The 122,406-nt window shown below is 35.4% G+C and overlaps 3 protein-coding genes across 7 annotated transcripts; 2 read left to right on the plus strand and 1 right to left on the minus strand.

The window, feature by feature from the left end:
• Window positions 1–14,787: 14,787 nt before the first annotated feature.
• On the minus strand, window positions 14,788–61,474 carry LOC121297897 (protein SHQ1 homolog). 3 transcript variants are annotated; one of them, XM_041224517.1, is made up of 13 exons: window positions 61,388–61,474; window positions 58,472–58,524; window positions 55,494–55,648; window positions 55,254–55,318; window positions 53,311–53,433; window positions 51,204–51,358; window positions 49,803–49,915; window positions 48,286–48,413; window positions 43,464–43,618; window positions 42,818–42,871; window positions 40,826–40,949; window positions 35,331–35,451; window positions 14,788–17,997 (listed from the first exon to the last, which is right to left on the minus strand). In XM_041224517.1, exons 3-13 carry the CDS (start codon window positions 55,634–55,636, stop codon window positions 17,295–17,297), a joined length of 1,884 nt encoding a protein of 627 aa, XP_041080451.1. In that variant the 5' UTR covers window positions 55,637–55,648; window positions 58,472–58,524; window positions 61,388–61,474; the 3' UTR covers window positions 14,788–17,294. The 3 variants fall into 3 exon arrangements, with proteins under 3 accessions (XP_041080451.1, XP_041080452.1, XP_041080450.1); XM_041224518.1 differs by having other exon boundaries at window positions 51,204–51,355; window positions 58,460–58,524; XM_041224516.1 differs by having other exon boundaries at window positions 58,460–58,524.
• Window positions 61,475–62,330: 856 nt separating this feature from the next.
• Window positions 62,331–73,292, plus strand: LOC121297717 (glucoside xylosyltransferase 2-like). Its single transcript, XM_041224166.1, has 7 exons — window positions 62,331–62,753; window positions 65,691–65,880; window positions 66,518–66,649; window positions 66,940–67,191; window positions 67,465–67,588; window positions 68,840–69,024; window positions 69,652–73,292. Exons 1-7 carry the CDS (start codon window positions 62,479–62,481, stop codon window positions 69,829–69,831), a joined length of 1,338 nt encoding a protein of 445 aa, XP_041080100.1. The 5' UTR covers window positions 62,331–62,478; the 3' UTR covers window positions 69,832–73,292.
• A 1,780-nt stretch (window positions 73,293–75,072) lies between these two features.
• On the plus strand, window positions 75,073–87,994 carry LOC121298125 (serine/threonine-protein phosphatase 4 regulatory subunit 2-like). 3 transcript variants are annotated; one of them, XM_041224961.1, is made up of 11 exons: window positions 75,073–75,210; window positions 75,693–75,774; window positions 77,978–78,025; window positions 80,106–80,150; window positions 83,339–83,509; window positions 84,288–84,381; window positions 84,674–84,711; window positions 85,148–85,222; window positions 85,370–85,513; window positions 85,716–85,978; window positions 86,233–87,994. In XM_041224961.1, the coding sequence occupies exons 1-11, from the start codon at window positions 75,177–75,179 to the stop codon at window positions 86,565–86,567; spliced, it is 1,329 nt and encodes a 442-aa protein (XP_041080895.1). In that variant the 5' UTR covers window positions 75,073–75,176; the 3' UTR covers window positions 86,568–87,994. The 3 variants fall into 3 exon arrangements, with proteins under 3 accessions (XP_041080895.1, XP_041080897.1, XP_041080896.1); XM_041224962.1 differs by lacking the exon at window positions 80,106–80,150 and having other exon boundaries at window positions 75,075–75,210; XM_041224963.1 differs by lacking the exons at window positions 77,978–78,025; window positions 80,106–80,150 and having other exon boundaries at window positions 75,074–75,210.
• Window positions 87,995–122,406: the final 34,412 nt, after the last annotated feature.

The following is a 122,406-nucleotide window of genomic DNA, read 5'->3' on the forward strand; positions in this document are numbered from 1 at the left end:
GTAGTGGGACGCGCACAGACGTCATCGTTCTGCCACTGACACACAGACACATAAAGTAAAGCATTCTGAAAAGATGGAGAAAGACACTTTATGGAAATTAGATAAAGGCATTACCTATTATACATGTTTCTAGAAGTTCAGTATACAAATAAAAATAATAATTTTTGCTTTGAAAATCTATATTTTAGTGCTGTTCTGGTACCTTCAGGTTTACCACTATACAGGGTCTATAATGAATGTTCGCAAAATCTTAACAATGCCTTCTGGGACCTTAGCCACACCCTCTGCGGTAGTTATGGCTTGAATGAGTGCTAAGATTATAAGGTATCTCCTTTAATTTGTACCTTCAACCTTACATTCATGACCACAGAGAGTTTGACCTGATTTGACTGGCTAAAGGTTAAGCAGATTATGTATAAAGGACACTGAAGGAAAAATAGATGGCAATCCTTCTCCTGAGAAAAGGAAGCATCATTGTATTTTGGACTGAACAAGTTCTGGAAGGTTTTTGTTGACTGAGAATCTTATTGATGGATTCCCTATTAAAAACGAACATAGATATGAAAGACATATTTTCAATTTACCTTTTCAAAATCATAAAGAAAAGCAATGCAATTGCAGAGTATCCATTAATGGAGGAATTAGAAATTGTAATGAAATGCATGATGTGATGTGCTTGTAATCACAGTATACAGGGCTATAATAATAATAATAATAATAATAATAATAATAATAATAATAATAATAATAATGAAACAAACATGATATTATTTACTTTCTTGTGGCATTTAAATATCACACTGCTCTGTAGCAGTTGCACTCCATATTTGTAATTGTTATGATTTATACAATGTATTTTTTTGCATACTTTTTAAAAATCTTCTTAGTTTATAATATTTGTATACCGTGCAACATGTAAAGTGGCTTGTTTGCATTTTGTAATTCTACATTGTTTAGGGTATGCTTTGCATGGAGCTGCATTGTTGTAATGTAAGACTGTCTGCATTGGTTCTCTATGAGAGAAATGCTATTTTTATCCTTTCAGTTCAGAGGAGTATAGGATTTCTCTATAGCAGATCAGCTGACCTGGTAGTCTTCCAAACTGCCGCAAAGTGACGCAGGTCTTACAGACTGCATTGAGACGTTCATTTTCATGAGAAAGACTCACAACTGAATTAAGTGGGTAAGATATTACATAACCCTGGCGTCATGTTTCTGCATTACACTTGTAATGAGCTGTCATTAATATCTCAAAAACCTTTAATGAGTTACCTTTAATGATAGATATTTATTGAATATATATATATATATATATATATATATAATATATATATATATATATATATATATATATATAAGTAATGCATTTTCATTGGAAATCCAAATGTGAAATGTGGGTTCTCATTAGAACTTGAATGGATGCCAGACATCATATTTATTTGTTAATCTACTGCCTGTCAAGGTTACCAATGCTGTGACTGCTTGTTATAGCAAGTGTTATTAATGATGTATATTTGCACATGCTCCCTGCTGAATTGATATCCCATCATGACATATCCCATGATGTTTATTTAAAGCTGACTCTTAATCAACATGAATTCATTTTGAACAGATGTTTCTGTTCATATAGTAAGAACATTCTGTGTTGTGTTGCATAGGACAGCAGTCCTTAATAAGTTAAAATGAACGACAAAAATGAGCATTATATACCAACTCCTGTTTTCGGTAATCCTCACTGTGCAGACTATAAAGTGGAGTGTTAGGTGCTACACTAGAAGGAAACAATGCAATGTTAGTAACACCTTCATCTCATTTTCACATGAAACGTGTATTCCTGAGAGGTAGGCCTTAGTTTCATTAGTCTCGAGTTTGCTGAATGCCTTGAAGCCATGACAAATATTGTTGTTGTACATAATCCTGGTAATGAGCTGGTTCTTGATTTAATTCTTTTGGATAGCTTCCTGCCTAATGACTATGTATTCCTAACCTGTTGTTGTTCTCGGATCCTATCCTCATTCGTATTTTGCTATTCGGAATGAAGGAATAATTCCCTCCTTCACTAACACTAACATGCTTGCATTAACAATTTTAAAAAAGTAAGTATTTTCTTTGGAGACATGTAAAACAGTTTCACCACAGCTTGATACCCGTATCCTTTCTCTCATATGCTGCAAAATTGAAATGTGTGCCTGGGGCTGTAACACCATGATGTGAAATGCATTGATCCATGTAACTACTACAAAATATCCCATATGACCAGCCCTTCATAGCTTGTTTCATGTACATGCCTGAAAGTGAAACTCCCAAGTAGGGAATCAGATTCCCAATCTACATTGTATTCTCCAAGCAGTATTTGGATAGCTATCTATGGCTAATATCAGCATGGCTCCTTATGTTAGTCAAATAATTAGTAGTCAGAGTAAAATTTATTGTACAGTGGCTGCCAATGGCATAAAGACACCTGCTGACATGCCAGATATACAGCATTATCCATCCAGTCTTTTGCTCCATTACAGTCTAAAGTGAAGGCTTAACACAATCCAAAGTTTATCTTTCCTTGGAGAAAAATATGTGTGTGTAACTAGACAATAGTGGTACATAACTAGACTGGACAACAGATCTGTCTAGCAGTTTAGGATGAAACACATGCAATTTACAATGGGGCTTGGCTGCTGGTTATAACAGTACACAGACATTAGCTAGCATACCCTTAAATTCAGGTTGTAGCCAGTTTACTGTCTAGTCTGGAGTGTCCACTTGATTGATTACAGGCTTGTATTTCACACACTGTCATCAGGTGGGACTGGTTTGATAGCTGTGTTTACCAGTGACCATGTATGGGATGGGCCGATCAGCAGATCATTTCTAATACAGTTTGCAGGCATAAGGGTTTTTAAAAAAAAATAATAATAATAATATAGAATAAGCCAGCATGCATATGTTTCATTTGATTTTCTGTTTGTGTCGCTTTGATTTATCCACCGCCTGCAATAGCCAAAACATGTCCCTCCCTCCACCACCTTCCCATGATTCTGCATGAGTTCACATAGCCAGTATGGAGGCAACTACGTTTCAACAGCACCCAGCTTGCACCTCTTCCTCTCATGCTCAGGTCAAGGTTTGTCAAGTGGCTTTGGAGCAGTGTGAGCATGAAGATCTATGCTCAGTGGTTGTTTAAATACACTCCTAATGCAATCCTAGGGTACTTAAAAGTGCAGCATAAAAGCAGCACAATAGGCTCTGCATTCCTAATTGCATACAGATGTGGTTGGAAGGGTAATTCCCCTTGTAGCAGTCTATAGCTTACACAGTTTCCCAAAATCTTCTGAGGAATGTGTGGTCTGTAAGTAGGGAAAGTACCTTGCTGGGACCATGTAACCAAAGACTGTCTGGGCAAGGTATACATTTAAGCAAGAAAAGTGAGCAATCAACATCTGATTGCTCAGAAACTCAAAAAATATAACTAGGACAAGTTTTTACACCGTTTTCTGTTGATGGTACAAAGTAGTAAGAAAAGACTCAATTCGGAATGAATTAATGTTAGAGTAAGTTTTTAAATGTGAGAAATATATCACAACTTGTTACTAACTTAAATATAACTCAAAATACTAACAATGCAATAGGAAATATTAGCTCATGTGTAATTACACTTTAATTATCAACACTTATTTGAAATATTACATATGATATGTAATAAAATATTATTTGTTTTTGTACAAATAAAGTAAAAAATGCAAAATAAAAGAGAGATATAGATATACTAGTATCCTACACCCAGTAAAATATCAACCATTTTTGATTATGTTAATATACATAGCAACTGCTTCAAAAGGACAAACCTCTTTTTTTGGTGTATTCAAGTCCGATACTTAAAAAAATTAGAATTGAAAACAGGCTCATGTCCAACTGACATTCGTGAATTTTATATTCAGCCAAGTCCTGTTGTGCAAACACTTACCAGGCATTGATCTGAGATATATTAGATCTGTTTTAAGTCCAGGAATGTTGGTGAAGAGCTATTATAGCCTATGGGGATCAGCTGACATGACAGGCTGACGGCAGAGATAAATGGAAAGTGAATTTATAGAATCCCTGTGAATGCCCCTGTAAATAATTAAATAAATATCAGAGTTAGGAGGGCGTTTTTAAATTACAAATTTGAAGAATAGTTTAGAAAAGCGTGAAAGAATGAATTCAGTACCAGAGCTCTGTAGCTTAAGGAGACAGTTGGTTCCAAACTCAGGATATCTGTATCCTTGAAGAATTCAATGCAGACATCCCAGAAGACAAAGAGTGATTATCTACCCAAGCATCTGAAAAGCATCAATCAATACATACAATAACCCGGACAACGAGGGCAGGGAGTGTGCAAGCTGTATTGACTGAACAGTGTGCGGGGAGTTACCTAGAGTGTGTGGCAGATTTATTAGGAACAGTAGCAAGCCAAAACACAGACATTCAAGATGTGTGCTGGACTAGGTACTTATCAAGCTAGTTTGATTGACAGGCTTGATGACAACGTTGATAGATAATGTTGTCAGCAGGGCTGCAAGTATTCAGGTTTTAACTGAAAAAACACCAACGAAGACCTATTAAGAAGATGTTTATTTGTTTATTTGATAAAACATGGGTTTTGGCAACATATGTTAAATAATGTCACTCATTCACTACTCTCTTTATACATAAAGAAAACGGCTTTCAGAAGGTGGGAAGTCTGCAAAGACATTGCAACTGGCCAATAATCAATTTTGTACACTGCATAACACTCATCATTTACTTAGTAAAGGGCTTAACGACCACAAACTCAAAACAAGTCAGCAACATGGCTTTGAGGTTTTATTCAGTGATGACCCAAAAATGTTATTGTAAACATAAAAAATAAAAAAAAAATTAAAAAACAACTGTAGCCTATAGTTATGCTTCTACCAATGCATGTTAAAGTTTTTCTTGTGTACAACGACTACTTAATTACACTGCTCCCCCTTTATAAGACAGCCCTTTATACTGCAGAAAAGGTTGAGACGGTACAGTCATGGCTCCCATTTGTCCCATAATGCCATTACACTAACACTAGTATTCTCGTTATAAGGCAGAACACAAACAGCATGGTCTCTTGACTATAGCTCCCGACTACAGTGTTATAAAGGCAGAGCACTGTATTATTATTATTAGTATTATTATTATCATTATTTTTATGGTTAACATTATTATCATTATAGCTACATAAATATAAAACCTTGATCAAGAGATCAGTACCTGAGATCAAGTACTACAGTATGCTATAGCCATACGATGGGGTGGGCAGAAAAAAACAAAAAAAAAACAAAACATGCTGTATGTGTGATTAAGGCTTGAACTTTACAGTTTTTATTTTCCAAATCTCTACCTCCTTTTAAATGGTAATTAGTCGTTGTTAAGCTGTCTCTGCATCCTATTAAAAGAGAAAACTACTAATTAAAAGACTGGGTTTAAGATTTTTTTTTTTCTTTGCTACAAATCAAGCAGATTTTGCTATCTGTGTACATTCCGCATTGGGTATTTTATGTTGAAAGGAAATTCTGTCAGGACAACTCTATTAAACAAGTGAAAATAACGAAAGCACAATGATAAACTAGACGACTTGAAGAATGAAATGCAATTAGGATCAGCGATGAGCAATTAACGTAATTTGCTATGTCTCTTTGAAATAGCCAAACAGAATCAAACTCAGAGAAGACATGAAGGTAAAAACAAATGGCATTGTTTTGCAATTAACAGCAGTTAGGACACAGAATCGTCTCAAAATAAGTTTAAAGGGACATCATGTGATCAAAAATAAAACCCCAAAACTTCAAGCCCTAATTGCAATAGACAGTGCCGGAATCCTAATGTGGACATCCTCACTGCAACACAGTAAGTTAAGAGTGGTGTTGCCTAATAATAATAAAAAAAACGACCCCCCCCTCCCCGAACTGAACAAAAAAATAAGTCCTAGCTGTGAGTAAGACAACTTCCACATAAATGTATAGCCTTTTCAATCACGCTACATATCAAAAATATATATGCTGTATATTAGCCACAGGAGTGATTTGACATCTCTAAAATGATACCACTACTGAACCCTGTAATGTGCAACATGTATGGAGATTTCATTATGAATGGAGATTTACTCAATTATATTTTATGGAATCAAATTACAATAGCATGATTAAAAATCTCAAATGCTACAAGTCAAAAGACTTGTCGAGCATTAATCTGATTCAAATGACATGTGATGGTTCTTAATTGGTTCCCATTTTCACTCGGCAGGGTATCATGACTACTTTTAAATACATGTAGGTTATTAAGTTGACTGTATATGAAAAAAAAAAAACACTATCATAAACAAGTCAAAGTATGCTTGAATTGTTCACATTGTCATTGCAATTCAATGCATGTATTTAAATGCACTTTAATAAAAGAATCACATTAAAAAAACTGTCCAAAAGGTGACTGTTGCAGATCTAAAAAAAATTGTGCATCCATAGATGCTGTACATAACCCTCACCTCGACCCAAAGCATAATCCGAGCTTATTAAAGTAGCCTATTCTGCAGGAAAAGACTTCAAGATCTATGCAAGCAATTTATCTTTTATACTCTGCACAAGACCCCGAATACATATTGATTTAGTTGAGTGTGATTAATGTAAGCACCTTCTGATGTGTAAACATAACATATATGAATAAACAAAGCAATTTAAAAATGTATCAGCGTTTTCAATCGTGCACGTATCGTTTGTATTTGAGGGTTTCTTTAGCCAGATTTACATTATATAACAAAAAATCAATAGACCTGAAAGGCTATTAATAATCCTTAGCTTCTAGTATGAAAAAAGAAAGCTCACTATGATTTCTCATGATCAGTCATCCATTAAACAAACAAGGATTAATGTGTAATGGGGGTTGAAAATCATGTGCCCATATCACCATGTCATTTGAAAGTTTCTCCCTAATACCTTATGTAAACGGACCAGGCCAGTTGCTTCAAACAAATGATCTCCATTCAATAGCATGTTTTTATAGGTCTGTGCTGAATCTACATAGACTATATGTAATTGCATCTTGTGATTGAATATTCTTCTACCTTTACGGTAACCAGCGGTGTACCACAGGGATCAGTATTAGGTCCTCTGCTATTCCTAATCTACATTAATGATTTAGATTCTGGTATAGTAAGCAAACTTGTTAAATTTGCAGACGACACAAAAGTAGGAGGAGTGGCAAACACTGTTGCAGCAGCAAAGGTCATTCAAAATGATCTAGACAAGATTCAGAACTGGGCAGATACATGGCAAATGACATTTAATAGAGAAAAGTGTAAGGTACTGCACGCAGGAAATAAAAATGTACATTATAAATATCATATGGGAGATATTGAAATTGGAGAAGGAATCTATGAAAAAGACCTAGGAGTTTTTGTTGACTCAGAAATGTCTTCATCTAGGCAATGTGGGGAAGCTATAAAAAAGGCTAACAAGATACTCGGATACATTGTGAAAAGTGTTGAATTTAAATCAAGGGAAGTAATGTTAAAACTGTACAATGCACTTGTAAGACCTCATCTTGAATATTGTGTGCAGTTCTGGTCACCTCGCTATAAAAAAGATATTGCTGCTCTAGAAAGAGTGCAAAGAAGAGCGACCAGAATTATTCCGGGCTTAAAAGGCATGTCATATGCAGACAGGCTAAAAGAATTGAATCTGTTCAGTCTTGAACAAAGAAGACTACGTGGCGACCTAATTCAAGCATTCAAAATTCTAAAAGGTATTGACAGTGTCGACGCAAGGGACTTTTTCAGCCTGAAAAAAGAAACAAGGACCAGGGGTCACAAATGGAGTTTAGAAAAAGGGGCATTCAGAACAGAAAATAGGAGTCACTTTTTTACACAGAGAATTGTGAGGGTCTGGAATCAACTCCCCAGTAATGTTGTTGAAGCTGACACCCTGGGATCCTTCAAGAAGCTGCTTGATGAGATTTTGGGATCAATAAGCTACTAACAACCAAACGAGCAAGATGGGCCGAATGGCCTCCTCTCGTTTGTAAACTTTCTTATGTTCTTATGTTCTTATGTTTGCCACTCTCTTGCTTGCTTCACATTACACCGTGTTTATATATGTTTTTTCAAAGTGGACGGAGCGATAAAGTCAAAAGCAGTTCTGCTTAAAAATGGTTTGAGTTTAGAAAAAGTATTTTATCAAACTACATGTTGGTTAGAAAGTTAAAAAATATGAGTAAATAATAGTACTGTAATTACAGAAGGCAAAATAAATTGTACATATAGAATTTCTACAATGGCACATGCTAAAGCAGGTAACTTGTAGTAGATATCTTTTATGCTTCAACATATACTGCAGATTTTGATCCAAGATATTGTAAATCTGTACGTGCCTAATTATATGTCAAAAACATTTCTAAATCACAATACCCTCCACATCTGGAATTAGTCAGGATTCCGGACTCAATGGGCAAATAAGCATAATAAAAACTAAGAGGGATCTATGATTATGTTGTTCATACAAATAAGAAATAAGAACACTAATTTAGTCATCACTTCTTAAGTGGAATTAATTACACTTGTGTTTTGTAATTGTGTTGTTGTAGCCTGTGCTAATGAAACCATGAAAGAATAAACTGTTAACTTCATGTTTAATTGTCAGTCAGGCTATTTTTGAAATAGCTCTGCTCCTGACAGCTTTAAGACGCTGATGATATGCAGTAAATAACAAGAAGATGATGGGATTCTTAGATTATGCAGAGCATCACAGCGTGAGATCGACCTCGTCAGTTATTCAGGGGACATGGTATGAATGATCTTAAATGTCAAAAACGGAATTGAATATGTTTCAGGGAAATGTAATTAATATCACATTTGAAAATCTACAACATTTTACACATACTAATAGCATTCTGAAGAATAAGATCCATTATTTAACATATTTTATGATATTTGTGAAAAAAAAAAAAACAGTTTCAACATTGCGAACTTACATACCGAACAACTTATATAAGCTATATAGTTCAGCTCCTTTGCATCATATGCCTTCTTAATATTTTCTAATGGATCTGTATTAATCAAGGTGATTGTAAAACTGCCCAGGTCTGCTAAATAGATGTACCTGTTGCAACCGAGCTAGTATGAAACTGTTTAACAGATAAAAGGTGATACATCATCTGGAAAGGCCCAGGGACAGATTAACCATCACCTGCATTCTTAGAACAAAGCATGTATTTAGTACCTTTCTAACATAACCCAAATCCATACCCACAGGAGACATTAGCATTACCCTTCTGTGTTTTACCATGACAATGAGAGAAGTGTTGCTTGTGATACACAGCAAAACCGATACGTATGCATATATTAAGTAAAATGTTGGTTAGCTTTCTGCCCCTGATTCAGTACTTCAAGAAAACACACCACATATATCTTCTTTAGTAATCAGTATGTTTAACATGTGTCTCCTAAATGTGAACTCAACAGGGTTTAGCTGTAGAGTAAGCATAGAATACAAAGAGCTGCTGTATTGTGCAAAGTAGGATATTAGGTTAGGCTGCTGTTTGAAAACAGATGGTCAAGCCTATGGTTATACCGGCTTCTCAAAAAGGAAATCAAATTGAGCTTTGCCTGGAAAGAGGCAGCTTTAATGAAACCGCACCTTTTTAGGACCTGAATTCAGTGGCTGGATTACCTCCCTACCTGAGCTTAGCTTTAACTAAATGGTTTAAAAGACTTTCATGAAATAAAACAAACAAACATCTGAATCTTAGTACAGATAATTTCACTCTTCACAGACGTGATTAAGTAAATGCAGCAGCGAACCAGATAGCTGACTTAAGTTCTTAAGTTCAACCTGTACAATGAACATCTGTCTTTAGTATTCAGAGCTGCAAATGAAACCAGAAAATGTAACATTGTTAGCAGCTGATCGACTCTGAATGACACAATATCATCCAGATAATTAGCTCACTTACAGCTACAAAATCAGAGACAGCACTCTTCTAAAACAAGTCGTGGAATACACATGCCATGTTACTTCAACCCCAGTTATCAGTACCCCGAGGCCAACTGAGAATAAACACAAAATGCTCTGCTGAAGCTTCAAAGAAGCAGATTACTCTTTATGCAGTAAATGGTGATAGATTAAAACAATGCTGTAGATAGCAGTGGGCAGTGTAAAGCTCTCTGGCAGTACTAATTAGCCATTTTCATTCAGCCACACACACAGCACGCAAAATATATATGTAGTGTCCAATAAGGAACACAATCAAATGGTAAGCTTCCCTATTAAGAGCTATGACAGATTGTAGACAGTGACTAAGGAGTGATTGAGGGCTTGTACTAATCACGCTAATTAATATGAATCTCTATGACAGCTGTGGCATGAAGCAATCTGAAGGATTTACACTTGATTAGCTCTAAATGAGTCAAGAGGGCATTTGCTGCAGCAGCATCGTTTAACACTTTTATACCAACTAGTTCCACTTGATAAAGAGTAGAATAAAGGTGCTATTTGAATCGTAATGCTAAGGACTTTAATATTGTGGTAGTTATACAGAATGAGCTTTTGTATAATTTGGCAACTATCATAACACCCTGATCTAAATTGTTGTAAAACTCGAAAATCTGTAAAATCTGATAGTTGGGCTTTGAGTATAGTTCTTCCAAATATACAATAAATTCCAGTGATATTTAATAATAGTAGTTATAGAAAAATCAGCCAAAAACTGAAAACAACATTAATTAAAAAATAAATAAAAACTGAAACAGATTTGTCTGAGATACTTGTGATTGTATTCTTAAAAAAAAAAAAAAAATCGTGAACAAGTGATTGTTGTTGATAATTATTTACACAAGGGAATAGTGAGAGAAGAGTTTAATGAAAACAAAACACCAACAAAAAACGACATTCCAAACTGGGTTTCAGAGCTCCAAAATCAGAAACATTTGAGCACGGCATTTGAAATTACTGCTAAATAAAATGGGAAACAGATTAACAGCATTTGCTGTAAACCTCTGTCATGTTTTTATAAATCTGCTGTCTCGCCAGTAAGTGTACAAGGTCAAGACTGATAAGATTGTCCAATAGGACTGCCCTAATCTGTAAGCTAATCTACTGCTATAAACTGGAAGGAAAATATATATTGATCAACCAGGAGCAGTTGCCATTACCAAAGGGAGAAATGAATTGAGGGATGCAAAAAACTATAAAAAATTCCAAATTGCATTTCATCTTCTCAGCAGCCACACAGGAAACAATATTAGCATGCAAAGCGCATGCATATATATATATAAAACACTCAAAGGTAACTGATGAAAGCTATATCCAAGGTTAAATTAAAATTTAGCTCAGCTAATACTTTTTTTTTTTACAGGAACCTTATCTATCATAAGTCAGGGTAGTATTGTATTATTTAATTGCATAAATCCCCTGTATTATCTGGGAGGAAAACAGTGTCACAGGCTGGCTGTTGTTTTTTTTCTACTATGGGGAATAAAACATTTGCAGGAGAAATAACTTTGTAAAAGAAAAGCACAATATTTTCTCTTTCCAACCCAATATAAAACTAGGGATATTTCAATATTTAAAGCTTTAGTTTTATTGTTTTTTCTATGATAGTTATCCAGCATTATGGATACTATATTGCAACAATTGCATCAGTTTGGTGTGTATTCCTAATACTGATTCATTCCTTCTCTGGGGCCATCAATCTTTTCTTGGATCACTTAACCTCCAAGGAATAAGACTTGCATGCATTGAAACTGCAAGATTTACCTAGGGCAAAAATAGTATGTCTTATTTCAATCACAGATTTTTGTCTTGCAAAATATATTGCCAAAATTTAAGCTCAGCATGTCCTAATTTAAGTCACCCGACTGTGTATAATCTTAATATTTAATGGCTATTGTTGTTCATTAAGTTTGTGAACCTTTTAGAATACTCAAAAAACTGAATCTATCATTTGTACGGTTGGAACAAAGAAGAGTGCTGGAAAGCTGAATGCATTCTGCTTTTATCATATTCTTTCTAGACTGGACAATAGATTGTTGGTCTTTGATGGATGTTCCTGGTGTGAAAGATTAAATAGACACTTGCTGCATGCTCAGAATGAGGAGTGCATACCAACCTCATCACAGCTCCAACACTGCTATTCAGATGTAATACTGAAAATGCAGCTGCAGGGACAGCAATCTTGCATAGGGCGGACCTTGTCACAGTGCAAGCAATTTATGTGCTGTTACAATGTGGCAAGAATAATCACTACAGACATAGCTTTCACTGTGCTGGTGCTCAGAGGAGATGGCCTCAAAACAGTTTTCAATGACTGAAACACCAGTTAAAATAATACACTGGAATATTAAACCCCGGATCTGGTTTTGGATCTGTAAGCCCTGTTTTGAAGGAGGTGAAAGCAAAATAAAATAGCATTAAACGGCATCAAAAAATAATAGAAGCACTCAAGCACAATACCTCAACTGTTCGTTCTTGCAATGTCATTTGCCAGTTTTAAAACTTTTAAAACTGTCAACATAACATTTGGGGGAATAGTTTATGCAAGTTAATGCTTTTGTAGATATCAAAAAAAGGCAGAAAGTTGATTTTATATTTAACATTTTCCCCACACCTTCTTTAAGAGGCCTGTGGTTTCATGGAGTGTTACTCTGTTGCATTGTGCCATTACTGGCTGTAGATTAATATTGAACTTTAGATAAAGCCTAATATGACTTGAAGTACCTCAATCCCCAAATGGGCAGTTCTATTGTATGTAGAAAAAGACCTATGCAGCAATTCAAACTCAATAGCAAAATAATACAGAAACAACAGGAGCATTACAACTAACTATTGCTTGCAGTTTAATAACTACGCTTAAAGTGCTCCATTGCAACTTTAAATCGGTTTATCAGAGTTTATATTTATATGCTATTGCATTGACCATTGTGTACAGGCATGTCTCAATAATCAAACCTATATTAGAGCCATTTTCCCTATATACATAAAAATAAACATGCTAAAGATTGGAGCCTTTACTAATATTCTGAATTACCATGCAATTGTGATGGTAATAGATATTACATCACACGTTTTTCACATCTGATAAAAGCAGGAGGCTGTTTTAAATTTAAAAACAGTTCCTATTTGGAAATAGATTTTATTAAAGGTTGGCTCAGGGGTAAAACCCCTCCCTTTTAGGATCATGCTGATGCCTGGAGGTGGATTACTGCCTGCTAACTCATAGCATTTTCACACTGCTGTCCCCACTCTGCATTAAGTTTTGTTTTGATAAGACTGCTTTCCACATGCCATGAATAATTTACCTTGTTTCTGCAGATCCCACATTCCGTCAGCACACATCCAAACTGAAATGATTGCTTCTGCTTCTGCCTGTGGGATGGCTGCTGAGCTCTGTACAGGTAGGTAGCATGATGGGAAATATGGAAATGCAGGGACCACTTTGGAATGAAAAACTGTGTGTGAAGCACATCTCACTTTATCACTATGCTATTACTGATGATTGCAATTCCCATACACTCCAGGCAGATGTAACCTCTATCAAGACAGCCATTCTCCATGACAAGAATTTCAAACTGTATCACGCTACAGGGCGGAATGGGGATCATTAGTCTCCTGACAACAAAGATTAGGTTCGCCATTGAGGGAGTAGAAACTGCTCCTTGGGTGGTTTCTATGCATTGCTCCTCCCTTGAGCAGACCATACCACAAATCAGCCAAAGCTGAGACTCCTTTAAATAAAGTACTATATAAATCCAAGGAATAGAAAAGTTTAGTACATTACCTGTATAAAAACAAAACCTATTGCTGAGGTATATGAAACACATTTTTGATATATGCATCTCATCATTTGTGTCTCCTAGGTACAGAATACAAAACACGTTTTACTTTCACTGATATCTAACAGCAGAAATGAACACATTCTAGAATGTAATAAGTACCAGCCCCCCCGCCCCCCCAATTTCATCTAAAAAAACCTCTCATCATGGAGCATGGCATATTCCTCTTGAGAAGGTCAGCCATACAGTGACTAAATGTATGAGTAATCATATTTATCACAACTGGGTGGAAGGAATGCTGTGCAGCATGCTTCAGCCTAAACTGTGTTATGTATGAATAATGAGGGTGCAGACACAATGAACAGACACGCTTGGAATCCAGAACTTGAAACTGAGGCTGCAGCTTGCATTAAATCAGCTTATTAGATGATCATACACATGTATGCTGGAGCTTCTCAAATTCAAATAGAAACTTGTATTGATGAACTTGAAGCTGAATACCGAACCATTTTGATGGCTACTTTATTTGAAATTATTTTGCAAAACCTGACATGATTGTGCTAATAAAAGAAAAAAAAAAAGATATAAAAAATGATTTTTGACTCCACATTATAGATATAAACGATAATTCGGGATCAGTTTAATACATTTATTTATATCTATTTATTTTCATATATGTTACAAGAAAGTGAAAAATATTTGCTTCAGGAAATTAAAACTTACTCGTGACTTATCTTTAATTTCAACATAAGTGGCAACATTTTTTAGATTATTGTTTTTATTGTTGAGATTATATAAAATACACTTTTTTAAATATAACATGGAACTATTAAAAAAAAGTTTATATATATATACACACACACACACACACACACACGTGCACACACACATTACATTTAGCTTTCAAATATATATATATATATTTTTTTTTTTCTGAATACTATCTGTTAATGTACTTTAATATACTTTATTTTTCAGTGCCTGGTTCATTCTGTTCTACTTCCCTGATCCTCTCTTGTTACTGGTTTAGAGAACTCTTATCTTGGAAACAAATGCAATGGCTCCTACAGAGCTCGAAACAGCGAAGTCATTTATCTGTCTGACATGTGCTTCCTTGTTTGTTTTCTCCAGCCTTGAGACACAAATGAAAGCTCTGACGATATTGAGCTGTGTCAACTGTGCTTCTCCTTTCACAGCCCATGAATAAATCACTCCCACATGCCACTTGCACCGTTTAACACAACATATCCAACAATGTAATCAATGGTTGTCTTTGTGAGATTGTAACAGCTCCTTTGACTGCATTAGGTGGAAATCACAGAGGTTCAGGGTACAAGAGGTTACTGGATAAGAAAGCACGAGGCCAAAAGGCAGCCTTAAGGGTGCCTACAAGGGCAGTCAGTTGACTAGACATAATGGGGGTTATGAATAAAAATAGGCAGCATGTCCAGATTGTCTCATCAATACACTGATGATTTATTTATTTATTTTTAAAATCTGATTCATAAAACCACCAATTTATATAGTGACCATCCTGTTTTACCATCCTGCTTTTGCTGATGGAAGTCAACCTATCCGATTCCTGTAACTGTTCCTGTAATCAGAGCTGACTAGAAAGTACACGTTGTGGCAGTGGGAATCAAACCAGTCTGAGAGGGCAGCAAAGAAAGCCAAAATTCTCCAAATCAGAGAACTTAATAGTCTGAGAAAAAAGGTTGTGGCAAAACGCAGATAAATTATTTAGAGAAAAAAAGTGCATCAATAAAACAAAGAAAACAAATTTGAGGTAACAGAACACGCAACGCTGACTGGGTTGTAAAATGAAGCATGCTGGCAGGACAAAAAAAAGCAACACATCTCCACAGAGAAGCTGTTGGGACGAGTAGTGGCCATTCCGCTGGTATGTATATAGCTATATATAGTACACTTCCACTTAAAATAATTACTGGATTAGGAGGTCATGACACCTCTGAAAAATCCATGCAACATTGTGGCACATGCAAGGACATTGGTCATTCTTACAAGAACGTGTGCTGCAGAATTACAGAAGGTTTCTTTAATTCCCTTTCCAGCTTCTGACAAAGATTTAAAATGTTTTGTCTAATATGCCGATATCATCATCAGACACTAAAATTGTCATCCAAGTTCAAAAGATATGAGGCAGCTGAACTCGCCTGAATTTTGTATTTTATGTAGTAACTGAAATCTGGTTCCCTAAGGACAGCCAAAAGGTGTTAGCCCAACACCTTTGATGTCGCTATTAATTTTGAGCACTGAACGACTTGCCCCCAAGGAACAATCGCTGCAGAAATAAACGTGGTAATTTAACCCTAACAGCACCAGAGAGCAGCACAGACCGGAAAGGGATTTGTTTGTATTTACATTAAACACATGATCTGTGCTCATAAACTCCTGACGGCAAATAAAGATGAAAAGACAAAAGGGGCACATTTCTAACAGTAAATCCTTCTGGTTGTCAAATCATTGCCTGGATTAGGTTACAGACGACTGGGTCTCTTTGTATTTACATTTGAATGACTGCGTCTCAAGTGTCAATCTGCTAACAAAATCAGTTCTTTTTTTCTGGATTAGTGCATTGTAATACTTACTGCTGCTTATAGAAATGAGCATGTCCTTTTAAAGTGGCTGCATTCAAATCTCATTACAAAAATGTTATTCCGTTGAAACAAGTAAGTTGGTACAGGTCCTGCAAACATTATCTTTTATAGATGTGCACATGTGAAAGTAAAGAAGACTTTTCATAGACTAATAGTATGTTAAAAGCGCTCAAAAAAACTTCAAAGTATTGTACTTCATTCTTACTGTTTATTTCTGTCAAAATATATTGATGGATTTATGCAAGGACAAAAATAAATACATTTCATTTAAAGTACCAAAAAAGAAACTTGAAATATTAGTTTATGGTTTTACATTAAAAACATTAGTTTGATTTTAGTACTCCTATATCTTATGATTTTAACAGGTGTTTACAGTAATTAATCATCCACCTGGCACTGTGATTTACTTTTAGCCTGTATAGCCGAGAAAAAGAGAAAAAAAGCAAAACACTTGCTTTGATCAATGCAACCTAAGGCATACAAATAAAATATCAGGAAATATTTGGGAGAATGAAACATGTTAGGTCAGGTGAAATTTAAACTACAGCATAAAAAAAAAGAAATATTTAACCTAGACACTCTTTCTATGAGCTTTATGTTAGGCATGATCTTGTCGATACAAAACATTCAGTATATATTTTTAAAAAAATGACAATTGAATGCTTAATTGTCATGCTTCAAAGAATTCTAAAATGCTGGTTTCCAAAGTACTGACACTGCCAATAAGTATGGGTGGAAGTTAATTTAATTATGCATCAAGTTAATCCTGTTAATTAGTTGGTCATGCTTTGCAAGCAAGCACTAGGAAGGGGTTAAGACTTCCTGGCACCAGTCTTGAAGTCTCTTATCTCTCTCTACATGCATGTCACGCTCTAAGAATCTTCTACATCCTCATGGCAGTTTGCTATGATAAGCAAGGGGTTTCTCTTAGGACCCACCTCTAAGAAATGCCCCTGTTGAGCTCCTGCTGGTCTCGGCACTGTGTGTTCTGTGGTTTCTACAGAAGGCTTTGCTTGTTCATCCTGCAGCACGTTACAGCTTTTAGAAGCAGTCCCTTCAGACCACTCGGAGATCTTCACTACTGAGTGCACTTGCTCGCCGAGTTCCTCTATCAGTTTTCTGGTTATCGACGAAGAGGCACTTTGAACCTTTTTCACAGTGGAATCTGAAATAGCTGCATTTTCATTGGCTGGCAGTTCTGCTGCACAGTCTAATTGCTCAGCTCTAGGATTTGCCACAGGGATGATCGTTGCTCCTGGGGGACCAGCCTTTTGCTCCAGAATACTTGGTTGTTTGATTTGTATGTCTTCAGCTCTGCCTGGAGAATCTCCTTCCTCTGAATCAGAGTTGTCTGTCCTGCTTGAAGAACAGCTACTTGAGTCCTCCGTCTCCTCATTTTCCGAGGCTGAAGTGCTCTGCCTTTGCCTGGAGATTTGACAAACTGCTGTTAGTCTGTTTTCTTCTTCTTGCACTAACAGAGCGGCTGCTTCCAGCTCCTCCAATTCAAAACCCAGGTCTGCCTTTCGGAGCTTGGTTTTCAGGAGGACCTCAGCGAGAGCAACCACTTTTTTGGATCTGTGTATAAAAAAAAAAACAAAGAAAAATTAAGACAACTACTCTGTAACAAAAATCCTGCGCAGCTTCAACAGAATGTTTAAGTTTGTGAGCTTAACTAAACAGCCCCACAATTAAAAAAAAAAAAAAAAAAAAAAAAAATGAACAAATGAAACCACCTGGTTTTCAACAGACAAACAAACCTACTGAATGTAAAAAATGTAACATTTTTTGCTTTCTTTTGACAACAAATGTTAAATCAGCTCATCTTAAAAGAAATGCAAATACAGGATTTTGCCTGACATTTTTAAAACGGTACACACATATCTAGGGATACCTAAAGGCTACTGACATGCTAGTTACTACCACAATCTTATTTTACTAAATAGATTATTATCTACATAAACCTCATTGGTGTTTTATACTTGCAATAAAGATTTGGCAAAGACTACCAAGCCTTAGGTTTCTAGACATAGTAAGAAATACTGTAAACCCATAAATATTTGCGACCAAAATATTTGGTGAATCAAACCCATAAAACCTATTTTTCTCCAGAAATGTTGGCGACCTGTTGCAAAAAACACATAAGAGGCTTTCAAATATTTATGGCTTTACAGTAATAATGTAGTACTAATTTTAAGTTTTGTAATTGTATACAAAACATCTCTACTATGAAGAAACACACACATTTTAATACCCAAAAGAATGCTTTGCCCAAATATTGAAAGTGCTTTACAACATTTTACAATTATCAAAACAAGCCACCCATGAACTTAAAAGCTGTTCACAAATTCAAAGCCTATTATTTTATACTTGTAAAAACAATCATAAAACAAGCAAGGGGGAATATAAACTATATTTAATTATCACATACTTGATACTTCCAATGCATTGAAAGGAAGAAGATACTCTTGTTTCTTTGGCTGTTTAAACTCATCCTTAAGATAGTGATTGTACAGTGAGCTGATAATGAACTCAGTCAGGTTAGGGAGTACTACAAACACACACACACAGACACACAGACACACAGCAAGCATCACTGGATCACACAGACTTAACCCCTGAAGTATGACATGAATGAGAGTCTGGCTTTCAAATTTTAAGACACACCATAAAACCAGATGGTAGGCAACTTATTTTGTTAACGGTATTTAAACTTAGAGGCATCTGATATTAGGTTTTAGTGGTTACCATTGCAAATATGTCTTTTTTGGAAAGCAAGAACAATTTGGAAATGGTAAAGAGCGCATTTCCAGTTGAGTTATATATAACTAAATATTGTTCAAGTCTTGGCAGTCACTATTGAAGAACGAATGTCCCACCCTGTGGTCTATTCATACCAGATGGATAAAATGTCGGCTACCCCTGCACTTCTGGGACATATTACTCTTGAAGATGTGACAATTATCTACCGTAAAACTTCAATTAAATGCCTCTGGCATTTATTTACAATATTTGCCAGCAGACCAGGTGCTTATTGGAGACAGGCAATTATTTGAAGTTTTACGGTATTCAAGGAAACCATTATCTTCAGGAAACATTCTTTCTCAATACTTGTTGGAGGATAGTGGCACAAAGTCCTCTCCCCACCCCGTTACGCACTGAAAGGACAAAATGTAAACGACCTTCCTTGAACGGTCCACATTCTATGTCTTTAAATGGCCAATTTAGAAGCATTGTTCTGAAGTGGCCCCCCGAGCGTCTTTTTTTCTATTCACTTGTCTGCTGCTCCACAGATCCCTGACAGTCATCAAGGTCAAAGCTGAAGCCACTCTTTCTGTTGCCTGCTGCATGATTGCTTCAATCTTCAATCTGCTGGGAGTGAAGACTGGACTTGTTCACAATAGCAGGCTATACTATTATATTATAATGAGACAAGCATACCCAGCCATGCTGCGCCTGCTGCCATCTCGAATTCAGCTATTCAAAAGAGATTTTAATTCTGCAGGAGTTTTTTTTTTTCTTTCTTTTTTTTTTTACTGATTTTCACCTAATATGTTTGAAAATCCCAAATTTTATTTAAAGTTGTCTCTTACATTTGCAGCGTGCAGAGCGTTTGAGAGATGGGGGCAACAAAGCACAAAACAACATTTTTTTTTTTTTTTCTGTTTATAATTTGAAAAATACACATGATTTTGCAGCATGTATTTTGCAATGAGCTGCTCTCCAGAGCTCCAGCATACATCTCCAACTGTTCTCTTCTTGTGGGCCCTAATTATTCTCTGCGTCTTGGACAAAGACCAACCAACAGCCGTGCCCCCTGAACTCAAGCCCTGCAGTCAGTGCCCCAGATGCACCAAGCTTTATATTGTGTGCATGAAAGCAGATACCCTTACTGGGAATCACTCCCAGAAGAGGTTGTGAAGTAAAAATGAAAAACACCAAGACTATTATTATTTATACAATTAAACTGCATGGATAGTCCAAGCCAACCCGTTTCCCTGTACAGCCATCATCTCAGTAATACAGGCTTTACTTTCAAGTAGCCTGATGTGATTCCGTAGAAAACTCATTAAAAAAACGTGCTTGTATTGACACCCCTACAGCGGCAACGACCTGCCTGAATGTGGAGCAATAGTTATCTGACTCTCCTGGTGTGTCAGGCAAACTTTATTAAATAAGATAATAACCCATTCCAACAATCCTTCCCTGACTGCTTTCCTTGTCTTTAATGATTCCTCCTTACACTACAATCACTTCCTGTGTGTGAAGTAGGGATTGTGCAGCTAAAGGTGAAAATCAAGTCCACTTGCAGATAAATCATTAATTGTGGCTTAAGTCTCATCTCTATAAAGCAAAATTGCACACTTACTATGCACCTAAACAGTGTTCCAGAATTCCTCGCAGTGTTGAATAGAAACACTTTTCTGTATCCTGCATTGTCCATATCAGATACAGATTTTTAAATTAATGATTAAATAAAAATGTGTTTTGTAAAACTTTAACAGAGACTGTTTAATGATGGATTTAATTAATTTGGTTTCAAATAGTAGGTCGTTTTTGGTTTTGGTTCCAACCACTTCTGCACAGCTCTTTTGTGAAAATATAACATTTAATTTTTTCTGGCATTACCATTTCTTGTTTACTTGACATCTGGAATCAGTTGACAAAAACAGAGATAAGAAACATACCTAAACAATCTGCACTTTTGCAGTGCAGTACATCCTCCTACTTAACTGATGGAAATTGTCTTGTGTGGCACAACATGATGATCTATGCCATTGGGGAAAAAAAAAAATAAAAAATTAAAAAAGCAGATTTGAAAAATATAATCTTTAAATTTTTGTTTTTAAAAAGCGTATATTTTTACACAAATGCATGGTGTGATTTTTTTCAGAGATGGTGAACATTTCATAAAAAAAAAAAAAAAAAATTTGATAAACTGAATTTTGAGCCATTTTGGCTGCAAAATATAATTGACATATTTTACATCACCTTGGTAGACTTTCTTGGGGACTGTGTGCAACTGACAGGAGGTTTGTTATTGATTTATGTGTGTAGGCTCGAAGTAGAATATCAGATAAACTGACTTTTAACTAACCCTCACAGGTGGCAGCCCAATGCAAATATTCCCAGCAGAGGATACATCTACTATACATCTTTACTGAATGTCATGTTAATGTAGTCCTCCAATTGTTTATCACCAGCAGCGCCCAATAATAATTCTTCAAATCTCCAATCTGCTTTGCATTTCAATGTCTTGTTATATTACCCGATATAGCAATATAATATAATCAGATTGACAAAGAATTCTATGTCAAGTGGATTTACACTATCTTTCTTAACATAGTAAATGCATACATGGTATACAATGTACGACTAGCATGTGCAATTCTGATTTAGTTAAGGAGATACTATTGTAGAATTACTAACATCCAAAATGCAAAGGGCCAACATAACAGTTTCCATATTTTCCATATAAAACACATCCATCACAGTATACACATGCAGTAATAAATCAATGCATTTTTGACCCATGTAAACTCTCCAAGCTGAATATAATTGGATTCTACAGAATGTATTGGGATAGCTGATAAAAAGAACTTTAGCCTTGAAAGAAACTGTTTTAAAAAAAAACAGGCAATAATTGAAATCTCTCGAATTCACCTCTAGTACAATGGCTAGGCAGCATGCAGATTTCCCTTCATTAACAGCTGGCCTGTGTGCTGCTACACAGCAGTATCCAGCCCAGCCTAATTTATTATGAATAAAGAGGAGAGACTGCATATGGTCAGACAACAATACAGCATTTAAATGGTCAACTACTTAAGTAGCTACTTTTTCCAACCTAGGTGCATTATAATCAAATATCACCTCTTAATAGACTTCGATTAAAAGGTATTTCCAGCACAATTCACAATGCCTACAAAAAAAAAGACTAAAGTTTTCCCTCCATTAAAAAAAAAAAAAAAAAAAAAAAAAAAAAAAAGGCACATCACTAACCTATTAATTAACCTAATTGGGCTATTGTCCATCACATAATAGTGAAGAAGCTGGATGTAACATATTTGAAATTGATTACATATTTTATTTAATGAAACCTGTCCTTTAAGAGTTTGAGGCTGGTGATGAATAAAAATCAGGTACCGGACAACAAATATTCTGCTACTAAATTCCATAAATCAAGAGGGTAAGAGTCCTATTGTATCACAGTTTCAGACACTCTAGATTAAAGGAATATTTTATACTAGTGCTGGGGCAAACACAGGATTTTCATGTTCAGATATTCGCTCATAATTTAAATTTTTGTTAGTTTTCAAAAAGTAATACAAGCCATTATACTGCTCAGAATGCAGGCAGAGACAGCATAACTGCAGGGACGGGGTGTGGCCCCTGTGTGAGTGTGCTTTTATTTTACAGCCTTTACAATATGTAACATAAATTAGAAAAAGCTAAAAAAGCTAATACCCCAGCGTATTAACTACAAAACAAAGGATACCAAATGGCAGTTCAAGTTAAACGTTGTTTTGATTATTCCCGAAATAAATAGTACATAAAGTTGACACCACATTTAAATTTATTTTCTTTCATTTCTTGACATTGCCATTTCTCCATAGTAAACAGTGGCCATCGACACGTTTTCATAAAGTAACAACATGACGTTTACTTGTGCCTTTGTGTAGCTGAACAAATAAATGAAAACTGAAATTTAACTTTAAACACTTCAAAATAAAACAAAAACGTGGAAATGGCGTTTATTACATTCCACATAATAGAAAGTTGGAAACAAAAAATGAATATATAAAATCTATCTAAAAATCAGTAAACAACACTCCCAGCAAGTTGGGCAGAGTTTAAGCCTGGCATTACAGAAGGACATGCTTGCATTTTTTTCTGTCCCATGAGACTCTGACTCGTTCAAAAGGAGCACAATTAGTTTTTGACCCAGATGGCCTTCCATAGATAGAGAAGAACTTTAAAATATAATAATAATAATAATAATAATAATAATAATAATAATAATAATAATGCAAACTGGAATAAGATGGATGCAGTAATTGTATCAAATAAATATGCGATTTTTTTAACTGCTTGACAGCCCTAATTATATATATATATATATATATATATATATATATATATATATACACACACACACACACACACACATACACACACACACACACACATTCCCATCTCCATCTCCTAACACAGCAGAACATATGAAAAACAAGTAAAAATAGCAACCTTATATCCTGTTTCCTACTGTAGTTTTACTTCAGACAATCAATCATTTTTTCACCACTTCCTATCATGGGAGGCTTGCTATGAATCCTGCAGTAACTGCAGTGTTTCATTTCCTTTGCCATATTCCACTGACCTGCGAGGCATGACCTGGTGACACCAGGGCAGGAAGCTGATAATGTAGTACATGACTCCCGGAGACGGCCAGGATCAACACAGAGTTCCATCTATCAGTGGAGTGACTTGAAAGACCTATGTCCCAGAGGGATGTCATTATTTAGCTAACATTTCAAAAGCATGCTGTTTTGCGGGCCCTGATGAACCTCCCCTTGTATAATGAGACAAAAATATCTGAACATAATGGCATTTCAATTATACCACACTTTCTCGTCAACATCCTAAAAACAGAAGGATTTGCTTCAACACTGGAAAGAAAGCCATTTAGCTCGTATCTATATTCCGTACAGGGCTTCTGGCTATGTAGAACATCTTCATCATGGCAAGCCAACAACGGAAGAATCAGATTTGTTTTTTGAAGACAGATACAACAAAGACTACAAAATAACTGCAGATAAATCCCAACTTCAGTTTTCAATCTTCTTTTACTTAACACACCAAATAGGATGTGTTGCATGATGAGAAATACATTGCCTCAGTCCCTTTTGCTGTGCTCATTATTTCACCCAAACAAAAACAGCTGAACAACCTATGAATAGCCAAATTATTTTACTCACAATACATATAACATGCCATACACATTTTAACCACCTGGTTTAGATACTGTGTACACCAAGACAATCTCATTTAAATCCACCACATCACAAAAAACTAAGTGAGTGCTTTTTCCATTGACAGATCTTATCTGGATTGTTTTTTTTTTTGTGTTCTTCAGTTTCAAGTCTCAGTGTCTTACTTTGAAGTGCAAAGACAAAGGCACATTTTGTGACAGTTACAAAAGAATTGTTAGAGCTATGAAAAAAAAACCTAAGAAGTAAACAAACTCAAACTGTCGGAGACAGCAGTGTCATTCTCGCTAGTTTTCTTACAATTACTTTGACCCTTTCATGAAAATGTGCTTTTGCACTTGAAAATGTGCTTTTTCCTGTAAAAAAAAATAAAAAAAAATAAAACAGATCCTCGGTTGGTGTTTCAGTTTAAAAGAAATTATCTTTCAACGTTCTTTCTCTACTGAATAAACCATGTGCAATATATATATATATATATATATATATATATATATATATATATATATATATATATATATATATATAAATCCGTGCCTGCCTGTGATTTGTTAAAACCTCATCATAGCAGGAAAAATAGATTTAACTATTGCCCTAACATCCTTACACCACCAGTCAATAGTCTCTGCCTGGCATGTGATTGGTTCACATCACTGTCAGTCCTGCCCCTTTCCAACGGAGCGCCTTTCTCCCCCGCACTCTTCACAGGAGAAAATGGCTGAACACCGATTCTGTGAGTTAACAGAAAATTACTTACAAAACATATTGCAAAAGAAAGATGCTCCAAACGCTAAAATGGTGATTATAACTTCACCTGTCCCTATTTTCTGACTTTCTAAAATTCAACTCGACAAAAACAAATATGACGGGTGGGATATAAACTGGATTATGCAGCAGTCAGCAAACCAGACAGAGATGGAGAAAAACTTTGCTAACTATGTGCTATGAACTTCAAAAACACTTTGTTATTTACTTATGCAGTATGAGCTACATTTAAAAAAATATATATAAAGTCGCACTTACTATCCAACCTTGCCTCACTTATTTTCTTGACTAATTCATATATTAAATATGTACTGCAGACTCAGCCATAGTGGAAAGTTAAGTACCCCTCAGGAAGACTATTGCTATCTGTAGGTTTCGGGCATCACAGCCCCGTCGGTAACAACAGTCTTCTCTCGGGTCAATAATTTTCGGATCAATAATATAGCCCTCCGCTCCAGTCTCTCTGTCTCTCTGTCTCTCTCTATAAAATGCAAATTTCACACTCTATCATCAATATATATTGTAGTTTTTATATTAACGCCCCATGTCTCAGAATTCACCAGCCGCTACTGCATAACACTCAGAGATCGTTATGTTTTGTGAGCTTCTTAAAAAGTAAATGTGTGAAATAGAGATACAGGGACTTGCTTCTTTAAACACAATTATGTAGATGTAAAAAAATACATACTGCAGTTTTATTCACCACAAAGAAAAAAAAAAGAAGAAAGATTATTTTTAAAAGATACATGATTAATGGTCCATCACCTGTTCAAAGTCAAACTGGGCACTGGTATCCACTACTGCATGGTATAAAATCCCTTTCAGCAGTATTAACTTAATGGTAAGCAAGTGGAAGGGAGAGGGAGGTGGCGGGGCGGGGTTAGTGGTTTAATGTATAAAATAAATCATGCAGTGACCAAATCAGTAAAGGTGACCTGTGTTAACACCCACAGTGATTTTACTCTTCTCTGATCAGCAGGGCACCTGGATACATGAATATGTGAAATTGACCTTGCAGCCACAGCGCAAAGCTGACACCCTTCTCAATGCAGATTGCAGTGCTTCAGGCTATTCTGAGTTTTTCTCTTGATGAGAAGCACAATTATTCTGCCGACATGGATTATTCAAGAAGCGCATCCCTGCCCGATTGCTCTTTTCAATCACACAGAACAGTCAGCCGTGAATCAGTCTCCTTATTTTGACTTGGCATTTTAATGTTTATGATTATTTGGGGCTTGCCGTGATAGATATTCAGCAGTTGACATATATAGTTTCAGTTCAATCTTTCTATATCTTCTTAATACATTAAAACTATACAAAACTAACAAGAAACTATTCAGAAAAAGATCTTCCAGCAAGTAACTTGTGTCTTGGTAGTTTGAGAATGTTACTCCACTCAGAAAATCTCCCTTTGCACTTGCTTCAAAGCCCTCCATCTTTACTGAAATAACTATTTCATTTACTGTATTTGAGAGGATACATCTACCATATCTCTTCTAGCATAACAACTTTCAGTTGGGTATCTTGTTCTGTGTAATTAACTGTAGAGAGAATACTGCACGGGTGGTGGTAGATTACAGAGCTCTATCTAACTCTTAACCCTAATGCTCAGTGAAGCACTTGGAAGGAAGCCATTAAGCTTATGGGGGATGGGTGTCCTCCCAGAAGATTTGGAGTTACACCATCTAAGCAGTGCTGACTAGCCATGCTGTCTGCACAATGAATAATATTAAGACAGTGCAAATCCATCCATTGGCAATATATCTTAATTAAAGAATGGCTGAAGGTCTAACCAGCCTAACGTCTTATGAGCTGTGTATGTACAGTACAAGGTGAACTGATATTCAGTCAGGGGAAGAAAAAAAAAAAAAAAAAAAGTTATTTATATCCAAATTAATAGATGTCAGGACTGAAATACAGCACAAACAATACGTGAAGGAGGATAAATCATATCCAGCAAGCACCTATGCTATCAAACAGACCAGTAAGGTGGGATTGGGAGGTAGTTTGGAACAATCGCACTCTTCTGGATAATCGTTGTGGTATGTGTATGACAGGATAGCAAGCAGCTGAGAAAGACTCAGGTGAGAAAGCTGAGAAAAAAAGAGAGTTGGCTATTTTGCGAGTGACAGTAGATTCTGTCAGTTCTGCTTTTGAGGATTTAGAACTTTCAATTGCTGTAGAACTCCTAATTTTGTACTTGCTTGAGGATCATGCAGTGATGTGTGCTTTGGTATCATTATCATGGTATCGTGTAAAAACACTACTTGAATAACTCATTGCTGTGATAAAATAATTTCTTTTTGGTACAGTACCTAACAAACCAAGCATGACCAAGTTTATGACTGCTGAAACTTTGTTGGTGTACAGTAAATGATATGAGTGCAAAAGTACCTGGTAAAGACCCACATGTTCTTGTACACGCTTGTGGTGCCACTGTACTGTACATATCTTGACAAGGTCAAAATACACAACCAATTAGATATCCTGATAGTGCAAGACAGGGGCCATCTACTTCACAATGTATTGATCCCTTTTTGCTCTGCTGGTCAGTCACTTAAAGGTTTGATTTTCTTTAAACACTTTCTCTTTAAAAATTAATTTGTATGAAGGTATAGGAGTGACACACAGCTAAAGAAACATTCATCACAATCCCTTATATCGACACACTATGAATGCAATTAATATTCTGCTTATTTAGAGGAGCTCCACACTTCCCACAGTGAAGCACTCCTGTCAGACTTTCCAATCATTACATTGTAACACTGCAAACTGGTTTGATTCTTATGAGAACCAGGGGTGTACTAATTTAACATCGCTGAAACTGACTTTAAAAAAAGGTCGCATCCACACCTATAACCACCAGCGATCAGAGAATGCATGAGAGATAAACATAACAGCAGCCACATAACAGGACTATAAGAATTGATTTAAGCATATTGTATTTCACTGAACAGCACATCTTCATTTTAGGAACAAGCGTTGATATTTTCTGTTACCAATGCTTCCTGACATTAAAGGTAGATATTTACTATGTCTGCTTCCTGTAGAATGTACGGTGGCAACTGTTTATGAAACTACTTTACTGATTAGTATCATTCTCATCTCAAGACTACTGCTAAGGTATTTTGTTTTTCAAAAGTGTTGATAGGTGTTATTCTTAAAACAAAAACAAAACAAAAAAAAAAAAAAAAAAAAAAAAAAACAGTCACTGTATGATGATACATCAACTTTGGTAATGTATTTTAGTTGGCCTAACTTAGAACTAAAGTCACTGATAGGTAGTCTGGAAAAGTAGAATCTATACCCATATAAAAAATTGTTATTAATCAAGTCACACTGTTTCGCAGTTCTATTTTATTCATTTAGAATCAGACAAATAAACCTGTGGCAATTACTGTTGTATTACCCTGAGGCACAACAAGGTCATGAATAATTTGAATAACTTTGACTTGGCACCACTGATTACTTTAACATTTTCACACATAGGGCCTCAAAGAATGAATCTGCTTTAATTAATTAGAGATACACATCAGTTGCATTTTAACACCTTTGTATTAAGATCAATCAATAAAATCAATCCTCATTATATATATATAAAACAAATTAAAGCACTTACCCGTCACATGCGATTTCCAACTCCATCACCAGTTTTCTGATACAATTTATCTGAATACGTCACAGATAACGTTTTTCTTTTCTTTTTTTTTAATCTCTAATGCCAAATCAGTCTGTCTTATATTCTGCAGTTACACATCACTTCCTCCAGTTTCACCTGATGAAAATGCAGCTAGGGTAATGTAACAGTTAATCATTAAACAGTTTTAGATATTATGATTTTTTTTTTTTTTTTTTTTTTTTTTTTTTTTTATCTGTGATCTTTAGTAGTTTTTGTGCATTTTTCATTTGCAAGTGAACTGTGATGTTAGGGCCTTATCGAGCACTATATTCTACACTTTTGAATACTGACTTTGGTAACTGTTTTAATTCTGGAAAATGTGTTGTTGTTGTTGTTGTTTATCTTTTGGTTTTGCTAAATTGCATTGCCTTTTACGTTTTACCCAGTTCTGTGCATGGATAACATTTAGATTTACTGTTAGGTCTTTAATGGGAAATTTTACATACCGCCACTTACTGGATTTAAAAGTATGTACTGTATTACAGTTAATGTGTCATCTCTAGTTTTGACAAGTGATATTCTTAGAATCATACTGTTTTGAATTAAAATACTAATTCTGTTCAAAATATAGTACTGTACCAACAAAACCAATACAGTGCATCTAAATGGAAGCCTACTTATTTTAAAACACGGTCCTTTCACATATGTATTTTTGATATTGTCCGTTTTTCAGGGAACACAAAAAAAGATACAAGGGTTGGAACAAGCCAAAATAAAATAATCAGATATATCACACGCGGTTAACCGTTAAAGTGAAAATTTTATAGGGTCGTATATGTGAATGCTCACTGTATTTTAAGATGCATGCTTTGATGCATGAACATACATATTTATAACAGATATAGTACTGAAACATGAATGGGCTAACGGGCACATACATCTAGAGAGGTATGAAATGCATAGCTATGCTGGGTATTGACACAATAAAATGGACACTGCTGGTTGCTTATCATACTTACTAGTTTGATTTTTGCAGACAGTTCAATGCATCAAATCTGGTCAAGGTTTAACTACATTATCTTAGCAAGGTTTTCCTGTTACATTTCCCTGCCTCCAGTGAAACCAATCTTCTCAAAAACTACAATGAAATACCTCATGGTGACAGATATCATTTGGTTTAAAAAAAAAAAAAAAAAAGGCAACAGGTATGGTCCACACACAGCACAGCACAATGCTTCAGCTCAATGAATGCATTGGTTCGATTCGCAACAGCTCTTATTCACCACCTTAGGTTGTTACTGGCAATTAGTCTGGAGGGTTCAGCTGATTTGTTAACATGGCAAGTGAAGCTCAATCATGCAATTCACTTGCTGTACACATTGAAGCGTTACTGCAGTACAGAAAAGATAGCACAATAGAAACAGAATGATGCAAAGCTTTTGCAAATGTCTATCTCTTCTCCCTACTTTTATGAGTGGAACTATGGCTGTTTTTCAATTACTCTGAAATATTTATTGTGTTGTAAATTAGTGAAGGGATTCTTGGCAGACAAGAACTCTGAACCAGCATAAATGCCTCTAGGACACGGCTGAAAGACAAGTGGTAGATCATTAGATAAGGTACGGTAAATCTTTTCTGACATGGATGCCTATTATGTCAAATGATAAGAAAGAGATCAGAGAATGTATATTAAAGACTACAACTAACGTTATTGTTGCATCCAACAAAAATAGCTTATTTGTCAAATAATCTATATGTTATGATGGCAGAAGATAAAAAATGAAACAAATCAGATAAAGTACTAGTTTGAATTTGTTAAAATATACAAAATTTGCATTAAATTGCTTTTTTTGTTTTTTAAATTCAAATTATTTACAAAACTTAAATAGTTAAATTTGGTCTATTCACTGGACTGCAGGCAAAACTTCCTTTAGACAAAACAGTACTATGGGGCTGTAAAAAACAATGACTGTAATTAGAGTCTGAATCAGGTGTATGAAGCAGAAAGTACGAGTCTGTTCAATTAAGGAGAGAAACACATTTCTTATCTCATTCAGTGCAGGGTGAAGATCTCATAACACGATTATCCTTCATTTAACAGGATAATGCCGTGACTATTAGCCTATATTTGAGATTCAATGCTACATAAACATAGGCTAATAGTTACAGCATTTAAATTTTTTTCTATAAACAATGGGGGGGGGGGGGGACACAACACACGACCTCACACTGAATCACCTTGTTAACAGCAGCAATTAATTCAACCAGCAGGAAACTTGCACAGGAGATGAAGTCGAGTAATAATCAAATCTGTCACTTACTAGTAGTCTCACATTGATAATTCATAAAGCCCTTGTGCGGACCCAACAAGACAGCCTAGTTCTAGTTTAGTACAGGACATATGGTACTGAACCTTGCAGAGCTCAAATGTTTCAATAAGTTTCAAGGACGTTATGAAAAACAGATGCTAAGCCAAATGTAATGAGTGATGGGCATGAATTCATTTTGCACATTTTGGATTGTGTAAATGTACTCTGCCTTTAAAAATATCAGAATCTGGGGGTATATGGAGGCACCCTTTGTGTCTGTCAAACTTTTGCAATTGGGAGAACTGAACCACTGTAGTCATCGCCTTCTCTGGAGTTTCTGAAGGTTATCTAACAACAATGACTTGTATGCAACATCAGTTTTACAGGGTCAATGGTTACAGGCCCCCAAAGTGGATGTCAAGCCAGAAACAGCATCCCTTCAGCACCACAGAACCTAAAAGGGATTTCACATACACGTCTGCTTTTATAATGTCATGAATCTGTTTTTTCTAAGTTTGAAAAAAACAAACTGTAAAATGTATCTTTCTACTTAAAAATGGCACACTTTGCACACTCTCTAATGGGGTTTTGTTAGGATTAATCAACTTAGCAAGGTTTACATTATTATCAGCTAAACTCTCCACACTACTTCATACACTGGTCTCTGTGGCAATACCAAAAAGGCTTTTCTACTGAAGTTTTAGTTAGTCGTTTTAGTATTTTGAAATAATTTAATAAAATAATCATGTGGCAGCAAATATGCAGTGAACTGGTTAAGATTAACTGCTTTCCCTATATAGTTGCCTGAATCTCTTTCAACAGGTAAATCTACTAAAGACCTAGAAACACAGAAGAGATTGATTTCTGGTTGGATAACCTATAATAAAGTCTGATAGAGCAGATTTAGAAGGAGTCTGATTTCTCACATTGCTGGCCATAACTTTAAAGAAGAGTTGAGAGCTAACATCCTCCATCTATTCCTCTGCTGGCTTGCAGCAAGTTGAACCATGGACATTGACTACAGCCTTCAACACTGCAGGTAATCTCAGCTGCATGAGAAGCTGCTCACACATTTTTAAATGCTACACATACACTCTGATGCTGTTGTGTGGTGCTGCTACTGTCCTGCAGGACACCTTGTAAATATGAGCTGTTCATTTCAATGGGCTCCCTCTCAAAGTAGAACAAAATTAACTGAATACAGTACCCAAACTGAACCTCTGTTTTCATTTGTGACAAGCCAACATCACATGTTGTAAAATGCTATTTTGCCTGCTCTTTAAGGTTTGCACTACTGAATAAAAAAAATAAAACATACGCCTGTTACTGGAATATAAAAAAAAGTCAATAAAATGGACAATCCTTTAGTAACAGTGAACAACTCATGTAAGATTCTGTTTTTTTTTTTTTTTTAATCTATGTCTGTATCTATCGTCACTACAATACTGTAAATATGCTTACCAAAGACATACCCAGAAGGTAAATAAAATCTTTGCACTGAGATTTACATTGCTTCACATACAGTAATGCTAGCTGTATGGTCTCATGCAGATCTATTTCGCAACAGGGTTTTAGTTTTTATAAATGTTTTATGAAGATTTATTATCGCTATACTGTCTCAGATGCAGTACTAAATTATAAGTCAGGGCAGTCAAGTAGTAGACTGCAGGACTCAAGTGAAAGCTGTAAATTATACACAATGATCAACTAACTGTTTTAGACTGCATTAGCTTGCACTGCTGAGTGAGAAATGCAGAGATCTGCATAAGTGGTTTTAAGATTGTTGACTGCTACGAACAGGTCGTATCGCTCTTTCACATAAAATAAAGATAATGTTTAATTAATAAATGCATTATTAATGCCACATTTCATAATGAGTTGCCTTCAAGGCAAAAGTGCAGTATTTTCCTGTGACTTTGTCATAGACATAGAGCTGTTTATTTCAAATTAAAATCCTCAAATGTGGGATCCTATTTTATTATGAAATAAATCTTGTAATATACTACTGTAATCATACTTATAAGCAATCAAGTGCAACATAGTGCATTACCCTTATTCACAAAAAAAACAAAAATATCTCTAGTGCATTAGGCTTTTACATGGGCGATTCCAACAACACAGACAGAAAATGCATAATACAAGTGAATTGTGGGACTCTAATAATAAGGCATGTCTTATGTATGTTGATTTTTACACAAAATGTTTGTTTTATTTGAAACATATAAGACTCCTGAATTGACAATGTATATCATAGCATAGCCATACATTTAAATATATGTACAGTAACAAAATTGTCATTTTGTTAATGTACAAATATTTAAATGTATGGCTAATCTATGATATAGATTGTTTTATAAATTAGGGCTTTCATATAACAGAAGTTGCTGTATAAAAATATATAAAAAATAATCCATACACATTGTAACATACTGTATTCACAACTGCATATACAGCTGGTAGCACATGTTTCAACAATCTCACTTAGTAGAAGGCCCCACTGAAGAGATGAAATATTAGGAAGACCTTTGAGGTTAAAAGATGCAGTTTTCCATCTGGCTTGCCTGCACATTAAAAGCCAAGTGTAAACAAGGTCTCCTGTGCTCACTCCAGGTTCCTCTTCAGTGTAGCACTTATGTTTATTAAAATATCTTAAGGGTATTTTGAACTGTGTTGGTAAGCTCAGAATGCCTAATTAAGTATAGAAATCCAGAACACAACATTATTACTAGGTTAAGGAATGTAGCTCATTCATAGACGTCATGTTTACTCGCTTTGTTTCAAACACATGAGCCCACACCATAACGAAAGGTGGAAACACGCTAAACAGCCATAATTAAAAGGGATATGTTAAGTAGAATGAGAGTGAACTGATCTTGACTTTATACAATAAGGCTTTTAATGCAGGAAATGATGCTGGTATGGTACTACTATTTTAGACATACAAAACTCCTTTAAAATTACCCGATCATACCCGGATCTCTTTTTACTACCCGGGTATCGATTTATTAATTTGAGAATTTAAAGAAAACGTAGAAAATATGACGATACAGCTGTAAGCGTGGGTCTCTGGCAAGCGTAATAAAGACAACATTAAAACAAGCTTTGCATTAAGCCTTTTCTTAACTGACAGGATAGCAATGTTTTACAAAAAACAATAACACAGAGCGAGCGGCAAGTACACCTCAATAATAATTACCGAGGTGACTGTGCTTCTCGGAACTAAATCAGCAATAAAACAACATAACAACATCCTGTTGGTTTAATGTCAGCGATAACTCTGTGCTCCATTAATAATAACCGTGTGGCATCCAATACGGAAGGCTTTATCTACAGTTATTACGCAGATATAGTTTCCTACCAAAAAGATAAAATAAGCAGCCTTTATTTAAAAATAAATATGCAAATAAAATTAAATAATGTGGAGCACATTAAGTAGATGTGCTTCCTCTTTTGAATGAAACATTTCCTTGGCAGAGTTTGCAAATTCTGTTTTCACCTGCTTGGTAAAGAAATTCCACCCAATGCTTTGCTTGGATACCATTGTTATGTATTCACAAGACAGAATTTAGTGATCAGGAACGGCACTTTATTGGCACATCCAAACAGACGCACATGTCACACCAACTAATTTGAGACTGCCGTCAAAACCCAGCTGGCTCTACTTACAGTAGCTATTGCGACAGTCCATAATGTAATAGCAGTGCTGTATTACTGCATTAGTTATTAAACTGAACATAACAGCCATGCTAACAACAGCGGTATATGGCCAATATATGTTGCAAAGAATCCCACCGCATAACTATTTAAATGATGATGATTATTATTATTATTATTATTATTGAAAAAGCTTACATAAGTCTACAGATCAGAAGGGACTAAATGTATGTCTACTGTATAATATTTAAATATGTATCATGCACTTAAAACATTAATATATGTGATTTTTTATTTTTGTATTTTAATCATTACCTGAAGAAGATCTGGGTACCCACATATTTTTCACAGTGGGTCCCTGTTTCCGGATTTTCTACCCGTGCCGACCTCTAATACTAATACACATTGGAGCTATCTGTGCAGTGGCACAATATGTTCTAGTGATTAGTAATCAAATTGTCAAGATGTATCCATCTAAGACGATGTGGCACTCTCCATGTTGTTTCACTGCATCCTCCTCAGCTCCTGTTTATTCTACACAGATTAGTCAGACAGTGTTATAAGTAGTTCATGACTTACTTGGCCTTTTGAATCCAGACACAATAGTCTGAAATGTAAAGATCATTAAGGATGTAGGCAGGGTCATTCTCTCGGAAAATCTTGTGAATATCCAACAAGCACTTCAGGACGCAGGCTTTTCCTGGACAAAAAGAAAATATATCACTTAATAAAAATTATTGTAGTGTCAACTTAACAGGAAATTAGTATATTCACAGCGTTAACTGTCAAATTAAATAGGCACTGTGCTTCATATTTTAGTGTATCATGAAAACAATGAGGTTTTTCTAATGAAACAATTTTAATAATACATTTATGTGGTACATTTAATCATGTGCCCCCTTCTACCCCTTCACAAATCACTGCTCAAACTATTAAAAATATATTAAATAAGTTATCCTTAGAACTGTAACAAGTTTATTCTACGGACATTTTTACCAGACCATAACTAGCGATTTCATTCAACGAATCACACATTTTTAAATCTGGTTCAGGAAACAAGGGTAAATAAAAGTGGTGCAGCAGCACATTCAAATGTTTAGTGTATCAGTAACTTGTCAAATGCAGGTACATGTTCTAACACACGCTCAGGTATCAGTGTAGCAAGGTCCATTGATCCAGCAGCCACAGATAACAGGATCAGATCACACTAGATCCTTATCACAAGGTTGACTAAGGTGTCCTAAGGCAGCAGGACTGTTTCAGGGATTCTCTTTTGCATTTTAGACTGCAGCAAGCGCTAAGCAGGATGTTGGTTACATGGTAGATCTACTGCTGATACTTTCATCACCAGTGCAATTGGGTTCTGCCAGTCTGCAGTGCTAACTGGGGGGCTGACAGAGTCCCAATTATAAATCGGTTTGATCTTGAATTGCTACCAATAGAAACAAACAGGATCAATTTAATATCAAGTCGATCCCAGTGGTAGATGAAAACATGGCTTCAGCATCTCCATCAAGTTGAGGTTTAATCAGCAGTATGCGTAGGTAAGTTGTTAACACATGTGAACAATCAAAGATAATCCGTGAATAACAGTACCTACTTTGTGTGTTGTCTTGCAACAATATTAAATTATCTTCAGCTGTAGTCAATTTCTGCATGGCATATCAACACCCACCAGCATGAATAGAAACTCTCTTTCATCAAACAATGTTCCGCCCTCAACCTGACATTGATACTGCACACAGCTTGATACATTAGCCTTGGCAGAGAAACATTCTTTACCACACCACCTTTAGAGTAAACACTGAAATACATTGCCAACCTCCAGAACACCGCACTGCAAAGTGCATTACCCAATGTACTGTATATGTACATATGAAAATTAAATATTGTAATAGTCTAAAGCTTGAACTTTCCCCATGAGTATTACCAAGCTATACTACTAAAATGTACACGTCAAAAACATTTAAGAGTACCTCTTATTTTTTTTTTTAAAACAGATCCTTTTTTGAAATAAAGCCAGGATTCCAACTAAAAATAAAGGTGTCCAATAAATGTCCATAGCAGCACCTCAAAGGACACAATATAACTGGACAATTTGGTTCCTAGTCATCCCAATAATTACAGGACTCCCATTGCATAGGAGTTTGAGCCATTCCATTTACCTATATACTGTGGCTAATAATAGATACAGTAAAACCTGTAATGGAAAATGGAAGAACAGCTATGCAACAGGACTCAAAAAAAAAATAAAAAAATAACTGCAGTACTAATACAGATAATAGATACAGGCAAATACTCTCTTGGTTATTGAAAAGTTGACTACTATGTTTTTTATTTTTAGTTAGGCGTTTACCAACCATGTCCTTTTTTATTAAATAACTTTTGATGACACTGTAAAAATAAAAGAAAATTGATCAAATGGTCTTTTCTTACTTACAAAAGCCACACCAACACCAAACAAAGAAACACACTAAACTTTTAATTCCGCTCTTCCTTCACTCGCCTGCTGTTATCAACCTCCTGCTCTCCTTCTCCCCCTAATCAGACCCCTGTTGGCACTGCCCAGTGAAATTCCAGTTTATACAAAAACACAGTGTGTAAACTCCAGGAAAACCTTACACAAACATTTGGTTTTCATTTAAACAAGGACCTTCGAGTGAGCACCAATAAGTTGGCCAAAATCCTGAAAGCTTGCATCAGAGTTTCAAAGTAATCCGACCCCGTTTTCCTCTCCCTTAAGGATTTCTGAATGCAATAAATGCCTGGTTTTGTTTCATCAATGGCCCAGAGTGCCAAGCTGTTAGCAAGGCTATGATTTCTACAGTCATCTGTTTTTTTACTTTGATGACAAGCTGAGTTAGTTGATCTCGTGTGTGTGTATGTGTAAGCCCTAGGGAAGAACCACAGAAAAGTAAGGCAGACAGAACAAAAGATTTTTGGCTGGAGCCAGTGACAGGGTAAGCAGATTGGGACACATTTACAGTATTAGATCAGGATATAAACTGCAAGCTTTAAGGTTTTCATTTTTTTTTTTTTTTTTTTTTTTTTACCCAACATCAAGAATACGTTCTACAGCATAGCTGTACTCTTAGTTTCGCTATCTAAAAGAACCTGCAAGGTTATTACAAATAAACAGATCAAGCCTCATAAAAATGGTATGAACCACTTCATTGTTGAATATGATCTCATATTCTCACAGACTCTGGCTATGTGAAATTCAGTTTAGGGAATCCTGGCTCAACTGGTTCTCACAGGTTAGAGTCAGTGTGAAAATAGCTTTGAAAGGCTAATGGGCTTCCCATGGTAGTTCAGTTTATATCCTGAGGAGACAAGGCTTAACAGTAGATAAAGAGGATTAGTACCCCAGCAACTCTGCCCAGCTGTTGGAAAATTCACTGGTCACTTTTACTCACTGCACAGATGAGACTGATGATGTGACTTATATATATATATATATATATATATATATATTATATATAATTATATATATATATATATATATTGAGTAAAATAGTCAGGTGTATTCTCGAGCTTTAATCAAAGAGTTCGAAAAAGTTTCCTACGAAGTTTTTTCAAAGGTCTGTTGTAATTTAGTTTGATTGTTCTTATTGAAAACCGACAGAGTGTATGAGGAGTACCTGATGACATTCTCTTCCCAAATTGCTCTGATATCAGGTCAATCACAGAGTTAAGAAATTATGATTTCTAAAGCAGGAACAAAGTAGGCAGCAGAATTCCAGTGGTAAAGAGAGTACAAGTGACATCTGTACACAACAGCTGATTGAGACTGGTTTTAGATTTTCTTGCTCAGTTACTTGGCAATACATTCACCATGTCATCAGCACAAGCCCCAATTCCTCCTGCTGCAGGCCTGACCAATCATAGGCATTCAACAGCCACTCACAAATACTTGACACCCTGCCAACCGACTTCAAATGCTTACACATATAAAACATTTCCTAGAAGGTTTTAACCTCTGCGTTGATATTAATGGGTTTGCTTTTCTATCGTTTACTGATGTTTGCTTTCACCTTCACTTACAACCTGTGTTTAAAAAAAGAAAGCTAGTACTTGTACGTTGGCAAATAAATGTATAAATTAGCAATACCCCAAAGGGATGTTTAACTATACAGTATATTTAAAAAAAAACAACAACAACATTTTACTTCTTGCTTGGTATTTAGTTAGACTGCCACTGAATTTGATGATCAATTATCTGTGTGTTATGAGTATTGAGATCCAAGAGGTATCACAGCCCACTCTGAAGCAGCATAGTCTACAGCTGATTGACTGCTGCTCTAGGGTTGCTGATTCATCTTGCCCGTCCGAGAACTCAAGCAGTGTCTTACATTGTTCCATGGAGTGCTTTTCTAACAGCTTCTTTGACCATTAGAGTACAGTGTTTTCATACTCCTACTAGAGTTCTGGGATGTTTATGCACATTTACACTACAATAGTAGGACGCACACAGGCACACTCACGTAGCCTACAGCAAAATAAAACTAGAGTGCCTTTCAGAAAACTGTTGGCTCAAAGTGCTCAGTAAAAACTGGAGAATGAAATTACATTTGTACAATTGGTGCAAAAAAAAAAGTGATAGCCTATACATATTTACTGTTTGGGTATTACTTTCTCATCTGCAGCTCAGCTTTTTCCAAGCCTAATTTATCCATACCTTCAAAATCATGCTATCAAAATGTATAAAGTAATCCTCAGTGAAGCAGAAATGTTTCAGATAGTGCCATCATCAGTGCACAGATTCAAACTGGATTAGGACAGTTAGGATAGGCTAGCTGTAAGCAAGACCCATCGATGGGCTTAGTCTTTAATGGTTGGATGATTAGGAAGAGGCTTAAAACAAAGCACAGTGTGTAGCCACCAAGTTACAAATGCTAGTTCAAGGTTAATCCTTGGCTTTGTGTTCAAGAGACATACCACAGTCTTAAAGGTATCAACAGAGCCCTACGGTCAGGAAGCAAATTAGCAAGGTTACATCAGTTTCCTGACTGCTCTGAAATTTGAGACACAAAGACAAAGAGGGAAGTTACACAACTGTTAAACTTTACCGTACACAAGATGTCTGTATGTAACAAGTGAGGTAGACAACTAGCGACCCGCACATAAACCAGCACAGTGTTTAATTTGCTAAGGCTTTCACACTTGTTAAACTGACAGGAACTAAATAAACCCTAAATGTATTTACACAGTAAAACGTACTACTTGGTTCTTAGTGTCCTGCTGAATCAAAGACAATATCAATATATTTCAGGTCTAAATGGTTCAAGGCTTAGAAAACAAAATTATAAACTTTACAAACTATTCAGGTTTTGATATTCATGGTGGACCGTGGAAAAAGTACAGTTAAATTATTGCACAGCATTCTTAAGATAATAGCAACAGTGATTAATGTGGATTAAAGCATTAGTGAGACTTTTTTGATTATTAAAAAAAAAAATATATATATATATATATATATATATATATATATATATATATATATATATATATATATATATATATATATATATATATATATATATATTATATTGTTGTTGCAATACTTATGTAGATTTTTTAAATAAAAATGCAACAAAGGTGCTCCTGAGTGGCGCATCCAGTAAAGGCGCTCCGTGTGGTGTGCAGGATGCGCCCTATAGCCTGGAGACCGCTAATTTGAGTCCAGGTTATGCCATCGCCGATTGTGGCCGGGAGATCCCAGGAGGCGGTGCACAACTGGCCGAGCACCACCTGGGTGGGGAGGGTTCAGGTCTGCAGGGTAATCCTCGGTTCACCGCGCACCAGCAACTCATGTGGCCGACAGGGCACCTGCAGGTCTGCTGTAGAAGCCACTCAGATCTGTGTTGTCCTCTGGCACTATAGGTCTGGTGGCTTCGCTGTAGACCTGCTGGGCGATAAAAGACGGCTTGGCAGGACTTGTTTCAGAGGACAATAGTAGGCGTGGGAGTTGTAGCGATGAACCGGGGCAAAAATAATAATTGGCCATTCCAAACTGGGGAGAAAAAAAGGTAAAAAGCATTGATGACAACTAAAATTTATAAAACAAATCTTACCTAGCTGTAATATCACACTGGTGTCATGTATTGCTGCCACTATAAGTTTGAAGTGTCTGTACAGAGGATAACACAGCACTCTTCTTCCACACGACTCCAAGACATTTTGAATTGAGTTGTATGACTGGAAGATAAAACCAAGGATTAACATTGCAGTGAAATGCTGCTAATACAATCCGATCCAGTCACAATATGGAGACTGACAATCAGCACCAGTTTGTAACTTTTGGGGTTCAGAGTGCAGTGTATCGTAGAGAATGCCATGAGCTTGTCTTCTGACTCGCAGATGAAAATTGACTGAATATAAAACTGTAGAAAAAGAACGGTCCATTTGAAAACTATTTGTGTGATTCTAGATGCATCTCATATATGGTACTTGGTTTCTATTATCTGATGTCCGGTATTGCTCAAGAATGGAATCCTGTGAATTAGAATGTGTTTATTTTTATAAATAAAATATAATTAACAGTCAAAATTTTGTAGCACCATGTCCCTGAGATTTTCAATAAAATACTAATATTTCAATTAAGGCAGTAATTAGTCTGATTCAGCATTTATAATTTTTACTTCTGCTACAACACCACCTCTGATTTGCTGGGAGTTAGAGTAATGAAAGGATTACCAAAAAACAGGGTAACTCAGAACTAATTGCAGCAGTTTATACACTAATTACTCCTAATGACCTCCTTTTAGAGTAAATACTTTTTAAGTAAATACTTGTGGAGACCTTAAAGACTCCAGTAAAGCCTGTGTTTTAATTATCAGAAGAATTTAATCTGTTCAATTTTTTCAGGAGATGGATTATCTGCTTTAACGCAGTGAAAAAAAAAAAAAAAAGGTTCTATAAAAGACTTAATTGCAAAATAGATTTGTTAATCATTGCAACCATCTCTGACTGCGTTTTGAGAGTGGTGCAGTCATTATCATTATGTTTGGAGGCAGAGTCTTCTAAAGTATAGTATACATGGTTATGATATCATTCAACTTGTATAATGTCATACAGTACTGTATTTTCATATGAATAAGAACTACCTTAGTATTATCTGCATGATCAATATGACATGCAAACATAATTCTTTAAAGACCGGAATCTCTGTCTGCTTGCATTGCAACATAACTCTGCTAAATAAATGAAATGCAAGGATCGCAGAGCTTTGTCTGTTTCACTTGTCAAGGTTACAAAGCTGGCAAAAGCAGAAATGAAATGACACACAGCAGAAGCACTATAACGTAACTCCACCCATCCACTATAAAAATGAATTGTCAATATATCAATTGTTAATTTATTGCATCAGGAAGTTCTGATATGAAACTGAGGAGGTGCGATAAATTGAACTCCTTTCAAAAATGAATTCACAATAAAAGGCGGCCTCCTCCTGACATGCCTCCTAATTTATCTTGGTTCTGCTGAAGGCTGCTGGTGTAGGAGGTAGCAGGCCTCAGGATGCTTGATGTCTCATTTATCAGATGAAATGTGAATAATGCATCACGCCTGGCTCCAGCCCAAACAGCTGGGATACTTCTTCCCATCCTCTCCTCAAATCAACAGACCCAGTCATTTCAGTTTCAATTATCTAGTGTGCTCAGGAAACGCTTCTTTCTTTCATGAAACATGAGGGGAGACACAGACGTAAAAAGGACAGAGAAACTTGAACAGACTTTTTTTTATACAAAAGGTCTACCTTTCTGTTTACAATAAACTGTCTTGATGTTTAAGTTGCTGGGTTTTTGTCACTCCACTTTCTCTACAGCAGCCCAAATACTACCCTTTTAAAATCACACCCTCTTTTTTTTTGTGTGGGTAGTTCTATGATGAAGAGTAAAAAATTAGTAAAAAAAAAAAAAAGGAGTTCATTTATATTGGTTTCAAACCCACACAGATTGGGAAAAAACACACCCATCAAGATACTAGCGCTCATTTTTCTTCTTATAGTTGAAGTACTACAATAATAATACTACTACTAATAATAATCATGTTTTATTGTGTCTTACCTCCAGCCAGCTGAGCGTTCCACTCAACTTCCTTATATTCCACGCTGATTCAACCTGAAATTTCACAGCACCATTAGTATTGTATACACATAACCTACAAAAAAAATTATCAATTATTTATGAACAAAGAAACTTTTGTTTCAAAGATGCTCAATAATGCACAAGTTAGCAATGAGACAAATGTTACAAGACCTTGAATGCAGCCAATTAACTTTTCACTTTAGGCAGCATCTAGATGAAAACTGAGCCAAATGAAGATATGTTTTAAAAAAAAAAAAAAAACTTCTAAAATTAAGCGAAGCATTGTACGCAAAAACACATTAGTAAAATCTACTGCAAAACAGCAATAGCTCAGCGTTCAACCACAAAAATAATAAAAGGAAGCTAAAATACTGGCTGTAGCAATAATTTCGATCAATTTAACAACACAAATTGTGTCGTTAGTGTATATATTGATCTAATACAGTAGGCGAGTCTGAACTCTCAATCCAGGAAATAAAAAGTATAAAACTGTTGTGTACAACATGTGCATAGAAACACTAAAAGCAATATTTACATAAAGGATGAAGAAAGGACCCATTGTCTTACCCGTGCCATTGCAAAGTTTGTCATGCAAGTGAAATTGAGCTGAAAATAAATCACTTACGTTTGTTTCTCCTTCAGTGGTGCGGACTTCATAGGCATACGCCAGAATTATATCAACTAGGCTGGTCCATACTTGATGAGAGGCCTTTTTATCTAACAGGTAGGATTTGTTGGTGAATTTTCTCAGCTGCTCCTTTTCCTCTTCTGAAAAAGTCACTAAAGCAAAGACAGAATGCAGTCATAGATGTTACAAAACCCAATGCTTTCTGAATAGCATATACTCTTTCTTTATTACATTACAGGCATACAAGTATCTTCTGATGCTTAAAGACTTTCTGTTATATTTTCAGTACATCCAGCATGTGCCCCAGATTCAAGAATACTGCTTAAAATTGCATTTTGTTCAATGTATACGGTAAATGCCTTTTATGGGCAGGTCTCTGTGCTCGTACTGATGACTATTGCATCACTTCACAAGCAACACAGAGACCTCTTCCAGCAGCTACATCTCTCATAGCCTGAAGCAGGCAGCTTCACCTTGTGTGGCAAAGACGGATTAGCACAGAAATACAGTCTGACTGCAGGCCCTTGGCAGTGAGAATAGAAGGTGAGATAATTATCTGCTTTCCAATGCAATCAATCCGAGAACAGTATTTTTTTTTCTCTTGCAACTAGCAAAAATAAAACTGTGCACAAATCATTCACGTTTACATTTAACTGTCAAGATTACACTATACAATCATTATTATACAAAGAATCCAAGAGTGGATGAGCCCCACAGACTGCACTCCCTGCCATTTACATATCACACGCTCAGCGCTTAATATACGATTCTGATACACATGTTTGAGTGCCACAGTCTGCGGAGAGATATCTGGACTCCAACTTATTTCTCTTCAATGCTATTATTTACACACACTTCCAATTTTATTTTTATTACCACAAAGTGCAACCAGTAGCAACACATTCAACTATAGTTTCTTCATTTGGGATTTTAAGTTGCTACACAATACCACCAAATGGTAAATTATTGTAACTGTGGCACAGCAGCAGTACTGGCCCCAAATTATTAAAATATATTGATACAGTATAGCTAATAGATGGCACAGCTGGTATTTTAAGCATGCATATATTTCACAATCTCTTTTTTTTTCCCCCTTTGACTAGTGCATGCACACTTCATGAATGCACATGTGCAATGCAGACTGCAGTCTGTAAAACATGGGTAATAAAAAGGATTCCTACATAATCATGAATGAATTTGAATGACTCCATCTCTATATAAAGTTATATATTATACTCCTGAAAGCAAATTCCACTTCTGGAGGTAAGAAAATGTCCAACCTGACTAACAGGAAAACATACTCAACAACCCTCCAGCCTCTTTGGTGATCTTTGCACGCTTTGTAAACCACAAACCATCACAACTGTTTACAATTATATTCTTGGCACAAGCCCCTGCCTTCTGAGAGAACAACATTCTCCCTGCATGATGAAATAGTCATTATCACAAAAGGCAATCTCCAGAGAGATGTTTCAGGCTTCTGAGAATACCTGAATTCCTCCTGAACAGAGCTGCTGCAATTTATTATGAACCTCTTCTGCACTATAAATACAAAGAAAAGGCATCTCACAGAGCCCAGGAGAGAAAGCTGTCTCTAGAAAACAAGACAAGAAAACCCTGTATGGAGTTCTAGTCAGTACTATTCTACATGTGCCTATATATTTTTTTTTTTTTTTTTTTTTTTTAACTCTTTCTCTTGTGGATCATAATTCCCTCAGGTTATTTTTTTTTTCCCCTCAGCTCTCCTGCCAGCACGTCTTTCTTTCAAACAGCCAGCAGAACACAGCTCCCCCATGGCCTACTTCTCTCAGATAGTGCAGCTGAGGTTACAATCACCTGACAACAGCAGTGTGGCCAGGTTTAGATAGCACCTACTAAGGCATTTCTATCTGTATTACGCCCTTAAATAACCTGAAAGTGGTTGGGCACAATTATGCACATGCCTGTCAGTGCATTTAAGCAAGTAAATGAAAACTTGTATCCGATGTACCTACAGGATAAATACAACTGTTGAAACGTTATAGAGGCTTAATAGTGTAAAATGTTAAAAAGACATTATAGAATAAGTGTTTACAAATTCTTGTTAAATACTGTGGGATTCTTTATTTAAATATTTAATAGCTCTGTACTCTTATGATTTTAAATGTTAATAGCCTATATACATTGTTTAAAAGTAGGGTTAACCATACATGTTTCTAATGGTGTATCATTTAAAGCTCTTCTAGTTCATCAGTGATGACTGCTCTTCAGAGGGAAATGTGTGCATAAGACAGTTATATTGCTATGGGAATTCAGGTAACAGGTTCCTGGAGATTTCAATTTGAAGCTCACTTTTTAACCAAAGCCCCCTACAGAGATAATGCTATCTTTTTAAATCTAAATCCTGCTTTACCCATATGAAATCCAATGATAACATAAGCTCTGATTGCAATCCATTCATTCAAGATTTAAGCTCAGCAATATTAACATGCTGTTATCAACAGACTGCACAATTGAACAGCCTCTTCTTGAACCAGTTTCTAAACCCCTTATCACTTTCATCTCGGAAAAAAGCAAACTAATGTGACAGGTTAAAGTAAATATGCCATGTGAAACACTACTTAACCAGCGATTTCATTAGGTGTATGCTTCTACGTGTTGTCTTACAATACACTGGTAAACCTTTTTATAATTGACGCTCAAAGTTTAAATTAGTCTCTCACATTCTTAACAGCTACTATGGATCACATTTTCTAGAAAATGATATGGATCTTGTTATGCTATTAAGTTCCTGTCCGTTTTAAATATAAAAAATATATTAAGTTAAAAAAAAAAAAAAAAAAAAAAAAAACATTCACCTCAGTCCTAGTACACTTTATTTATAAGGCATTCTTAGCAATGTTTCAAACCTTAAACCTGCCATTAAGATGTGCTTACAGTACATAACAGTAATAGTAGTTCAGTTTTTCGTGAAGTATATGGAAAACTACAAAGCGATATGTAACTCCATATGTCAATGTAACATTATTCAACAGATTTCATTCAACTTTATGAAGCAAAATAAGTTAATACTATAGGGGATGCAAAACTTTTGGCCATAACTGTATTTTAACCCCACTTGGTATCTTAGCAATATAACTATCACTGATATCAAGCAATGAAATTATATTTCTAGAAAACATTATTTACTGTAGAGATGTGACCTACACTAGAGATGGGGATTTTAGAATGAACAGTTATATTTTGTACACCTTGCATATACTGGCATAAGGGTTGAGTACACTCCAGTGGAATCACACGTCCTGGGTCAATGATAAATCATTGCTTTCTGGCGATGTTTTCTCACACCACTAGATATCAGTCAATAATTATGATCAATCTTCACATTTGAAACATTGTGCTCCGGAAGAATTAAGTTCTAAGACACACTTTCTTGGCAGGCAACCTTCACTGATTATGAATAATTAAAAGTAGTTTGTTAGCAACAAATGTAGCACATCTATCACTACCGACCTGCAGTTATAGCAAACTGTGCTAAACAGCAGGGTGTTATAAAACCATGCTACAAATGAAACCTAACTGAGGAAAAAAAAAAAAGAGATGGAATACCTTTTACATCAATGACATGTTAGTAAAATGTCTTCAGAGGTTTCCTATTTGATGTCGTTCCGTGGATAAATACGGCACGCTTGTGTAGCAATGACTCTCACTTATCTGACGACAACATTACAATTAATAATACATAATATTAGAAGGGAACAGGAGGTAAAACTACAGACCAGTGTTTGACAAGGTACAAAACATGGCACTTCTTATTTGTCTCACTTACTGCTGAGTCCAGAAAGATCTGGAGGGAACTTCAATTGGCAGCCAGCTCATAACCATTGGTATACTGTATCCAGTTACTGACAATAAATAAATATGGTTTGGAAACACAAAAGAATGACCCACATGTTCAGGAGATCATATTTTTCAAATTAGTACTGTTCCTTAATCAACACATTAGCCAGACATAAGCGAGTAAACATTCCAACCATAAAAGGTGCGTGCTACACAAGATAAGCCACTAACCTTTTATCCCTTTGCAACCTGAAACGTTGTCTGAGAGGCTTTCCCCAACAACAAAGGATTCTGTTTCCTTTTTAGTCAAAGAGGTCAAGGAATTGTGACACCTTTATTTCTTGAAATCCACTCACTATCCAGATGTAAATGTCCAAATTAGAATGTGAAAATCTAAAAAGCAACATTTTCTCCCAAGCTTAGCGATTTGCTCAGAGTTTTGTTACTGGAAAAATCATCCCAGTAGACCCTGGTTAATAAAAAGACCTAGACCCTCAATTTTGCAGTAACTATGGTAGTTCATTCACTCATCCCAATTTACTTTTAGAGCTTAGAAGCCAAAGAAAAGCTTTATCTCAACTCCCTGGATATCAGCATTAGTTACCTGTACTGCTAAAACAATAAAATCTCTCCCCTTTCTCATGGATGTCGGTTAAATTCTAGATCCAAAAATACCTTTTAAAGCCGGCTCCTAACATCGTAGTTGTGTCAATCTGCTCCTGGCAAGCCAACACGAACAGTATATCCCTGGAGACCGTATCTCATTGGCTCTGTCTAGACGTTTCCAAGTTGTAAAAGCCACAGCAGTTATTCCTGTAGTAACTATGGTTTCTACCTTTTGTGTTTATGCTCAAACCACGGACTGTGTTTCTCTGTTCTGTATTTTTGTTGTTTGTTCTGGAAACTTGGCCTTGATCCTTGTTTGCTTCATCACACTGTAACATTGCTGACTTTAATAAATACACCCCAACAAACTTTGTATAACAAGCAAATGAGTCACCTGTTGCTTCCTCTGTATGCCGTTCAAGACATGTCTGTAGCTTTTTCTCTCTTTCATTTTTAGCTTCAATCCACCATGGCTGGTATTTCAAAATGTGTTGGATGTAATCATCTTCAAACAAGTCTGCACTGGAAAATGAACAACAATAATACGCCTAATGTAATACCAATAGCATGTTATACAAAAACAACCACTTTGACGACAAGCTCTAAACACTGTTGCTACAGACTTAAATTACAAATAATCCAGATTTGTCAATTTTAAGGCAGCACATCAGCTGCATTTTATATCAAGAGCTATATAAAAATATAAGGTTAACACATTTATTTATTTTTGTCAATTAGATCACATTGGCACGTTAAATTGTCTTTACCGCTTTCATAGCTCTGTCTATTTTTTGAAAGATTACACCCAACAGAACTCACCCATTCATAAGCAAGCCTCATGCAAGTATTACAGATACTGTACTTTAGATAACAGATGTCTTTAAAACAGAAGAAAATGCACATATGATTGCAGCATATATATATATATATATATATATATATATATATATATATATATATATATATATATATATATATATATATTAAGATTTGTCACTCAGTCTTAAACTGACTTAATTTTTAGCTTTCCCATTGAAGCTTGCTCTCACTATGCAAATCGTGTTTGATGAGCGAGAGAGAGGGCTGCATATTTGCATTCAAGAGTCAACGTGATCATGCAGCAGGAGGCATATCCTCTCCAGACTGAAGGGCTGTCATTTCTTTCTCTCTTTAGAAGTACACATAAACATTGTATCTATCTATTACATATGCTTGACAAATGAACAAAGAAAACACAGTTTTACCACACTGCAAAACGATGCAATAAACATCATGTTTTTATAAGTGCTGTGTCATGCTTTATGAGCTGCGTCAAGAGCAGATAAATACACGGTCTATTTCATTAGTGCTTTAGACAGTTAAAAAAACATTAAAAAGGGTTAAAAAAAAAAGAAAAAATTTTGGTTTGATTTGTATTTACTTATTGTTATATTATAAACAGGGACTGGACAAAACAATAAAAAAACAGTAACTTGCAGATTGTATTTCTAAATGTACACTGTAGACTTATGTACACAGAACAGCATCAAGGTAATCTGGAGTAAATAAAGTAAATCATGAGTAGAATTCATTTTTGGAAAGACAATAATAAGAGTGAAATAAGAGACACAAAAGCTGCTTCTTCATCAGGTGACATAAGAAATTATAAAGATACATTTTACAGATCATTCACAAGAGCTATTTATTGGCAAATCACACTGTTACAAATCAGTGTAACCTGCTAACCCAAGACAGCCTTTTATATTAATGTAGTAAAAGTAAATTCCAACGAGGCTGTAAGAAAACTGTATCCCCCCCCCCCCCCACCACCACCACCGCACACACACACACACAAGTAGAAAGATATCTCAAGTTCCAGCATCGCTACATAGTTTGATTAAGGGGGTAGTTGGAGAAGGAGGAGCTACTTACAGGTAATGATCAGGATCGAACTTGGCTTGTTCAGCAGCCAGACGCTTCTGTCTCCGCTCAGCTGCTGTGGTGTTGTCTGGACTCTTCACATCAATGACATCACCCAGTTCATCCTAATAGACACACAGCTCTGCTTTAACAGCTCAAGGTACTGGTTTTCCAAAATTAAACCATGTCATGCTAAACATTGTTTGAAGTATTTGCATACAAAAGGTCTTATTACCAACTTCTGTAGGTCATATGCTAGTCTTTTTATATGTTAATTTCTACTGCACATTTCTAGTATGTTCAGTTAAAAGCGCCAATAATCTTCAAATAAACCGCTCACATCTCCCAATATGTTAACGTTTGCTGGGACACTAAATTAAGCAAAACATATATTTTGAAATTCTATGTAACATGATAGCCGCCAGTACAATTCCACCCTAGCGTTACATTTCTACCAGATAACCTAAATATGCTAGGATTGCAGCCAGCACACAGTATTGAAGGTACGTATTTACACGTTAGTCAATATTTAGAGATCTAGATCATATCTTGTGCAAACACTTTTCCCTCTAGGGACATGAGTCAGTTTCCGACCCCAAAGAAAACCTACTCTAAAAACAAGATTTGCACCGGACCAATTTTGCTAGGCTCAAATAAGAAGTACCAGTTGCTCAAATGGGAGGAGTGGGTTCACAGCTTCATACTAGAACTCATTTTTGTGACCAGTAACAGCAGTTAGTTTCCATTCACACTTGTAAGAAAGCCCCGCTGTGTACTCCTTCTACTAACTCAGCTTCTCCCTATAAAACAATTATATTATACAATTAGAAATATTTTATGACTGTTTTCTTAGTATTCACTACAAGCTTCTACTGAAAGAGTTCACAAGGATAAACCTTCTTCAGTAAAATAGAAATAACAAAGGGGAATAATGCAGAAATAAGCTTCATACTGTGAAGGCCAGGTCTTTAATTACATGTGCTGTACAATTTATTTCAGTGGCGAGGTTAAATGTCTCCACGGTGTAATTAAAATAAATACTGAAAACTACAAAAAGAGGGATACATTACACAAAACAATTCCATATGCTAAAATAAAAAAAAAAGTTAAATTAACATTAACAATGTGACACCCAAAAAGTATTTTCTTCAATATGTTTGTACAATACACCATCTCTGCTTGTTTCTCAAGCAGGTTAAGAAATCAAATCTTCATAGAATGGGAGTGTGTTTCAATGCAAGACAAAGCAAAACAGTAATCAACCACATACAAAATAAAAAATACGGCATATTTGCACAAAAAACCTAAAACAAAAAGGACATTTCCCCATTTATGTTTCTACATCGCAAGGACATATTCTTAAAAGATTCCCTTTGAATGTGCTTTCCTTCAGTATCCAGTTGAAAGACATACCTGAAGTCGGGTGAAGACGCCTGCTCTTTGATTTCCGAAGCCATATCTACAGAGAGAGTTCAATTCTTCCTCTGTGGTCACAACGTAAGGTGTCTGATCAATCTGCCAGTCAAATTCCTCCTCCTCCTCCTCTTCTTCCTCAGTCACAGATCCTTCTAGAATAAAATGCCAGTTGTAAGGAGTTACACTGGAAATGAGACTAGAACTGTTGGCTGTCACATGACTGACTGTGTCCGATCACACGTGCAAACAGGAGTATCCATTAAAGGATTTTTTTATCACTATAAAAACAAACAAACGTTTTATACGACACTATCATGTCTTCATAAGGTTCTGTGAACAAGCAAGATGACAAGAGTGTTACCATGAATGTCTCTACGGAAACTCTTTTGGCAAGCCATCTGAACTGAAAGTTTGGCAGAAAGAATTTTGAACTTGAACATTGCTGTGTAATTACCTTATACTGGTCAGCACCTTTTCAATATTAAGCATTGTAGTGCACAAATGACCTTTATTGTTATATATATATATATATATATATATATATATATATATATATATACACACACACACACACACACACACACACACACACACACACACACACACACACACACAGGACAATAAAATGGAAACACCAATGTAAAGTCACTTAATAGGGTGTTGGGCCACCACGTGCAGCCAGTACGGCCTGTATGCACCGTGGCATAGAGTCTACCAGCCTCTGGAATGCTGTAGAAGGGATGCGGCACCATTCTTCCAGGAGAAAGTCAATCAACTCACGCCCGGTTGATGGAGGTGGAAAACGCTGTCTCGGGCGTCGTTCCAGAATATCCCATAAAAGCTCGATTTGGTTCAGATCTGGTGACTGAGAAGGCCATGACATATAGCTAACATCAGTGTCATGCTCATCAAACCACTGGGCGACCAAACATGCTCTGTGGATGGGGACATTGTCATCCTAGAAGACACCCCCACTGCCCCACCCCCCACTCTGGCAGGAAAGAAATGCTGCAATATGGGGTGAAGATGATCAATCAGTACCGTTAAAAAGCAATTAGCATTGACCTTGCCTTCTAAGGGAATGAGTGCACCCAAACTATGGCAGAAAAATGCACCCACAATATTACAGGACCATCAGAAACCTTCACTGTTGGAACCATGCACTCAGGGCTGTAGAGTTCTTCAAGTTGGCGCCACACGTGCACTCGTCCATTTGTAGAGAACATGGTGAAGGATGATACATCTGATCATATTTAATTTCTCCACTGCTAGGTAGTCCATTGTCTGTGCTCTTTGCACCACTGGACTCGCAAACGTGCATTGCCAGGTGTGATGAGCGGTTTGTGCACTGCAACCCGACTATGATATCTCGTTCTGTGGAGTTCTCGGCGGACCGTTTTTGATGAAACTGGCTGCTCGCACCCCAGGTTGAAATTTGCAGTCAACTGATGTGCAGCTGCTCGCCTGTTTTGTCTTACACTTCGAATTAATCCATGAATACCACAATCCTGGAGTATGCGCTTCCGCCCACTGTTGCCCTTTGCTGATGATGTCTTTCCCTCTGAGTTCCATGCCGACATCGCCTTAGACACCGTTGCTCGTGAAACATCAGCAAGTTGAGTGGTCTTGGTCACTGAAGCTCCTGCCATATGCGCCCCAACAATCACCCCTCTTTCAAAGTCACTGAGGTCTCCTCTTGCAGCTATGCTAGCCATGGCAACCAGGCCTGTCTAGCATTTTTACATATGACCCTAAGCATGCTGGGATGTTATTTGCTTAATTAACACATGAGCCACAGCTGTGTGGAATTCCTTGCTTTTAATATACTTGGTGTCCTTCATTTACCCAGGTGTTTCCATTTTTTTTTTGTCCACTATATATATATATATATATGAATTTGCTGAAGTGAAGAGTATCTTGTCATTCATATTATAAAAAAAGAAAATTAGGCTTTTTGCAGTTTCCGAGTTAAACTTTGCGCTGTCTACAACAGGCTTAGCACAACTTTGTTGTTAAAATATATACAAATTACTGCACAAAGGGACCCCATCTTTTGTCAACCTATCCGGTGCTGTTCTTGTTAACAAAGCTTTATTAAACATACCCATCTCCTCCACCAAAGGTTTGGCAGATCGGGATCCTTTTGGTGCAAGAAGAGCAGTCAGCATATCCAGCCCTTCAAAATGCTGACCTGGGGTCTCTTTAGGAATCCTGATTGTAAAGAGTCCTGCAAAGAGAAATAATGACCAAATGAACAGAAAGAAGCGGAACTTTACATAACACAGACAATGCACTGCTTATTTTTATATATCAGATGTCAGTTTTTAAAAACGCAATCCCCTCACTCATCATTCTAAAAGTGTGAATAAAAATGAAAGAAAAAAAGATAAAATTATGAGTTTTTAAAATCTGTTAACTAAAACAACTTCACAGCTCAAAGAAAACTATCACTCAGTAATTAGGCATTTGAAATGTGCCTATACAACTTTCATTACTACAACATAGCATTTACCTTAAAAACCCATATAATATAATTGATTGCTCTGGCAGCATGATAATAAAGAGATCTCAGCAGTCCAGGAGACATACCTAAATGGGTTCTAATTACACATGCAAACAGGAGTGTCTAATAACCACTTACAAATGACATGTGCCAACTGCGAGGTAAGGAAATAAGGTATACCGAAATGAAAGCACCCAAATTAAACATCTTTAAATCTTTATAATTTAAATTCTTGATTCGATCTAGGAAACTGCACAGTGGTGAACCTGGAACACTGGGGCAGGGTCAGATTTAACAGTAATGCAGTGTATTTTACAATCCCAAATGCCAAGTAATGCAGGAGAGAGAAGAGATGGGATGGGACTTCGAGCTGAAAGGCACCTGGAGTTTTTAGTAAACTAGTAGGATAACTTGGTAAAGAATGTAAAAAGCATGCCGTCTCCAAAAGTTTCACTCCGCACAGCAGAGGATAAACACGCATTACTGTGAAAAATATTAACCAATTCTATGAGCTGAAAATACATCACTATTTGACCTTAAAATTGTATATGAAAGCCATATATATATATATATATATATATATATATATATATATATATATATATATATATATATATATATTAAAAAAGCTAAAACAACATGGAGTGACTGGAAGCATTCTTAAAATAGTGTAATTTCCCTATCCTATAGTAAATCGCTATTTCATTAGTCCAGACATACAGCAAGCTCCCCATGACACACGTTTGAGGTAATTAAAAACACATACCTGTAAACATGTATTGTCTCTTTTTAATGTACAGTTAAATTAAATGGAGTGCCCTCTGTTAACAGCAAGATACTACTTTGTAACTGCAACGTGAGAACTGGTAACTTAAATTCAACAAGCACTTGTAGATAACAGCGTAAGGGGGAAATCGATTAATGTCTCACTCTGGCAGCAGATAGTGGTTTAATCAGTTCTTCACTGTGCAGCTTAGTTTCACTGGACAAGCGTATTCTCCACATCCAGCAGATACAAATCTACCTCCTGTGCAGGGGCCTTGTTTTTCAGCGGCTGCATAGATCAATGCATATGGAACAAAACGGTTACTATACCGACCACTATATCTGATGCTAGGGAGGAATATCTCTCTCATTCAACTCAGTCAGAAGAGAGCAAAAATAAAAGCAAGCTGGAGTAGTACTTTGCATATGTTGAGACAATGGTCTTTATTAGTGGTATTCAACACTAAAGATTATTATTCAATTACAATGCTCACTTTCATCACATATGTATGGTTTACAACGAAGATTGACAGAGCACCTCAATCTTGCCCCAATGAAGTATTATCCTTACTTATCAACCTATCACAGGTATTCCAAAAGTAAATGAAAACATTGATTTCCATCAGTTTGGTTCACTTCATCAACAACAATTTCTAACTGAATGAGAAAAAACAATAAACAACCTCTCTATGCTCTTATCAAAACAGAAGAACAATGTACAGTAAAACTGTTCACACACTGGATCACATGTTAAGCATGTTTCATATGGAAATCATTACCTTTATCGACATCAAAAGAGGCCTTTTCTCTTCCATCCTCCACAATCCTGCCCGGGAGGGTCAATCTGTGATTTGAAATGCATATCAAAAGACGAGATGTTATTTGTTTGGCATTCGGTGATGTGGTTCACTGCAAACCCTCATTGACAAAATAGCTTTGCTATTAGAAAAGATCAGAGGGCATAATAAAAATGAATGAGAGCAAAGAAATGCTTCAAAAGATTTAAAAGTGGTACTTGCCTCAGGAAATATGGTTTGGCGTACAATTTAAAATCCTCTCCGTCGATGTATAGGTCAAACTCTGATGCTCTTGCGTAGGGAACGTGGATCGTTATGGTGAGGAAATGCTGCTCTTGACTCAGTTCAAACGCCGGAGTGATCATGATTCAGCAGCCCTTCAATTCAAAAGCAGATCATACACTTTAGCAAATGGAAACATTTTGCTTAATATACATGATCCTGTCTCCAAAAAAGGTTGGTTTAAACCAGATCAAGTCAGACAAGGGCGTTCTTGGAAACTGATTGATTTAACATGAAAGAAAGCAAATGAACACATTTTTATTCTAAATACCGTGGGTAAAATGTGTGCAATAATGTACAATTGTTTACAGTTTGCAGTGACTTTGTTCATTGACATTTAAAGTCTTTAATTAACAATGTAATTAAAATTCATTTCCTAGTTTTAATTCACTCAATTCTAAGCTCAAACACCACAGAGAATCATTTCAGCACACATTTTAACAGCTCCTGAGAGTTGAATAAATGTAGCAAAATGTTTGAGAATTTAAAATTAGAATCCACAATGAAGCTCCAGGTAACGTATCATCAAGCATGAGTGCTTGATCAAATGCAAAGAAAAGCTGCAGCTTCATTATGAATGCATGTAAAAGGCGTTTGAGCTGAAATGAGATCAAACAGATAGTACTCCCAAGCAAGGGTGGGCAACTACTCCCCCCCCCTCCCTGCTGGCAGTCTTGAGGGGAATTCACAGATAAGCATCAAAGTAACAACATGTATACCTGAATACAAAGGTCTAATGTTATCAATCTTACTTCAATTTCAGGCAAATGCATTAGACCCACAGCTGGACTGTGGCTCAGAAACTACACTGGTTAGAGGAAACAAGAACTTGGCATCACAGTCAGGCTCTGTATAATCCCCACAGCAGGGAAATCCTGAACAAAATTCGAGAAAAAACACCAGGATCAACACAGGGCCCAGAGGGCTACATGAACTCCATCCTGAGAGACACAATGCAACCCAAAGCCAGGGATCGAGGCTGTGGAATAGTGAAGCTCTCATCCTTATCTAACGACCCAGGCACTCCATAGGGATCCCATGTGTCAACAGCCGCAAAGGTCCATTAAGATTAAAACAAAAAGGGAAATGTTGCCGGAGTTAAGCAGGTGAACAGTATTTACAAAGAGTATTATGTATTGCTATCGATATGGTGTGTGCACCATCTTATCTAAATAAAAGTTTGATTTTCATTCTTCATCTTATGCAGTATGAAAAACATGATGGTCTGTTTATTTGCAACACATTTAGAAGGGAGCACTTTTGTGTGCAGCAGTACAACAAAGTGTATAAAGTAGACTAAAACATAAGAGTCTGATGTTTCTCCTTTTATTGTGACTGAAAAAAAGGCAGATTTTGTTTAATACCCAAAACAAATGTATCCAAAAGGCAACCATCCCAGAGTGAAGTAGGACTGAACTTCATGGCTACATTCTGGCTTGTACACAGTGTAAGGTAACTAGGATCTGTGAAACCAGATGAGTTACCACAAACATTTTCACAGTTTGCAGTAACCCCTCCTCTCTACTCAGAGTACATGTTTATTTTATTCCCTTATCTTCACACTCCCTAGCAGGTATTCTATACTGACAAATTTCCAAATCTCCCCCAAGTTAAACCCTGCATGCCAGTATCCCTCTGTTTGATCTTCATACAAAAATAAATTAGTAACGTTACAGCAATACGGCATTTCTTATTTGGTTAAATGACTGGGGATACATTTTGTCAGGAAGGAAAGCGTATGTTTTCATAAGCCCTGCCACTTTTCATTTTAATATCTACACATGCTTGTCTGCTCTGCGCCATCTAAAGCTTAATAACAGGACAGCCTGCTCTCTTTCAACAGGATCATGATAACGATGTCAAGAATCATTTGTTTCAAAGTCAGCATGTTTCTCCACTCACTTGCTTGCCCCGAGCCAAAACTCTTCATCAAAAGTGACAGCAATCAGATACCAGCCCGCCTCTCTGGGGACCTGCACCAATCAGCGTGGAGCACGCCTCCCAGGGGAATTCATTAAGTTAACTCAACACAAGTTTAACATAGTTATAAAGTAAGCATATTCACACTTTTGTTTAGTCATGTGTCAAAACTTGTGATTGTTAAGCTTCAAAGCTCTTTTTTTTTTTTTAACTTTCACTGTTGATTTATTGATTTGTTTCAACAATACGTACACACACTAAGTCTATTTGCCCTATTTCCCTGAGTTTTAAGGTCACTGCATTGGCTTCCCGTGAAGCAGTTCATTGATTTCAAATTCTGCTCCTTTGCGTTACTTATTCCTTATAAACCAACTTGTCCATTCATATCTGCAAATCATGGTCCCTTGTCAATTCCAAAGAGTCAAATAAACCCCTATGGGACGAGGGCTTTTAGTTCTCGAGCTCCCTCACTTTGGAAAGCACAACCAAATTTTATCCAGAATGCGAGTCTGTGAGCATTTTTAAATCTAAGTTTAAAACATATTTCTTTGAGTTGGCCTTTTACAAGTGAGCACTTTGTAACTCTTTTTTTGTAAATTGCCCTGGTATGGTAGAGTACATAAATGTAACTGGTATGGTATAATTTATAATTCATAAAAACCAATTCCCTGTACAATAATGCCACAGTATTAGTGCATGGAGGGAATATTAGGATTTCCAATGGGGGGCAGTTTGGTCCTCACTGGTTAGCACTACTGGTTTTTAATGGATGTGGATAATTAATTTAGGGCTGGTTCAAAGTTGAGAGACAACTGCATTTTGTGGCACAAAATACAGTAATATGAGATTTCCCACAAAGCCAGGATATGCAATGTAACTAATTGCTTTGTGGTTTTATCACGTTGTGTACTGTTACTACGGAGACCACAAGCACAATCTGAACCCAAGCTTTCAGTCATGAAATGGCTGGTGCACGAGTTACTTACAGATATAGATACCTTTTGTTTTCGGTAGATTATTTCATAGGGTTCAACAGCTTACCAAATATTACCTGTTAACACAAATGAGGAATAACAATCATTAACAGTAGCATACATTTTTGCATTATACAAATTAAAAGGAACACAAACATCTACAACAAAATTAGCCAACCCATAGCAACTACCCCATCTTGTGGCAGAGTTCAGTATGACAATGATCACTACCAATTGTTACAGTAATTACTTTTAATTTATTACAGTTAAAAAAAAAAAAAGCTTATAAACAAAGGAGGGATTACAATCAATATATTGTACTTTGCTAATTCAAATTTAAGATTGCCATTATAACATACCAATATGTAAAGCAAAATTAAAGCAACCTGCAGTATGTTATAATCTCTGTACTAGAGTTACCACAGTACCAAATTCATATCATTTATTGCCAGCAACAATAAACAGTTATGTATAGGAAACTGACAGGTTTTCCTTAAAATGAAAAAATGCCAGACATGTGGTTTCAAGTTTTACTGGAAACCTTTTTTTTTAATCCTTAATTAGCTGTAACATTTAATTTAAAACAATGCTAATTACTGCAGTGAAGCTGATGAAGCAGTGGGTAACTAATGGCCCACAGCAACCATCAAAAAGCTTGATACTTTTCTTTCAGGTCAGCTGGTTTTAAAATTAAATTTATCTTGAAAACAAGGAACAGTAGGACATGTTGGTAGCAGCAGTATCCTTTTGTCTACTATTGGTTCACTTCAGACTCCACTGCTTTCAAATTCATTTTTCAGTATTGTGTTTTATTATATGTTTCAGAAATATGAGAATGATATTCATGAATCTTTGAAGCTACAGTACCCCTTGCTCTAAAAGAGTCGAAACAAAACATTGCCTTATCTAAAGCAGAGACCAACCTCTGTCCCATCTCCAACTTCATGGATTTGTTTAATCAATTCGTACTGTATGTACATTTCTGATTCACTCTTGTTGTGAGTGAATGAAATGAAAGGCCTGCTCAAGTAAGGTTTGTGCGATTCAGCTAAATATACGGCAAACAGTGGGATGTCCAAGTAAAAATCTGATTTAGACCCCATTCACCCTTTAGGCCACCTCAGCGTTGCCTTTTCTCATATGTGTACACTCCAAAAACGAAAAGGCAGCCCAAGGCCGGCCTTAAATATGAACGCAAAGCAAACTTAAGGCTGCCTTTTAGTATCACTTTACCACTCTGATTATGTAGCCGAGTAGCAGAGATCTATATATACACACACACACCATAAAATTGCTACTGTGCTGCACTGAAATATATATATATATATAATATATATATATATATATATATATATATATAATATTAAGAAACATTTGCTACAAATGCCACATTTTAGGCCTGCTTTTCAGTCACATATGTGAACGCAAAAAGATGACTTAAACCGCAAATGTGAAGAGGTTGCAGATCTAAATACGCGGCGACCCTAGGCCAGCACAGTGGTGTGAACGGGGTCTTAGTTACATATATTAGGCCAAAAAAAAGTTAAAAACAGGATCTGTCTTTCCTCCAAACACTGTATGGTACTGCTGGGAATGCAAGTCAACAACCTTCTATTATACGGGCTAGAACTTACTGATGAGGCTCGAACCTTGGTTCCAGGGTAACTTTAGTGTAGTTTCTTTGTGAGATTCTAACCCTGGTTCCGGGGAACTTTAGTTGAGTTTGTTTGTGTGCTGTTTTTTTTTTTTTTTTTTTTTAGAATCCTTGTGCAATTCACAATAAAATTAAATGAAACTTTTGACCCCTTGACCCAATTAGGCTGCAGTTTTTATATGTTGCCTGAAACAACCCAAAGTAAAGCATTTGGTGTAAATCTGAAGCGATATGGTTATTGGTTACTACTTGTGGGTTTTTTTTTTTTTTTTTTGTGAAAATGACCTGTGGACATTTACACACACACACACACAATAATAATAATAATAATAATAATAATAATAATAATAATAATAATAATAATAAAATAACAATTTAAAAAGCTACATCCCACGGGTTCTAATTATTCTGTTTATTCAACCAATGTACTGCACTCCTAGCTTCCTGTAGTGTCTTATCGATTCTTTCTCTGCTTTGTACAGTTTACACCAATAAGCAAGTCTTAAAGACGGTTTATTATATGAATGAAAGCAACACATATGATGCCCTTTAAAGTGTAGTAATCGGAAAATACGGTAATACTAATAGATCCAATGCAATGCGTACTATGCGTTGAAAATGCAAGTGCAACAGTTTTTTGTTGTTGTTGTTGTTTTAAATATAACAATTGAAATACTTATGTGAAAAGCAGCTCTCCCTTAAAATTGTGTGTATTACTAATTGTAGTCTGCAGGGGGAGTTAAAGATCATGCAACAAATGCAAAATAAAAATAAACTACAGAGCGAAGGAAGATGCGTGATATCCAGCGTCTACGGATTTAGTGAAATCCGCTTATTTATCGATATAGCAGGTTTTATCCCAGGAGACAAATGGAGTTAATAGCATCTGACTTGGTAGCGACTGATTTCCATGCTGCCAGTTCAGGGATAACATTAACAAGTGCGTAGTAGTAACACAACGAATAGCAAAGTATTGCGTTACAGAAAATATTTTACATAATAAAACATACAAAATAAACTTACTGAGAACAAACTATTAGCCTGCGTGTACCACATTTTGCTTAAACTTATACTAATATATTGACTATACTTATACTAATATATATGCGTAACGAATGTGCGAAAGTAGCGAAGCCACATTGTTTCATTTTAATATTTACTAGGCCATAAACAAAATATCTGTAGAAAATAGCGTTTAACAGCATAACATAACTACTTCAATAAATAAAACAGCACAGAGTAGTAACAAGATATTCAGGGAAGGTATACTTTTAGCAAAAACATACCTTTACAAGCAAAATGCTTCTGTTTTTTTTTTTTTTTTTTTTTTCCCCCCGGAACTCGTGGATTACAATTCAGACCAGAGCAAGGACCACGCGTGTACCGTATTTATTAGAATATAACACAATTTTATTAATTTATTTTACTGCTCGTGTGTGAGATGTGGGTATAGAAAGAGTTTTGTTGCTGTTGTTTTTGTTATTGTGGTTGTTGAAGTAAATCAGTTACTCTAATATAGAAAAAAAAAAAAAAAAACTTCAAGACTAATATTGTTGATGTATTGATAAACGTATTAGTGTGATCATTTGTGAACAAACATGCATAACTATTCTAATAATTCAGTAAACAAAAGAAAGAAAGAAATAGTGAGTATCAGTGCTTTTTCGAGCATACCAGCAGTACATATTTTGGGTGTGCTGCTATTATTATTATTATTATTATTATTATTATTATTATTATTATTAATTACATAATGCATACTTGACAGCTGGCACAGGTCACAGTGTACCCTGGTTATTTTGGGGTCGCTTTGGCTTAGAACGGTGCGAACGTTTCTGTTGTGCTAATAATATTTCATTGTGGTACTCGGTTGGAGAGTGCGGTTAGGTAGAGTTTGACCAGTCTACATAGTGGCATGCTACTCTGTATAAGTTCAATAATTATTATTATTTGCGCAGTTATCATGGTGTTGCTCTGGGAGTTAATATTGCATACGATCTTTAAATACCATATTTTACGTTTTACTATTTTTTTTTTTTTTTTTTCATATTCTCATATTATATGTATCAGAAGCGTTATGAAAGTAACCGAAGCTAAATATTGTTAAACACGATGCAGGACGTTGTTTTTTATTATTATTTATTTATTTATTTTTATTACGCTCCTTTTATAGATATTAGGATACAGTCCAGAGCCCTCCTCCTCTGAGTAATGGTTTTTTAGGCGTGTGTGCTGTGGCGCTCTGCTCAGTGTTAGCTTGCGCAATGCAACGGGAGATAAAATACTCATAAAATGTTATATCTGTGTTTAATTTCCTACCCACAGCCATGCAGGAAGACTCTGACGTAGTTCCACGGGACCGCAGCCGTTTTTCAAGATGAGAATTCACTGCAAGATTGTAGCGATCATTGTCTGTTTTGCAGTTTTGCTACTTTTGTATCATTTTGTAAGGAATGCTGCAGATGAGCCGCCTTTGAAACAAGTTGCAAAGGGAAACTATTTGCAAACTTCCTCTGGTTTGGGAAACATTGTTTCTGTTGAGTTAGCTCAAAAACCTCGTCCGGTGGCTCTGGTTTCACAAAAACAGCCACGTCCGAACAGAAAATCAAGTAAACTACCAAAGAGAAGAGTGCGTAATCGTGCAAACCCAAGGTAAGATCTGAAGTTATTAAAATTTTGAAAACTTTATAGTTCAGTCTGAATTGGCTGTAGTTATCTCAACCGCGATGTGCTGGATTAAAACATATACTGCATTTTACTGTACGACATTACGCTATATATTTACTATATATATATATATATATATATATATATATTCGGATATATAATATATATTATATAACACATATATATATATTTAATTCATCACGCGTAATGAGTTTACCTAATAAGGGATTTTTATTTAGGACTGTTCCGAAAAGCCGTATTAGGCAAATCTTTTCAAATGATGTACGACATGGGTAGCTGTTTTAACGATTGCTAATCCTTAGGCCATAGAGAATGAATGATAAAATCTTAATAAAAAAGATATTTTTTCTACTAATGAATAACACCAGTAAAGGTGCATCTTATTCATTCTGGAATTGTACTAGTCTTTAAGATATGCATCTCATTTTCAAGGACGTCTTTGAAAACTGCCGCAGAATTACAATCACCCATTAGAAAGAGTCATGCATCCTATTCTGTACCCATAGAGACCAAACGTCAAAAATAAACAAATAAATAAATAAAAAATACGCACCTACGGTCTAAATCTTAAATAGCATTGCAATACTTTTTTTTTTTTTTTTAAATCAACTGCCAACCAAACACACAAATACATGAAAAGTGGTTGTTATATATGAGGGAGGTTCAGCATGATATTTTAATTTGCGCCAAAGACTGTCAAAGGAAGGTACTATCGACATCAAAACTATGATCGAGGAGGTCTGCTTAAAGTATTATTTATTATTATTATTATTATTATTATTATTATTACATTTTTATTTATATGTAATATTTTTCTCAGACGCAATACCAAAGTGTAGAATTTTCTTAGACAATTAAAAGTACCGGTAAATTTATTAAGAAATAACCTACAACGGAAGATGTGGGATTAAGATCTTGGCATGCTGGCTTCAACTGGTTCGGCGTAGAGCCAAATTCACACCTTGACTGCTAATTTAAACTAGGTCACCTTGAGCTGGATTTGTAGTTGGTTAAATCCGTTATTTATTTTGTAGGCCATGTGATCTATAAAATAAATCCCTATAAGAACTAATGGCACAATTCAGATTAATCAATCAGTCAAGAGATTAGACTCTAATGAGGCTTCTATCAAGTATAATGACTAGCACATCAAAAGGTATAGGCACCGTGAGGTTATCTTGACCTACATTAATAGCAAGTAGAATATTATATCATAACACATGCTCATGCATAGTAAAAAACTGCACAATCAGTCCCCAAGATTGAGCATTCAGTAGATGCCAGTGCTTGTAAAAAGTAGGTATCTGTATGACCAAGCTTGACAGTACTGTAGGTAAACTTATATTCATGAAAAGTCTCAAAGCCCAGACTACCGTTTTTGTCTGACTGATCAACTATGACATCGCAATTCTTATAATAGAGATTTTAATATTTCAGAACACTGTAGTGTTTCTTTGGTCTTACATTGCGGAGCAAGCTTTTTCTTTCTTTTTTTTATTTTTTAATGATCCTTATTTCCATGGAAATTATGCTTCCTTTTGAAGATTTCAAAGATGAATCGGGTTGCTGCCTTCAAAAATGATACAAGTCTAATATGCGTAGGGTGGGTGTTTTTTTGTTTTTTCTCCTCTTGCTGCCACGTGTACTGCAAACATGATAATGTTCTGCATCTGTTTTAATATTAATAGAATAGAACAGGGGCATATAGCCATTGTTTAAGTTCACCCTTGGGCCCTTTTTAATGCTTACCATTAAATATAACAACTTAACTCTTTGCATGAAGTATCACTTACAATGTGATTGTTTTGGTATTATGTACTTGATTAATTATAAGACAACTTCTTACTTCTGAAGGGGGGAAATAAATGTGCATAACTATGCAGGCCCTCTGACACTGTATCACTGATTTGTAGTTTATAAAATCTGCATCACCCAGTTTGAAGCTAGTTTCTGTCACAAATGACAAATGTGACAAGAGGATTCATTGGAGGAGCTCAGTTGTCCAGTGCTGCACACATGATTGATGTCACAATTGAAGATTTTACAATTCTCAACCATGAGAAATGCTAACTCATATCCTACAGGTTTTCAAATCTCTTGGCAGATGGTATAGTGGTGTAAGACGGATATAAGCTGTGCTGACCCACACTTAGCCTATACACTCAATTGGTTCTTGGAATATTACTGGTGTGACAGTCTAAATCTTCTGTTCCCTCATTGTAGTTGTAACTAAGCAGTGTTATCTGAGATACTGCTCTGTTGGTGTCCTCCCTTTTTATCTTTGCAAATTCGACTCCCAACAAAATATGAGGTCAGTGTTCCACACAAAGTTGTATTTTAAGGACTTCAGAAAATAATTAAAGCTAGTTTAGTTTCCTTGTAGCTGATAGATCCTAGAACTTTGTCCCTGTTAAAGTATCCCAATGACTGAGCACAAGCTGTCTTGGTAACCCTTTCCATACACTTACCACTCTGAGAAAACACAACACCAACTACTGCTATAGAGGTAGGAGAAAATAAAAATGTTAAATGAGAAATTTCCTCTCAACTTCTGAACAAAATTCTTTAGAAGCGGAGAGGGAGGGAGGGAGAAGTGGGGTTTGAATTTTAGTGCAGTAGTTTACAGAGTTCATAGCTGGGTTTATCAACTGATCAAATGCATGCAGCCACAAAGCATCGGACTTTGGACTCGTACAGTTTTATAGTATTTTTGGGATTTCTCTGCAGTATGTACACTGACTGACTGGCTGAATGGATGTATTGGTCTCTGATCCCCTATGGAATAAATTAGGTAATCTAATCTGGGAAACAAATCTAAGTGAAAATAATGTTGTTGTTTTTTTTTCCCTCATTCTCCAAGTCACACATCAAAGCGATAAGTCTTTTCTGTTATACTTTTAGGGGACCCAATGAACCAAAGCCTCCCCGCAAGCCAGTTTCTGAGGAATGGATGCACCTGGCCGTGGTGGCCTGTGGGGATCGTGTGGACGAGACACTGACCATGCTGAAATCTGCTGTTCTCTTCAGCATCAAGAAGATCAAATTTCACATCTTTGCTGAGGATTCCCTAAAGCCACAGTTTGAAAAGGGGGTAGGTAGGCAGTGTGTGCAAACTGGTAATTGTAGAGGAATATTTTTAACAAATCTTAAATCGACGGAGACAAACTATGTAGAAAACTTGTAATGGAGGACTATGCCAATATACTGCAGTGCTTTCTTTTAAGGGTAAATCTGTTCATTTTTTAAGTTATTATTTTAACCATTTAAACCATATTTTAATAATTTACTGTGTATTTGCATAGTACCCAAAGCTGGGGGGAAATAAGTTACTAAGGCGCTGTTCTTTTATTTTACTGTTACCATCTTACAACTTGCACAGCCAGTAAATGCCTGAAGTTAAGATTGATATTATGGCCTACATCTATTATATTTTTTTCAAAGTTGCCATTTTTGGTATCTGTTGGGTAAATTTTAGGTGCTTCTCTTATACTGGTAGTAATGTTGCATGTAGAATTGTTGATGCCTACGCCTCATGTAGTCTGGCATATTGAGTCTATTAATGGTCTACCCAATGGTTTTCTTTCAGCACTGATTGGCTGAGCAATATCATGCTGTTGGACCCCTAGAGTCGTGTATGCCTGCTACACCACAGCATAAGTGTGTCAGTTTGAATGTTTTTAAAGCTAATGTTCCAACACATTTCTCTTTTTTTTTTTTTTTTGTTCCAGCTGAACAAGTGGCCTCATCCATTTACGTTAAAGTTTCAGTACAGCATCTACTCAATCACGTTTTCAGTGGGGAATGCCCAGGAATGGAAAAAATTATTCAAACCTTGTGCAGCACAACGGCTCTTTCTTCCGGTAAGACACTTTTCTCATTGTGAAAATCCCATTTTCTACTTTTTCTGTCAATTTCTGTGTTGCACCACAAGCTTAGTTCCGCCCTTGCTAGGGATCTTTATTGTCCAAAAGTTGGCAGGACCTTATATCTAATGCAAAAGGCTCTTCCTCTAATGGAACAGTGTCACTGAAAACATCCGATTCCAACTGAGATCAGACTTCACCTTGGAAGCACTCTTTGATTACTTGTATTGAAGTCGTTGACATGTACTTGCTGACAACATGTGTCTTTTTGTCACTTTGACTGGCAGGTGATCCTGAAGGAGGTGGACTCTCTGCTGTATGTGGACACTGACATTCTTTTCCTGAGACCAATGGACGACATCTGGAGCTTTCTCAAAGAGTTCAATACAACTCAGCTAGCAGCAATGGCACCCGAACATGAAATACCGAAGATTGGTTGGTATAGTCGATTCGCACGTCATCCTTTTTATGGAAAGACTGGTGTGAATTCGGGGGTGATGCTGATGAATCTCACTCGGATAAGAAACACTCTGTTTAAGGTAGGCAGTAATAATATAGGTAGGCATATTTCGGATCCTCTTAATAAACTTCCATTGAAGATGTTATCCAGTAAAAATAAACTGTTTCTTACTGTCGTACGGTTTTTACATGTGCTGCTTTTTTTCACATACTTACAAACCATTTGATCAGATATGCAGTTCCCTTTGCTTTATGCACCAGGGGACACTTTGATTTTGTAATATGAGAAATCCTACAATGGCATCCAATAAGTGTAAACTGATAATGTTACTTGTTAATGTTTTACCCTGCAGAATAGCATGATCCCAAGTGGGCTGGCCTGGGAGGATCTCCTGCACCCTCTGTATCAAAAGTACAAGAATCATATCACCTGGGGAGACCAAGACTTGTTGAATATCATATTCCATTATAATCCAGGTACATGTATGGGCATCTTGTTGGAAGGTTTGTTTAAACAGTGATGGTAATCAGACAGTCATTGCAAAGCAGGTTGACTTAAAGTTATAATTGATGTTAACAGGTTTAAAGGACTGAAACATTATGCACCATACTCCACAGTACAAGTACACTAGAAACCTAGGTATTTAATGTCCACATATCCATACTATTTTAATGTCTTACCTGATTATGTTATTTGGGTTTAGTGCTTCTGCTTAAACCTTTTTTGAATAGAGATGTTCCATTTAGAAACTCACCGTTATAGAAGGGGCTGAAATTGCACACCCCTTGTGGTTATTTCCAAAACCACCTCGCTTCTGAAATGCAGAAGTTAGGAGTCTTTTTAGAAGCAGAGCCTATGGTTGAAAGGGGTCATTTAATAAGTAAGTACGCCTAGTAAATAACAATCTACGCAGAAACAGCAATAGATAATTACTCCTAACACACTGGTAAGAAATCATTTTGAGAATGTAAATGATTTTAAAGTATCCAATTAACACCCCTTTTCTAAACGCATGTACTGTAACTTGGTAACATTCCTAATTTAAAAAACACTCTCGTAGATTATAAGGTATGTTTTTTGTTAATAAATGTGGCAGCATGAACGGTGTTTAATCCTGTTTTTCCAACTGAGAGGTCTATTGGCGACAGATTTAAACAGCCCTGAATAATGCAGACGCCCACACCGCACATATGTGACTGTGATAACTGGAGGTGCTGATTACTAGGCAGTGTTATCAAACCTTTGGTGCCAGGCTCTGTTTTGGCAGCCGTTACCTTGTGCCTGGGAGTGATATATGTTGGGATTTAATTAAGACGCTTATTTCAAGTTCAGATAACAGTGAGTGACAATGACTGATAACCAGAAGAGCAACTCATTCTACAAGGAAAAAAAAAATATATATATATATATTATGCACTGGATATATAGTTGATATAATTCAATGTGGCACAGTGTGAAAGCTGTAAAAAAGCCCTGCTGCTTTTTTAAAAATAAAAATTAATATCAAGGTTTTGTTCTATTCTTAGGATGTTATAGTGGTATTTATTTATTTATTTTAATGTTAAAATAACTATGACTATGCGTATGCAAGTGTTAAGATTGTTTTACTTTTTCATTTGCCTAATGGATTATATTCATTTATATATATATATATATATTATATCTATATATATATTATATATAGAAGTAGCCTCATTCATTATGTTGTCAGTGCGACTTTAATACAGTGCCTTTATGGTCCCCTGTCATCTCATTCCCCTGTCAGTGGAACTACAGACCGGACCACTGTATGTACGGCAGTAACTGTGCTGGAGCAGAGGAGGAAGGAGTGTCCATTCTCCATGGAAACCGCGGGGTTTACCATGACGACAAACAGCCAGCCTTCAAAGCTGTGTATCAGGCAATACATGATGTGAGTAAACATACGGAATACTGACAATCAAACTGCCAGAACAGCAGGGCTCTTAAATCAACCAACTGACATGTATTCAAATGTTTATTTTTGTGTTTTTTTTTTTAAATAAGTGTGTTAAGTTGGCAAGGTTGTAAATTATTTGAGAAAATGGCCCCATGTCTTGACGTAGTAGCAAACTGTCTAAGGTATAACAATAAGCTATCTGTGATTTGCGAAGCCTCCTACACCACGTTATATAAGGATTAGTAATAGTATGAAAATTGTTTTGGCCCAATTGTACAATATTAGTAATTGATGGAAGGGGACCAAAAGGATTTTTTTTTTTTTTTTAAACTGGATGTATTCTAAAGTTAAACAGGTTATAGTAAAGTAAGAAATATTCATTGGAGCTACCCCCAGACTTAACTCTATATAATAATAAAAATTGACCGATGTGTTGTTTTGAACTTTAGGATGATATGGAGCAAATTAAATTAACCTATTTATTAATGGCACAGTTCATTTTGTTATATCTACAGTCTAATTGTCTTACTAATTCCAGGCCTACATCACAGAATAAGGTTCAAGGCATTAATAACCAAACCACCTTTTAAATCTTAATTTTTGTTTTCTTTGTGTTTTTAGTATCCTTTTGAAGGTAACTTGTTCCAGCTGATGTTCTCTCCTCTCCAAACAAAGTTTCTGGAAACTGTGAATACGTTGTGTGGTCGTATTCCACAGGTGTTTCTGAAACAAGTTGAGAAGACAATGAGGAAAGTGTATGAGAGACGTGTAATTGTCCACCTGAAACACCGTCAGAACTGAAGGGACATTCCAGACTTTTCTACAGACTGCAAGCAAATGCAAAGGCAAGTTGTTTTTAAAGCCTGCAAACAAAGACGACTGCTTAAGCTCAGAATGGAAGCACTTAGTCCTCTCTCTCCCAGAGAGGAACTCAAATGGAGTGCAATATGAAGAAGCCGAAAAACTGATTTTGTCAGCCCTTTAGCACAAAATCAGTATCTTTTTATTTTTTTCCCCTGATACCGCGTAAAGTTGTATGTGAGTCGTACAACAAATTAATTTTATTTTCAGAGAGATGTTCCAAGGCAAGGAAATATAAGCAATCGGCATTTTGTAGACCTGAAAAGGTATTTAAAATCAGTCCATCTTAATAGCACTGGGAAAGCTACTGTACAGGCCTTAAGAGCTTTACCACAGGTGTACAGGGAATGGTGTAAGCTACATAGTTCATATGACTGACAAACAAGTATTTTATTAAATACATACATTGATTATTCTTTGCAGTTGAGCTAAACTGCCAGATTTGGTAATAGAGCACAATAGTGTAACTGTAGAGTGTAAACAGCCGACATCTGTTAATAACAGGTTAACTGTCTCTACTGTACACGTAAGAATTCATCTCCTTACATAATCTTTAAAAATTGCAACTTTTTGTATTCCATTGCTGGTAAAAATGACAGAACTTGCTTTGGCAAACAGTGCACTTTGCTGGTGCATGTATTTCATGAAAGTAACAAGGAATACCTCAGGAAATTGTGTATGGAATTTGTTGTACCGTAATTGTAATTTAAATAGTGAAGCTGCCACCTGTTCTCAAGACACCCAAAAAAAACCCCAAAAAACACACATACAAGAAGCTCATCATATATAATTTTAGCATTAGAAGTTTAGATCTGCTTTAACTGGTGCTAATTTTTAAGTGACAGAGTAGATGCATATTTCATAACTTATGCATATGGTGCCATTACTAGAGTATACCATCTTTTTTAGGGTGAGGGGTAAAAATGGCAACATTCTGTAGCTACTTTAAAACTAGCTGTGTGCAATTTAAAAATGTTTAGGAATTGTTATTTTCCAAATTACTTTGTTCAGAAAATCACACTTAACATACTGGTAGCTATTGTGTTCAAATAGCTCACTTTTAGTCTTTGCCAAATGTTTGCAGACTGCCATTTAATGAAGAAATGTGCAGAATAATGTAAAATATTCTGTTTAGGCAGGCATACATGGTCAGATCCAGTGGAAAAGCCATAGTTAATAATAATAATAATAATAATAATAATAATAAAATAACACCTTGTTTCCCACTACTCTTGTGGCATTTTCACTCTCTCAAAACCATGCCACATTGTTTCCACAACATCTTTTTATATTACGTGCTGTGGTAGTATTGTGCATTGCCAGCCTGATACGATCACAGTGGAGTGAGAGCACAAGGCCATCACAGTGTTGTGGAAACAAAGACATTTCAAACAAGGCCCCAGTATTCCACCTGAAACTTTGTTTAATGCGGACTTTTAAAAGTGTTTTAGCTAGAACTAGGGTTAAGCTGCTTTGGCAAAAATTTCTTAACAAAAAGCTTCCCTGATTTGAAATGGATATTTTAGTAACTCTGGATATTGTAGTAAATATTATGTGATATTTGTTTACATGGACTTAGGAGTGCTCTTATTTGTTGTTGATATACATCCACAATTGATGGTTTTAAGAAGGATCGCTGTCCTGGACAGACTGAAATACTTGTATTTAGGCTCGCTACTTTTTAATTTTAAAATCGGTAAAGCTCTTTGAATTCCCCATAAAATCAGAGTTCAATCAAAATAAATTTACATAGGATAAACACTGGTAAAACAACTCTTGTGTTTATTACAAAAAAATAATAATTTTGAAATTATTTTTAGTTTTTTTTATCCCATAGGTGAACAGCCACTTTAGACAAGTTACAAGAGACTGAATTCTCTTTTATTACATTTTCTTGATCAATTCAGGCAAAACTTTCAGACCAGATTATAGGTTGATCCAATTAACCACCAATTTAGATTTCACTGTGCTCTAATATTCATTTTGCTGGTTTTCTCAGCAAGAGTGCTTTCATAAAGCATTTACCACAAGCATTTACTCGTGAAACTTGCACAAAAGGACCTCAAAGCCTGAAAGAAATCAAATCACTTGGTATTTGAAAACCACTACGACTGACACCAGTATATCTATGTTCAAATTATGCATACTAAGCAGCTGGAACCTTTTTTTATTGCTACTTTGTTCAAGCATCATTAAACATTTTTGTCAAATGGTCTGTGGGTCCTGACAAAGACATTTCTGCTATACAATTAGTGGCAGCAGCATTGCAGCCTGCTTTGCTTTCAGTTACAGTTGCTTTCCTGACTGTGTCATACAACTTTAAACCGGATTCATACATTAGTTCATCTCTGATCTTAAACAATTTTAGGACATCAGTGATCACAATTACTGTTAGGTGTTACGAATAGGGATATAGGGGTATGCCTACTTCAAGCACTTTGCATATTAGTAAGACGCTAATAACACCTACATTCTTATTCCTGAATTGTTTCTTTAATGCTGGTCTACAATGTGTTAGCAAAATGTTAATTTCTTACTGTATTACTTAATATTATGATTTATTTCCAGTGAACGTCGCATATGTTTTTTTTGTTTTTTTTAAAAGCTTTTTACAGGATTACCTTAAACACCAATGTTGAAAATATAATCTCTATGAGATTCCTGTAAAATGTGTAACTGAACAGAAGAAAGACTGATTCCCTTTTTCTGCCACTTATGCTCCAAAGCTGTAACAGAGTTTGAAGATGTTGCTTTTTGTGGTAAGTTGTCCCCACAGCTAAAGCTACATTAGTAGAATGTAAACAAACTGGACTGTCAGCAGTTTGGCTTTCTGGTAGGTGCTGGGCATAATAAAATACAGGATTCAGGGGGACTTAGAACACATCTCGGAGTATCACTTAATGTTTGGAGCAGTGTTAGGAAGAATTTAGTAATATTTGAAAGAATATGAACATCTCTAATGGACATCAAAATATTCCAAGTTGTAGTTTTTGTGTATTTAAAAAAAAACAAAAACAAAAAACACTTTAATTTAAAGTAAATCTATATTAAGTGTATGAAATAGCCTGAAGCACATAGTGTTAATGTTGAATAACTAATACTATGTAGTTCACTTGTTCTGCTGCCTAAAAGTATATTTATTTTGCCGTAAGCTATTGTGTTATGATTTTTGATATCTGCATACATTCTCATAATGTTGTGATTTAAATGCAGTATTGCTTGTCGTGAGTTCTAACTGGAAATGTACACAATCTCACAAAGGCAACATTCTTGTGTATTTTGTACTTTTTTATTATTATTTTTTTTTAATGTGAAACGTGCACAAAACATTTACATCTCCAAAGGAGAACAAACTTAAGCTTATTGTCAGTTTTACTTTTGTTAAAACATTTTTTTTTTCTGAAAACAGATTTTGTAATAAATATGCATGTCAAGTGTTTTAAATACAGCTGCTGTGTTTCATTGTGTTCAATTAATGTATACTGCAGTTGTGCTGCTCTACGCTGTGTTGTATTTTCACCTACCGTTATACCTGTTCACTTTAACATGATCCTATTTGCATACTTGTAATGCCGATGTAGTATCAATCCTCAATACTGTATTCAAAAGGACACACTTATTATTTTCAGGTAATTATTTATTCAGTGTGTATACTTTAACTTTAAATACTATGCACAAAGATATAATACATAGACAGAGTATTCAACTTATTTTTTTCTATAGATGTCATCCTAAGCAAGACATTTCAAGAAACAGACAGGTGGCTAAGTGCCAGCAAAAAACATAAATTGCTCAGCTTTTGCGATACGATCAACCAATTGAATATCTGCATTGTCTCTGTCCAATCATAAGTTAGCTGGGTGCAGGTACCGACTGTAAGTTTAACCAATAGGAGAGTCAAATATCTGCCAAGTTTTACACAGCTGTCCAATCATTATCAAGCAGAGGCCGTTCACGGTATTCTGCATGAAAATTGAAAGCGGGTGAGTAGCCAATGGGAAAGTGAAAGATCTGACAGCTGTCCAATCATTCGTGAGCAGAGGCGGGGTGTTAATATGCCGGGTAAGCACTGAATTTCATCGACTGTTACTGAAAAAAATAATACATTTTAGAATTTAGAATTTCATTTTCTATCTCTATTTTTTATTTTTATTTCACCATACAAGGTAAACACCGTAGTATATTTAGTTACGAATCCACTTTCTCTGAATAATTGTACTGCAGATGAGCGGTCTTTAAAACGGAGTAGTGTTGACAAATTTGTCAACTGGAAACAAAGCGAGACGCTATCTACACTTGTATTTACGGATATCTGTGTAAACATGCTATTTACTAATATTTGCATTGCGTATTTTATATAAATTATTTAAAGAATAAGCGCAGCACGCACAATTGCTACGTAAGACTTGGCCTTACCAGAGTGAGCCAAGAACAACCCCACTAAAACTCTTAAAGGAATATATAGGAGTGTGTAAGATATGAACCTATGCAATAGTTAGCGTGCCCGCAAACAGCCAAGTAAGATCAATTTATGCCCGTGCCCAAATTACTTGGAGGACCACTGACCTAAAAGGTATGTGTCACACTACATACAGTATGTGACAAAGCAGATCAACAATGACCCAAACAATTAACCTATTTTATTGAAGCTGCCAATGGTTTACTTTCTGGCCTTGGCATAACTAGTTGCACATACTGATATGTGCTGTGTTTATGAGCGTCATTTGTGAATGAGTAGCTATAATGATGCCGAGCGCAACATGTGTACACTCCATAAAAACACGCTACACAATTATGAACTTCAACATAGCACCCAGCCGTGAATTGTTGCAATAGCTGGATTACGGTACTACACTATTATTTTAGCAAAACAAATAAATACAAAATTCTAGCAGACACTTGTTAGTGTATTAACTGGGGATAATGCTATATAACCAGCAAATGGTATTTCTGATACTATAGTACTGCAAAACAATAGCAGTTTAAGATGCATGACTAGCTCTTACCAGCTGCTTGCAGTTGCATGCCTTTAACCCGCGTAGTAGGAGGACGTTATGTGTACATTATGCTGTTTTGATATGGCTCGGCATAGTTGTTATTCCCTCGGTGTCCGGACGCACATTACAGGCTCTGTGAGTTTGGAGGCAGCAGCCAGTGACGTCACGGGCGCCATATTGAAGTGCTGATTTTTGTCTCGGTCGCTGTTGCTTTCTGTCTGTTTCCTGTTGGGATCAGGGGGAGGTAGATAGAAAAAAAAAATAGCTTCTACATTTCACGCAATAATCATGGAAATCGACACACTTCTGGAGGCTCTGAAAGGTGAATACATGTTTTGTAATTCTATCTTTGCCTCGCTAAGAAAGAGTTATTGTGGCGGGAAATAAGCGAAAAGTGTTGTGATGTGTTCAGTGTTCCTGTATGTTGTGTGTTCATTTTTCTAAAATAATTTGCAAACAAAAGGGTCATTATATTGGCATTTTAAACTCCCGATAACGAAAGAAGTATGCGAGAATAGTTTTGGTTTGGTTTAATGCGTTGCGTGTGTTACGTTGTTTACTTAAACGCAATATTGGTTGTTTAGCGACTGTAAACTACATTGTATTACGTAAGGCCTCAATAATAATAATATATTTATTTATCGGGAAACAGGCATGTAATTTATATATTGTTTTACCATGTCCTTTGTGTACTGCTGGTAACTCTTGAAGCGTTATAGTACTAAAGGTTAATTGTAAGACTGCTTTCAATGCTTTGTGTATTTTACTACAATTATTTTTTTCCTGTTAATTTTTTCCCTCCAGATTTTGAAAAGGAAGGGAAGAAGGAAGCGTGTCCAGTTTTGGACCAGTTTCTTTGTCATGTCGCAAAAACTGGAGAGACAATGTGAGTCAATCGGAGACGAGGCCTATTATTTGTTATGGGTTGAATGTGAAGGATGCTGTCTGGCTTTACTGGGGGCTGTGGGAACTGCAGTTAGTTTTAAACATGTTATTTAGCTTGTACAATAAGCATAAACGTATTATAACGTGTTAAATCTAATGTTTATTATTGTAGAGTACAAACAACATATAACTTCTAGCAAAACCATTCCTTTCTACATTTAAATAAAAAAGGAACCCTGTTCACTTTAAGGATCACAATTTTTACATGAAATTGTTTTTTTTCATACACCAGTACCACTTTTATGACAGATTTGTATTGGCTTGTGTTTTGTCAGTGTTCTGGCCAGAAGTCTGTGACCCCATATTGATAAATGATGTTGTGGCTTAAAAAACATTGAGGTGTCAGAAAACAATTTATGCCTAAAAGCAAGATTTGACAATATAGGGTTAACCCAAAGCATTTCTGTGGTAGACTAAAGGTAGATTAAAATTATAAGTGCTAGTAGAGGCTGGTCCAAATAAGAGGGACTGTGATGCTCAGAATTTCTGTAATTGAACTAGCAATATTACAAAAGTGATGGAGACTGGGAGCTATAGATGCAGTTGGTCTATTCTACAGAATGTCAAGTTAGAATTACAGGTTTAAATATCCATACAGCCAACTTTTTGACCTGTTGGTTGATGTACCAGTTGGCAAGGTCTGACCTGGTACTAGTTATGCTGGTACTGTAAACATAAAATGTTCAAGTAAATAAAGAATACAAGTGGATTATAAAGGCTGCATGTAATGCATCTTTTATATTGAAATGTAAAAACAATTTGCTCTTAGTGTAGACTAAATCATTGTACTTTGCCAATCCAAAAATAATATTTGTTAATACAATTAATATATATATGTATTTGTTATTATTAATATTGTAGCTAATTCTGCAAGATTCTTAAATGCAAATAAAAGCGTGTATTTAATGGCATACTTGACATAAACTACTGCACATTTGTGGTTTGTACCTTAACTGAATGCACCACTCAAGCTAAACTGTGTGACATGGAAGTCTGTGACAGTGTAACATTGTAATATATATATATATATATATATATACATGTATATAAAGATAGGGACAACACTGACTAAACTATAGTGTCACGAGGGAAGCGATATTCTGAGAGCAATAATTACACCGGAGCCTATATTGTGAGGGATGTCAGTACCCAGGGTTAAGGGATTGATCACTAAGTACGTTATTAAAGATGTCATTTAGTCATGGCTACAAGTTTGACATTTGTTAAGAGTCAGATTGAAAGGTAAAGACAGAGAGGGAAAACTAAGTCATAGACGTGTACTTCATTCACGACGAGACCGTGTTTGCAGAAACATACTTTCAGCATTTGTTTTATAACTAAATAAATATTAGGGCTATTACATGGTCGTCTTTCCTAATGCAGTTACTTTTTTGCTGCAAGAGGAGCTGAGACTTTCTCCAGGAGATTAAACGCTTCAGCTTCCTTTTCAGCCCCGCTCCGGCAGCTAAATTCCTTCTTCGAGCGCGAGCGCATTCCTTCTTCCCTCTCGCCCAACCCTCTCCCCTTCTCGTACTTGGTTTGCTTGTCTGTCTCTTCCAACTGAACTCACGACCGCCATTTAGCCAGACTGTTTATTGATTTAAAAACTGCTAATTAAAATGATCCACGAGTGGGAATGTTACCTTTTATTTTTTGTAAAAAATATAGCGTTGATTACATGGTGCTTTATGCATGATTAATTCACGGAAAGTTAAATTTGTTTCACTATATGTGCATTAGAGAGAGGGAGTTATTTTATTTTGCATTTTAGTCAGATGTGTGTTGTTGTCTTGTGGCGCCCCCCACCCCGTTCCCCCGTTTATAACACTGTCCAGTTATAACGCTCCTATTGTGTGTCCCAAGACCTGCGTTGTAGCGAGGAAGCACTGTGATGCACTTACATCATAAGTATTCAAAAGTTTATTTTTGAAAGCTCAGTGGATACCTTGCCAAACTTCCTGACTAACAAAAATCTAGTAAAGTTATGTCGTACTGTGGTGTTTATCTTTTCTCATATTGCAATAATTAAATCATTAGTCTTCTGTTTTGTGTAAACCACTGAATGTTTTCAGTGCTTACAGATTACCATATTGGTTTTAGTTTTTTGTTAAATACCTACACCATTTCTATTTTTCCACATTCAGTTGTTCTCGCACAGATGAAGAACGAGGAACTTGTCCTGAACAAGCTTGGTAACTAAATATTTTACCTAAAGAATGTTTTAGTTTGTAGAGTTTTAGGTGTGTGTGTGTGTGTATATATATATATATATATATATATATATATATATATATATATATATATATATATATATAATATATATATATATATATATAAATATATATATAATATATATATAATATATATATATTATATAAAATATATATTAATAAATATCATTTTTATGGCCTGCTTTTTTTTTAATGAAAACCGGACGAAAAAAAAAAAATAAGGTGTCGTATACCCCATGTTCAAAATTATACCTACCGACTGAACACACCAGTTCACCAATTCTTTGTGGTTAAAGAAAGGGGCTTGATACCAGGAGGTCCCTGGTTTTAATCCCCACTCAGCCAATGACTCGCTGTGTGTGACCCTGAGCAAATCACTTAATTTCCTTGTGCTCCGTCCTTCAGATAAGACATAAAATCTAGGTCCTATTTGTAAGTGACAGCAGCAGCAGTTGGTGGTGCATGCTTTACCCCCTAGTCTAAGTCGCTATGGATAAAAGCATCTGCTAAGGACTCCTTAATAATAATAATAGTAGTAATATTAGTAAATATGTTGAATGTCTGTAGTTTCATACTAGCTGTCCTTTTAAAACAAATTTCTGAACACAAACTTCTTTATTATATTGTAAAAAGTTTAAGTTGTAGATTTAGTGGTTGGATTTAAATGTTTCATATGTAACACAAAAGCTTGTGCACATGATGCAAATTAGTGAACCCAGAATAGACCCTATTGTACTGTATAGAGAATGTACTTTTGACTGGTCTTGTAATAGAAGCTGCTGAATGTTAACATCCTGAATATTTAACTGAATGCTCAAGTACAAGTAAAAAAAAAAAAAAAAAAAAACACACGCAGTTTTTGCAGTGTCAACATTTTTTAAAAGACTACGTGGAAAGGGAGGGGGGAGTATATAACAAACTTTAAACACTACTGATGGTACAATTATTATTATTTTTTTTTATCACAAGGAGTCCAAATCTGATAGATCTAGTGTACTGTGACCATTTTAATCAATTTTATGATTTGTAAATCCATACATTTGTTTTATTAAACCTGTAACTTAAGAATGATTGAGTCACACTATGTGACACTGTCTGGTTTACACTTGCATACATATTCTGGAGAGAGTGGCCAAGAGGATGTGTTGCAGAAGATTTTGGTAGTGTAAACACAATGGAATGCGTCCTGTTGTTCTCTCAAATTGGGATTAGATTCTGGCACAGCCGGAATTTTTGCTAGTGTAACCACGCTGGGGAAATGTTCCGAAACAATTTGAGAAAATTCCCTGTAGGCACTGCATGCAAGCCAACTACGTCTTCATCTTGCTGCCTGCCCATGATTAACTAGGTGGTAGCATTAATTTCTGTGATTTTAAAAAATCACTGCGTTATACATTACACGAACATAGTAAAAGTGAAATAAAAATACAAAAATTACCTTTTCCAGAGCTTTTCTAAAACTCAACGTCCACCGCAAGCACTTCATATGATGGCGCTCGATGTTATTACACCACAGTGTCAGATGTCTTCACCTTGCATAGTGCTCTTGCTCATTCTCTTCTGAGAAAAGTACCCTTTGCTGTTTCATACAAGTGTAAATGCAGCCTTTCAGAACAATTTTCTAAACTATTCTGGAACACAGTAAGACTGTAAGGGTTTAAATGCACTGTGCCTTAGCACGATTGGCACCTGAAACCTTTTTGTAATTTGATATTGGGTTATTTAGCGCAATGGAGTGCTGTCTGATCGGTTTGGCTTTCAAAATGACTATACAGCACTGTCTTTGTTTATTGTTCTTTTTGTCCTAACAATTGCATCCTAGTAGCGCTCATTCCTTTAAGGAAATTAATCGATAGTCCACACACTTGGAGCTCTCCCAATTCTTTCTCTAATTAGTATTGAATATGACGCCTGATATTGAAAGCAGTTGTTGGAACACTAGATAGTTAAATTATTTATGTTCTTGTTGAAATGAGACTGTCAATATAATAGTCTTCAAGTTCCTGTTAATTATCCCATCATTTTCTTTTTCCCTATTCAGTTCTCACACCAGTGAAGAAAAGGGAATTTGTTCTGAACAAGCGTGGTAATTAAATATTATACCTATACCTAGGTTTTTTTTTTTTTTTTTTTTGAAGAAATGTTTTTTTATTTAATGAGAAAAGAACAACATGGAACAATACATAACACACCTATACCTAGGTTTTGATGTTTTGTACATTTTAAATACTGTAGTTGGGTACAATTTTCTGTTTGAATGGCATTGAATTCCCAGCAAATACTCAGCTGGTCACTTTAAAAGGGAAGATTGAAGGCTACACATGGTAAATGACACGACTTGGAACGGATTGTTTTTTTTTGGTTGGACTAAATGTGAGGTACTGAGAAATGCTGGTAGCCAGTTAGCATTTTGTGACAAAAAAAAAAAACTTTGAAAGATTAAATTAGGAAACTAGTGTTTCTGGTTTTGAGGTATTGATTTATCATTTTACTAGATTGCTTTTAGAGTCTTTATTACCCTTCTTTGCTCATGTATTTCTACAGTATATCATTTTATGTTTTTCATGTTGGCAAATATCACTGGCTTCTAACGTCTGACGAAACAAGTCTGGTAGTCCAACTACTGGTGGAAATGATTGACAGAAATCCGTGTGGAAGCAGCACTGGGCACAAGTAGTGTGGGAAGCTGTATGCTACACTGGTGTGGCACAGACAGCTGTGTGAAGGATCAGTCCCTTACATAATTAGAATTTTGGGGAGCAGCCACAGGAACAACTCTTACTCTTGCTGTGACTTGAAGAATTTGAGGTTGAAGAGGAGTGGGTGAATAAACTTTTCTGGACGGATTTCTTAACCATTTTATACTACAGTGCCTTCCAAAAGTATTGGGACAATGAAGTCTAAACTGGGATTTTCACTGTGAACTCTAATAATCATTTCTCCTGGGGGGAGAATAAAAAAAAAAAAAAAAATTAAATGACTGATAAGTACAACTCCTAAGTGTTTTTAATTTTTAATCATGTCAATTCAGTTCTACCCTCTTGGGTCAATTAAACAAATTGATAGTGTTGAACCTCTATTTTGGAGGAGCCAAAGTATTGGCTGACAGTTGTCTCTTGGTCAGGTGTTTGTTGTTGGGTAATTAGACTCTCATAAGAGTGTGAACATCCTATCAACCTGTTTCGCTTTGACATCAGTGTTTGGAGTCCGTAGTCGAAAATCAATATGAAAACCAAAGCATATTCTTTTCTATTAAAGAAAAGCAGGCAATTTTGAAGCTGAAAAAAAAGAAACTCTGTCAGAACCATAGCACAGAAATGGGGCATACTAAAATCAACAATTTGGAATATACCGAAGAAGAAAGAAACCACAGGTATAATTACCAATCAGCCAAGACCGGGTCGGCCAAGAACATCTGCAGTTGGTGACAGAAACATTATCAGAGCTTTCAAGGAAAACACTAAAACAACTGTCGGTGAAATCACCAACAACCTCCAGAGTGCAGGGGGGAAGGTATCAAAATCCACAGAAGACTGAGACAGAAGTACAAAGGCTACACTGCAAGATGTAAAACCTCTCATCAGCACCAATAACAGAAAAGCCAGATTAGAATTTGCTTGGAAGTACAGACGAGCCAGGAGAGTTTTGGATCAAAGTTTTATGGACAGATGAGACCAAGGTGAAACTTTACCAAAGTGATGGAAAGGTTAAAGTGGAGCCAGAAAGGAACTGCAGATGCACCAAAAAACACCACCTCATCTGTGAAGCATGGTGGAGGTAATGTCATGGCCTGGGGATGCATGGCCGCCTCTGGAACTGGCTCACTCGTCTTTTATTGATGATGTAACTAATGATTGCAGCAGCAGAATTCTGAAGTTTACAGAAACATTTTGTTTGCTTATGTAGAACAAAATGCTTCCATACTTGTTTGGCAGTGCTACACCATGCAGCATGTGAATGACCCAAAACATACGGCCAATGCAACCAAGTTCATCAGGAGAAAAAAGTGGAAAATCTTAGACTGGCCAAGTCAATCTCCAGATTTGAATCCAATTGAGCATGAATTTTACATGCAAAAGAAAAAATTGAAGTCAGAACAACCCAAGAATAGACACGAACTCAAAATGGCTGCAGCAAAGGCTTGGCAAAGCATCTCAAATGATTAGACAAAGTTTGGTGAGCTCAATGGGTTGCATATTTCATACCGTTAGTGCCTCAAAGGGATATGCAACCAAGTAATGACTATTACACCCTGAAAGTTACTTAATGAATGTGTTCCACTACTTGTGGTCAATTGAAATAAGTGGGTTGAACACAAAGTGTTTTTTTGTTCTGGTATGATCAGATGTATGCATGGAATTACCCAAAAATAAAACATATTTATTGTACTTATTATTCATATTAATCTCATGATCACAAATACAAATTGCTTTACTGTAAAGCAAAAATAACAAGTTATACCTTTTGAAATGTGTACTAAAAACAAAAATGGTTAGTTTATTATTTATTGTGGTTTTCTTATACACACACACACACACACACACACACACACACAGGTTTCATTTTGTTACCAGTCACTGTATTCTGCTTTTAACTATATTCCGTTGCTGATGGTCTCTCATATTTTTAGTTGATAATAGTGGATATGAATGTGAAGGTTGTATTTTGTTCAAGAGCAGCAATGTACTGAAGGATTTATTTATTTATTTATTTATTTTTTTTATTATTAAATATCAACTTAACCTTTCTTTAGAGGTGAGAAGGCAGTCAAGCTGAGTCCAGCCCTAGTTTGCAAACTCTTTTGTAACCCGTAAAAGTACTGATTTACAGGTTAAGTACCACGAACATGGCTAATGCTTGTGTTCGGGTTTCACAGTCTGAATATCCCAATGAACATCACAGAACACAGATTTAGTGTTTGACTCATTCAAGTGGTTTCACTGTTTCTGTTCTTGGCTATAAAGAGAAAATGTGCCCCTTGCTGGGGTGGAATATAGTGGAGGCATCCATGTGTAGGTCACAGGGACTTTCCTGATTCTCTTATTTTGTTACAGCTGTGGTTTGGGATGTGCGTAGTAAAATACTTTCATGTTCATCTGATAAATATTGGACTTTTGTAGCTGTAATTTCACTCACACAAACATTTACTAATTTTAAATAAGTTAGTGAAAGTGTTAATTTGAGAGAGAGAGAGATGAATACGTATTTCTGATTGTAACACTGTTGTAAATATATACAGTACTGTTTTTTTTTTCTATTTCCTTCTCTTTCCAGGATTCAATGGTCGCAGTTCAAAAGCTACTTCCTGTTTAAACTTGAGAAGGTGATGGATGATTTTAGAGCATCAGCCCCTGAACAACGAGGACCTGCTAACCCTAATGTGGAATACATTCCCTTTGAGAAAATGAAGGAACGGATACTTAAAATCGTAGATGGATATAATGGGTACGTTTATAGGACCAATTACACCTTTCTCTTCCAGAGTAAAATGTAGAGCCCTGTGTTTTTGCTGTAATTTGTCTATTCTGGTGAAGCTGAATTCTCTGAAGCTCGAGCTGTAACCTACAGTATTCAGACTCGATCAGTCATGTATGGATAACATTGACGTTAGATAAGATTTCCTAACTAATGTTAGGATACGTTGAGACACTGAGGAAATTGTAGACACTGCTGCCTTAGGAAATGCTTTTGCACTATCAATTTACAAAAAATCCTATCCTAGCCATGAAAGATAGGAAAGCAAGTTAGGAAATTGTTCTGTATATGGCCCCAGGGTGTGTTCTTTGTTTGTTTACATTTGTTAATGTGTTTTCTGTTTTAGAATATTTGATGCATTAAAGTTGACGCTTTCATTAAATGAATTATCTGGTATGTAAATTCCTCATATGGTAAAATAGCGCCATCTGCTGTGGTTAATAAAGTATTTGCAACGGGCCTATCCACTTAAAGTAGTAAAACCCCAAGTTTACTGTTAGGAAGAATAATCAAGGACTTTTTTATTTAGATGGAAATATCTGAAGACTTTAATATGCACAGTTGACATCCTTTGTCCACTGCCATTTTAATATGCTAGCTGTTTTAATATTATCTACTTATTTCATTTGTCTAATGTCCCCTTTTTATAAGTATTAGAAATGTATTTCCTGGATAATTAATTGTATTCTTGAATCTGTTGCAATGTCTGTCTAAATAAATCATTGTTCTTTTCTTCTGTCAATTTCAGAATTCCCTTTACCATTCAGCGACTCTGTGAATTACTAACTGATCCTAAGAGGAATTATGCAGGAACAGACAAATTTCTCAGAGGTGTAGAAAAGGTAATCATGATTAAATCATTGTTGTGGAAGTGATGCTCTTTGAAGAATCGAGATCCAACACATGCATTTATGGATACATTTCTCATACATTTAATAGGAACTCCACTACTAGAGCACATCTTGTTGAATTTAATCTGCCCTTGCATTAGCACTTTTAAATAGCCTAATACTTGTTTTTGAACTTGTTACTAGAATATTTGTTGGCAGTATTAGTTTTTAAAAGGCAAAAGCATACAACAGAAAGGTATCATCAGTATCTTTAATAACATTGTTGAATTTTCTTTTTTCTTAGAATGTTATGGTTGTCAGCTGTGTTTATCCAACATCAGAGTAAGTAAAAAAAAAAAAAAAAAAAAATGTTAAGCAATTTTAGAAAATATTACATTTTATACCCAACTTTTGTTCATGTTCTATGCCATAAAATAATAAATTATGTACTCTTAGCTTAGATACGTGTTTACTCTCTATAAAATACTCACAACTGTTGCACTAATGAACATTTTAAAATCTTCATTATGCAGATCTATGCATATGAAAAAGAGAGGGATCGTTACCTCCTATTGATTTTGTGCAATGTGCAAAAATCTTTGTTGGCCAAAGGGCATGAATTGACTGCAGAAGGTTGTGTGTGGTTCACAGCTGGAGTTTTTTCTTGGCAGTCTTCTGTAGCATTGTCTGTAGGTGAAGATTTGAGATGGTACAATCATTTAATTATGAGTATTGCGAAATAACAATTCAGTTGACTTGTAATTCAATTCCGTTTTAGGAAAAATGGTTCCAGTAGTTTGAACAGAATGAATGGAGTTATGTTTCCTGGTAATTCTCCTGGATATTCAGACAGGTAAGGATTTGAGGGAAAGTGGCAAAAGTGTTGAACTGCCTTTGGCAAAAGTGAAGATCTTTTAGCTGTGTTAATGCTGGAGTTTGCGGAATTATTATATTTATGCTGATGTATATTCTGTAGTAACTTATTGTCCTTGTTTTTCAGAACCAATGTAAACGGGCCTGGAACACCAAGGCCGATGATTAGACCAAAGCTTTCGTTATCAAGTCCTTTAGCAACAAATGGTTTACCTGACAGTACGGAAAATAAAGAACCTACAGTAGAGCAGATAGAGGAAAAGACTCACGGGTAAAAATTTAATGTAAAAATAAATAAACTGCTTAAATCTCTTCAATAAAACATGCTGTCTTAAAGCTTATGTCATATTTATTGACATTACACTTTCTGTATTTGATTGTTTGCTGCAATGGTTTAGCATATCTGATAATAGACCTTTTCTAACTGCTATTTTTCAAGCCTGCTAACTAAATAAATGCTTTTCTTTTCAAAGTGAATCTGCAGCAGAAGGGGAAGGTGTTCTGGGCAGCCCAGTTAAAAATAAACACCTTGAGGAAGAGGACCCTATGGAGGCTGAGGGTCATGAGGTAAAAAGGCTGAAGTCTGACAAAGAGGAAGAAGAGAAGGAAACTCCCCAAGCTGCACCCAGTGAAAGCTCTTCTGAAATGCCAGAGGAAGCTGAAACCTCTTTAGCTCATCAAGAGGGGGAGAAGTATAGCAGTCAGTGTGCAGACCAACAAGGGTTAGAAGAAGAAGGTAATGTATTAAGAGTTTATACTGCTGAAAAGATTTCCATAATTATATGAAAGTGTGGTTTATACTCGTGGGGGGGGGGGGGGGGGAGCAATTTGAAAATGCAGACTTCATAATGTACATTGTAAACACATGTGGACCACGTACTGTGAAAGTATTCACATATGAGAAATGCATAATTATTTTGTATTTCTAAAATATTTTACAGTTACTGTTGCAACATACCTTATTAATCTTGCCTTTTTTTCTATTTTCAGAACCTTCAAGCACGCAGACTGAAACCCCAGATGGGGCAGCCAATGAAGAGAAGGTTCATAGTGAAGTCTCTACTGGCAGTGAAGATTCTACTGAGGAAAGTAATCAAATGGACCAGTCAGAGGAGCAGACTCAGCCAGAGAATGATTTAAGCACTGAAGCCAGGGAAACCAATGAGAATACTGCCATTGTCAGTAGCACCAGTGAAGAATGCAGTGGGAATGAAGAACCTGGGACAACCTCATCCGTTGAAACTCCCGAAATTCCATCGGAGAGTGCAATGGAAAATGGCACAGAAGCTACAGATACTGCAGAAGAACCTATGGAACAAGACTAATTATAGAATATTTCTGGTGCAGTATTTTCCATGAGGCTCTGATTTTACACTGTAAAAAATATATGTAATAAAAGTGGACATTTAGGTTTTCAAAGAGAAGGTTCTCCAAGACTTCTCCAAGGAGTTAAAACCTGGAAGAGTTGCTCATCCTAAGTACTGTGAATTCCAGCTCCTTCAGATCAGGCTTAACGCTGACATTCTTGTTTTGGTCAAATCAGTGGTTTGTGTATAGATTTTTATTTAGAATAAAGTTTTTAAACTGGAAGGTTAGAATTATTAACAACTTTTTTTGGACCTCATTACATGTTACATTACATTTTTCTGACTTATGTGACAGGTTTTCATACTACAACATTTAAACACATTTTTAGGGTTTCATTTTAGAATTCCAAACTTCATTTTTAATACTCTTAACATTGTGGTGCAGTTCATGCAATTTTCTTTTGCTTTCTGTCTCCAAGATGTTCTTTTCGAAAACTGCACAAGGTTTCAATATCTCCGTCTCACAAAACCTAACCTTACGTGAAACCCTAAAATCAGCAATGTGTTGAATTGCCAGGTTTAAAACACATTCCAAGAAAGCAAGTCAAACTGTTCACCACTGTCATATACATTGAGGTGCCTGTATCGGTGGGTTTCATTCAGCTACAGGAGAACATGGTTAATGTGAGGGACTGAACTAATTATAAGCTGTTTGACTGAAGCTTTGATTTAAAGAATGAATGCCTTTTCTAGCAAATATAATGGCATTGATTAGAAAAAGTTATTAACTCACATTTTTCAAATGGTGTGACTATGTAAGGCGGTTATTCTAAAATTATTTTGTGTGCAGAGGTCATTTCTTAGACATACCACGGACTGTATTGGAAGAGCCATCTAGCATGTTAACATTATGTTGTAAAAAAAAAATTAAAATTAAAAAAGCCTAATACAAAAAATATAATTTTAGGGGTGCATTGAACCACCATAATTTATATACAATTTTGAACTGAATGACCTATTTTTTGAACATACTACTTTGACAGCCAGTGGTTGTTTCATATTTGAAGACCAGCTCAAAGCACAAATATTCCTTCAGTCTCCAGATATTTTCAGTGTAAAACCACCTTTGTATATTCCGTGTCCTGTCAGCTACAACACTTGCTACAATTACTGGCTGTCAAGTTTGTACCTGTTTCTGCAACTGTACTTTTTGATATTTAGAATTTTTAAATTTCTGTACCTAGATTTTGTAGATTGTAAAGTGTTCACGGCCTTTGTTAAACAGTATATAATTTGGATAATTTCTGTGTGTAAACTGAATGCTTGGGCTTTCAATACAGTATTCATATAAAGCAATAAATGTTAAAGTTATAAGTGTGGGTATGCTTTATTTGTATCAATGCCACAACTATTTTACTTTTGCAGCAATAAAAGCTTTTAAATAATTTGTTCTGTGTCTCCCCTCCTAACCCTAGCATTTTAATGTCTTTGTTTTTTTTGTTTTTTTAATGTAACCAGTATTTTGGTTTGGGAAATTTAACTTTAAAGCTTGTTATGGTATCTTGAGTAACTGCTGCTTTGCTGTGAAAACACCAGTTATGGAAGCCAGCATTAATATGCTATATTGCATTATTGATCTCTATATAACATGCAATCTGTATATAGCATGATGAACAGGATGATGGAAGCAAATGATTACTTAATTAAACCAATAGTATGTATAATCTTAATATACAATTAAGCTCTCTGCACTAATTCAAAAGAAGTTCCATTGGATTAGATATGATGTTTACATTAAACACTTCTTTTCTGCTAATGGAAAATTAAATTTACACCCATAGAACATTCAGTACTCTGAAAGTCTGAACCTTTTCAGTGTTTCAATTAATTGGTCATTAATATAACGTATACTTCAGTGTTTATGTTGGATTGTATTGCAGTGTACTTAAGTCTTTAAAATTAGTATGATGTCTGTTGGTTTAATTTATATTAAAATTTGCTTCTATTCTCAAAGGAAATAAATCTGGATTTTCCAAATCCCGGTTATGGAGTACGTCATGGGCAGCCATTTAACGGTAGTCTTTGAATACCCATCTCTTAGGAAATAAGATAGGGTCAATAGGGAATTGGATACAGCTTGAAATAAAATGAGCAATAATTTGATAAATGCTAGAGATTAAGGGGCTGAATCCTTCTTGCTGACAGGATGTGAATGTGGGTCTTCTGCAGTGGTTTTTAAGAGATTGGCAATGTTAGTTGTCCAAATATTTTAACCAGTTTTTGTTTGACATTACCATTACCATTATTTATATTTAATGTATTCTGTATTTGGAAATGTCATTGTAATATTGAGCGTAGTTTAATTATTGGCATATAAATTTAGTGAAACCTGTACAGACCTTTACACATGTTTATTACGGGAAGCGACACAAGGTAAAAGGGTGTGCAATCTTGTTTTAATAAGAAATTCTGCATTTTGGATTTCTGTGAAAATAGTGTTACTTTTCTTTTATTGAAGGGAATTATAGGGCATTTAAACATTGTTTTATTTAAGCATTTGCATGCCATGTATGGGTTCTGTCGAAGAAACACAACTTATACAGCTGACTGTTCCAAAAGATTGATGTCTCTCAGGCTAGCTAGTCTTTTAAGAAATCAATGTGCTTAAAATTATAACCCCCTTTCACTGACATTGTTTTAAAATTTTGACGTTTTAAATTTTTAATCAACATTTTGATGTTTTTGCCAGGGGTTTCACAAACAGTTCACAGATTCGTGGTACATGAAAAATTACCAAAGGATTGGTGCTTCTTAATATTGTCCTGTGTTTGCTTGCATTAAAATGCTCAATAATAGAATGTACTGGTCTCTGTGATTTTAAATGGCCAGTTAACTAACAAGTCTCCTTAATCTGGGTTAAAGCTGGAGCATATGCTTTAAAAATACCATTAAAGTAAACCATTAAATATAACTGTTCCAAAGTGATAATACTTTAGCTAAAACAAAGGATTTGCTGCTGAAATGAAATCACATGCTGCTTTTCACAATCACAACGCATTTCTTTACCAAAAGAAAGTGTGTTACCATTTTTCAAATTACACGAATTACGGTACTTGTACAGTTTGTCATATGAATGCTGAACTTTACAGGGTGAGCCTAGCCTTGGAGTGTTGCCCTGCACGCAATTGATATCTGCTGCATGTTCAGCTGACAGGCAAAGTTTAGGCCATCCCTTTTTAAACAATGAATTAATGCTCAACTAGAGGAGGATGCCACACGTTCTGTATTTAAGGTTGAGTTTAACATATATGTCATGACAATATGTATCTGTGTGCAGGTTGTTCCACTCACTCCAAAAGAGACTTTTAAGGTCTTGAAAGTTTGGTGATTTTATATTATAGTTGATCTAATAAACAGCATCACATCTTCAAATCTATTACCAATGTTTATAGTACAGTTAATATGCAAGGAACTATTTTATGCACTTTGTACATGTTGTTATTTTTTTTTAAACATAAAATATATTGATAAATGCACTAACATCAAAATCAACGTCAAAGTTATTCTAGTACTTTACAATAGCATGTGAAACGATGTTGTAATTAACAGCCTGAGACCCTGTAGGTAAAGTGTATTTGCAAGGACAGCTTTCAGTTCTAGTACGTCAGGTGCATGTTCACTATTTAAGTCTTGCAAAACAAATACAACGTGTAACCCATACTGATCTTGGGCATCAGTCGACTCGCTAGTGACCACTGATAACAAATAGACTCCATAGTCTCCTGCTTTGTGATACACGAAAACTTTCGATAATCATTCATGTCTCAGCTGGGCTGAGGAATCACTCTACCATTTGCTACAGTCTGCAGAATTTACCAAACTTTTGGGTTTTCAAAAAGTTTTCCAATTTTTCAAGAGCGATATTTGCGCAAACAAACGCCTCTGTCAGGTCAAAGTGTAATGCGTTTCGTGCTTCACGGTTTTCACTGGACTTTTGGAACATGGAAGTTTTTGTTTCTTTGCAGGTATCACGTGGATGGCGAATAGAACACGCAGGCACGTAGCAGAGCTGAAATACAAATACTAATTATTGTTAAGAACATTGTAAAAATCGCGATTATCGGGCTAATTTCACGATTTCCGGGCAGCCCTGAAATAGCGATTTACACAGGGCCTTAAGTATGATGCACATTTTTTATTTTTTTTTAAAGCGCATGTAGGAAGCATGGTAATGTACAGTGACGAAAGCCGGTCCAATACGAGTTGCTCGTAATTCAATTTCATTGAGGTGGCACATGGAAACTAATAGTTGTGCTCAGGTTAAATTCCGGTGAATTGTGGTGTGGGCTTCATAGTGAAGCATCTTAGTGAGGGAGCTCTGTAGCTGTAATAAATGCTCTTTAATAAACGTGATTGAGATCTAAGCATTGCATATAACTTTGGCACAGTACTACAATGACTTTTTTTTTTTTAAAGTCAAATAATTTAGCCAGTCAACCATAATGAATTAGTAAACTGTTCTGGATGTACAGGTGTAAGCAATATGGTAAACTTCATTCATTGACCACTTATCTTTTCTGCTTATTTACCTGACGAGGCAAACAGTTTACAAAATTTCAATGCAATTGGAGGATTAGCCTAAATTTGTGTTTGGGGGTAAAACCTAAGGCAGGTATTATTACAGAGGTGTATTCTGCAGCTTGTTTATAAAGGAAAGTTCATATATATTCATATATATATATATATATATATATATATATATATATATATATATATATATAATATATATATATATATATATCACCTTCTGGAAGAGAGTTCAACAACGTAAGATTAAATTTAACTATTGTTGTTAAATCTTCCGGATTGTCGACTTCAAGTCGACTAGCTTTCAATGATACTGCGAAGTTAAAATGATACACCAATGACAAAGCTGACACGTATAATAAAATCTTTGATTATTTTGCCAATACAATTACTGTTTCTTCTGTATTTGTTTCGAGAACTTCAAGTCGAAATCTCGCTTGCTTGCTTGTCAGCTTGGACAGTTGCCGTGCCTAGCAAATTAGGATAATTCCATTGGATTTCAATTTTATCTCAATTCATCAGAAATTCTGAACTATATACAAATTACTCCATGACTCATTTTAACATTTAATCACAATATAGTGACCTATTGTAAATGACAAAAGTAATTTATAAGTATGTTGGATAATATAAAATGAAATGCTGTTTTAATAACCTTGAAACCAAAAGAAGTCACTTGTAAGATATTATGCTCATAACTCCATTTTATGTGGGATGACAGTAATATATGTATTCATTTAACAAAAGGGTCAGTCTGTGTTTTAATGTAACGGCCATACGGTTCATTCTAAGGAGAACCTTCATATTGTGCCATGAAGTCACCATTACCTTGTTTTTTTTCATTTATTTATTTTTTAATAAGCAGTGTTTATTCTAGGAAACGTCTACTATCTTAATAGTACAGGTTATAGATTTAATATTCCTTTCTGATAAAAAAAGTAAAAGGCCCTTCTCAGGGAAATGTTTGAAAAAGAGAAAGGAACATGTTCATCTTTACCTAAGCTGTGTATTGAAATGTCACATGGTAACCAGTCAATTACTTTTATAGTGCTACCATATCAAATTGTTCACAATTAAATTTGCATGCATTGAATTGAATACATTTGAGCTGTTAAAGAGCAGAAGATCTACTGGAAATAAACATGGTTAACATGAAAATGTAGCACACAGGATTTTCCAGTGCTTGTAGAAAAGTACATATATTAACATGTATATTATATTGTACATTGATTACATGATTTTGTTACACTGCTGTATGTGAAGATTACTTACCAATAAAGTGATTCCACACTACGCTAAATCATTGCACTATAGGGAATGTCTGGTTTTGGGTTTCCCAATGAATTCTTTGGTTGATATATCATTTCATGGCATTGGCCTAAAACAGGCACATTTTAGTTTGTTTACCCAGTAGTCCAGTTTTGCTTATTCAGGGTTTGAACAGCCTGCCCATGCAGGTAGCTTATCTGCTTTCCAATGCATTTTCCAATGCATTTTTTGCTGTTGTTGTTATTCTTTTGTTGTGAAATCAAGCAAATTGTACTGTAATATATTTTTTAACCAAAAGGGGGAGCTGTTTAGTTTTCAACCAAACACGTTTAAAAGGTTTACAATAACTAAAGTTATTGATATGCAAGAAGATTCTGAAACATAATGTGCTTGAAGTTATTGTACACAGTGGTATTTAAAAACGAATGTACTTGAAGCTGCAGAGTCCCACGATGATCAATTTATTTTATGCTAAAATGTCATTTCTATGTGTCTGCACTTTGTCCTTCGACAGTTCAGCTTTTGTACTTTCTACCCTTTTCTACTGTACACTGTGGGAACAATAGAGACAAATGTAACTTGCTGAAATGCTGGCAGTTTTTTCTGGCAGCGGATAACAGCTGTATTCTGATTGACTCACGTGCACAGTTAAATATAGGTATCTGGTACTCTTTTTTAATTTAATAAACCAAGGGCTCTTGTGCTAGAGGGGCTTTTCCCTGTAATCTAGTTACTCAGCCTCAATTCGTCTACCTTGCATTGTGTAGTATTTTTCAGCAGTCACTGTGGCTTGTAAGAAAAGCCAGCCAAGTGACAATTTTCATGAGATGGATATCTCAGCAGTGTATTGAATTGAATTATAAGGCCCGCTTTCCTCCTGCGTTCTTTTTAAAAACATTCATTCAGATTAAAGAGTAGCTGCAGACAAGACAACAGGAGGTGCTTGAAGAAGTCATTCAGAAAATTGCACAAGAGACGATGGATGATTTAGATCAGCACTTGAACTATATACCGGCATTTGTTAGAGTTAGGGTTAACCTGTAATTTGACTTTATTTGAATATATGCTGCAGTTTGCATGCTTGTGGGGTGTGTGTGTATGGGGGGAGGGGTGTGTGATCTAATATAAGATATAAACTTTGATATCTTTTAACCTTTGACCTTTTTTGGCAGAGTAGTTTGCCCTCATCCAAAACACAATGTTATGCATCCACAAAGCCAACTGCATCGAACTGCTGATGATAAGAAGCCTGTTACAGAGGCTTCAGAGTGACCAGCATGCAGAATATGAAGCAGATGGTGCTTGATGCAGGGGGATGCTCTGTGGGGGTAGTGGGATTAGACAAGGGTTAATTGTAACCCCACATGTTAATTTTTTTGCCAAGATCTACTTACAATCATCACCTTTGTTACCAAAAACACAAGCTTCTTTTAGCGTTTCTGCTGTAGTAGCATTTCCAAAAGTCACATCTACTTGAATTTAGATAAGAAGGCTAAAACCTAACAAGATAAGTCAAAATCTAGAAAACAGCTATGTTTTAATGTGTAGCTGAAATGTCTGCTAAATTGAGTAATAGAATATTCCTTGCACTAGACGTGTTTGTGTCATGTTGATGAATGGTAAATGTTTGAGAGAAAAAATATGTTTTTCTTACTATCATTTTTGGATGGCCCAGAAGGTTAGGGACTGACATTTATATTGCACATTTTCTAGAGGAATTTCAATAAGCATTTTAATAATAACCTCAGTTCCCTGTACTGTACATTCATTTGATATATGTGTAATGAAAATGTTAATTTCCTTTAAAAAATATTTTAAATTTAATTAAGTGCAATTATCATCCATCAGATGGCACCATATGTTAAGCATAAATAGTATTGTAATAAAAGATAAACAATATTGATTTACTCATATTATACAAATAAATAAATAAACTGATCTGCCAAAAAAAAAATAATAAGAATAAGAATAAGAATAATAGCACCTTGTAGCATCCATGGTAGCAGGTATGAACATTTCTTTTATCCATAGTAATCTGATAACTGTTTTAGATTGTATTGTAGGCAGATGCAGTCAACAGCAGCCCCAGTTTGATACTGAAACAAGATGAGCTTTACAGAACGGTTTCATGTTACTGATGTAAACATGAGTCAGTGTATTTCTGTTTAAAACCTTCCTTGTTTTCTGCTGTTCCATGTTCTTACCGTGCCTATTTCTGATATGCTTTGGAGGACGTGTAACACTATAGAGCTTTCCATATATATAAAAAAACCAACCAAAAAAAAAAAAAAAAAAACCATTTATCCAGTTAACATGAAACTTGGTTTTAGAATAGTATCCAAGTCTGTGTGTGTGTGTGTGTGTGTATGTATATATATATATATATATATATATATATATATATATATATATATATATATATATATATATATATATTTTGCATTCACTGATGTGGCTGTGATGTATGCCCCACCTAAATATAATTTGGCCTCCTGATCTGTAGTAACACTTTTTTTCTTCAGAGATTCTCTTTAGTTGAACCCTACTTAACTGATGAATGAAAACCAGCCAGTGACTTCTTTCCCTTTTCCCTTGAATATTCCCAGTGCTAACACCAAGTGACATCCTTAAAGCGATGGCGAATTGATGTACTCTAGGGACCAACCAAAGTCTGCTATTCAGCTTTAGAAGCAAGGGGCAAAAAGAAAGATGTTTCACTAAAATAGCTTCAGAAACTTGTCAAGGTTTGCACCTACAGACAATTGGTTCTTATCAAAATAATGGCAATTGCCAGGTCTTCTATGGGACCCTGGGCAAGGGAAACCTTGTCTTATTTATTTAATTTAAAGCTGCAGGTAAATGGTTCTTCTTGCTTAAAGCATTGACGTGACACTTTCCTTGAGTGAACTGTCGACACAATTAGCTGTAAAAAACTAATTTCTAACAGCCCAGGGCGAACACTTTCTCTATTATTGTTCTTCCTGGCTCCGTGTGGATTTGTGAACGCATTCAGACTCATCCTTTATCTCATTTGCCTTTGCATTGCATTAAAATGATGTCTCTTTTTCCTGTTACCACAAGGGTGAACATGCAGATTAAATCTGAATTGAAACAGGAAAATGTTTTTCTCCTACATGCGTTCAATATTTTCTTGATCCCTTATAAATTTACATAAAGAAACCAAATGAGCCTAATTTATGGAGCCCTTCCACCAAGCTCTTGCTATTGAAGGCTAATGTACTGTATCATAAAAAAAAAACACTGACGACTTCTCATGTTTCATCAAGGAATATTGTTTTGGCTGGAATAACCATTACCTTGTATTCCAACGTGTAGTCTTAGGTTTCAGCTGGACCACTGTCTTACACTTGCGATTACGTGGTTTGATAAATCCTAATCAGGCTTCATGCAGAACATTGACAATTGTTATTTCTGTTGTTTTCACAGGTATAATTTTCCTGTGTTCAGATTTTTTAATGGTTAGTTTGAAGCCTTTTTATTGCGAGAATCTATATGAAGAAGAGGACATTGCTAATTTTAAGGTGTGTCTGGAGCACAGGAAATGTGTTTTCAACATGTTTCTTGGATTGATAATATGGAAACCCTGCTACAAGGGTTTTCCACATTCTGGTCAGTTTTCGACCTACAGTTTTAGAAGTGTCTTGACTATTTCTAATCATAAATTCTCATTACGTCTACTGTTAAATGTATATCTAAAATGCAAGAAGAATTAGACGTATATAATTATTAGCAGTCAAGTCTAAAAGAATAAGACATTTTTGATTATGCTTCACTGAGCAAAATATACAAGGTTTATATGTCATTGATGTTAACCTTTTTTTTTTTTAACTGTGCAGAGACATTAATATATAAAGTGCCTTATGGTCAGTTTATTTATGAAAAAATTTAGCTGTGCATCAGTGCCTTTAAGATATATATATAGTAGTGGTTATATATATATATATATATATATATATATATATATATATATATATATATATATATATATATATATGCATTGCACCAAAATTTTCCCTACTTACACGTGAGAGTTTGTAAATTTTAAAATACCTATGGACTGGGAGTTAATGTGTAGAATGCGCATTAGCTATAGGAGTGTCAACATTAGTCCCTTATGTGAAACACACATACTTTGATATATCCAGCCAGCTTCTAGGATACCAAGGACAGTACTGCATTAGAGTCTGAACCTAGGAAATTAACAGTTCCTACCTACTGGGTTTGGCTAATGCAGTGGTTGCTCAACTAATCTGATGAACCGGTCTGATATGCTAGATCTCCCACAGTGCTTTGCATGCCCATTGTGTACAAAGGGCAAGTACATAACCACTTGAATTTGAGCTGTATGCTCCACAGGAAAGGAAGCATGTTGGGTCATATAAAAATTAAGCTTCAGTCTTAACCACTGAAAAGGAAATCGGTGGCTATATCTGAATACATATTCCTGAGGTTGAAATCATTAACCTATCCTGTAAAATTGCAGTCCAACTACCAATAGAACCAAGATAAGGCTAGCTACCAGGGCACTGCTCACAACCCAAATGCACTGGCATTTATTATGTTTTGTGGCTTAGTGTGTTTGAAATCTACTGGTACATTTAACAATTTGACAGTAACTTCAATAATATTGTACTGCCACTGACATTCTCCATCCAACATCTAGCATGACCCTAAAAACATTAAATTCGATGAGACGTTATTGTTTTTCACCTAATTCTCAAAGCTTTTTAGCCCAAGTAGTTTTTTGCATGTAACATAATTGACTATTGCAAAGCACTGTAAAGATGACACTAGATTTTCCCCCTCTACTTCAATTAAGTAATCTGAAGGGTTTTGTTTATTAGGATGGCAAGGCTTTTAGTGACCTTTTTTGTGGGAGGCACATTGCTCTTTGCATTCGGCTGTAAAAATTGTGAATGGGAGTCTAATAAAGATGCAATTTGTGTAATTTCGGCTCCGACACCAGAGGTACTATGCATAAGTGGTGGGTTGATAGTACTGTTGTACATTTTCCTGTCCATTAAGGCTAGTAGTGGAAATCTGTGAAGTGCTTGTTAGCGTGTTGGGTGGAAAGTTATTTCACTACTGAGATGACTCTTGTTAGCACCACTCTTTCTTGTCATTATGAATGCTAGACATTGAAACATCAAAGTACCATACATCAGAGGTAGAATACATTTCATTTCAAGCACTGGTGTTCATGTCAAGTTACATAGCCATGTAGAGAACATGAACACAGGTGCAATATAACTTTCTTTCAAATATTGGATTTCTTATCTGTTTAATATCTCTTGTCATTTTTTAAGTATTTTTTTTTTCTTCTACAGCTTACTATGACTCAAGGCTGATTGCGGGGGGATTGAAATGGGGATATTAGTGTTGCACAGACACTTATCCATCTTGAGGAGTCTTTTCAGAAGAATCCTTTACCGGAATAGTTGCTAAGCATAGCTGATTAAAAATAAAGAGTAACAAAAATGGAGAAGCATAGTTTATTAAACAGACAAGAAATTAAATATTAGTAAAATGTGTACAATCAAACCCTTTTTAAGAACACTATTAGAATTAAATGTATGGATCAAGATTTTTTTGTGCATATATATATATATATATATATATATATATATATATATATATATATATATATATATATATATATATAAAACTCCATGCCGTATACAGTACAGGTATCTGTCCATATTTAAGGATTTAATGAGATTTGAAGCCATAAATTCATTAATTTTGTTTTTACAGTTTTAATGTGGCTTAGTAACCTTGACCCTTAACATCGAGGGACTGTAGAATGACAGCCTGCTGCAAAGTCAACATCAGATAGTTTCATGGTCATGGGTGATCTTGATTGTTTGCAGAGCTGAAGTTAAACTGCTGTTTGCTCAACCTAACTGGGGGACATGAAGGAACGTGATTTTTAAATGGGGCATTAATGAGTGCATTTATATATTTTTAATATTTATATTACACATATAGTTTAATGTTTTAATACAGAGATGTATGAAACCCAGAAGTTACACAGGTTTTGATTCAGAGTAGTACATGTGTGAAAGGGAATCCTTCAGGGAATGAATTGTATGTCAGCTGTTACTGAATGGGATGTTTGGATGGCCTGCTAAATGCCACAGGCACTATCTAAATTCTACGTTTCTTTAATTCAAATACAAGAAAAAGAGTCAGTAACCAAAAGTGATATGAGGTGCAACAAGCAATTCACTTTTCACCTCTGGAACCTGGGTTTGAAGCTTGAGTTTGATTGTCTCAGCTGATCACAAAGCCACAACACAATCTGACACCGTTCTACTGGAGGGAGGCCCAGCACTGTGTTGCCTTCTACAGTCAACGTATTTCATGGGCACTAGCCAGAGGATTGGATCTAAATGATGATGCTGCTGTACTTATAGTTCAGAATCATGAAAAATAAATACAAAATAAATCAAACAATTGTGATAAAGTGATAAAGGCCCTGTCCACACTACATAACCAATCTTGAGAACGGTACTCAAAAACATTTTCATTAATCTAGCTCATATCGTCCACATTAAATTACTTTTTCATGTTTGGTTGGGCTGAATGCATACAAACACTATTAAAATAATCTAGTTACAGTTCCTATGAGCACAATGGCCTGTGGGACTTAACATGACATTATCCCACCATGCACTGGATTTTATGCTTACAACCTGGCAAATATGGAACCCATACCCACGTAAGACATAGCTCTTCTTAGCATGAATGTTATGACTCTGTTATTTACAAACACAAGGTACATTTGATCCTAATGTGTGTGTTTTGTTTTGAACTCTGAAGTTCTCCTTGACTGATTTCATCGGTTCGGATATCAATGTGCCTTGATTTCGGCATCTTATCACATCACTCCATGATCCTCCATTTTACAACAAGCCTCAGAAATTGTATACAGTACAGCAGTATCAACAGTCGTTCTCAGCTCCTTCAGACGCCTGTTCTGAGTACTGTAATGTCTATGTGAGAAAACATATCAGAAAGCATTTTGGGATATTGGAGGACACACAAAAAATGTAGTTTGGTATTACAGCGTCAACATTTCTGATAAAGCGCACTAGCTGATGGGATCTAATTTAGAACTGGATTTGGAACTACCCCCTGAGGTGGTCTCGAGTCTGATTCTCTAGCACGGTATTAAACACGGTGCAATGTGGACACTAACCGTATTTAGCACTTTTAAAAAGGTTTAAAGGCAACTAATATGGTTTAAAGGCATAGTGTAGACAGGGCCAAATATAACTTATTCTGTGTTAGTAGGAGGTAGTTGCTTCATTCTAAAAGCAAGTATGAGGATAGAAACTTCATAACTAAAATGCTAAGGTACATTAACATACACTTGTAATGATGGCCAAGCTGGTTTTTAATCCAGGCAGTATAGTCCAGACAGCGGCTTCAAGAACAGCACATTTATTTTAGTAGTTATATGCTTCAGACCATATATGTCTCGTTCTACAGTTCCATTTTATAACCTACATGTCACGTACTTCTATGATTTAGCCTGCTAGTTAACCCACATTATTATGGATGCATCTGATGCATGTCTACATAACTTTTCACATGCCTCGCAACTGGGAGATATTCAGTCCAGTTGGTGGCGGTAAATAATTGTGTACAGTACCTAAAGATGCAATAACCGATTAGTAAAGGATCATTATGCTGTAATATCTTAGAAAAACTAAGAACTAACTAACCTGGTAGGAATACAACCTGATAGAAATTCGGTTATCATTTTATGAATCTAATCATCAATTTTATAGATCTGATAAACCAAAAATTGCAGAGTACTTTAAAAAAAAAAAAAAACAAAAAAAAAAAAAAACAATTCATTGCTATTGATTCCAGACTAAAAACAATTAAAACAGTAAAAAATTGTGTCTGTTGTGAACTACTCTAGTTGACATCTGAAAATGCTTTTAAGTGTGAAAATTAAAAGTATTGATTTTATTCTTGTACGTGTGTCAGTTTTGTGGGTGTGTTGGGGGTCTTACCAATTATTGCATGCACCAGACTCCCTAAGGTAAATGTAAACACATATTATATAATCATTACAACAATGTTCAGAAGGTCTCGTTTTATCAAGTGATCACAGAATAGGTATTTTTCAACATTCTGTGCACCAAATTGCAGTTTTCATCTACATAATGTTGGACATCAGCATATTGTGAAATTATGATCCTATTAACTGTGCATAATGACAGCTACATCATAATTTTGCATGCAGAGCATTTAGACCAAAGTGGGCACATGGTAAATCAATACTGCAGAAAATACAACGTGTGCTTCAGCTGTCAAACCCGCTACATTTTACGTACTTCATTTCCACCCCTTTATCGTGTGTTTAATGTCCTGTTGTAGATCATACCTCCCCAGAGTTATTACTGCATTCAGCGCTCAATAAAACTTATTGTGAGAAAACACTGTCTGGATATCCAATCTTGTGCTTCTTAAACAGAAATCATAACCAGCATTACAGCTGGTGGCAATGTAATATCTGATAAACTAACACAATACACAATCCAGCATATTCAATTTGTCTTCAAATAAAGATCTCTGCATCCAGTGAGTACAAGGGAAAAAAATCTGATGTATTGCTCTTGTGCTGTGTACAACAAAAAATAAGATGCTTTCAAACTGTCTAATTGTCTAATTCCATTAAGTAGGATGGTTGCAACTTTGTTCAGAAAAGACTTCTTTTAATACCCCAGAAATGAAGACGCATGAAATGTATTTGCATGTTGCTTAAATTCAATGTGTTCTGCAGTCCCTGTGTTTTATGTCAGTGTTACCACACAAGATGCAACGCAATACAAAATACATGACGTGATACAACATAATTATTCCAGTTTAGTTTTTGTGTGTCTGTTTCAGCAGTGGTAATGTAAATCCTTCACAGATTATTGACTGTATTGCCAAAAGCAATTCACCATTTTCATAAAAGAAAAACACTAACATGATTCCAACCAACTACAATTCCAACAACAACCATAAAGATGGAGTGTAAAAATGCATATTTGTGTATGTGTGTGTGCGTGTTTAATGCTTCATACACAGATACAATCCTTCACTCTCAAATATATTCCTAGCCGAAAATAAATAGGCAAAAATTTACTTCAAACTCTGCATGTATATACTTTATGTAGAAATATAACATATTATATTTAAAATATGTATCTAATGTGTAAATTACAGCAATGTTATCTTTGGAATGCATTATGCTGTGATTACCATAAATGTACTACCATTACATCTTAAAGGACATTGGAATATTTATCTTTTCATGCTTGAAAAGCTATTTGTGTATAGAATTATAGATATATAATTGATTAGCCACCAAGATTGATTCATTGATCCAAAGGTACAGGTTAAAACAACCAGATGTCAAATGTCAAAAATGTAATCATGTTTCAATTTGGTCACTAGAGACTGGTTAATGTACCAGTATATTATTTGAAAGAAGCTGCTGCACTTAAATAATGCACTGCTTTTACAGTGAGCTTGCTTGCTTCTGAAAAGGCAGGTTGTGTCCAGCGATATGTTTTGCTCAATAACCTTTAGGCTTATGGGTTTTTTCCCCTTCTTTTTGCACAGGAGGAATATTCCCTTTGGGGGAAAGGATTATGACACATTTCTGCATTAGCACAATCCTTATGCTTCTTAACATGACAACTGCCAGTTTCGCCAATTCAGATTCTGCTGGGAGCTGTAGAATTGACCCATTATTTAAAATAATATAAGCAATTATGTGTCAAAGTAGTCTTGCAGGCTACTTCCTGCTGGGTGCCTCAATCATGCCAGGTGTGTTTTTATTGTCTTATTGTCACTTTTTGCAGGGTATCTCAGCATAGTAATTATTACAGGCATAATAAATGCAAGACCCCAAAGAACACAAGTGCTTGTTAATTTTGCTTTTACAAAGCATGCATTCGGTATAAGACATGTTTTTAATCAATATATACAAAAGGATGTTAAAACACCAAATCCACTTCTCCTGCTTAAATATGTGTGAAGTAAATGCAATAAGATGGTGTGAAGCAGCTGTTTCATCTAGGCAGCATTACTCTCTCTTGACACATTCAAATCACAAACCGGTGATTATGGTATAATATCAACTTCCCCAGGGTCCATTACCTTCTCTAATACTTTCTACACAGACTTGCTATATACTGCTGGTCTTAAAACCACATAGCATACTTTTATGGACTAATTACTGCTTTTTCAAACACATATAAACTATCCACAAAACCTTACTGGATTTAAAGCATGCATCCTACTACATACATCGTACATACATATATCATACATCAACAGAATCGATTACTAAGTGAACCAACGACCATGCACACCACAACTGATAGTCTTAACCACTGCACACAGGAGCCAGTCTCTTGGATTATAGAGCTTTAAACCTCAGCTCACCTGGGGGGGACCCGGGGGTCGCAGTCTGTAACAACAGTGGATCATGGCAGCTACACTGTTCCCGTTTTTAACCTTGGTGATCCAAGGGTGGGAAAAAAGCTTTGTCAACAGTTTAATGGAAGTTATATAAGTTCTAATGTATTATTTATCTAGATGTATAATGTACTATATAACTAGATTTAAAATAATTGTAATGAATGTATTCCATGACACAAACACTGCAAACAAAACAATGTAGCACTTAGTTTAAAACTAATTGAATTTTGTATTGGTTCTCCTAAAAGCCACCAAGAATGCATGTTTCTCATTAGCGGCCCATCCACCCTACTCATTGTCTCTCACAGTCTCATCAGCCAACAATTCACAGCTTGTTGTACTTGCATGTTTTAAAAGGGCATTCGATGAACACAGTTAATTACAGACCCTTTAGTTTAGCATCCAGAATGTCATGCCATCCTAAATACTGCGTGCTTGATGTTAAAATTCACAAGTGCAAAATGAAAGGGATTGAAATATGAAATAGACCCAACGCTGGAAAGAACCTTTGGGTTTTAATGAGCTTCACGCTATACTGTATGTCTTGAAAATGTATTCAATTTATTTGAAGTGTATACATTTTGAAAATGTTTGGGAGGACACAGGTGGAATAATACATGTATAGAATAGTTTACCAGGTGTAATATTGTCAAGCTTTATAATACAACAGCAAACGATGTTTCCACAATCTCAGAAGAACCCCCTAACCATTTCAGTTACTGAGGCTTTTCATTTTATTGCTGATAGTCAAGGTTCTCACAACATTATCAGCAGAAATGAAGCGAATCAAACTGCGCAGACAAATTTTAATGCAAACCATGTTGGATTTTATCCTTCTTATCTCTGATCTTAATACAGATGCTTTTCATATTTTGCAGTCCAGGTTTTGGCAAAGAGTATTTTTTGTAGGAACAAAGGCTGAGTGCTTTCATGGGTATTCTCTGTGCAAACCAATAAACACACAGATACAAGACTCCTCTATCTATCTGATTTGTTTCTATGGAGGAGTGCTTTTGTTTTGTTCCCTTAAACATCTGGTTTGATGAAATGTCAATGATAAAAAAAAGAAAACATTTTTTAAGCTAGTTTGGGCAATGGAATTTCAAAATAGGAAACCACATGTATTGTTTATTTGGGCTTAACCCTGCTTGCATGAAGGTATATTGCCTTACATTTCGGTTTGCAAGTTCATTTCTGATTTGAACCAGCTATTTTGACAAAAATAATAACCACATTGAAACAGTAAAAAGCCATTAAATCCATTAGTGCCTGTGTTAAATGTAGCTTTTTATATGACTAATTACTTCATTTCTATTTTAACAGTGAAGTTCAGCTACTAAGCTCAATAAGCTTTTGGAGTGATTATTTTTCTGTTTGAATATAGATGGATTTGGTTGTTTAAAAGAAAACTGTCAAGTTATCATATTGGGTTTTGTGTATTATAGAATTTAACACTAATTACCACATTTTAAATTTTTACAAAAAGGTTAATGGCTATTTCCCAGAAGACTATGCTGTGTAATTATCATTTTCCTTACCACTACTCATGATACAATCAAGGAAAATGTATGTGGGTCAGTCTAAGCATCTATTGGCAAATTCAGTGTTAAGGGTGGAAAAACTTGTGTAGTATATGTGAAAAGTAGAATTCCTACAAATAACAGTGAGTTAGTATTAGCTCACAGAACTTCTTCAGCTTGCTTCAGACAAACATTGTGAATTTATTTATTTTTATACAGACTCTCCAAGCGACACTTAAGTTTAAGTCCAGTGCTTCTACTGTAAATGTACTTTAAAGTAATACTTATGATGGAAATTTATTTTAAAGCGGTTGGAGAGATTCCAGCATTTTAAATGTGTTTCAAAAGGTGTAAGATCTCAATTAGTGTTTGTCAAGATGACGTATTGCTCTACCTGTCTGTTCTGTGAAGGTGGCGGGTGATCTGAGGTCTCCTTCCTGAGAGAAGCAGAAAGAAGGAAGGGTGACATCTAGAACTCACTGGTGTACATTAAATTCATGGAGGTAAGCAAGGAAAGTGATCTCCATGAGCACAATAGTACATTATAATTAATTTGCTTAAGAGCTTAATGAACTGGAAAGATGCACCCCTTCCAAAACAGCAACCTAACAAAACAAGTCAGCAAATTGGAAACCCAATGCCTTGCCTTTATAGGACACGCTATTCTAGCAGATTATACATTCATTCTAGTACATCAGCATCTAAAAAACAGAATATGAGATAGAGTAAGGAGCCGTTCTTTGTGATATTTGTTAATACTTATTCCAGATATGTTCCTGTTGGAAAGAAATCTAATTTAGTAACGCAATTCTCAAACATGAATCGGTTTCCAAAGAAATTCCAGTGAGGTGTCAGCTGGACATTGTGGTTCATAAAAGCCAAGCAAATAAAGGGTTAAACTCCAGATGCTTCAAGGTCAATGCATAATCTGCAGCACTGAGCTACAAACAATCTGAAGGATCTAAAGGATGCAAACTGCAATGAGAAAAAATAAATAACAAAGATTTATAAATCTTCCAAGAAAAGCAGTTCTCCCAGGATACTCAATGTTACCTCAGACCTGAGGATTCATATCTTTGTATACACTGCTGGCACAGGAAGTACTGAAGGAGCTCAATTGCAGAAGTCAATCAGTTCAGTGGCCTTCCTTGGTTTAACAATACCAATAATCAGAATGCATGTATGGTAGTGGTAGATGCACATATTAAACCGTACTGTTGGTTTTACCATTGTACCATTGGAATTGGTTTCCATGCTGAAGAACAGCGTGGTTTCAGTGTCTTTTTTTTGTTTTCATCTTCTTTTTCAAGATTTATGTACATGTATATTGATACTGAACAAAAACACTTTAAAATCAGAGTTGTTTTTTATTGATACTGTCTGAAAATCACTCTTGTAGAAGGTTGATGTGCTGAGAATTCCCGAGAACCAATCAAATAAAACTGCAAAATCACAATAATGTGGTAACAAACACGCAGCCCATACATGTAGTTAAGGTGAACCACCTTCATCAAGTGTCCTGCTTTGTGTATGTGGACTTGAAGATTTGTTTTTTTAGTTCAGAACAGATGGCTAAAAATATGTGTTTTACAGTTTTTCTCTGTTGCTTAATTTAACTGGCTGCCATATTAAAAAAAAAGTGTGATATTGTGACCTTTTTCTAAATCGATACAATAATTATAGCTACCTTTTAAAATAATGTTTTTTTCATATAAAATCCTAACCCATCTGTGGCAGTGTGCACATGAGTGTCAATGTGGGGGATACTGGGTTGGCAGGGAGGGGGTTAAATTGCTCCCTGTCAATACACATGGGAATGCAGCTAGAGCCGCGAATTGAATAGATGATTAAATAATTAAGTAAGGCTCCAGACACAGATATATAAATAGGATGATCACGTGTGTTAGATAGAATGATTAGTAAAGTGTGCATTAGCGCAGTTAAACCTGTAGCTTCATTGTCTCTGAGTCTCCCAACAGCTGGCCAGTGACGCTACCCTCTCACACCATCTTAAAATGTATAAAATGTAAATGCATATAAATGTATTCTCTTACCAAAAAAAGGGTGATTGACAATTTCTTTCACAAGATAAGACCATTTAAAGGAATTATACCCAAATACATTTTCCCCCACAACTTGTTTACTTACATTTCTCATTGCCTCTGCACTGAAATGGTTATAACGTTTTTATATTCTGCATCTTAAAGGTGGATTTTCTGGAATAGCAATCTTGCACTTAAATTGTATTTTTAACTGCATATTTAAACAATATTCAACAAATCTAATTTAACTTCATCAATTAAAATTACTCATTGTTGTGACAGATAGTCATTACTTGTATAGCTACATTGCTGGAGGTAATACAGATTTCCATTTGTCCTTGTGAGCAAACCATTAGAGTTCAAGTTAAAGAAAGATTTCTTCAGTACACTGTCCCTTTTATAATGAAAAAAAATAAATAAATACAACAATGCTGCAAATGCAATAGTGCTTGAATCTCATGTCTGTGAACTATCTTACTGTATGCTGTTTTTTAAGACAAATAACCCATTTTTGTCAATATTGAAAACACGAGGAAACTACTGAATAAATACCTAATTATGTAATTGAATGCTGTTTACACTGCACTGGTTAAACTATTATTTGAAAATGTATTTAGGTATGCCCTAGCTACCAAATTGATATGCACTGTTGTTTATAGTTGGGGTTTGGTTTAGAGTCAACCAAATATATATATTTTTTAGCAATCTGTAAAAAAAAAAAAAAAAAAAAAAAAAAAGCTGGCTGTATTGATTGTAAAGGAATGGTAATGACAGGCCAATGACTCTTAAAAGTTCAATTCAAATTAAATTAAATTACAATTTTTAATAAAGCAATTGAACTGACTTACAGAATTGTTAATGTGTTGTCAAGTTAATATCATTAAACAGAACTCAATATTTAACAGTAAAACTGTTAATGTCACACACATGCACTTGCAATTCTAAGAACATTTGTTTTGTATTAAATATTAATGCAGCCTCTTTTGAATACTTACACACCGCTTATGTCGGTTTTCAAAGTCATTATGACAGATTATGCACATAGTTGTACATTGTTATGTACTGTAGTCTTTATAAAGGTGTTATGAATGCTTCATACAGTAGTTACATATACTTTTTCTGTCCTTGGCGCACACACACCGTGAAAGTGAAAGCAGAAGTTTAGAATGTATATTACTTACAGACAGTAACACCAATGAATGGAGCCTTTGAGGAGAGTAAAGGGTATAGAAGGAATCTCAGACTCTCTTTGCACACGTGCTTGCACCCTTTGTTGTTGTTCTATGGCAATGCAGAGCCTTACTTTTAGCAAGCTACAGCACCATAAATCTATAAGAAGGTGAATAAAGGACAAATTAGAGATCCAATGCAATTCACTCAGGGTAGCAGACAAATTCCTGAATACTTCCAAGAGCATTTGCAAACATTGATTGGCATGCTGTTCTATGGGAATTTTTGTGCACAAGAATAAGTGTACAGTTTTCCTAAAATGCACAATGTTGAGTTATAGCTCAGCAAAGCAATAAAGGCTACAATGTCACCTTTGAACTTAACAAACCCCTGCTAAGTTCAAAGGTTGCATACGTAGTAATGGTGATTTATACCATGGTGGCATTCTGTGCATCAAGGCATTTCTTTTGTGTCCTTTTTCTTTTGTTTTAATAGCATTTTTTTATTGCAGTCTTTTTGCAAATAGTTTGCAGGCAAATGAAAATAATGATGTGATTTAAAGCAAGAATTCCCAAAAACACAAATATTGAATTGTTATATGTAAATATTAATTCACACATCCTTCTCTCCTTGGCTCAAATAAGAGTGCAGCTGCAGTATGTGAGCATAGCCAAAGTCTCATTTGCTTAGTGTTGACAGAACAGAAGGAGGTTCTTATGCAAGCTTGACACCCCCACTCTGCTTCGCTTCTTCAGCCAAGGAGAAAAGTGGTTGGAACCCAAATTAGATTTTAAAAATCTGAAGCAAAGTATTCAAATAAGTTTTCATTTAAGTCTGTAAGTGAACTTTTGTAAGTGTATTTTTCCTTGGGTTTACTCTTTAGCGTCCCAGCTTTCATTTCAATGCATCATCTCCTCTTTCTTTCTTGTTTCTATAGCTCTGTCGCTCAGACTCTTACAGAACATTTGCAGTGCATTAGCTCAACAAAAGGAAGGTAAAGAGGCTGAACAGCACACAATGGTGAAGCCAGTAGCCCTACAGCACAGCACCATAATAATAGCAACTTCAAAGCATGAATAGGTTTTCTAGGTTCAGTTTATTTTTGTTATTTTCTGATCTGTCAATTTACAGCCATCATCAGTGCAGACAATGGATGAAACTGTAGGAGTAATGCTCTAAACCTAGTGCTCTGCCTAATTTCAGTCAGTCTATTAATATTAAAATGCCTACAGATATCAACAGAATTCTGCAAGATCCACTTTTGCCTCCCGGGTAGTTTAATATTAGATAAGGAAAAGGAAAAACATTTTAATGGCAGACTCATTTATGATTGACCTGTCATTGCTACTAAATCCCTGTGGTTAGCACTCATTAAGCAAACTTGTAGAACATAAAAGGCAGACACAATTACAAATTAAATGACCACGCCTTGCAAATGTGGGCTTAAATTCTATGTATAGGAAAGAGAAAACACACACATCATACGTGTTGACGCTTACATGATCCTTTAGATGTTCATACTTAAATAGAACATATACTCAGGTTATTTGCATTCTAGCCTAGCAATGTCTTTTATTCAAATCAAGACACTAAATGCTTATCAGCTCAGCTTCTTAACCTAATATGACTAATTTTCACAGACATCAATCACAGGCCTGCATTACTTGACAGTATAATTGGATATTGGCAAAACCTTCCTTTATAAATTACATTAATGCTGTTTATAATTTGGTTATATTTTTGAAGAAGTGCAGCTTGACGTATATAATGACAAAACAATATGTGTTGGACCGGACTCTATAGATATACAGGCATGCCGCTGCCACTAATGTGCACTGTGAGTTAAATACATATTAACAAATGTCGTTTCATCAGCTTAAGCAGATGGATTTTTATGAGGTTAAATTAAACATTTCACAAAGCACACAGTAGTGATTATGTATACATTATGCATTGAAGGTCACAGCTTCTGATTTTTTTTTTTTTATGCTGTGATAATACTTGCGTTTTCCAGCACAAATGTATTCTTTGTTCTATAATGCATTTGGAGATCAGACAAAAACAGATTGACACATAGAAATGCTGTTTCCATTCTGATTAGATATGTGAGACATTTCTGTGTTGTATTGCATAGTTTAAGTTATCAATAAAATGTGCTAAAATTATCGGAACACACAAACAACAGTTTACTAACATTAATACATACAATAAAAACAGAAGGAAATGCAGTCAATGAAAGATTGCATTTATACATTTCATTCTCTTATTAAAATGAAACCTGTTTAACCAAAATGTGATGCAGGTTCATCCTACAACACACAAGACAATAATCATTGGGGGCAGTAGGGCAGATGGCAAGTTATTTCAAGCTTGAATATATATGAAGTGACATTAATATTTGTTTTATTGGAACAGCAAACAATGACTCCTTAAAAAATAAACAAACCATTGATCTGTACATTTAAAGTAAAAGTAAATGACTTTTATTGTTTTAAAAAATAAGAGACAGGTGCTTATGGACTTAGCTGCTCTAAAACCAAATTGTACTCCTTATTTTTAAGGCTGTCAATGGTTTTACAGTTATGGGTTAAGATTTTGCAATGCTGAAAGTACACTTCCATGCAGTCATGTATTTCAGTGCTGCTGAGTCTGTAAACAGCAACACTTCCCACGTCTCTAAGGAATAAAGTGCTTATGATGTGACTTAAGGACCTGTAGCCTAGCCCTCAGGCAGAGTGGCAGTCACAGGATGGGGGCTATTAAACAGCAAGTCCCTGTTGCCTGTACTGCTGTAAGAGAGCAACAATAACGCATGCAGATAGTGAAAGCATCAATCAATGCCTGACAAACCTGTGACACAAATGTCTTCAGGCTACCAGGCTTGTTGGTTAATTCCTAAGGGTTGAGAACTGCTAAAAAAAAAAAAAAATCTCTGGTGATCTCTGTTTAAATTGCTCTTACATTAGCATAAGAACATTTGCAAAGATGTGATAAATCTGGTCACAGCAAAAATCGTTTATGCAAAATGTCATTATGGATGTACATTTCATCGCTCCCTGGCAGAATGATATTGCAGCTTTTCAATCTACTGTGTCCTGGGCTAAAACAAATACACCTCTTCGATCTATTTTGCTTTATTCTTCCAGAAAAGAATAGACAAAATGCTGACAGTTGATGTATATTATTTCTTTGTATGAAGACTTTTTTTTTTATTTTCATATTCAAACATTCCATCAGTTAGCAATATTGTTCATACCATAGCTGGGTATACAACATTGACTTGCTTCCTGAAGCAAGAACCCGAGACATCTAATAGCTTTTGTGAATAAAGAGTAGGGTGCCACCCAATGCCATCTTCCCAGGGACAGAGAGCCTGCTGAAGAAGTGAGGGATTGTGTATGACAGGTGAGCTGTAGGTGAGAAGCTCTGCATAACTTTGTTCACATGGCATCCATGAACATCAAGTGAAGCAAATTCTAAAAATAAAACATAATAACCATTCAAAAACAGGTTTCATTGAAAGAATGACATTGTAGTCAGTTGTTCTTGATAATTCTAAGCTCCTCCTGCAATTAATTAGGCTAATAAATACAGAGCTTATACATGTGTTTGAATTTTAGATTCTTTTACCCATTTTGCCCCTTTTGTTAATGGAAGTTCAGTGCATTCTGTATGAAAAACTATAAAAAAAAACAAAAAAAAAAAAACATTTACATTGGTCATCAAATTGGGGTTGTGGATACAAATGAGTATTTTGAATGAATATAATTGCACTGCCATCTGCAGAAACCATTCTTTGGTATAATTATACAGACGTCTGGAAGACATGAATAATCTGTTTACAGGTGTATACATTGTTTGCTGATTTGATTGATGCCTGACAGCCAGCAGTGTCAATGATATGTGCCATCAGTCTTTTCATTTCTCTGAAAAATTAGGGCTTGGTCATGAAGTTGAAGGTCAGATAGATTGCAACACTGTGAACTGCTGTTAGAATCAATTACGTGAATAATTTTACAGCAGCTAGTATGCCCACTTTGTTAGGAAATGACCCCAGATTTGGGACAGCCATTGCATTATCCACACAGAGTAACAATGATCAAACCAATGATCCAGATGTTACTGCATTAAAAGAGCAACTTCTATAAACAAAACAAATACTTCACATTTCAAGGTCAATTATTTAAAACGAACTGAAGTACACTGTACAAATGTGTGAGATTTGACATTGGCAGATGTTACTGTTTTTTTGTAACTTTGCCTGCAGGTCGTCATAATCAAGAATGGAAAATATATGTAAAATGTGTATAAAATCTACAGTTTATCATATGATACCCACATGCAAATTAAAAGTATTCTGTGATAATAAGTTTGGAGAAGGATAATTAAATGTTTATGATTAATATGTACAGCAGACACACTGTGTATCCAGAAACTTTGAATGTAAAAACCTTTATAAAAAAAATAAATAAAACAATGTCTGACAACTTGAGTCTCATTGGTTATGCAGCTACTGAAATCTGTTTTTAGCATCTTTCTTATTAGTGGGATGGTATTGTACAACATTTGGTTGGTCTAGACGGCGCTTGTGTAAATGTATTAGTGTGTTTAAACTGAATATGTGCCCAAAGGCACCAACTTCTAAATTAAGTTATTTCCCTTGTCTGTTGCGCTGTTGAGGAAAGATAAGCTGAGCACACAGGTGTACCAGCTGCTGGTTGACCCACTACAATAGAAAAATAGTTTAGCTGAGTCATAGAGGAGGCAATGAAGCTGGAACAAGTCACTGCAGAAAGAGCACCACATCTATAGAAAACATTCAGACTGCAAGAAAATGTGCAGTAACAGATACTGGTACAGCAAAACAGAGGCCTGATTCATTTCACTCGTGGCTACTAACCGTTTCGATTCATGTTAATAGTATGTGTGTCTGCTTTGTAAACTTATATTCCCCACAGGAATGCTTGGTGTGGAATATAAGGCACACCTGTGTCTGAGTTCTTGTCATTCATGCGTTTTCAGTGTTGGGCTAATTTAGAAAGCTTTGTGATTTTAATGTTAAACACAGACACTCACCCACACATATATACAAAGGGACAGAATTTCTAAGTTTGTGCTCAAGTACAAATAAAAGGAATACAAACAATCCTTTATCGTTTGTTGAAATAAATTTCTACCAGTGCTTTTAGAAATAGAGTTTTAATTTTGAGAATAATAAGCAAAAGTAAATCCATGCCAGAATTTTTTTTTTCATTAAAAGATGTTTGTAGGCCATTGAACTTAAAAAAACAAAAACAAAACAAAAACAAAAACAAAAAAACTAATGTGATCAAGCCTAAGCATAGGGTAGTGCTACAGTGAGCTATGATATCATGTTTTATGACTGAAAAATTATTCAAAATCCTCTACTGAACATCAGGCTAATTGGGGATTTCAAATCTGACAATCTGAATTATGGAATTTCCAAAGGCTTCATTTAAAACACTTGTTCAATGTACAAGATAATATTACCATTGAGTAGGCATTCTCAATATGGGTAGAGATTTAGGATTACATTAAGGGGAATAGATACTTTATCACTTATGTATGATTGAAGATGATTTAAAATCACCTGCTTATTGTTTAAAATGAAAATGAGCAGATAAATATCAATTTCTTTAGCTTTATTAATTGGATTATAATTTTTAAAGAAAGCTGCAGTTGATTCTAGGCAATGAGGATGGTTGCAGCTGGCTTGCTTGTTTGGTTGCTGTCTTTTCCTAAGAAGCCTGAATAATTTTATGCTGTCAAATTTTCTTTAAACAAATCAAATACATCAACTGAATTACATTAAAGTTCGATTTAAACTATAGTCTATACAGATTGTATTTCTTAAACTGTAATTTATCCTCTGAGGACTAAATTGTGTGCTTGCTCTAGTAGCTTGGAACAAATACTTGATTAATGATATGTTTCTTGTTACATATTCTGTTGAGTATGAAAAAAACAACAACAAAAACAAAACATTTAAATATCAAGATGCATCTTTATTAAGAGGTATCACTTGCTTAGGACCAGACTGTTCTCCAGAGTGATGAATAAAGAGGACAGTGTTAATAAAAGTAACATAATTGTGGGAACTAGACTACTACTGTAGCTTGCATCTGAAGTTTTGTAATGGTAACAGGATGTCAGAATTAAACACATGCTTTTGGTGTTAACTTTAATAGTAGTCTTATTTTTTCATCTTATTTTAAATTATGTATTTAGGTTTAATAAATATGAATAATAAGTGAATGAAAAATATAAACCAGTGGTGATCACAGAAACTAGGATCATTTCATCTTATTTTTGGCCATGCCTTATGATTACAGCACAGTTGTAAGTAGAGCCCAATTGATTCCTAATGGAGTACTATTGGAAATTCAAATTACACCAAATATGTACTTTCATTTATTGATAAATTTTTCACTTAAAAATGTATCCATGTTGATGTTAATGCTAATGTTGCATTTAATGATTTCAAACCTTGCATAATTAGAACATTTCCAGCAGTTCTCTAAACAAATATCTAATATTTGATCTATAATATAAAAAATCTTGTTTCCCTAAAGGGTCAGAATCTTTGTGACCTCATTTTTGTAGAGCTGTTTGATACCAGAATCACTTCTGCCTGACCTTCAAATCTCTGTGTTAACTGACTGAAAGAAATTCTGATCAAAGTAGTTGTGATTCCATTATAAAGGTCTGCACTAAATACTAATGAATAAAATACATATTATGTGCCATACTTGATTATGTGCTGTGGATGAGAGGAGACGTATTAATCCTTTAACAAACCAAACATTGGCTAAGCCTATTGAATGACACTGAATTAACTGTTAGCACATGGCTGCAGTATTAATATTGGGCTAAGTTATACACAGTTCGCTTCATCTATTTTTATGAATATTTTAAACGTTTCCGTACTGAAGTCTAGCTTTCTTAAAGTTTTCTCACGTGTTAAAGTACTAGTAATGTACTGTACATAGATTTAAAGCTGCCAACAAGTTTTTCCTTTTTAGATTCAGATTAAAATGAAACATTACCAATACTTCAGTGGTAATATATTACTGTTGATGTGAAGTAATGAATGCATGGGTTTGGAATAGTTGTAAATATAACAGCTCGGCTCTCAGTGAAGCATTGTGTAGGTACTTTGCTGCACCTGCTCGCTTCTTTAGCTTGTTCTTGATCTATAAGCATGAGAAGTGGTGTTTGGTTACACCTAGGTCATGGGAAATGGCTGTGGTCATAGCCAGTGAATAAAAACAGGTTTATGTACCTGTTACATAGATATTCTCTTATGAATGCTAATGCTTGCTGTTTGTAATCACGTTGTGCTCTTACGTTCCAGTAGGATTTTGTCAGTAACAATGATGCAGCAGCTGCTATGAATGTAGTTTTGAAACTTTCATTCTGAAATATGTAGTAGTTGTGCATATGAAATATAATTTCTTACTGTGAGGAAGCAAAACAACACTATTTGTATCCGCTATTAGCCATCTAGGTTATTCCAAAGCCTGAACACAATTACAATGAAAAGTAGTAGTTTATTTTTAGTTCTGTAAAAATAGGTTTTCCCCGACTAGAAAGTCTTATCAGTTTCTTTTTTATTGATTTGTTGGTGGAGAAAGTGTGGTGGCTCATTCTTTATCTTTGCATACTGCATAATATACTGCACTTCTGCTATCTGGAAATCAGGTAAATAGTGACAGTTTAATAGACTCTCAGAAAGAGAAGGATTCTCAGGATTATGGTTAAGCCATAGCTTCTTATTTTTATTATTATTTTTTTTTATCTCCGCAATACACCCTCTGCGGCTGATATTGCTGATCATGAATAATTTTGCTTTTAGCTATTTAGAGACATTATAATTTTCAAAAATTTCTGGAACAAATGCTGAATATATAATGCTATATTTAAAAGCCTGGGCAAATAAGCACAACACAGGAATCTCTGAAGGCGTGTAATATGGGTTACAGAACATCTTAGAGGGTTTACATTAGTGAATAAAGTCACATTTTTCATCAGAGCATTTTCCTATTATGTGCACGCAACATCAATGCAAGTCATTGAAGTATTACAGTACTTCAAAAATCTAGACTTGTGTTTATGAAATTGTGATGTATATATCATATATACCCATATATATATATATATATATATCTATATATTATATATATATATTATATATATATAATAATCCCAACATTGCAAATTTGTAAACATTTCAAAGGTGTATATATATATATTATATCATATGTATATATATATATATATATAATATATATATATATAGATATATTATATATGATGAATTCTGTAACTCTCAAGGTTCCTTGGCCTTTTAATTCAGGACCCAGGACCCAGAAATTGATTTTTGGGTCTGGGTTACTTACACTTTTAATACACTTCGAAGAGTGATATGTGTTGGATGATGTGTTCGTGTATATGGTTATTTTGTGGTCTCTTTCTTGAGCACTAACTACTACACACAGGAACCTAACTAAAACAGGACAGCTAAACTGTTTACCTGTAACACACAAAAAAGGCTTTTTCACACTACCTTTTGTTTCGGTTGAAATCACCCTCAACCGGGCTCCTCACACACCAGAACCCTGAACAAACTGGCTGCTTTCTTTAAATGCCCTGCACCTGGCTCTAATTTACAATGATAGCCATGTGCAGGGGATAATTGACAATTAAACAATTACCAATTGTCAAATCAACAGAACTAACTTTAAACAAAACTTACATTTCCACCTGTTTTTGACAGGGAGGAATCTGTCCTTCTCCCTGCTACTTTACAAATTACTTTACGTATAAACCATATACATTCTTATAATCTTTCATTTCCCTACCTATTTAATATCTCTTGATGTATCTTAAATGAATCCTGAGACCAGGTGATAGAAAGGATATGCACCCTTTAACATAACAGTGCTGTCTAGCCATAGAGCTAGACAGAGACTGGATAAGAACTCTTAATGCTGCACTTCCCAGCTCATTATACGGATAAAGTATAGCCTCCTCTCCAGTGTATCAGTTAATCTCATTCTTTCTTTCATTTCATCTCTTTACCCACCCATGTCACTCTACAGCAATGGCTACAATATCGTTAATTTGAAGAAAGAAAAAAAAAAAACAAACAGCAAAACAGTAAACAGATTTGCCACTTCTTTGGACAACAACATTGCAAATAGCATGATCGCTCAGAACATCAAATGGTTTACTACAGTTTAATATAACAAATGTATCCACATAAGTAGAGGTCAATTGACTGGTGGCAGATCAGCAAAGCCCAGCAGCATTGGTTAATGAAGGATGCAGTCAATATGGACAGGGGCTTGATGAATTTGCCAGTTGGTGAATCTTGTGCCAGGTGTCTTTCCTTAATGTGGTCTAATCTGTCTCATATTTTAACCTGATATGTCTGTAATTTGGCAACATTGTTTGATGGCCCTCGAGACCGCCTGGGGTGGTTTCAGTTATTTCAAATTGTAGAGTAAAAACGAAACCATGTCCATACCACATGCACCAAATAAAAACATTTCAGCTGACTAAGTAACCTTTAAAGGTGTTCTAGCTTGTGCTGTGTACTTCCATACACAGTTCTCACGTGTATTTTTGAGTTAAAAAAAATAATTTAAAGAAATCTCCTTTTGCAAGATAGTCTTCCACTGAGTGAAAGTGTAGCCACACCTTCAACGGCATCTTTTCAGTCATTAAACAAGCAGCTACTCCCCCAAATCACTTTCTAGCCAATGACATTCTTTAACCCTGAAAATAAGAAATGTATAAGGCAGTTCATCTCCATAACCATGAATGGATTTAGCAAATCTATTCTGACTGTAATAAACAAAATATAAATATATCAGGTATGTGAGACAGAACTCTACATTTTCTCTGGAGCCCTAGTGCATAGTCATGAGGAAATTAAAGTCTGCATTAAAGTCTGTATAAAAATAATCTAAACCACATATGCATATTAATAAAGGTCAAAAGTTTTCCTTGCAAAGTACTTAGTAGAACAGTAGCATATCATAATACACAAATATATTTAAAGTACATTCACATTTTTGTAAAACCGAACTTACTGATTTACTGTTGGCACTGCTTAATATCAGTTCCATAAATGAACGATCTGGAAATATACTAAATATCCTAAAATCAATCTGTGCGTTGAACACTTCTTCTAAAAATAATAATAATAAAAAAGTAACTCATTATTATAACTTTAACTTGCATGGCAGCCATGAATGCTCAAGCAGTTTCAAAACAAGATGTACTATCCTTTTTCAAATATGTATAAATTACAGTCATAACAGAACTATGACAATACATTTGTTCTGCATTACCATGCATTTCTTTTGCTTGTCTGACTCCCAGATACGTAAATGATAAAACTTACCTTTCCATAATTATATTGGGAAATTATTTTATATGCATATTAGATGTAGTTTTTCCACTAATTAGCCATTGATTGCTTCAGACTGTTTGATGTTTATGTGTATACAGTGTATCCATTTGTTCATGCATCATTCATTTTTTAAAAATGTCCCATGATTGGCCAGTGGTCCTCATTTGTGTATTTCTTATACAGTAATCCTGAGTATCATTGAGTATAGTTTCTCTCTTGACATTTAACTAACTAAAAATTCCAAAATGTGAAATAAAAGAACATTAAGATTGTGTTCAGTTTTGGTGACTTTGCTACAAAAAGGATATTGCTGCTCTAGAAAGAGTGCAAAAAAGAGCGACCAGAATTATTACAGATTTAAAAGGCGTATCATATGCAGACAGGCTAAAATAATTGAATCTATTCAGTCTTGAACAAACTACACAGCGACCTGATTCAAGCATTCAAAATTCTAAAAGATATTGACAATGTCGACCCAAGGGACTTTTTCGACCTAAAATAAGGACCAGGGGTCCCAAATGGAGATTAGACAAAGAGGCATTCGAAACAGAAAATAGGAGGCACTTTTTTACACCCAGAATTGTGAGGGTCTGGAACCTACTCCCCAGTAATGTTGTTGAAGCTGACACTCTGGGATCCTTCAAGAAGCTGCTTGATGAGATTCTGGGATCAATAAGCTACTAACAACCAAACGAGCAAGATGGGCCAAATGGCCTCCTCTCGTTTGTAAACGTTCTTATTTTCTTATGCTCTTAGATGCATTAAATGACATAAAAGCAGAGAGCTCAGAGTAGTACATTGTAATAATTAATTCCCCTAGCAGTATATCAGTGTTGCAGCTTTTTAGATTATGCCAGCTGCCATTATGGGCACAAAGATTGAGGATCACTGGATTAGCCTTCACAAAAAAGCACTTGCAATTTTATACCCCAACTAAATATCTGTTTAATTTTTGTCCAGTGTACATAAGACAGCACACACAGGCAGCCATTGAGACTTTAACTAGTCTCTTGCTGCAGTGATTGCTCTACGTACATCAGACTGCATTGCAAATTGAAAAAAGGGGAAGCGACAGATGATTGACAACAACTGCTTAAAAAATTGGCTTGAGCACAGACTGGGTTTACACTTTTTAAATTAGCATAACGAAATTGACAGGAGCATGCACTTTAAATATTAGACAGCGGAGACAATACATATATCATACATCATTATATACATTATAAAAATTCATTTTGGCGTGACTGTGTATGAAATGCTCAGCTAAATGTTCATTCTAGAGTGACAGAATTATGAAGCTTGTATGTGTCATTTTTGCTTTTTCCCTAGTCAGAAAATTGCAACTGTAAAACAATAGCTCTTGCAAGTGCAAGGCTATACATGTAATTGCATGGTTTAAAGATTTATAGGGTTTGGTATAGCATTCAAATTTATGAGGTTTCATTCTAGAATTTCATGTCACTACCACTTGATGAAGAAATCTATTCAATTTTCCCGTGAACTTTTCATAAACTGTGGAAAGAAATAGGATTACATTTCTTTATTTTTTTACATCTTTCATTTTGAGACGTGTGCTCATAATGAATCTGCTAGCTAAGGTTACAGTTCTAGTTGACAGTCCCAATTTATCCTTAGTCAGAAAAGCAGGCCACTGGTGGCTAGTAAATTTAATTTCTAAACAATATCTGTACCAGTTGTACCATACTGTTTATCACACCCAAAGGAAACCCTGAAAAAGATTTCATTCATTTAGACTGTTTTATTTATTGTGAATGTATTTATTATTATTTTTTTTTTAATAAAAATGCATTGAGAAGGGCAAAATCCTATGTATGTATTGGATAATCTATTTATGTGCCATTTCATAGAAAATACTAACACACACACACACACACACACACACACACACACACACACACACACACAAAGCAGCATTGTCACTGGAGAAACCTGCATGTTAAGTGCATTTCCAGTATCTCTGTTCTATACAGTGGTACTGGTGCTAAAGACTTTTATTCACAGTGCACTGTATTCTTGAACAATTAGCATGTCAGGAAATGCATAGAACCTCATTGTAATTAGGGTGCTGGTCTGCTAATGATTTACAATATGGCCATCTGTTGTTAAAATGTCCTGCATTTTTAGTGAAGTTATAGGCAATAATACATAAATAAATGCATAGCAGCACAAATTGGACCTTCATTTAAAATGATATAATTCACAAGGAGTTCAAATCTAAATGTACATTCAGCAAAACAAAGCAAATGCATTGAAAAATATAGTTTAATATATGTATTACAGTATACTATGTATAACGTATGTACTGTATGAAACAATATATCAGTTGATATATATATATATATATATATATACTTCCAATCGTAAGGTTAAATTTGGTCCACCATATTGCACTTTATTTTTATTTCACTATATAACTACATATAAAAAAATATAATATGGTACATCTAATATGCTTTTTGTCACGTTTTTATATGCAGTGTTGTTAAGTATTGAAAAACTAACCAAAACAAATATGGGTAGAAAAAAATCTTAGTAAAAAAAGGAAAAAAATAAAAGAAAATAACAAAAATGTAACACACAAACCTATACTATATTATTTGTGTGCAAATATATTAGATTTCATTTTCGCATAAGGGGTTCTTGTTAAATATCCATTAGCATAGGTTGTAAGGTTGTAGAGATTTTTATGAAATAGATCTCTTCCTTATTGTAGAGCCCCTCATAACAAAATGAACTTTGAAGACACCAAGCAAGGGACTAGACTTGGTCAGTTTAACTCATTAAAGAAATATTAAACAGCTCATCTATCAACACCCAGGAGGTGACACTAATCTGTCATTTCTATTACAATGACTTAGTACCACAACCTGATTAATTTATTTCTAATTATGCTGGTATTACCTATAGTCAGACCATATCTGTAGTCGTTATACAGTACAGTATCTATTGCACAATTGTTATTGGAGGTATACTTAGGTTCTATTGTCTCTCCTTAACATTGCTTTTCACTTGAGCTTGGAAGGAACATACACAACAGCATACTATAGTGTTTGTTCTAACCAAACACAGTACTGGGCTAGTTTTTTTTTTCTCTGATTCATCTTGAAATGACAGTTTTGTGTTTTTTAAAACTTCCCCCTCCTGTACTGACCTAATCTTTTAAATCTCTCCTCTGAATGTGGTTGGAAGCCTGGAGACTGAAGAGACTAAAGGTTTAAAAAAAACAAAACAAAAAAACAAAATAAAAAACTCCTCAGAAACACAGATGCATTTTAGGATTGTTGAAACCGTTTATGTACAGTATTTTGAAAAATGTTTCCTGTGTAATGTGCAGTAAACACAATCTTCTGTGACGCTTCTTTGTTATGTCAAAGTTGAACACATGTGACTCGAGAATAGCATGGAACTGCCGCTGTTTGTCTCCAGTCCAAACTCATGCCACCTGAGGAGTAAAGAGGATTTCATTAATCCATGGAACCTTGTCCTAGAATGAATCAGTGTCTTCATGTTTTCATTAACTTGCTATTCATCCATTCAGTTCTGTTCAGCTTTCTCAACGCATAATTGAACCGCCTATGCTACTGTTACTGTGTCTACAGGCCTTTCTCCAACCTTAATCTAAAGTTTATAATATGTTGCATAAGATGTAAGCTTAATACTTTCCCCTCACTCAGGAGAATGCTCCAATGACCTCAAGCTATGGAAGTGGGCATCTGAGGATGTTCATTATAGGAATGACCTGACCTGATGATATCTGTGTCACAGTTCATCTACCAGGCAACACTTTCAATAGGCCCTGAGGATGAGACGATCATCCACTGCATGCAGCACAGATTTTGAAGATAGGGGAACCTTCATTGTCTACAGTGTAGCTAAATACTGTTTTTTAAAGTAGGTGCATATGTTATAATCAGCATTGGTATAATGTGATATATCTTGCCAGCAGTTCAAATGGCTATATTCCTGTTTCTTTGTAAATGTATTTGTATAAGAAAGCATATGTAAACCAGTAGCTTTTTCCTATGCTATTTCATAGACTTGGACTTGGTTTTCTTTATTGACACAAATTTGATACCGTGGACCTAAAATGCTACAGTCCATTCATATGTTTTTCCAATAACATGGCTTCCAAGTTGATTCAACCTTCAAGGATGTAAGGACTTTTATATGTACATTCAGCTGGATTATTTACGCATACCTAATGGAGAGTGACAGTCCCATTATTTGTTGTCACTTCTGTCTTATTGAATAGTTGTTCTTCTTTTTGCCTTGAAAGTTTTCACAGATTTTTGAGA

The sequence above is a fragment of the Polyodon spathula genome, chromosome 23, assembly GCF_017654505.1.
Source record: "Polyodon spathula isolate WHYD16114869_AA chromosome 23, ASM1765450v1, whole genome shotgun sequence".
NCBI classification, from domain to species: domain Eukaryota; kingdom Metazoa; phylum Chordata; class Actinopteri; order Acipenseriformes; family Polyodontidae; genus Polyodon; species Polyodon spathula.

What these genes read in the sequence shown, in the direction of transcription:
- LOC121297717 (XM_041224166.1), top strand. Translation starts at nt 62,479, where the DNA reads ATGAGAATTCACTGCAAGATTGTAGCGATCATTGTCTGTTTTGCAGTT. An exon ending in TAAGAAACACTCTGTTTAAG is followed by an intron (nt 67,192 to 67,464) that starts GTAGGCAGTAAT and finishes TTTACCCTGCAG; the next exon opens with AATAGCATGATCCCAAGTGG. An exon ending in CATATTCCATTATAATCCAG is followed by an intron (nt 67,589 to 68,839) that starts GTACATGTATGG and finishes ACTTTAATACAG; the next exon opens with TGCCTTTATGGTCCCCTGTC.
- LOC121298125 (XM_041224961.1), top strand. Translation starts at nt 75,177, where the DNA reads ATGGAAATCGACACACTTCTGGAGGCTCTGAAAG. An exon ending in GCAAAAACTGGAGAGACAAT is followed by an intron (nt 75,775 to 77,977) that starts GTGAGTCAATCG and finishes TTCCACATTCAG; the next exon opens with TTGTTCTCGCACAGATGAAG. An exon ending in TTCTCAGAGGTGTAGAAAAG is followed by an intron (nt 84,382 to 84,673) that starts GTAATCATGATT and finishes CTTTTTTCTTAG; the next exon opens with AATGTTATGGTTGTCAGCTG.
- LOC121297897 (XM_041224517.1), bottom strand. Translation starts at nt 55,636, where the DNA reads ATGATCACTCCGGCGTTTGAACTGAGTCAAGAGCAGCATTTCCTCACC. An exon ending in CTCTTTTGATGTCGATAAAG is followed by an intron (nt 53,434 to 55,253) that starts GTAATGATTTCC and finishes TTCTCTTTGCAG; the next exon opens with GACTCTTTACAATCAGGATT. An exon ending in GTCTGGATTCAAAAGGCCAA is followed by an intron (nt 17,998 to 35,330) that starts GTAAGTCATGAA and finishes TTTTATACACAG; the next exon opens with ATCCAAAAAAGTGGTTGCTC.